Source organism: Apodemus sylvaticus, chromosome 15 (genome assembly GCF_947179515.1).
Source record: "Apodemus sylvaticus chromosome 15, mApoSyl1.1, whole genome shotgun sequence".
Classification (NCBI taxonomy): domain Eukaryota; kingdom Metazoa; phylum Chordata; class Mammalia; order Rodentia; family Muridae; genus Apodemus; species Apodemus sylvaticus.
The window spans coordinates 67,265,619-67,409,797 of record NC_067486.1 but is presented as its reverse complement, the minus strand read 5'-3'; the positions used below and the strand labels follow the sequence as shown (position 1 = coordinate 67,409,797).

The window sequence follows — 144,179 nt, the reverse complement described above, 5'->3', positions numbered from 1 at the left end:
TACCCCACCTCCCCACAGCTATGAGGCTGTCTCTCACCTTCCCCCAGCTATGAGTTTGTCTGTCACCTCCCCCCAGCTATGAGTCTGTCTGTCACCTCCCCACAGCTGTGAGCCTGCTCCCCACCTTCCCACAGCTGTGAGCCTGCTCCCCACCTCCCCACAGCTGTGAGCCTGTCTCTCACCTCCTCACAGCTGTGAGCCTGTCTGTCACCTCCCCACAGCTGTGAGCCTGTCTCTCACCTCCTCACAGTGTGAGCCTGTCTCTCACCTCCCCACAGCTGTGAGCCTGTCTCTTACCTCCCCACAGTTGTGAGCCTGTCTCTTACCTCCCCACAGCTGTGAGCCTGTCTGTCACCTCCTCACAGCTGTGAGCCTGTCTGTCACCTCTCCACAGCTGTGAGCCTGTCTGTCACCTTCCCATACCTGTGAGCCTGCTACCTCCCAACAGTTGTGAGCCATGCGGTCCCGCTGCCCCCGCTCTCAGAGCCCACCACTCTCAGAGCCACAGCAAGCCTGCACTCCTTTCCCGTTGCTGCACCCCACCCCCCACCACCATAAGGTCTATCTCCGCTGGCTACATTGCAGATTTCTTAGGCCATTGCCTGCCACAGCCTGGCCGCAGCCCACGCCCATGCCCCGCTCCACACTGGCTGCTAAGATGCTCCACCAATTCTAGTACTCGATTCTCTCACAGCTCTACCGCTTCTCCCTGCTACCCTGTCTTCCCTCTTCTTCACTGTGCGGTCTCCCTCCCACTGCTCTCAATGTCCTCTACTGTTAATACAGCAGGCCATGACTGGTCTTGCAGCCATGCACAGGCAGGAGAAGCAAGGTTGGGGGGCCAAGCGGTCCAAAATGTTCAACATGACAGCCAATTACACTGGCTTCCACAAGTATGTGTGCTACCTGTCAGGTTCTTCCCTCTACCAGATTAGAAATTTAAATAAACATTAACCATAATAGTAAATAACCCTTAGCTTTCAAATGAAGTCTGGCCAACCTCTTTTGGAATGCAGAGTTTCCTCTCATGCCTAGCCCACATTCCTGCTTAGGACATCTAGGCTCACCCTCGGGTGTACCCTAATCCGGAAGTGACCCTGAATCTCCCGTTGGCTTTTACAGTCATACACAAAATCCTGGTCCAGGCGGGACGCTTCCTCTGACTTTTAAAGCCCCAGCTCCTACAGGCCCTCACGACGGCCTGGGCTCTTTGGCTTAGCTGCATTTTCATTGTTACTACTCTTTCAGGACGCTGGATTTGTATCAACAACACTCCCTCCCCTACCCAGTGGGCGCTACTTGTCTTCGACTGTATATTTTTAAAATTAACAGTCTGGTAAATGATAAAGAATCTGAACCTCACCTATTCCTTATTCCCACACCCTTAACTCATTTGCTCCTATAGCCTGCGTGCTCAAGTTGATGTTAACAAGCCTAAATCTGTCTAGACAAACTCATTTTCTGCCACCACAACTTAATCCATTGCTGCCAGCTTTCTTACTCTGATCCTAGCTTCTTTACTAACCAAGGCAATATACTTTCCTCTACCTATGCAACCTGTCAAAGCTACTTAAGATTACCATTCCTATTCTCTCTTTAACTATTGCTCTCCTATCTTGCGCTCAATCTTGTCAGAAGTTTGTTATTAGATTTAAGACAGACAGAATTCCCAAAGGCCTGACAGCTTCTCCCAGGAGGTCTCAGAAGAAAGATGGACACCACCACAGGATGCTGCCTGAAAGAGTGCAGTGGACAAAACCAGATACCTTGAGTCAAATGATTTAGCTAAACAAAGGTAAGCCATTTCTCATGTCATGGGTATCCATTCCACAGAGAAAAAGCCGTGCATCTTCTGTGCTTGAAAGCCAGACTGACAGCCAAAGCCGCCATGGAGACCAGAGACCACAAAGAACTGCTGGCTACTGGAATCTGTCATTCTTTAATAATATAACTGCTAAGTTATTGTTTATTCCTCAGACTTCTGACTACATTGACAGCTAGACAGTTATCTCCTTACCTAAACTCTGTTTCCATTAAATGCTTCATATTTCCTCTCCTTGTTCTGTCACTGTCCCAACCTTCAATCCTATTCCTTCTGATCCACAAAGGCTCATCTTAAAGACTGTTCATGTGGTTAACTCATGCTGTTATCTCTTTAATAAACTTGTTAGCTACAAGAAACCTACCCAAATCTACTGCTCATGGACCAAGTAGGCTCCATCCAGATAAGTACATCTGCCCAAGTTCCCACTTTACTACCTTTCCAAAGGGTGGGATTCCTCTGGGTTTCAATTGTACATCTTAAGAAAAATTTCCTTTCTCCCAAATGTACTTAGTCTTATTCCCTACCTATACTAATGTGTTCCAACATCTTGTTAAGTCCAGGCCCTTGCCATATCCAGGACAGCTCCAGAGAAGCAACCTTCAGATGCTCCAATCTCCTCTCAGCTTCTCCAGACGCAGACAGCTTCTACTGGACCTGTTCTCCTGACCTATCCTCAAATGGCTCTACAAATTCTGGACAGCAAGGAAGCAGCCAGCCCTCCTGAGACTGGACAATCACCCCCCATACCCCTTTCTCTAGGTTCCCCAGAGACACGCCTCCCCAATGTCAGCATGAAGCAACCAGATCTCAACAACGACCCTATTCCTGCTTCACTGTATTCGCCGTCACTTCTTTCCTTTTATTAATTAATCAAATATTGGAGCATGTTGATGTTCTGTCTAAGCTCCACCCCACACCTACCTGGCAATTGCCAGGTATGCCCCGCTCCATGGATCTGGCCCAATAAGAGGGGCTACTTGCCCCTCCTCTCTCTCTTTGCTCTCCGCTCTCCCACATTCTCTCACCTCTCTGCCCCTTGGACTCTTCCCCCTCCACGTGGTCATGGCTGGCCTCCACTCCACTCACTCTATTCTCTCTCTCTCTCTCTCTCTCTCTCTCTCTCTCTCTCTCTCTCTCTCCTTCCCTCTCTCTCTGCCTCTCTCTACCACTAACTCCCACCCCTTACTCTGAATAAACTCTATTCTATACTATGCCTGTGTGTGTGTGTGTGTGTGTGTGTGTGTGTGGTCCCTCAGGGGCACAGGTGCCTAGGCAAGTGCCCGCCTGGACACCTTCCCCCACACTGCTGAGCCACTCCCCTAACCCCCTATACTCTCCCCTTTTAAGCCCCTTCACCGAGGCAAGCAGATCTCTGAGTTCAAAGTCAGCCTGGGACCAAGCAAGTTTTAGGTCCAGGTGTGGTGGTACGCACCTTTAATCTAAGTCATACCTTCTGCTGGAGATCTACATAAGGACATTGGAAGAAGGAAGATTCATTCTTCTTCAATTGCTTGTACCTACGTGCTGGCACATCTGTTGGAACCTACTTCTACAGAAGACCAGCCTAAACTAGCGTCGTGGGACTGAACAACTACTAGATTCTTGGACTTCCCATTCACAGCTGACCATTGGGTTAGTTGGACTACAGAGTGTAAGTCATTCCAATAAATTCCCTCAATATATAGAGACATCCCATATGTTCTGTGACTCTAGAGAACACAGGATTATTTCTTAAGTACACAGTGGGGTTCTTTCAAATAGTTGTTACCCAGGTTTATCTTGCCCAACTGGCAAGAGGTAAACTTTCCCTGTGACTAGACAAAGAGTTAATAGCAGGCCAGGCCTTGCAGATGGTTGTGGCCCTGCATTGCCTCTGTGTTGTCTTAGGAATGCTCTTTGTTGGGCATAATGCCCAGTTGTAAGTCAAGGTTGTCTCCTTTGGTTATGGGAGTGGGGCCTAACCGGAGGTCAAGCTCGGGGGAATAAACAATAAAAGAAACTTCTTCAGAGACCCTAAACTTCCATTATGGTAAAAGTTTTCTTTCTTACAGTTTGTAGCAAGCCTGGCAATAAACTATTTTTCTTCTAGTCCTATTGGAAGAATTTGTCTTCTTTTAGCTAAATTCTACTTTATGCAACTTAATATTTCCTAAGTAAGTTTATTAGTAAATCCTTTATATATATCAATCTACTTTACGTTTCTCCTGCATCACCAAGAGCTCTAATTTCCAAGACAATTTCAAGACTGGTTTACCTTAGTCCAATATCATGTTGGCTTTTTTGTTGTTTCAAAATGACTTACCGGGTGTTTTTTCCCCCTGCTTTGTTCTGTAAATTCTTATTTTAGGTTCCCTTAAAAGGTAAGTAATAGGGCTCTACAAGAGAGTATAGGATCTGTTTAGCAAGGTCATTCCATTCCCTTTGTTTCCCCCTCCTTTCTCGTGTCTCTTCTACTCTCCCTCAAGGCTCACGCCACCGCCTCCTTTCGGGCTGGACTGCCCCAATCAAAGATGGCGCCGGCGCTTCAGTTCTAGCGGAAATGAGCTCACACGACACCGGAAAGGAAGGCGGGGGAGAGCTAGCAGGCGGGTGGGTGACCGGCTGTGGGTGGGGCGGCGGCCGGGGCCCTGGCTTTTACGTTTAGGGCTGAGGAAGCTCTAGGGAGCAGTGGGCTCCGGTGAACTCCGTCGGTTCCCAGGGCTAGGACTCTCGGAGGAGGCCACGGTGAACCTCTCGCCTCCGACCCAAGCTAAGCGGCCTCGGAGCCCGCGTCCCGCCCGGCGGCGTCTGCCCGACCCTCCGCGGGCTGCGCGCGACCGCTCCGGCTCAGTTCGGGGCTGCGGCGGGAACCGCCGAGCTGGCTGGACGGGCCCTTTCTCCCGAGGACCCGGCTGAGGAGAAGAGGCAGCGCGGCTGGCCCGACCCCGCGTCCTGAGGTCAGGCCGTGGGCTCCGGGGCTCCCGGGCCGTAGTCCCCCGTCCTTGCCCCGCGTTCCCTGGCAGAGGATCCGCGACCTCGCCCGCGCCGCCCGGCTGCTCCTCGGAGTGTGTGGCACCGAGCCCTCTGGCGGGGTGATTTGTCCTCCTTGTTCTTGCTCGGGAGAGGCATCTGTCTGAAGGGTACCCGTGCTCTTTAAAACTTTTAACCAAAGTGGAAATGCGTGTGCTCTTTTTCTGGACCACTGTCGGGTTCCACTCTAGCCGGGGTCTGAGATCCCATTGAGAGTAAAAAAACGAGAGAGAGAGGAAGGGGGAAAAGTACCTACAAAATAGTTCTGCACTTGGTCTCTCAGATGAACTTTGGAGTTAAGATGCAGGGAGGCGAGCCGGCACCAGTGATGAAAGTCTCAGAGAGTGAAGGGAAGCTGGAGGGCTTGGCCGCAGCAGTGACCCCGAACAAGAACAGCGGCAACAGCAGCTGCGGGGGCGCCCTCAGCAGTAGCAGCAGCAACAGCAGCCGCGGTGGCAGTACGAAAGGCTGGCAGTACAGGTATGACCCTCCAAAGTGATGTTCTGGGGTGGCTTGAGGGTGTTGGGGTTCTGGGGTATCCCAGTTGGAAGGCGACGTCCGAAGCGGCTGATAATGTGACTTGCTTTCCTGAACAGGATTGACTTTCTTCAGAAATTTATTCAACAGGTATTTGTTGAGGCCCTTTGAGGAATTCAGAAATGTACCCCAGAGTTTTTCTTTATTGCCCAAGGGTTTATTCTTCCTCTGATTTATTTCTGCACTCACTTCTGGTTTTTTGTCTCTGTTGTAATCTTGTTTACAAGCAAGACTGAATGGCTGTTAGAGCAGAAACTGTGGCGCTCAGCGCTTTTAGAGGCAAATGCTCGTCTCAAAACTTGTGGAATGATTGGAGTTTACAAGAATCAGAGAAGACCTCACTTACCCTTTGGGTGCTTGTGACTTAGCGAAGGGGAGGGGCTTAAATACTTATGGTACAGAGGCAGACAAGCAGTAGAGTCTGATCAGGCTACTTGAAAACTCTTGAAATTCTACATTTGTAAGTTTTTATTAATATAAATGAAAAACTTGCAGAAATATCAGAAACTTCATTTTGGTGCATTTTTGTTATATATATGTGAAGTATAGGGAGAGATTACGACCCATAATTCTAAGAATGAATGGAATTAGGGCATCCTATGATGTTGGATCTACACTAAAATTTTGGGTAACTGCCTGTGTGTTTAATTCTAGTTGTTTTTTGTTTGTTTGGTTTGGGTTTTGATTGTTTTAAGCTCTTTGACTGCATTTGTAAAACTTGGAAGGGGTAAGAACCAAGATTTTTGTGAAAGATACATATTTATCATGAGTACTATTCACATATATGAAGTATGCAAGTATTACAATATGCAGATATTGTCTGGGTGTGGTGGCATTCTCATTTAATCCTGGCAGAGGAGGAGACAGGCAGGAGAATCTGTGGGTTTGAGGCCAGCCTCATATCTGCATAGTGAGTTCCAGCACAGCCCCCACCACAAACCCTAATATGCAAATATATGTGTATGTGAAATATGCAAGCATGAACCTACAGATATGAGAAGAGTAGGTAACTTTGTAATTGACAAGTGGGGATTGAAGTAATGTCAGTGTAATCTCTCCACCCTTTGTGATTTATTTTATTTTATTTTTTATGTGTATGAATGTTTGCCTGCATGTATGTATGTATATTTGCACATGTGTGCATTGGCTGTTGAAGCTAGAAGGTATCAGATCCTCTGGACCTGGAATCATGGACAGTTGTGAGTTGCCACATGGGCTCTGGGAACCAAACCCAGGTCCCCTGGATGAGCAGCTAGTGTTCTTAACCACTGAGCCATCTCTCCAGCACCTCTCCCTTTATGTGGTAAGATGAACCATAAGAAAATGCTTTCTGTCGGGATATTTTGATATCATTCAAGGAAGTAAGGAAAAGTTCAAGCTAGTTAGAGGTCAGTCTTCTTATAGTAGCAATTCTGAAAACCACTCTGAATTAAAGTGAAAAATTAAATAGAATTAGAGCAAATACTAGGTGCTCAAAACTTGTGGTCCCCTTTTCTTGGCTTCTCGCCTGGGTTTAGAGTCTAAAGATGGTTAAAACAAAACAATAACAACTGCAAAAGGTGACCTAATCCTTTACTCTGGAAAACAATTTACACTTACTGCTTCTCAGTCGGCTCATGCCATTTGCTCTGTCCCTACCAAGGAACAATGAGTTCCTTCCACCTGAGTTCCCTGTGAGTACACATGATTTTAGAATTCTTTTGAGTTCTTTGAGAAAGCCAGCCCTGAGCCACAGCTGCACTGTCACCCCACTTTCGACTTCCTGCTAGAACTTTCTTTTTGTTTCCCCTCAGTGCCCTGTTCCTGCCTCAATTGGTGGTTGGCTTGGCTTTTCTCCTTTAGCTGCTTTGGTTGGCTTTTCCCCTTCTCAAGGCTGGTCTTACTTGTGTTGTGGACTCTATCTCTTTATCCTTTCAGACCTCAGCTAATAGAGTCCGAGTCAGGAAATCTTCAGGAACTCTGACTATCTGAACATTACAAATCTGGCCAGTAGCTTTAATCTCTACTATAATTTGAATCGGTCTGTTTTGAAAATGTACATTGTTGGATACGTGTGTGTGTGTGTGTGTGTGTGTGTGTGTGTGTGTGTGTGAGAGAGAGAGAGAGAGAGAGAGAGAGAGAGAGAGACAGAGAGACAGAGAGACAGAGAGAGACAGAGATAGAGGAACAGAGACATAGAGAGACAGAGAGAGGGAGAGAGGGAGAGAGGAGAGAGATTATGGCTTTCAAGCAGCTTGGCATGCCCTGCATTTGCTGTGTATCTGAGGATGACATTGAACTCCTGATCATTCTGATCCTAATATTAATGTCATATTTAAAACATTTTGTTAATTTCTTTTTTAAAAAATATAGGTAGAAGGATTACATATGTGATATATTTGCCTTAAATGCTTGTCCCAACTACCTAGTTTCCCTCCCTGGAGAAAGTACTTTTACTGATTGCTTTGTAAGTACTTTGAAAGTACTTTTATCTTTTTGCTTTGTTTTCTTTGAGACAGAGTTTCTTTGTGTAGCCCTGAAACTCACTCTTTAGACCAGGCTGGTCTCAAACCCCCAGCAATCTACCTGCCTCGTCTCCCCAAGTTTTGTTTTTTTGTTTGTTTTTCTTTTTTTTTTTAAATTGTGTGTGTGCATGTTTTTGTAAGCATGTTCTCATGTGTGCAGCATGCATATCTGTGAACACATGGGACCCAGAGGGGGCATGGGTTCCTCAGAGCGGAAGGTTCAGATATTTGTGGAATTGACTTGTTAAATGGATGCAGGGATTTGAACAACAGTCCTCATGGTTATGCAACAAGCAGTTTTAACCACCTTCCCATCTCCAGCCCCTGCCCCTTGCCCCCTACCTCCTTTATTTTAGACAGGATCTTACTATGTAACCCTGCATGGCCTGAATTCGTTAAGTAGAGCAAGCTCGCCTCAAACTCACAGAGATCTGCCTGCTTCTTCTGCCTCTCCAGTGCTGGGATTAAAAGAATGCAGGACCTGGCTAGTTCCTGGCCACATGGTACTTTCTTCAAAATGTACTGTAACTGGCAGCTCATTTCATCAGAGGCAAGAATTGAGAGCCAGAGCTCTAGCCAGGCTTATGCTCTCAGTAAGTCACAGTCTTTCTAACCTAAGCATGGAAGTGGCGTCACAGACGCTGTCCTACACAGGGCATGCCCACCAGCTGTCTGGATCATTGGGTACATCTGAGTACATGCCAGAGACTGTCCACCATAGTTAGTAATTGATGGAAATGGGATGATCACTTAATAGCGAATCATTGTTTGGCATGATCAAACAAATTTGATTTGATTGTTAGTAACTTAGAGGCAGTTAGGTACTAGGAAATGAGCCACAGGGACCAGGACACCAAACAGTAAGAGTAAAAAGAGGGGTGGGTGAGGGGTGGTTGTGAGGGAAGGAAGGACAGTTGACCCCAGTAGTCACCCACATTAAAAATTCTGAAAATGTAGAGGATAAATGAATCTAGGGCAGCCAGATTATGCACTGGGCTTTAGGTGTGCCCAACTCACTGTGCCCGAGTATTTTCAGGCCAGAATGAAGAGACATGGGCATATTTAATCCCACAGTTCTCAGAGGAAGGTAGTGGGCACTGTCTCTGTAGACAGTGGAAAAAAATGGAAGTTGAAATGAGTTGGCTAAGATCCCATAGCTAGTAATTGGAAAAATTTTTATGATTAGTTAGTTACTTGCATAGAGGTATTAAAAGAAAATAGGCTGTAAATAAATGGATACTTAGTGATAGTAATAACTAGTTTAATACATGGTTTGTCTCATGTTTTGCTACGATTCTAACTCATAACAATTATTTTTGAGCCCGTTCAGTATGTGAGCCTCTCTGTTACTTGATTCCTAATTATGTGCACACCCAGCAAAGTGGAAATCGCAAGTTCCTGGCCTTCATTTTCAGTGTCATTGGACAAAATCTGGGAAGGAAAGAACCTCTTCTTTGTTTTCAGACTGTCTCTTGACGACCCTAAGAAAAAGTTGGTTGAATTTTTTCCATTAGCCGTAAGTTATCTTTTCTTTAGAGTCATTTATATTCAATTCACATATGGATTTTCTTACCATTTCTAGAGGATAGATTACTCAATTCAGGGCCTCTCCTTTTTCATTGTGAATACTGACAGTCCATAGATGAATTTTCCTCTTTATTTTTCTATTCTCTGTGTCAGCTTTTATGTTGTTGTTCTGTTGTTGTTGGAATGTTTTTGTTTTTTGAGATAGGATTTCTCAGTGTAGCCTTGGCTGTTCTGGAACTCCCTCTGTAGACCAGACTGGCCTCTGTAGACACAGAATCTGCCTGCCTCTGCCTCCCAGGTGCTAGGATTAAAGATGTATATAAAGGGAGTTTTGCAAATCTGCGACTGCACTGTTTATTGAAATGGATGGAAAGGAACAAACCAAAGGAAGTGCTAAGAGACAGGCTGGGCTGTGTGGTAGGACTGCTTTTCCAAACTTTAAACACTTCAAACCTTTTGTTTTTGGCTCTCCACGAGCTAACCACAACTAACTAAAAGGCAGGTCTCTTTTCTGCATTAGCACAAAATTGTGCTTTTCAGAGGAAGGACTGGTAGAAGCTTTGGAATGTGCCTCTGTCTTCTAGGCTGCTGTTACACAACTGTGGACCAAAGGGCAGTCGGTACCTCTGCTCATCAAACATGCCTCGGAAGACAGATCGTGTGCCATTGCTTATATATTTTTTTTTACTGTGATGAAATTAAGTCTCATGTGATGAAACAAAGTCTTACTGGCAGAGTCAGTAGTGCAGCTTGCTGCTTTTGATAAGACATGTGTTCTAGCCAGGCCTTGAAGTTCTGCCCTTTAACACACTCTGTCCTGTGTGTAGGTGTCGCTTGCCCTATTTGTGGCCCAGTGGGATTGGGTTGAAAATCTGTGTACTGCTATTGCTCAGACAACTGAAGTCAGTCTGTCCATTTCCCACACAGGAGTCATGTGCCACTCCCTATGAAATTGTAGCCTGCTAATTTGCTAGCTTGTGAATAGGGTAATCCTCAGGCCCTCTATAGTTCTAGCAGAATATCTATTGGAGAATACTGCAATAATGAAAATGATTAGTTTTAGTGCTAGAATAAACCAATGACTTTGAGCTTGCTAGGTAAGTTCTTTATCACTGAGATATATCTCCAGCCCAATCAATAGTTAAGCGCATGTAACTATGCATACTATAATATTTATTTCAAGTATCTGATTATTATTCATGATAGATACATCTTTCACAGAGTTTTGCCTTTAACTCCTAAGTTACACACACATTCTACCATAACAAACAGCTCCTGAACACAAAAGGACTAGAGTTAAACACACAAGCCATTAACCAAAACTCGAAGAATTCATCCCTGTGATTCAAAAGCATGCATGGCATACCCTGATTTCATTCATTCTTAAAATTATGGATTGCAAATTTCTCCTATGCTTTATCAAAAACCAAAATAAGCCTATTGCTCCTTTATGTTTCTTCATTCATAAAGATTTCTTCATTAAAACAGCATTTAAGGGGGCTGGAGAGTGGTTCAGTGGTTAAGGGCACTGGCTGTTCTTCCAGAGGATGGACAGCCGTCTGTAACTTCAGAATCCAGCACCCTCACACACATGCACATGCAGTCAAAATAATATATGCACATAAAATAAAATTTTTAGAAAGTATTTTTAATAATAGCCTGATCAACTCAAACTGAAATGTCCCTTGACTGAAATGTTGGCCCTGTACTCTCTACTGCGGCTGCCTGGCTCTGCCCATCAGTCCACTCAGCCACGCCCTTAGTTATCAGTCTCCGGTGGCACTGAGTACCACTGGCTTCACAGTCACCTCAAAATCTGTGTACACCCTGTCTTCTGTACTCTTCTGCTCGTTTCTCTGTCCCCAAGCCTCATTCCGCTTGTCCTGTCCTTGAACTTTCCTTAGCGTTCTCTTTCACCAGCGTCTGTCTCTTGTCATTTTGTCTTGTCATCAACCAAGCCTTCAAATGTGCTGTATGCATCTAGGCCATGTATGTACTGCTGAGTCTCTCTGTGTCTCAGTCATGCTACCTTACCAGACACCTCCCCTGTGCATCTTGCAGGTCCTTACAGCCACTGAGTGAAGTGTGAGTTCCTCTGTGACCCTATTTGGGTGTGGCATCTGTTTTTGCCTAGTTACTGCAGTTAGAATCTAGCTATTGCCTTTGCTTTGCTCTCTCTCTCCGTTCCTTTCTCATTTCACGTCTACTCAGTCAGCAGCTCCTGTCACCCCAGCCCTGTTACCATAGCGTCCTGTACTCTGTTTACCATAGAGTCCTATACTCTGTTTACTGAGATACCTTTTAGACAGATGCCATCTGTATTCTCTGGTTTGTGGCTCCTAGTTCGTGTATAGATACATAAAATAGGTGACTATGACTGTGATGTGAAAGTAGACACAACACTGCCCAGTGAGACAAAGGGGACTGACAGGAGGGAGGGGCATGGAAAGGGGACTGACAGGAGGGAGGGGCATGGTGTTCATATACACTGGACACTTGAAGGAAAACTTGAAAAGGGAAAGAAGGAAGGCCTTTTTAAAATGTGGGTGGTGGGCTGGAGAGATGGCTTGGTGGGTAAGAGCACTGACTGCTCTTCTGAAGGTCCTGAGTTCAAATCCCAGCAACCACATGGTGGCTCACAACCATCTGTAATGAAATCTGATGCCCTTTTCTGGGCTGCTGAAGACAGCTACAGTGTACTTACATATAATAAATAAATAAATCTTTAAAAAAAAAATGTGGGTGGCAGCTAAAACACACTCCTGTTGTTACTGTATTCCAGTGCCAGAGACTGTTGCTGCTGTGTTTTCTCTGTGTGACCTGTTTCTCCTGGGGAATTTCTCTTACTTTTCAGTGGATTTTCAGAGTGCTTTGTAACAATCCCTTTCCCTCCCTCCCTCCTTCCTCCCTCCGTCCCTCCCTCCTCCTCTCCCTCCCTCCCTTCCTTCCTTTCTTGTTTCTTTTGCGGTTTTTTGTTTGTTTGAAACAGGTTTACTCTGTGTAGCCCTGGTTGTCATAGAATTTGCTGTGTACATCAGGCTGGCCTCAAACCCAGAGATCTGTCTATCTCTGCCTTGCAAATGCTGACACTAAAGAGGCAATCCATGACTACCTGGGAATCATTTGTTCTTAACTGAAACAATCTGAAAGTGTTTAGAAGCAAGCTTGATTTTAAACATTTTATGTTACTTAAGTCTGATAAAAGGTTAGCGGTTGGAGCCTAACACCTGTCATACCACCCTTTATGGAGTTGAAATAGGGGGCTAGGCTTGAGACGTTCAGGGCTAGCCTAGGAGGTAGGTAGGTGTGTGTGTGTGTGTGTGTGTGTGTGTGTCTGTGTCTGTGTATATAGCAAGACTGTCTTAAACAAACAAAAAGAAGTGTGTAGTAATAACGGAGATTGGGAATTGAAACAATTGTTCTCTAGGAGGAGTATCAGACTAAACGTATTAATACCACTGGGCAGATACAGCCAATTGTCAACCACCCAACTTGGGTGCTAGGAAGAGAACTCAGGGGCTCTGGAAGAGCAGTGTGTGTTCTCAACCACCAAGCCATCTCTCCAGCCCCCTCACCAGCTATTTTCCTAGACGGCTTGCAGGACTAATTCCAAGAAGATGATACTTTGAAAAATCGGAAATACATCCAATTTGTGAGCAGTGGTGTTACTGAAGATAATTTCTTCATATCTTAGTTTTCAGTGTCTTGTTTTTAATCACCTGATTCCTAGAACATGAAATAGCATGATAAAATGAGGTATATAATGTTTCCTCAATAGCAACCAGATTGTCTTAATATTAAAAGGCTCATTAAGGTCTGCAAAAATATCTACACTTCTAAGGAGTGGAGCGTAAGTGCTAGAGGGTCACACACAGTCACAGGCTTCTGTCAGAAACTTGGTCAGCAATGTTTCAGGCAGAGCTTTCCGATTTTGATGTCTGTATGGGCGAATTAGGACTTGGGATATGTGGATTAGGGGATGCTAGCTTTTGTAAGGAGATAGGAATGAACAGAGGTGTGCTGCATGCCTTTCACCCCACACTGGCAGAGGCAGGCCAGTAGGAGTCTAAGGTCATCCTTGGCTGCATAGTGACTTGAAACCAGTCTGGGCTACAGCATAGCCACAGCTCCCAAAGCAGAACATTGAGTCTCGCAGCATCTTTTCATGGCCAGCAGGTGGCACAGTCTTCCCACATAAGCCAGCTGTGCTAACTAGTTTTGAGGGACAGAAAGTGGCTCCCCAAAAAGACAGAAGGTGAAAGAGCCTGCGATTGTCCATGCCAAAGAATAGCCATGCTCAAGTTGTTTCTGTATAGTCTGGGGCTGGCATCTCATATAAACAAACAAGCAGCAGGCTACACTTATTTGAGTCTTGTTCTTCTGTTGCTGTTCTGACACGGGGTCTCTTTTTATGTAGCCCAGGTTGGCCTTAAACTCATTCATGTTCCTGCCTTAACCTCCCAAAGGTTGGGATTTCTGGCAGGTTGCCACCATGCCCAGCTTGAATCTGCTTCTTATGAGACTGGATTTATGCTGTAATTAAGTCAATCACCATCAACATCTTTCTTGTAATTATTTTTTTGTTGTTGTTGTTTTTTGGATTTGGTTTTTTCGAGACAGGGTTTCTCTGTGTAGCCCTGGCTGTCCTGGAACTCACTCAGTAGACCAGGCTGGCCTCGAACTCAGAAATCCGCCTGCCTCTGCCTCCCAGAGTGCTGGGATTACAGGCGTGCGCCACCACCACCCGGCTTCTTTCTTGTAATTTTTATGAGAAAGTTAAACCTTTTAATTTGAGACTGTCATTTTATTTATCTCTGGCCTGGTACCTGACCATGGCTTTGAACTCCTGATTCTTTTGCCTCTTGACTACTTTCCACAGATGTGTGCTAGTAAGCCTTATTTGAAAGTTAACTCTTAGCCGGACTTCGGTGGTTCACGCCTGTAATCCCAGCACTCTGGGAGGCAGAGGCAGGCGGATTTCTGAGATCGAGGCCAGCCTGGTCTCCAGAGTGATCTTCAGGACAGCCAGGGCTACAGAGAAACCCTGTCTTGGGGGGGGGGGGGGGACCCAAATCCAGAAAACAAAACAAAAAAAAGTTAACTCTTTTTATATGTATTCACCAATAAAGTATTGATAACATTAGAACACAAATCACTGTATTGTGACTTGTGAGGAACCACTTTGGATTATTTTTGTAGATAATACTAATGAAATTATATATTTAAAATTTTACTGTTAGCTATTAAATGACTGGTATAGTAACTTGCAAATGAGGAATACCATTAATAAAAAAGAAAAGTGGTTACTGCGTAGAGGTAATGATGAGGATGATGCAGGGTTTTGTTTGTTTGTTTTTGGGGGTTGTTGTTTTTATTTGTTTGTTTTAGAGACAGGGTTAGGAAGTCTACCTGCCTCTGCCTCCAGAGTGCTAGGATTAAAGGTGTGCACCACCACTGCCTGGTGATGAAGTTTGTAATTGCTTGCTTTAATTGATTTTTGGTGTGGGTGTGAGTGTGATAGGGTGGGTATGCTTGTGCTCCCATGTGGGTATGCAAAGGTCGTGGTCAGCTGACTTCCTCTATCACTCTCTTTTCTTTTAAATAGATATGTATGTATATATGTGTACACACACACACACACATTTACATTTATTTAGTATATCTGTGTATACATGACAAGTATGCGTTCAGGGAACGCGCACTGTATGCCAGGCACCCAAAGCAGAGAAAGACTCGTTAGGAAATCATTTAGGGGAGTTGTTTTAAATAGAACATTCACAGTGTATTTGTGTTTATATTTATGTAATTTTATATTCACATGACTATATTTCAAATAGTAAGTGGAATATTGTACTTGTTTTGAAAAAAATTAGTAAACTTGACTCTTTTTTTTCCTTTTCTTTCTTTTTTCTTTTTTCTTTTTTTTTTTTGACTTTTGACTTTTGACACAGGACAGTTTCTCTGTATCCCTGGCTGCCTTCAATCTGACACAGATTCTTCTTGCCTGTGCTCCCTTAGGGCAGAGACTAAAGGCAGTCATAATCATGCCTGGGGAATTTAATGAGTTAGTGTCTCTGCAGCTGTTTTCAAAACTGTACAGTTGTCTGGGTTTGTTTCTGTTTGCTTTTGTTTTCCTCGTATTTCCACTAACTTCAGCTCTGTTCTTTTTCAAACAGTGATCACATGGAAAGTGTTAATGGCTATTTAATGAAGTACACCAACCTTGTCACCGGGTGGCAGTACAGGTAAGCTGACTGTCCTACAATGTCAGTCTCCTAAGCAGTTGGGAATTAATTTTGTTATATGCTCCTGTCAGTACAAATAGCTGGGAAACTTTTAGAGGAAGATTTATCACATCTCTCCTACACATTGGAAGGCTTTCTCCTTAGAGATGGAAGAGTTGGCATATGTCCCAGTGACAGCCTCTAAACCTCAGCACTGTCATTAGGACTGGAGAGGTGGGTTCACCCGACACGTGCTGTCACTGTGTGCAGAGGTGAGGCTCTCAGTGGGGAGAATGGGCATTTCTGCTTGGTTCTCAAGCTGTGGCCTTGGAGGGTTGAACAAGCAGCCCACAGCAACGTAGGCAGTTGGTGAGTAGGGAAGCCAGGTGTGTTAAGTACATTGTAGACTTAATAGTTGCAGAGCAAGGGTATTAAAGTTTTACTTTTTAAATTAACATTAAATAATAAGATTTAAATCATCTAACTCAGTGTAATTAAATATATTCACCATTTTGTACAACTGTCCGAACTGCTCATCTCTAGAACCTTCCTCATCTTCTTGAAACTGTGCCTTTCATATACTAGCCTGCTTCTGCTTCAGTCTCTTGTTTTATCCCTCCTTCTGCCTCGTGCCCAGGCAGCGTACAATATGTGACCTTTTATGACTTTATTTCACTCTGCATAGTGTTCAGATTCATGTGTTCTAGATTTGTATCACAACTTTGGTGCAGGGGTGGGGGTGTTTGTTTTTTTGTTTTTGTTTTTGTTTTTGTTTTTTTGTGGTTTTTGGATTTGGTTTTTTCGAGACAGGGTTTCTCTGTATAACCCTGGCTGTCCTGGAACTCACTCTGTAGACCAAGCTGGCCTCAAACTCAGAAATCCGCCTGCCTCTGCCTCCCAGAGTGCTGGGATTACAGGCATGCGCCAACTCTGCCCAGCTGTTTTGTTTTTAAGACAGGGTTTCTCTGTGTAGCCTTGGTTGTCCTAGAACTCAGAGATCTGCCTATCTTTGTCTCTTGTGTGCTGGGATTAAAGTAATGTGAGACACCACCTAGCTCTTTGGGGTTTTTCCCTTACTTTGTTTTTATATTTATATATATACACGGATGTGTACACTTTGTGCGCCTGAGTGTCACAGACATTGGGGAGATCAGAGTCAGTTCTGTATCAATCATGTGGTTCCTAGGGATTGAACTGTCTTCAGGCCTGGCAAGATTCCTTCATCCACTGAGCCATTAATGATTGGTGTGTGTGTGTGTGTGTGTGTGTGTGTGTGTGTGTGGTGTGTGTGTGTGTGTGTGTGTGTGTGTGTGTGTGTGTGTGTGTCTGTCTGTCTGTCTGTCTGTCTTGAAGTCAGAGGAAATCTTACAGGAATCAGTTTTCATGCAGGTCCTAGGATTTAACTCAGGTCATCAGGCTGGCAGAAGTGCCTTCACCCAATAAACCATTTCCTTGGTCCACATCATTATTTAAAGGCTAATAATCTTCCAATGTATGTATATAAAACCTTATTTATCATCCCTATATTGATGGACACTTGGGTTGTTTCTTCCCTTGGCAATTGTAAATAAGGCTTTGCTGTGAATGTTGTGCCAATATCTGTTCAAGTCTCTACATTTTTGTGTCTATGTCAAGAAGTAGAACTAATGGACAATACAGTGGTTCTTCTCTCTCTTTCTCTCTCTCTCTCTCTCTCTCTCTCTCTCTCTCTCTCTTTCTCTTTCTCTCTCTCTCTCTTTAAAAATGAACTGCTGCTTGGCATGGTGGCAGTCAACTTTAATCCCAACACTTGGGAGGGAGAGGCAGGCAAATCTCTGAGGTTGAGGCTAACCTGGTCTACGTAGTGAGTTCCAGGACAGCCTGGCCACATAAAGAGACCCTGTCTCCAAAAAAAAAAAAAAAAATTTAAAAAAATCTATAAATAAATGAGCTCTTTCTATGTGGCTCAGGGTGAGCCCAAGCTCCTGAGCCCCACCCAGCCATTCTTCTGGAGTAGCTAGGACTATAGGCATGTGCCCTTGTGCCATTTCTACCCTTTTATTCTGACCAGCAAAGGTTTGTGTATAAGGGTTCTTATTTCTCTCCACCTCGCTTACCTCTTGGGGTCCTCATTCTTCTACCTCTCAGTGCTGGGGATACAGGCATACACAGCCATGCCGGACACTTTCTGTGGGTGACAGTGACTTGGACTCAGTCCTCATGGTTGTAAGTACATGCTCTTACTCACTGAACAGCTCCCCAGCCCTTAATTATCCTTTAAAGTAATAAAACTAAAAGTCATAAGCACCTAATTTTGAGTCTAAAGTCTATTTTTAGAGACATTATTTTCACAAAACCATGTACTATGCTGTTGATAATTTGCATGCGTTTGGAGATTCTGCTTCTGACCCTGATGGGGGGTAACCCAAGTTGTGTTTTTCTTCCTACATCAAAACCACACAACCAGAAATGATACATGAAGAATTTCTTTCTTTTTGAAAGAATGTTTTTCATACACTGTAAAGAATAGCAGAAATGCCCATGGAAAATAGGATTTTTTAAAAAAGAAGCCATAGCACATACATTGCCCCCCCCACCCCCCCCAACATAAACACAAATCATACAAATAAGGACAAAAACATTTGTTAAAAAGAACAAACCCGCCTTCACATTCCATTTCTGACCGCTGTGCTGGAGGTGGCGAAGCACGTCAGCTCTTGACTGTGGGTGGGAGTGGAGGGGTGCCATGGCATGGAGGATTACTGCACACCATGGAGAAACCAGAGAATGTGGGAGCGCTGCGGCTGGCCAAGTTACCTCCTCTGTGCATTGCAAAAAGAAGCTTAAGGGACAAAAAAAGCATTGGACCTTTGCCATCTATTTAAGGCAGTGTCCTTCCCTCCAAATCATTACTATTTTACTAAAAGCAGCGGCTTTGAGCAGGCTGGAAATACCTAGCATGAGTGTGCTCTAGAAAGAATTGCCTGATGACTGGTAAGATAGCTCAGGTGACAGGCCAGCAGGACGGCTCAGGGGCTGAGGCGCTCTATCTCCAGCACCCACATGGCAGAAGGAAAAGACTTCTGCAAACTGTCTTCTGACTGCCACAAATGCATCATGGCACACTCATGCACACACTAAATACACAAGTGTGTGTAATACAGAAAAAGATGACTCAGGTGGTAAATCACTTGCCACATGGGCTTGAGGACCCAAGTTTGGTCCCCAAAGCCTATGTTAAAAAACCAGGCATGGTGGCTTATGCTTGTAATATCATCACTGGGCATACTGTCCAGCCATCCAAAATGGAGAGTGCCAGGCCATTTTGAGATCCTGTCTCAAAAATAAGGTAGATAGTATTCCTGAGAAACGATACCCAAGGCTGTCTCTAGCCTGTAAACAGTTACACATACAGTTAATTTCTTAAGATGGGCATGGTGCTCTATGTCTGTAATTGCAGCCCTCAGGCCAGAGGTGGAGGATCAGGTGCTCAGAACTGTCCACAGCTTCGCAGGGAGCCTGAGGCCAGAGAGAAGTCTGTGCTCTTTCGCCTCCATCCCACCCCCAAAGAATGGCTGGCTCTGGAATAGAATTTTCTCACTCCACTTCCTTTCAGTGTTGACTCTAGTCCTCGAAGGTGTCTGAGGAGTCTGTGATGTAGACTCTGGAAGCCTCCGGAAGGTCAGAGCAGAGCATGCAGCTGTCTTCCTGCTCAGGACCGTCACTAGTGTTGGCTGCTGTACCTGAGGACAGTTGTATGTGTTGATGGTTAAGTGGACATCCCTGAAGCCTGGGGTTAGTCACTCCTTCAGATTGGCAGTCTGTCTTTCACTCCTGCAGTTGCAAAGGCCAACAAATAAAAACCACAACACCTTGCAGGATTTTCCTTTAACGAAAAAGGTGAATTTTCTGCTGTGGAGGTTTGTGCTGAATGTTAAATTTCCCAGTGTACTCAACACTGACCCATATCATTCTAGTTTACCCTTTAGGCCAACTTGCTAGGACACACCTAGATGAAGAGTCTGGTCCCTTTGAAGAAGATGGCTTCCCCTCCCTCACCATGTGGGCCGTCTTTCTAGTCTGTACACTTCTTCCTCGCTTCTGGGGCCTTGAACCGAGCATGGGCCTTGCGTGTGCTAAGGAAGCTGTACACTAAGCTGCCTTTCTAACCTTGGTCTAGTTTAGTTTTGAAGGTTTATCTCAGTAAGTTGCCTAGACAGGCCTTACCCTCAGAATCCTGCCTTGGCCTTCTAACTGCTGCGATTATAGCCAAGAACCACCACTCTTGGCTTGAATGATTTTTTTTTCAATATAATATTTCTATTGATTCTTTGAGAATTTCACATCATATGCCCAATTACACTTTCTTCCTGGTCCTTCCATGGCGGTCTCCCCACTTCTCTCATTGCACCACTAACAAAACAACAGAGCAAACCCAAAACAAACAAACCCAAGTCCAATTTGTGTTACCTCACTGTCTCGTGGTCAAACTTTCAGTGGCCTGCCTCTCAAATAGAACTGAGGCCTTTGCTTCCAGAACCTCCACCTGAGCCTTGATCCTTTCTCACCTGTGCGTCTGCAGTTATCAGTGTCACTGCCGAGGTAGCTTCCTCGATCTTTACAGTTGGTGGGAGCACATCTTGGGCTTCCACAGTTTCTGGTGACAGCTGTGACCATCAACATAGCCCTTGCCTGTAGTAGACCACGGACCCAGACATCAAACATGGTCTCCAGTGGCAGTGCAGGCCATTCATACCAACATGGCCCCCGGTGGCAGCGCAGCCCGTAGACATCAACTTGGACAGATCCTGGCTGCCTCAGGACTGCTGACCCACGCATGGGCCTCAGTGACACCATGAACCACACTGGTCCTGTGAGGAGGTCCAGGCCATGAAGTGAACCATTCCTCATTCTGGGCCTACATTATTGCTACCAATCCCAAGACCAGACACCGTGTTCAGGACCTGAGATAATATGCAAGCTCCAGGCTACTTCTGCACACCATCCTGTGACCTCACTGGGCAATGACACGCTCCACTGTTGACGTCCGCCCTCACACCTATCACTACCCTGATAACTCCAGCTCCACCTCTCTCCACAGCTTCTTGGTCACATTGTTTCTTCCTAGTGTTGCTAGTTAGCCTGGGCAGAATGAGCATGGGCAGGGGTGGGCTTCTGGTTGGCCAAGGAGGCCCCCCTCTTTTTTTTTTTTTTTGAATGGAAGATTCATATAGACATTTTATAAAGACAGGATTAGAAACTTAAGATAATATCAATGGCTGCTTGTGGGACAGTGAATCTTGCCAGGAAACTTGGTAAGGTAGAGCAGGTCTGAGTCCCCGGAAACTCGGGTACACACCTGAGACTCCCTGCTCCCTGCCAGATTCCTGGCCTGGAAAATGTGCCACACTTCCCACATAAGGAAATGGTGACTTGTAGTCATGTAGGTCCAGAACAAAGTTCTCCATGGTAACAAGGCACCTAGAGGCCCTGAGGGTTTAGCTCTGGTCCACCCTGAGGAGTTGGTATATATCCATTTTCTACGATGAAAAGCCAGTAAACGTATGGATAACATGGATTGTCTCTTTCTGCTGTGGGGGTGCATGGAGAAGGCCTTCACCTGCGGAGCTTCAACCTAAGCTTCCCATAGATGGCCTCCCTGTGCTTCCAGACAACCTCCAGACAACTTCTGCCAGGCTAAGGACACTCTACACCAGGTTCCTTTATGAACTTGGCTCTTCTGTAGAATGCCAAAAAAACTTCCAGAAACCCTAGCATAAGTTTTGAGAAATTCAAACTTTTTTGTAACTTTTAAAGAAAAGATCTATTACGCTACTTAAATTGGGATCTGAATTGGTGTCTCCTAAACTAGTCTATAATTGAATCAGAACATCAAATTCTTTTCCAAAGTCCACTGGTGTTCCATCAAATTCTTTGCCAAGGTATATCAGTATTTCATCATTTAATCTCAAGTTCCCTGAGTTTCTGTGTCTCTAGTTGCAGTCTTTTCATTTTTAAACAGGGCAAGTCACTTGTGACCTATCTAAAGGTACAGTCACAACATCCTTCTGCTGTGACATTATTCCCAGTGTATATTTCACTGGTTACATCTGAGATCATATCCATCTCTTTGATTACTAAGGTTTATCTTTTTTTAAGATTTATTATTCCTTCGTGTGTGTGTGTGTGTGTGTGTGTGTGTGTGTGTGTGTGTTTAAGGAAAGGAGGAACCTGTACAAACTACAAAGGTGTTGGATCCCCCTGGAGTTAGGGTGTTAGAAACCAAACTCATGTCATCTGCAAGAGCAGTATGTGTTCTTAATCACAGGGATATTTCTGCAACTCCCATATTCATTTCTTACCTGGAGTAAGAAATTATGCCAGCCTGGAGTTCCTATTTTGTCATAGCAGTTCTTTCCGCCCTTGTCTGCAGTTTATCAGGGAGAGATGTTCGTCTAAAGGAGGGCTATGCCTTGTTTCTTTCCATACAATATTCTAACCTGAGAAGCACTAATGGGGCTAGAGATGGGGCTTCCGTGGAGTGTCTGCCCAGTGTCTGTGAGGTCCTAGGTTTGGCTTCCAGGAGCATAAAAATTATTTTAAAATAAATGCTTCGCTCTTAGCTCTGCAGCTTGTGCCTTGTATTAAATGTGTTCGGTTTTACATTAATTGTTGTTCTAGGAAATTTGGTGTAGTGTTTCTGGGTACTTGCTGCCATGCTTTAGTTTCAGAGCTTTTGTTTGTTTGTTTTGTTTTGAGTTTTCAATAAAAACCATTGTAGTTTTTAAATGTTTGAAGTTTGCGTGCTTTAGTTTAGCTAGGGCAAATGTTTAAAAATCACAACTTTTTTTAACATTATTGCAGGTTTTTTGTTTTAAACAATGAAGCTGGACTATTGGAGTACTTTGTGAATGAACAGTCTAGAAATCAGAAACCCAGAGGGACTTTACAGCTTGCAGGGGCTGTGATCTCACCCAGCGATGAGGACTCCCACACCTTCACAGTGAATGCTGCCAGCGGGGAACAGTATAAACTCCGAGGTAGGCCGAGACCTTGCACTGGGGCCCCTCAGCAGAAGCTGCTCAGGAACCACTGTCACCGATGACACACCACGGGATAGTCTGAGAACTGCTCTGACAGTTATGAAATCTACTTTTATAATGGTTTTTAAGTTGGCCAGTGAATGAGTCTGTTTAGTGATTTGTTTTATAAATGAAACCCTAATTAGTGATAACTGTAAGACATAGACATTAAAATATTGTTTTATGTCTGCCACAGGCAATTTTTCTTCTTTGCCCATTGTCCTTTTGACATCTTTTAGTGACTAATAACTACAATTGGGTGTGTTAAAATGTCCATATTCATTAAGATAAATTATAATTTACCATGTTCGGTTTCAGGTTGATTTTGATTTTGATATTGGTTTTTGATAAAATCAGGCATGTTTAGGGTGATATGACTCTAGACTTGCTTGAGCTTTTTAAGACAGTCTTGCTCTGTAGCCCAGGCTGGCTTCAAACGCTTGCCCTCTACCTCTGAGAGCTATAATTACAGGCTTGTGCTGCCATGCCTGGCTTATGACCTCTGTCTAGATTAATTTGTGAAGAAATATGTGGGGTTTTTACTGAATAAATATACATATAGTGGCTATCCTACTTGACTATTCTGCTAAGGTCTGAAAGGACTGCTGATATTTCAGATTCTTTTTTTTCCTCCCCCTTCCCTCTCCCTCTTGCTTCAGCCCCACTCGCTCCAGCCCATAGGTTTTTTATTTCTTTCTCATTACGGATGGATGGATGGGAGCCACCATGTGGTTGCTGGGATTTGAACTCATGATCTCCAGAAGAGCAGTTGGTTCTCTTAACCACTGAGCCATCTCTCCAGCCCGATATTTCAGATTCTTTTTTTTTTTTTTTTTTTTTTTTTTTGGTTTTTTGGAGACGGGGTTTCTCTGTATAGCCCTGGCTGTCCTGGAACTCACTCTGTAGACCAGGCTGGCCTCGAACTCAGAAATCCACCTACCTCTGCCTCCCAGAGTGCTGGGATTACAGGCGTGCGCCACTACCGCCTAGCTGATATTTCAGATTCTTAATCAAGGTAGTTTATTTAAATAAGGACATATCAGCTAGCAGTGGTGTCACACCACCAACTTCAATCTCAGCACTTGGGAGACAGAGGCAGGTAAATCTTAGCATTTGAGACCAGCTTGGTCTACAGACTGAGTTGTAGGACAGCCAGGGCTACACAGAGAAACCCTGTCTTGAAAAACAAAAAGACGTAAATAAACAGAAACAAATATGGACATACCACCAGTAGGAACTTAAGATCTATTACCTCATGTCCTCACCTGGTTACAGGGGATTTGTGCACTCCTAGCAAGGGTGACCCTTTAGTCTTCCTGGTCAGTGACATGTTCTGTAAGGAATGCAGCTCTAGCTTTTGCCTTTTACTCATCTATCCCCTGTGCTGTGGACAATTGTGTTCCCCAAATAAATATAAAAGTATGTGATGTCTGTATTCTTCTCATCAGCCACAGATGCTAAAGAACGGCAGCATTGGGTGAGCAGACTTCAGATATGTACACAGCACCACACAGAAGCTATTGGAAAGGTACGTGGGTTTGTACACTATACACAGAACAGGAAATATGGGCTTTATGCATCTAACTGTAGATAATAGAGCCAGTGAGGTAGAGTGTTGCCACCAAGCTTGACAACCTCAGTTTGATCCCTCTGACTCACGGGGTGAAAGAGAACCATCCTTGTCTTCCCATGTGTGCCGGTGATAGTCATACATGCATATACATACAAAATACATGATTGTTTAAAAATACATGGAGACACCATTCACATAAAATTGATACACTATAAAGTATAATCCTGTGGTGTTAGTGTAGTTATAAGATTATGCAACCTTGGGCTGGAGAGATGGCTCAGCAGTTAAGAGCACTGACCACTCTTCCAGAGGTCCTGAGTTCAAATCTCAGCAAACACATGGTGACTCACAACCATCTGTAATGGGGTCTGATGCCCTCTTGTGGTGTGTCTGAAGACAGCAACAGTGTACTCATATACATTAAAAAAAATGACTAAATCTCTTTTTTTGAAGATTTATTTATTTATTTTATGTATATGAGTATGCTGTAGCTGTACTGATGGTTGTGAGCCATCATGTGGTTGCTGGGAATTTTAATTCAGGACCTCTGAATTAAAGGCAGGAGGAGCCTGCTTGCTCCTGCCCAAAGATTTATTTATTATTATATCTAAGTACACTGTAGCTGTCTTCAGACACCCCAGAAGCGGGCATCAGATCTTTTTTATGGATGGTTGTGAGCCACCATGTGGTTGCTGGGATTTGAACTCAGGACCTTTGGAAGGGCAGTCAGTGCTCTTAACCACTCTCTTAAGCCATCTCTCCAGCCCAAATAAATAAATCTTAAAAAAAAAAAAAAAGATTGTGGGGCAGTGGTGGCGCACGCCTTTAATCCCAGCACTTGGGAGGCAGAGGCAGGCGGATTTCTGAGTTAGAGACCAGCCTGGTCTACAGAGTGAGTTCCAGGACAGCCAGGGCTATACAGAGAAACCCTGTCTCGGTGGGGGGCGGGGGTGGGGGGTGGGGAAGAAACCCAAAAAACAAAAACAAAAAAAAGATTGTGTGGCTGTGGCAGCCATGTAACTACAGAATATTTCTATCAGCCCATAGAGAACCCCACGTAATTAACAGCCACATCTGTTCTCTCCTTTGTAAACCCCGGGGGCGAGCAGTTAATCTATGCTCTTGCTTGTGAGGACTTATGAAAGTGACTTATTGCGTTGGCTTTTTCCCTTCGGGGTTCATGTACACTTACCCGTAACGAACAGTTCTCCCCCAGCCCCCTCTTCTTACACTGCTGGTAGCTGGCCTTGAAAACTACCCCATCTCTCCAAGTGTTGAGGTCATAGATACAAGCTACCACGCCAGCCTTGCTGTTCTCTCTCTTCTTTCAATTTGTTTTTTGAGACAGGGTCTCACTCTAATTTAGACTGACCTAGAACTTGCTGGATAGCCCAAGATGGCTTGAAACCTTAAACTCTTGGCAATTCTCCTCTTGGCAATCTTCCTGCCTCAACCTTGTTTTTCTTTTTTCCTTTTCTTTCCTTTCCTTTCCTTTCCTTTCCTTTCCTTTCCTTTCCTTTCCTTTCCTTTCCTTTCCACTCCCCTCCCACTCCCACTCCCACTCCACTCCATTCCATTTCATTTTTTTTGAGATAGGGTCTTATGTATGTCATGTTGACCTGAACATGTGCTTTTCCTGCTTCTCTTCCAAGTACTAGGATTATAAGCATGTTCTACCACATTGGGTTTATATGATACCCATGTCATGTATGAAGTCAAATCCAGGACTTTTTCATACATGTTAGACAAACATTCTGCCACATCCCCTGCATACTTCCTGTCTCCACCTTGTGTGTGTGTGTGTGTGTGTACATGAGTACACACGCACACGTGTTTATGTGGTGTCTCTACATGTTTATCCTCCTGAGTCTCTTCTTACTTTGTCTTACTCTGTGGTTAGAGTAGCTGAGCTAGCCGTAAGCTCCAGGGATCCGCCTGTCTTCTTTCCCAACATTAAGGTTGCAGAGAGTTCCACCAAGCCTAGCTGTTTTACGTAGGTGCAGGGAATCTGAATTCCAGTCCTCACGCTCAGGCAGTAAATGCTTAACTGACAATCACTTTCCTACCCTTCTTGCCTCTGCCTACTAAGCCATAGGATTACAGGTGGGGGCCCCCATATTTGGCTTAGTGTTTTCATTTGATAGATGCTGAGTGAGGTGAACTATAAATATATGGGTTTACATTTCTGGGTGAACATACTACTTTAGAGTTGTGTGTATGTGCCTGTATGCATACAGGTGGAGGCCAGAGTTCAAAGCCAGGGGTCCTCTTCAATCCACCTTTTCTTTTTTGAAACAGGTCTCTCAGTGAACCTGGAGCTCACTGCTTTGATTAAACTAACTGACCAGTGAGCCACAGGGATCCAGCCGCACCCACCTCCCCAGCTCTGGGTTAAAGACTCACACCCCTGCCTGCCTATTTAACACGGGTGCTGGGCATCAGACTCAGGTCCTCCTGGTTTTGTGGCAAGCACTTTACCAGCTGAGCCATCTTGCCAGCCCCTCCTTTCATTTCTTTGAAGAATGTATGTATGTTTGTAGGAGTAGAATTTCTGGGACGTATGACAGGTCGTATTTATGTGTCTGTATATTGGTGTGTATGCATGTGGAGGCCATAGGTTAACACTGAGTGTCTTCCTCAGTCACTCCCTACCTTATTTTTTGAGACAGGTTCTTGAATTGAGCCTGAAGCTCACTAATTTGGCTTATGTGGTAGGCCACTGAGTTCTTGGGATCCACCCGTCTGTGTCTCCCAGTGCTGGGGTTAGTCACTCCCCATCACGCCCAGCTTCTTCTGTGGGCACTGGCGGTCTGAACTCAGGTTTATCATCCTAAAGCTCTAATTACTTAATGGGCTGAGCCATTTCCCTGGCTCCTAGTTTTTCTGTATTCTCCAGTGGTCTCATGATTTTCATCTTATTTCTCAAATGATTGATCATGTTGAATACCTTTTCATGTGCTTGTTGGTTATTAATTTAAGTATTTTTAAAAAAGATTCTTGATTATTCTTCTGTGTGTGCACCTGTGAGTGCATGTGCATCCCTCCCACACTGTGCATGGAGCCGGAGATCTTCAGGGACAGGCAGGCAGGCGCTCTGCTTCAGCACGGGCTCAGGGATCGGAGTCAGGCTTCGGGCTTTGCAGCCGGTGCTTCTGTCCACCTGGCCATCTCACCAGCCCAATAATTTATGTCTTTCTTATGGAAGTGTTTGTTTGTTTGTTTGTTTACCAGGTGTGGCTCTTTAGAGTGTTTTTTGTTTTGTTTAAGATGAGAAGGAGGCACTAAATTGTTGAAATTTGGACATGTCTAAAGAGTAGTACATGAGTAGCTCATTTAAAGGATTTCATATCTGAGGATAACAATATTTTCACCATATTTTGTCTTCAATTTTTTTTCCTTCCTAGCATTTCCCCTACTGATTTTTTTTTTAATTATGATTATGTCTGGGAATGGTGGACCTATAATAATAGCATTTTGGAGGATTTGTGAGTTTGATGCTAGCTTGGGCTAGACCCTTTCTCAAAATACTGCAAACAAAACATTGTGTTTAGGTCTGAGGCCTAGTCTGCAAGTAATATTCTACTCACGGTGCAAACTGCTAGTCAGTGACAGTGATCAGAAAGTACTAGATTATTCCAAGGATACCTGAAGTTTTCTTTAGGTGATGTACTATATTGTTGCATACATAACATGTATATTCCTTATTGTGTTGTCTTTGTGTTTTAGTATTAACATAAAAAATCAGAAAAATGCTATTCCAACAGACTTTCAAAAATATATAAAAAAAATTCTTTCTGAATGATAAACTGCAAATTCAACTTTCTAATTTTTCAGTAGCATAAAATTCATCTTCAGAAATTTGCCTAAGTCAAATCTGATGTTATATAGTCTCAAGATTGTACCTGTATAAAGGCTGAAGTATATGGTAATATGATGGCAAGAGAGCCAACATTGTAAAAAGCACAAGAGAAATTGTTTTCTTTTTCTGACAGAATAATCCTCCCTTGAAGTCCCGGAGCTTCTCGCTTGCATCTAGTGGTAATTCTCCCATATCCCAGAGGAGACCAAGTCAGAATGCCATTTCTTTTTTTAATGTTGGACATTCCAAACTGCAATCAGTCAACAAAAGAGCTCACTTGCATCCAGACCATCTGGTGGAGGTCAGAGAAGTAAGTATGACAGGAGGCCAGGTACTCAGAGCAGCGGTGTGCCTGGTACTCACAGCCTTCTTTGTAAGTTCTGTTTGTGTCTTGAGGGCCTTCAGGGCTTCTCATCCATTCTACTAGGATAAGTGATAAAGACAGTAAGATTTATAGATCCTCTACATTCTTCCTGTCTTACATCTATTTGTGGGGATACTGTGATTTTTTCCAGAATCTATATATTCCTTACTTTTCTTTTCAAAAATCCATTCTTTTTCATTCTCAAATAAAACTAAGGGTTCCTTCATTGTAAAATTTATGGTCAGAGTCATTAGTCTGGGCATGGTAGGCCTTGCCTGTAATCTCATAGCACTTGGAATGCTAAGGAAGGAGACTCACCAGTGTGAGCTACTGCTGTAGTTGGTCTTAATGTGCTGTGTATTCAGTTGCTAAATTCTGTGCCCCGAATTCAGGTTACAGTCTGGACATGGGCGTTGTATAGACCAATATGCTCTAAAGAATGCTCCCCAATAATCTCTGATTGGTCACCCAAAGGCTGGAGCCTATGCCTGGGCAGAGAGGATAGGAAAGAGGGACTAGTGATCAAGTGAGGGGACTCAGAGAGACCGTGAGTGGAGAGAAGGAGAAGAAAGGAGCGGAAAAAAGAGGAGGTCACCATTGGGCAGGATGGACCATGAGCACGTGGCCAAGAGAAGTTCACCCTGAAGATGGAGAGCAGCAAGAGAATCAGCCTAGGTGGTACAAATTGGCAAGTAACAGGGCACTTTTTTTTTTTTTTTGGTATTAACAGCCTAGTGAGACTAGAATAGATCAGAATCTGCCCAGCATAGTGCTACCAGCTTGTTAATAAAATCTCGTGTGTCTGTGTCATTTACTCAGGAACTAAACAAGTTACAGTGGTGCAGAACCCCCTGAAGATATTGAGGAACAAAAGGGAGTGTAACAACGCCCAAAATAATTCTACAGTAGGCTACCGCATAATATCCTGTCTCAAAATGCAGTCAGAGGAGCCATACAGCCTAACTAGAGACTCTCCTTTAAAACCACGAAATGCTCTATATAGGCAGAGGGTGTGAGCTCAGCGCTAGAGAACATGGCCAGGCTAGTGTACACTAGTCCCTGGGCCCAAGCCGCAGAGACCAGATAGGCTGACTGACACATAGCCATTTATTACGTGTAAAGGTAGAGTTAATTCTGATGCTGCCTTATCTCATGATTTTTCTCTTTTTAATTCTACTTAATAAAGGGAGCAGTTAGTTGCGCTGTGACTACTTCAAGTATTGCTTGCTCAGCTATATTTGGTAGAGCTAGGTCACTAAGAAGCAGGTTGTAGAACTAGTCCGTAAATGCCTCAAGTGTTTCAAAACTGAAGGCTGGGGGGAGTGTGCCGTCTGTCAAGATGTGTTGTACTGTGGACTGTAGATGAAGAACTTGACGTTTAGAGAGATGAAGTGATATGCTTTGAGACACACACGACAACTGCTTTGGATTCTACTCCAGTTACATAAACAAGTTATAAAGCATCCTTTTCATTAAAAGCAGTATGTAAATTCTTTTCTTTTTTTAAAACCATTTTTCCTGATATTTTGTGTCGCTAAGTCTTTAAAATTAAAATTTAGGCCAGGTGTGGTGGTCTTTAGTTGGAACATTGAGAGACAGAGTCAGGCAGATTTCTGTGAGTTTAAGTCAGCCTGGTCTACAGAGTGAGTCCCAGGTGAGCCAGAGCTATATAGTAAGACTTTACCTCCCCAAATAAATATATAACCCCCAAGTTTATTTGAAAGTCTGAGAGATGGCTCAGAATATAGAGGTGCTTGACCACCAAGCCTAATGACCAGCACTTGACCCCCAGAGCGTATGTGGTGGGAGAAGAGACTGACTCCTACCACGTAACGACCCACATGTACCATGCATATCATTGTCACACACTTTTGATTACATATATGCTCACACACAGAGAAATAGTGTTAAAAGTATTTTTTAAACCCCTTGTTAAAGGCATCAGCTTATACAAATAACCAAAATTCACACACATATAATCCAAAAATTTAACTTTTAGTTCTTGGATATTAAAATTTATATGACAAAAGTTGTAAAAATCTTAAAGCTAAGACAGCTGCTAACTGTTGTGATGCTCATTACCTTAATCATAAACTAACAGTGTATGAACCTGCAAGTCAGACCCTCTCAAGCCAGCTACCGAGAGCTGCATGTGGTGGCACATACATGTAATCCCAGCACCCAAGAGGCAAAGGCAGGCCCTGCTACATAGACCTATTGTAAAAACAACAACAACAACAAAAAAACACTTTTCATTGTTAGCATTTAAGTTTCTCAAGCGCCTGATTTCAGTCTTACAATAGCCAATACCAAGGTGTGTTTTGAGAAGCATGCTGCACGCAGTAGACATTAACAGATTGTGATGTAACAGATTATGACATGGCCTCTCAGAATGACTCACTGTCCTAGCCATACTTGGGGAGCTCTGTGTTTGTGGTAAAGGAAACCTCAGATGCGGTGTTGCTGGCAGGACAGCCACCCCACACTGACAGGCCCAGCAGCCCACTCCTGGCACTGAGCAAGCATCACTACCTTTTGTACCTCAATGAAAAATGACAATTCGATTTTTTTCCCCCACGAAATGGGAGATCTGAGGCCATTGTCTTGCATTGGCGGTTCAACCACCCGGTTTAACCCTGTCCCTGTCATTGGTATTATGAACATGATTGTTTTTGTAATTTGTTAGTGAGCTTATGATTTGTATATAAAACTACTGAATTTTATGCTCATTTTATATTCTAGTTTTTGTGATGTTTGACAGGGCAGGAGGGTGACAGATTAAAAGAATTGGTCTCAGAATACCCCAAGATAAAGTTCTTTGCACTAAGGAGATTTGTCCCAGAGGATGGGAATAAGGGACAAAGACGGTGGAGGGAGGGAGGGGAAGAGGACGAAGGAGAGTGGGTGGGGATGCTTGTTCTAGAATGGGACCAAGGGCTGCCCCTGGATAAAGAGGAGACAGACGTGGCCCTTAGGAAAATGGCATTTTTTTTTTTTTATCACAGTTATCTAATACAGAAACTCTGTGTTAAAATGATGTGTTCAGTTTTATTTTATTTTATTTTTGGTTTTTCGAGACAGGGTTTCTCTGTGTAGCCCTGGCTGTCCTGGAACTCACTCTATAGACCAAGCTGGCCTTGAACTCAGAAATCCACCTGCCTCTGCCTCTCAAGTGCTGGGATTAAAGGCGTGTACCACCACTGCATGGCTAAAGGTGTTCAGTTTTAATTGGTTAATTAGGTACTCCAAAGGGGATATTTGATTGTTGGGCTTCAGTACTTTGATAACTGGACCTTGGGAGTCAGCCTCAGCAGGAGGAAGCCAAATAAAGAAACAGACCTTGGTAGCCAGCTTTAGGAATGTAATCTAATGGTTTTTAGCAAGCCAGAGGGAATGGGGGAGAAGGAAAAGGCCTGCTAGAGCCACATGGTCAAGTGAGCTAGTGTCTGTCATAGGTGACAGTTCTTTGGTACAGGCCTAGGTTGGCCTTAAGTCAGTCATTCAGTAGCCTTGTTGACCTTGAATTTGAGGCAATCCTCCTGCCCAAACGTCCCAAGTGCTGTGATCATAGGCATGTGCTGCCAGACCTACCTACTCTGGTTAATCCATCAGTTCCCCTTTCTTTCTTTTTAAGTTTGTGAGTGTATGCATCTGTAGAAATGTGTGTCACATATTTGTGGGTACCTTTGGAGGCCAGAGCTATCAGAGTCCCTGGAACTGGACCTAGAGGTGACTGTGAGCCACTTGACTTGATGCTGGGTATTGAACTCATATCCTCTAGAAAACTAGTGTGTGATCGTAACTGCTAATCCATCTCCATGTTTTTATAAGATTGTTTTTTTAATGTATGTGTATAAATGGTTTGCCTGCATGTATGTAAGTATACCACATGCATGCCTGGTGCTACAGAGGGCAGAAGAGGGGATTGAATCTTCTGGAACTGGAGTTGTGTATGTTCTGAGCCACCACGAGAATGCTGGGAACCAAATGCATGTCCTCTGCCAGGGCAAAAAGTGCCCTTAACTGCCAAGCCATCAAGCCATTGCTCTAGCCCCCTTTTTAATTTTTAAGGTTTATTCTCTTTCACCTGTAGGTAGTTAGGAGTTTCCTGTTATGGGTTCTGGGAACCAAACTTGGGAACTTTGGAAGATTAGCAAGTGCTCTTAACCATTGAGCCATCTCTCCACCCGCCTTTGTCCTCGCCGTCCTCGCCATTACTATTACTATCATCATTATCGTCATCATCAGCGTTACTTTGAGATAGAGTCTTGCAGTATCTACCAGGCTGGTTTCTAAACTTCAGTCTTCTTGCCCTGTCCTCCCAAGTGCTGATGTTGTACCATACCTGCACTTTTGTCTTGTTTTGCGCTGCTAGAGAATGAACCTAGAATCCCTTGTGTGGCTGACAAGCACCCTACCATTGAGCTACATCTCCAGCCCTTTTCTAGTTCTAAAAATCTTTTGGTAGGATTGTTAGGACTTTCTAAGTATAGAATCATATCATGAGCAAAAGGAACAATTTGATTTTCTGTGCCTTATTGTTTTGGCCCTAATTTCAACAATTACATTAAATAAGAGTAGCAGTGAGAGTGGACACTTACCTTGTTTCAGATGTCAGCAGAAATACTTCACATTTTTCCTCTTTTATAGGAATGGCTTTGTTGTATGTAGTCTTTATCATGTTGAGATCTGATCCTAACTTAGCAGGGTACTTTATCATAAAGGATTGAATTTTTTAGGTTTTCTTTTTGCATCTGTGTTGCTCAGAGCCTATAGTCACCATCCCCCATCCCCCAGTCCTTAGGTGATCACAGGACTTACGCTAAACCAGAGCTCTACCCCGGAGCTCCTGTGTCCCGGCTCTGTCTTCTCCTTTTGTGGTATGGTCTCACCACATGGGGTAACAGGCTTCCCAGGGTGGGGATGTCCCTGCCCTATCTTTTTGATGGAACCCTTTTAGGACCATTGCTCTTAATTCTTTCTTAAACATCTGGCTAAGCACTGGGCATGGAAGTGCATACCTTTAATCCCAGCACTTGGGAGGCAGAGGCAGGTATCTCTGTGAGTTCAAGGCCAGCCTGGTCTACATAGTGTGTTCCAGGACAGTCTGAGTTACAGAGAGAGACCTGGGGTGGTAGATAAGGCTCCTAATCAAAGAAGATCTTAGTTCAAATATTTTTTTTCTGAAAAGTTTTTATTGTAGTGCTTGCTCTAAAACCAGCCTAACAATAACCAGAACAAGAAGTCTCCTGTCTAGGAAGTTAGGTGAGGGGTGAGGCAGGGGCTACAGTGCTTTCAGCAAGCTCACAGCAAGCTAAGTGTCAGAGGAAGGTGATGTAGGGAGGCCCAGACTGTGGAACTAAAGCCTCAGCACTGCTGTTGACTGTTCTGAATAGTCTTTCTGTGACTTGGATAAAGCAATACTGTTAGAAAGTGGCAAGTATTGTAAGCTTTATTGCTTCCAGAGAAAAAGTACAGCTGTCAAAGGTCATGATCCTCAGTTGATAAGCACCATTAATACCCTTTAATTGAAAAAAGCCTAATCAGGGCTGGAGTGGTTATGACCACTGGCTGATCTTACAGAGGACCTGGATTCAATCTCCAGCTCCCATGTGGTCCCACACTACTGTTTGTAGCTCCAGTCCAAAGGATTTGATGCACTCTCTGGCCTGTGGGGGCACTATATGCATGTGGTACGCTTATTGTAAGACTCAAGGAGTCTCAACTTACCACAGAGACCCCTGAGTGGACCACTCGGAGACAGGAATCAATGCAAAAAGCAAGAGGATTTTTATTATTATCCAGCATGCTGGGGTCACCCTGCACATGGAGACAGAATGACATGCACTCCAGGCTGGGCGGGCCTTTTATACAGTTCTTGGGCAGCCGCCATTAGGCACAATGTGATTGGCAGAACAGTGTTACCTTTAAACTAATTGCTTGATAGGGGATGAGGTAGGTGGCCAATGGACTCTGGGCCTTTCCTTGCTGCAGGGACTGACCACCCTGTGGTCTGAGGAGTGTAGTTTAGCCTCTCCCTTCTGGGAGGGGCCAGTGTTCTATGACCTTTTCAAAGTTTCTGAGTTAACCCTTTCAGTATATATGCAGAGAAAAAGACCCAAACATATAAAATAATAAAATAATTTTTTAAAGCAAGAAAATAGCCTGGCAAACTTGAGATAAATTTCCAAGCCCAATAGACCCTGAAAGTGCTTCAGAGAATGCATACTATTATTTAAATGGCCTGCAAGCATTAAATAGGTCATGCTGTGAGTGAGACCCACAGGACTGCTCTTTTCCTCAGATGATGTCTCATGCGGAAGGACAACAACGAGACTTAATGAGACGGATTGAATGCCTTCCTGCTTCTGGCCTTCTCAGTTCCTTGGACCAGGACCTCTTGATGCTCAAAGCTACTTCCATGGCAACAATGAACTGCTTAAACGACTGCTTCCACATTTTGCAGCTGCAGCATGCCTCACACCAGAAGGGTGCCCTTCCGCCAGGTGAGTCAGAGGTCAGGGAGGGTTTAACACTGACCTGGAAGGGGCTGTACTTGGGTCGCTCTAATGGGGAGGGGGGGTTGAAAAGAAGGGAGGGAAGAAAAAAAATCAATTGAGTCTCTTGGTTTTTAGTTGGCACACTAGTGTGATTCACACTTCCTGATTGTGTCCTTTTCTGGAATTCAGAATAATTTTAGTTCTAATATTTAATATTATACCTTTAGAGACCTCAAATTCATCATGTCAGAAGATAAATGAGTGGCATCCCTCTCCATTCTCATTTTCTGGTGCTGAGGGCAGAGTCATTGCAAGCGTGTCCTGGCCTTCAGCTCTGTCCACTGCTCATATACTCCCTAGTACTACTACATTGTATTATATCCTATTATGTGTTTTTACTAAATATCAGGAATATTTTTCAGGGTACATTCTTATGCTAAGTAGCATTTTACTGCTTATATACATCCTTAAGTGAGTACTTTAGTTTACTCTCCTAATTTGAACATAAGATGAGTTACCCTGATATAAGAAATGTGGGCTAATTTTAGTTAATGAGCTTGTTAGGAAAATGAAACAGCTTCTGTCTGGTCTATACCATTTAATCTTTAAAAGTCTATCAGGCAGCACTGGTACTGGGCACTAGATTAAATGGTATTTATAATGTAAAACATTGTGAAACTTTAGTGAGGCTTAAACTAATACAGTCTTATTTTTTGATGGTTCTTCATGACTAAGAAAAGATGTATGAGTAAATTAAATTCTTCCATGACATGAAAAATGAAATCTCTCTTCGGAAGAATGTCAACTCCATGAAGTCATATTTTCACCTCATTAGTTCATATATAAGGTGTCACTAATTAGCTAGGGCTGATTGTACTCACTGTGTATCCTGGCTAGCCTCAGCTACTCCTGCCCCAGTTTCCTGAGTTCTAGGATGACAAGTGTGTATTACTGTGCCTGGACCATAGGGTCTGAATATATGTTATCTAAGGACTCGGTTGTATGTGTGTGTGTTGATTTGGAGGGGCTTGATGTCAGATCGTTGGTTTGATAAAGTCTTATTTTAGTTTCTAGTTAGCTCAGTAGCCTCCTAAAATCGGTCTTTTAATTAATGGTCATGTATATTTTATTTTTAGAAAAACTCTGGATAGTGATAGCAAAAATAGTTATTTAGAGGGAGAAGGTTTTCATTTCTGTACAACTTTATAATAGGCCCCATGACCTTAACCAGGACATTCCTTCAGTCTTAATGTCCCCTTAATGCCAACTTCCATTGAAGAAGGCAAGACATACTAGTCTGGTGGGTAACTTGGTGTTTATTTCTCTTCTGAAATCTGACTTTTGACTTAGTGAATGTCTTCCTGTTCTCTTTCTGTTAGTAGTCTGAGTATTCCTTATTCTTGCACTCCAGAACCTAGCTTCTGTGAAACCCAGATCAGCCCCTGAAATCAAATGGAACATTTCCATTATTGATTAGGCATAGAATCTACTTTGTTAGACTAGTTGAGGGTAACAAGAGACCATTGACTCATTAACTGAGAAGATGACAGGTCTCTAAATGTGACTACCGACTTTCGGTAGGTCAGCTCTATTTATTCAGTAGAAAAGAATTTCAGTTTAAAAGTTATGTTAGGCTGTTTATGATTTAAATAAAGGATATATATTGCGGTATTTAAATTAGAGCTAGTGAGTTATTTTGATTGGTTAGGAAAATTATAATTCCTAATTTAAACAAATTATGCTGTTTTACCATCTCAGGTGCCTGGAGTGGCTCCCCACTGAAGTCTAATTATATACATTTTGATTATTAGAAGGACATAATTAATACCAATGGATAATTGATTGTTTGGGAGCTCCCTTCATGATTCAGACTTGTCTAAGAAGCAAGATCAGCCCTATTCAGGGTTGATTTCTTTTCGTAGTGTCTCATTTCAAGTTGCAAGTTGCCTGTTGTGAAATACCCAATCCTGGTGCACATGCTAATGAGGTTGAGCAGCTGTCTCCTTTCAGTGCAGCTTGAACTGTCTTAGTCTTGTAGAGTCAAAGAAAATTGTTTAATAAAATCCAGATCTGCTCACCTACCCAGATTATGAGCAAGCCTTCGCAAAATATTTCTCTTACTTCATCAGGGGCGACAATTGAGTGGTTGGAACCAAAGATACCTTTATCAAACCACTATAGAAATGGAGCTGAGCAGTTTGCAGCGGAGCAGAGCAAGCCCATGGCAGCCCCGGAAGCGCAGTGTGCTGCAGAATCTGGAGTATTAGCAAGGGTAAGGTAATATGAAAACTTGATTTTGATGGGAGAAATGAGGACTCCTTAGAAAGGGAACAGTGTTGTTTTTGTTGTTAAGGCAGTTGTATCAACAGAGGTGTTTAGTTCTCACTCTTGTGAGAGTAATTAACAGGCTTGTGGCTTCTAAATGTTGTCCTGCTTAGGTGAACTTGAACATAGATTTTCTAGGAAGAGTAACATCCCCCTTTTACTTTGGGTTTACTTTTGCCTGATACAGATATTTGGTTTGTTTTATGATTTGTTTGTTTTGTGTCCCCCGGCTAGCCTAGAACTTAATGTGTGCTAGCCTACTTGTCCTTGAGCTATCTATAATCCTCACTGCCACCACACCCAGCTGCCCACTCCTCTGGAGTTTGTTGTTGTTTGGTTTTTCCAAGACAGGGTTTCTCTGTGTAGCCCTGGCTGTCCCAGAATAGATCAGACTGGTCTCTAACTCGGAGAATTGCCTACCTCTGCCTTTTAATTGCTTCTGGAATTAAAATAGTGTGTCACCACCACCCAGTGTTAAATTAATTTTGTTTATTAGTCATTACTATTACATTTATAAGCTTAAGGTTGTATGGAGACCGTAAGCTTTGCTCACTAAAGTACGGGTTACAGATGTTACTCAGTAGCACTGTGTGACCTCAGCTTCAATAGTCATAGAAAGTAGTGCTCATTCTGTTTCTAGGAACTACAGTGTTGTATTCTGCTGTAGATGTACTATTGTTACAAATTGCATTATTTTTCATTTTGTTTTGCCTTTTGTGTTCATGTCTGCTATTTTTATGGCTACCATAGTTACATAGGTAGTTAAGCTATTTTCTCTCTCGTGTTTTGGACTATATAATTAATATTTGAAGGTCAAAAGAAGATACTGAGTTAATGTCTCTATTGTTAAATATCTTGTTTATCTTATTATTATAAAAATACTATTGTTAACTATTATTTCCCTCCTGTGATTTTTTAAAATTATTTTTTACATTATATCCCCAATATAATTACTTAGTCAGGAATAATGAAGGCTTTATAGTTATTTATATACTAGTAAGTTCTTTCTTTAAAGATAAGACACTAGGACTTCCAAACCTGGCAAAATCTTTGAATTTATGAAAGAGCCCTGGAGCCAGGAACATGAAAAGTTCAGGGAAGCAGGCTAAATAAGAAAATAACACACATTGATACATGCACATGTGTGTCCTTCACACACACACACACACACACACACACACACACACACACACACACACACACGTAGTTACCAGGCTGTCTGGAATTAGAGGAGAGGCATGAATGAGAAGTTAGTGCTTTCACTGAAGAGCGTGGACTCTGCTTGTAGCCACAGCTTCTGTACACTAGTGCAGCAGGTAGTGGTGTGAACCATCTTTCCTTAATCGATAGGACTTACACTCCTGTGACCTGGCCCTTCAGAGACAGACAAGGAATATGGAGTGATATCGAAGAGGAATGCTTTGGAGACAAGCTTTTCAGTGGCTCTGAACAGAGGCAGGGTTTGAGATGTAAATGGTGTAAGTGGATTCAAAATGACAAAGTAACCTAGGTGGGTCTATATAGTAAGTAGTGTGTGATTACTGCCTGATGATTTTGAACTCAGAAGTTTAATAATGTTTGGCATCATTATGCCAAAGGTTGGCATAGTGATGTGTACCTTTGACCCCAGCACTTGGTAGGTAGAGGCATGTGGGTCTCTGTGAGTTCAAGGCCAGCCTGGTTTACAAACTGAGGTCTGGGTTAGCCATGGCTATATTATGAGACCCTGTCTCAAAAAAACAAAACAAAACAAAACCTAATAATGATAATAATGATGCAACCCAGTTAGCCACTTTGAGCTTCAGCCTTCTCACTGGTAAAGTAGCGGCGCTGATGCCTGTGAACCCGTGAAGGATAAAGCTCACTTAGCAGAGTGTCTAGCTTAAGGAACCAATCACAGGATTGTTAGGTGCTACAGTCATGTCCTCAGGATGCCGTGGTACTTTCTGAAACATTGCTTCATAGCATATAGTGTGATCCATGCTCCCAAAGAACTCAGGCAGTCCATAGTCTTCATATGGGAGATAGTAGGGCTGTGTGCCTTGGGCAAGGGATGTATGGAAAATTGGTACATGTTAGGGCTTGGAATTAAAATGTTGTAGGAGATGGTGGAAGTAGAAATATAGGCAAATGAATCAGCAGTGTGCATTTCAAATGACAAAGTCAGTCAGACTATCACAGATTGGAAGCTTTTGAGCCAAAATAACAAAATTGTGTTGCTAGTCACAAAGCAAGGAAAATCAGAAAGTGCCTTCTGAGACGGTTTAGGTGGTTCTGAGCACATTGAACCTTAAAGGAAAGGGATATGTAATAATGCTTCTGAAGAGACGTCGGATGACAAATGCTTCTGAATGACGGAAGCAGAGCTCTGGAGAGAGGGCCAGACTAGAGATGAGATTCACTAGTGAAAGACCATAAACTGTGGGTGACATAGTCCAGCATGCTATTCCAGATGAGAAAGCAGAGCATGTTGGAAGTAAAATAAGATTTTTGTAAGGGATGCTGGTGAGATGGCTCAACAGTTAAGAGCACTGACTGCTCTTCTGAAGGTCCTGAGTTCAAATCCCAGCAATCACACAGTGGCTCACAACCATCCATAATGAGATCTCATGCCTTCTTCTTGTGTGTCTGAAGACAGCTACAGTGTACTTACATGTAATAAATAAATATATCTTTTAAATCTTTGGGATGGAGCAAGCAGGGCCAGAGAGAGAAGAAAAAGTGTTTGAAGACAGCTACAGTGTACTTAGATATAATAAATAAGTAAATCTTTTTTTTTTAAAAAAAAAAAGACTTTTGTAAGGGATGGGACACAGGATCTGGGAGGAGGAGCCTGCTGTATTTCCAAATCCTTCTAATGTGATCTAGAGCAGACAGAAAATATGCAGAGACAGTTGTTGCTATAAAGGCTGTTAGACTCTGCTCAAGCATCCCAGAATAGACCTTTATGCATTCTGTTCACTGTAGTATAGTAGTAAATAGTTTGCTGACAACTAAGGGAGAAAGTGCACTTCCATCAGACTAGAGTAAAGAAAGCCATAGATCCTGGGTTGGCAGGATGGCTTAGTGGTTATGGGCTGCAGAGTCTCCTGGCCCAAATCCTTCCCACAGAATGTTAAAAGTAGAGAGCCAGCTGTCCTCTTACCTCCACATCGGCCATGCACAAGCACATACATTTACACACACACACACACACACTGATAGAATGGTGATTTTTTTCCTGTGCCATCTTCACATGGCACGTGCTCCTAGGCACTCACTCTTGGCCGTCGTCACTGTTAGCCATCTGTGTTTGTAGGGATTTCACATATTTGAACATGGGTTTTGAAATTTGGTAGTGCATTTTTAGTTTAAGCTTTTAAAAAATCGTAATGATTAGTATTTGTTTAAAAAATAAGAAGGGCATCCAGCTAGGTGTGGCAGCACACACTGTTAGTCTCAGCACACAAACCTCGGGGCTGTCCTGTGCTACCTCTGACAGGCCAGAGAAAAGGGGAACTTTCTGAATTCTTTTCTTTACCCCGAGGTTTAGAGTTAGCTTTTAGCTGTTAAAATTTCTCTTCCCAGGTGTGGTGGTGCATGCCTTTGGTCCCAGCACTTGGGAGGCAGAGGCAGAGACAGAGGCAGAGGCAGAGGCAGAGACAGAGGCAGAGGCAGAGACAGAGGCAGGCAGATCTCTGAGTTCCATGCCAGCCTGGTCTACATTACAAGTTCCTATCTCAAAAAAAAAAAAAAATTAAATAAATTTTTTTCATTTCCTATTCCAATAAATTATTTGATTTTGTTTGTTTGTTTGTTTGTTTGTTGTTTTAAAGCAGTGAAAACTGGGCCAGCAAGATAGCTCAGTGGTTAAGGCACTTGCCACCAAGCTTGACAACTTGAGTTCAGTCCAGGAGACACACAGAGGGAGAGAACTGATACCCTAATGTTGTCTTCCCACTTCCATATGTATATATACCATGTGCCCACACACATACACATGTGCACATGTACAACCTATACATACATACAAAGTAAGTAAATGGGAAATAATCTTTTCATACTGAACTGTTATTCTAGAGTTGTTCTTCATGGTGTTTTTCTTTAATATGACCTCCAATAGAGGAAATTTAAGTCAGGAGTAACTAGGTTTTGTTGGTATCATCACTGCTTGATGTTTGGTGCTGAGATTGAGGTACCAAGGTCTCAGATAGCTGAGCGTGTGCCCCCTCTAGGACTACCCCAGCTAAAGCTGTGTTTGCATTGTTAATCTGTAGTCTGTAAGTTCCAACCCCAGATGTCACGGTACCTTTCACAGTGCTGGAGGATATTATTTAATCCTTCATTATCTAACCCTGAAGGACTTTCTCTGGGGTTTCATGTGATTAATCATCTCATACAATGGTTTTATTTGGTGTTTGTGTGCAGAGAAGGCTATCTCTACCCCCTTGCTTTAAGAGGGAATGTTCAAGCAGACTTATTTTTTTTCAAAGATGTATTTGTTTATATGTAAGTACACTGTAGCTGTCTTCAGACACTTTTTTTTCTCTGTCCGGCCCTGCTTGCTCCAGCCCAAATTTATTTATTTATTATATCTAAGTACACTGTAGCTGTCTTCAGACACCCCAGAAGGGGACATCAGATCTCACTATGGATGGTTGTAAGCCACCATGTGGTTGCTGGGATTTGAACTCTAGACCTTCTGAAGAACAGTCAGTGCTCTTAACCGCTGAGCCATCTCTCCAGCCCCCTCAAGCAGACTTTTATAAGCAGCTGTTCTAGGCTCCAGAGCAGGAGCAGCTTCCTGACAGGTAGATTCTTCACTGAAAGAGAGACAGAAAGAGATTTTGACATCTCTCTTCAAGGTCATAAAAACAAAGTCTCTCTGGTGTACACATACAAAATGTGTCAGTGCAGTCCTAATGTAGGAAGTAAACTAGACCATAAATGATTTGTCATAATGAGTTTACAGAATTCCTTAAAAGAAGAAAATAGGGACTGGAGAGATGGCTCAATTGGTTAAGAGCACGGGCTGCTCTTCCAGAGGTCCTGAGTTCAATTCCCAGCAACCACATGGTGGTTTACAACCATCTGTAATGGGATCAGATGCCCTCTCCTGGGGTATCTGAAGACAACAGTGTATTCATATACATAAAATAAACTCATAAAATCTTTTTTTAAAAAATCCTCATAGCTATTCAAACACGATGGCTTACATCTATATCCCCATCTCCATGGGGTTGAGATAGAGGAAGTATTGCTCTGGGTTTGAGACTAGCCTGGGCTATAGTGAGACATTCACACCACCACTGTCCAGCTAAAAGATCTGTTCTATGAGAGGCCAGGCACCACTGCTTCTTAAACATGCTGACTGCTGATGAAGCTCTATTGAACCTTGGAATATTTGTTGTTCAATGCAAGCTAGGCAGGTGTGGTAGCCAGCCTTTAAACACTGTAGTTATTTAAAGTAAACCTTTATACTCTTGTGGAACTTTGTACCACAAGTTCAAAGTTAGCCTGGACAACAAAGTCCAGGCCATCCTAGGTATGTACAAAATAAGACCCTGACAAAAAAAATAAATAAATAAGAGCAGAAGCCAGGAACATTAAGGACATGGCTCCTTCAGCAGTTTCTGTTGTGCAAGTATGAGAGTCTGAGTTTGGATTTCCCAGCAGCCATGTAAGACCCAGGGGCAGTGGCATGCATCTTTAACCGCAGTGCTGGGAGACAGAGGTAGGCAGATACCTGGAGTGCTCTGACAGGCTAGCCTGGGTGAATCAGTGGGCTCCTGCACATTGAGAGATCCTGTCTACAAAAACAAATGAAAAGCAATACAGGAAGATCCCTGACATCACCTGTGGCCTTCACATGTGTACACGCGGTCAGAACCAGAACCTGCCTGTAATTTGGTTATGTGGGAAGCAGATGCAAGAGAATCAGGAGTTCAAAGACAGTAAGTTCAAGACCAGCCTGGGCCATTTCAGAACACATCCAAACAAACAAACGTTACCAAGTATCAATAGGCACATAGCCTGGGCTATAGAGTGGAGCTCTCCCCCATTCCTGCCTTCATCTCAGAAATGGACCCCTAGTAATAAATACACAGCTGTGCGAGCAGTCATTAGAGCTGGTGATATGGAAGTTTACATTTTCGGTTTCCAGGTGTTAGTGATTAAAATACAGAATGCTTTTGGTGGCACTGTGACTGCCTGAGAGGCTATAGTTTTATTTGTATCTATTCAATCACAGATCTTCTCAGACATGACTGAATAGCAAACTACAGTTCACAATGGTTAGACTTGATATGGTGTGCATTCCCCTTTAAATTTACTTATAGCTTTAGCTTAAGCAAGCACAAGTATTTCATCTTAGATCCCTTGAGTTTAGGGCTGGAGAGGTGGCATGGCGGTAAAGAGGGCACACTGCTCTTAAAGAGGACCACAGTGTGGTTCTCGTGTTGGGTGGCTCACAGCCCCAGATTCAGGCAGTCGATGGCCTCGGGCCTTTCCTGGTACCCGCACACTCACAGACATGTCGGCACACACACTCCCTTCCCCCCCCACACACACACAATTTTTTTCAATTAATAAAAAATAAAGCCAGGCGGTGGTGGCGCACGCCTTTAATCCCAGCACTTGGGAGGCAGAAGCAGGCAGATTTCTGAGTTCAAGGCCAGGCTTGTCTACAGAGTGAGTTCCAGGACAGCCAGGGCTACACAGAGAGACCCTGTCTCAAAATAAAATAAAGTAAAATAAAATAAAGCCTGAATTTATCAAGCCTTGGTGGCTTATGCCTGTAATTCCAAGACTTGGGAGGCTGAGTTCAACACCAGCTTGCCTTATATGGCGAGATACTTTGTCTCAAAACAAACAAAAAGCACTTAATATTGTAGATGTGGTGATTCCCAGGTCTGTGTCAAAGATGAATTTATTCAGGAAACATTCTTGGTTCTTTTTGAAAAATATTGTTCCTGCAAAATAAGTATTTTTAGCTGGGCATGTCAACATACTCCTCTGTCTCAGTACCTAGGAAGCTAGACAGGAGACTTGGCACAAGTTTGAGGCCTTGGTTACATGGTGAATGCAGGGCTAACCAGGGTAACACAGATGATGTCTCAAACCAAACAATAAATGAAAACATGTTACACATGTCTCAGGACCACCATCTGCTCAATACCAGAATTAGGGTCTCCCCAGAGGGAATTTATTTCTTGGCTTAATAATGGGATTTGTATTTTCAGAAGGGGTTTGGCCATCCTCTCTGATTGTTTAGACTTAGTATAAATGTCTCCAAGGCAACTTGTTTTTCTCAGTGGGTATTAATAATTACCTGTAATAGTGGACTCTGCTCTCTTCCACATCAAGGAACCTGAAGACATCGATGCAGATGATGAGGTAGAGGACACCTGTGACAACAAGGAGGATGACCTGGGAGCCGTGGAGGAGCAGCGAAGTGTTATCCTGCACCTCCTGTCACAGCTCAAACTGGGCATGGACTTAACCAGAGTAAGTAACAGGGCAGCCCCTGGGAGGCCGGGCTCTGTGTTCATGCCTCAGACTGATAAGAGATAGCACTGTGTGGAGCTTCGTGCCCCCATCCTGTACAGGGGAGACCAAGGCAGGAGGATGGGAAGCACAAAGTCAGCCTGAGCTACTTAGGAGATATCTGTCATAATAAACTAAGATTTGGGTTCCATGGAAAGCTGTAAATGTAGAGGTGAAAGATTGTTTTCCATACATACCTGTTAGGGCACTTTAAACAGGAAGCCTTTACCTTTAGAATTGATTGTGCATCACTGAAATGCCTAAACTGCTGTTTGTTAGTTCGTTAGTTCGTTTGTTTGTCTGGGGGGTGTTTTTGCTTGGTTGGTTTTAGTTTTTTAACTTAGACTCACATGCTTGACAGGAGCCTTTTGGAACTGTGTGTGTCTATATGATGTGTGTCAAGAGTCAGTTCTTTCCTTCCAGCATACTTTCCAGGGATCAAGCTCAGGTGGTCAGGTTTGCAATGCAGCACCCAGGACATGCTGTCACGGAAGACAGCTGCTTACTAAAGCCTTCATGACCAGGGAAAAGATCCTCACAGCTTTTTGTGTTTGATTAAGACAGTGTCTGTTTGTGTAGTCCCGTGTCTCAGTTTGCTCCTCTGTTGCTGTGATAAAATAATGACCAAAACCAACTTGGAGAAGAAAGTTTATTCCTGATTACAACTCCTAGTCCATCATGAAGAAAAGTCAAGACAGAAACCTGCAGATGGGAACTGGACCCGAAGCCATGGAGGAGTGCTGTTCACTGACTTACGCCTTGTGGCTAGCTTAGCCTGCTTCCTAGACCATCCAGGACCACCTGCCCAGGGGTGGCGACACCACAGTGGTCTAGACTCGCCTATATTAGTCACTAATCAAGAAAATCTTAACGGGGGCTGGAGAGATGACTCAGCGGGTAAGAGCACTGACTGCTCTTCCAGAGGTCCTGAGTTTAAATCCCGGAACCACATGGTGGCTCACAACCATCCATAATGAGATCTGATGCCCTCTTCTGCTGTGTCTGAAGACAGCTACAGTGTACTTAGATATAATAATAAATAAATCTAATTCTTTAAAAAAAGAAAAAGAAAAAAAGAAAAGCCCTACAGACTTGCCTAGCCTATAGGCCAGTCCAGTAGAGGCATTTTCTCCGTTGAGCTTCTTTCTTCCCAAATGATCCTGGTTTGTGTCCAGTTTATGAACACTAACTCGCACATACTGGCCTCACATTTGAAGGAATACTGCCTCATGCTCCCAAGTGCCTTGATAGGCATGTGCTGCCATGTTCAGCTTCCCACAATTTATTTTTAAAGAAAAATGGGGTGTCGGCTGGAGAGAATGCCCCAGCAGTAAAGAGCAGGTACTGCTCTTACACAGGACTTCAGTTTGGTTCCCAGCACCCTTGTTGGGCAACTTATAATCATCTATAATTCAGGGAACTTGCAACCCTCCTCTGGCTTCCACTGGACTTACACTCACCAGTCCATACCCTATACAAATACAGACATACACTGATAGTTAAAAATAATAAAATTAAATCTTTAAATAGAAAAGAAAGGAGAAAAGAGCATGTTTTATCTAATAGCTTGTATTGTACATGTGTTGCTATGTTCCTGTAGCCTGGAATCCTGAGAACCTTGGGAAGTGGGTTAGACACAACCCTGGAGTCCATGCTGCTCTGGGATTCACATCAGTCCTTCTGCCTGTCTTTTCGTCTTGAATTTGTATTTAACCTTAACTGTTCAGGCAGAGTCTCACCTTTTAAATATTCTTGGGCTACTTTCTGTCTGCTTTTGTTCTCTTTTTAATAAGACCAGGTCCTTTGGTTTGCATTTCTGTTCCCAGTACCTGTCTAGTCTGTGGTGCTCTTGGATGATAGAGATCATTATTTTGCAAATATGTATGTGGATTAATTCCACTTCTTAATTGACTTGTGTTGATGTTTTAGGTGGTGCTTCCTACATTTATCCTGGAGAAGCGTTCCTTGTTGGAGATGTATGCAGATTTCATGTCGCATCCAGACCTGTTCTTAGGCATCACCAATGGAGCCACGCCAGAGGACCGGATGATTCGATTCGTTGAGTACTACCTTACCTCATTTCATGAAGGCAGAAAGGGAGCCATTGCTAAGAAGCCGTACAACCCTATCATTGGAGAAACTTTCCACTGCTCCTGGAGGATGCCAAAGAACCAAGTGGCATCCGGTGTGAGTGGCAGCTCTTCTACCCCAGCCGTCGGGAATCATGCTCCTCTGACAGAGGAGGCTCCGAGCCAGGCGGTCTCAGACTGTTACACTGTCAGATTTGTTGCTGAGCAGGTTTCCCATCATCCTCCAGTCTCAGGATTCTATGCAGAATGTGCAGAAAGGAAGATGTGTGTAAATGCACATGTGTGGACTAAAAGCAAGTTCTTAGGCATGTCCATAGGCGTGACAATGGTCGGAGAAGGTGAGTAGAAAGTGCTCTCCAGTGTTTATACTAGACTTGCTAAGTTTGGTAAGACTCTGTAGGTATTACCTATAGGGTTTTTCTGATTTGTTTGTATGTATGATACAAGATAGCCAGGATAGCAGCCAGAGCTACACAGAGAAACAACAGAAAACAAAAAACAAACAAAATAATAAATAATAATAGTGATAATAATAGTAAAGGGGGAAGCTGGGTATGGTGGATAGTTTCTAACCCCAACCCTTAGAGGCAGAGGCAAGCAGATCTCTATGATTGCAAGGTCAGCCGTGTTACAGGAAGATGCTACATGTTGACCTCAGGCCTCCTGATACACACAACCACACATACATACATGCATGCCCCCTCCCACCCCACACACAATCAAAGTGGGATTTATGATCATTCAGTCTGCTTTTGTTATGTTCTCCAATGTTAGAGAGAAATTAGTTTAATTGCTAACTGATAGGAGGTGGTAGCACATACCTTTAATCCCAGTACTTGGGAGGCAGAGGCAGCCAGGTTCTGAGTTCAAGGCCAGCCTGGTCTACAGAGCAGTTTCTAGAACCATGGGGGCTACACAGAGAAACCTTGTCTTGGGAAAACAAACCAAAACAATTAACCAGGATTTTAGGATTCTGAGTGGTTGTAACCCTGTCTGGCCTGCCACTCACTATGTAGAGGAGGTTGTCCTCAAACTCACAAAGATCAATCTACCTCTGCCTCCTGTGTTCCAGGATTAAAAGTGTGCACCACCACACCCAGTTCTATTTGTCTTTGGTTATTCTAACATTTAAAATATCCTAACTCATAAGAATAAGGTGTAAATAAGTTTTGTAATCCCGTTGCTGGAGAGATTAGGATAAGTGGATCCATAGGGTTGATTGCCAGCCACTCACTTTCATGAGTTCTAGGCTAGTAGAAATAAAGGGTGAATGACACCTGAGGAACAGCACCCACAGTTATCTTCTGGCCTTCATGTTTATACAGACTCGTTCATACAGATAAATGGAATATAATAAGTAAAACTTTAAGACAGTAATGTAGCTTGGGTATGCTTAGTGTGTCTTAGTTATCTTGTACAGACCAGCTGTTCACTAATATAAATCCCCTTTTTTGCTCTCTTTAATGTAACATCAGTTAATATAGAAACCCCAAATAGAATGATATTTGCTTGAAAATCATCACCTAGCTCTTTTACACCTCTTGTTGCTTCAGAATTTGGAAGACAAAACTTAGGATGATCAGAATTGTTGATTAAAAAGATTACATTTTGTTTTTCTTTGAAATATGTAGACTAGAATGAAGAGCACTTACTTTCTCATCGTCCTACCTGAGGGAAGGCCACAACGAAAGTAGCTCTGATTCAGTGTTATCAGGAAATGCTCGTAATGAAGTCACACTATCAAAAGATTAATGAGCCAGGTGGTGGTGGTGCACGCCTGTAATCCCAGCACTCTGGGAGGCAGAGGCAGGCAGATTTCAGAGTTCGAGGCCAGCCTGGTCTACAGAGTGAGTTCCAGGACAGCCAGGGCTATACAGAGAAACCCTGTCTCAAAAAGACCAAATCCAAAAAACAAAACAAAACAAAAAAGATTAATGAATATAAAGTAATAATGCTTAGTACTAGAGAGGAAAAGGAGATTTTTAAATTGTGTCTTTGAAGAGCTGTAACCACCCTTCTGCCTTCACACTCAGGTGTCCTTTGTCTATTGGAGCACGGAGAAGAGTATACGTTTTCCCTGCCCTGTGCATATGCGCGCTCCATTCTCACTGTTCCGTGGGTAGAACTAGGGGGTAAAGTCAGCGTCAACTGTGCAAAGACCGGTTACTCAGCCAGCATCACCTTTCATACTAAGCCGTTTTATGGTGGCAAACTACACCGGTAAGAACGCTTTAATGATGTCTGCCTCTTGTTCTGCTCTTTGATCTTGTAGTATAACTCTTGACTCTTTTTCTGTTTTGTCTTATGTGGATGAGACGGTGGGAGAGGCATGTGTGTGGTGTGCACTCGAGCAGAGCATGTGCATGCACACACACACACACACACACACACACACACACGTGTTCATGCCTAGGGATGTGTACGTAAGCCATGTGCATGTAAATGCCCACACAAGCCAGAAGAGGGTGTCAGATCCCCTGGAACTGGAATAATAGGCAATTGCCGCCCAGTGTGCTTGCTGGGCACCAAAATGGGTCTACAACAGCAGCAAGTATTCTTAACCTCTAAATCATCTCTGTAGCCTTTAGTACTCCTTTTCATTTTGACAGATATTTATGTACTGTCTAGCTTTTGACTATCGCAAATAGTTCTTCTCCATAGGCTTGGGGATGTAGCTCAGAAGTAAGGCACTTTTTGAGCATACACAAGGCCTGTGTTTAGTCCCCAACAACAACAACAACACACACACACACACACACACACAGGGCTACTAACAGTCACTGACGAATGTCTATGTTGTTGATGTCTTATAGGAGTGAAATTTCTGGCTCATGAACCACATTGAATATATTCCCTTTTCTCATGTATGAGACTTACAGTTGCACATAGCAATATTACCTCTTCATTAGAAGACAAGTCCCCTTAATATTTTGGGAGAGTATTTTTCGTTTATTTGTAAGACAAAGTCTCATTCAAGGCCCATGCTGGCCTTGAATTTGTTCTGTAGCTGATGGTCTTTTTGCTTTAATCTCCCAAGGGCTGGGATTACAGACATGTGCTTCCACAATCAATTTCATTCAGTGTTGGGGATAAGACCAGGATTTTGCTTTTCTTGGCAAGCATCTGCCAACTGATCTATATCCCCAGCCCAATTATCTTTATAGAAATGTAAAGAAGACTTATTCAGTTTTGAAGCACTTAACAAGTCTTTAACTTGCTATGCATAAAGCCCTAAGTTTGATCTCCAACACAATATAATCTTGTCATAGTAGCACATTTTTTAATCCAAGAGGTAGATAGAGGCAGGACGCTCAGAAATTCTACCCTTGGCTACACACTGAGTGGGAGGCTAGCCTGAGCTACAAGAGACCCTATCTCAAACACAAAACTAATAGCCACAAAATAGACTTCAGAGACTGAGTTTTGGTCTGTGGTGAGTGCTAGTGCTCACCTAGAATATTTGAGATCCTGGGTTCAGTCTCTAGACCCATAAGCAAGCATTCAGTCAATTACGCATTATAGCTCTGTGCTCTAGAGAAAGAACTACCATCTGTACCACTGAGAACAGAATCAGCCTGCCATTAGAAGCTAGCTGTGGTGGTACAGATCTCTAATTTCAGCACTTGGGAGACTGTACTAGGAGGATCATGGGTTCTAGGCCCATCTGGAAACCAGAATACTTTGGGGAATTCTTTTAGGGGGGAAAAAGCATACATAAAGCAAGTTAAACTAATAAAGGAGAAAAATACCATAATTTTCAGAACTAATTAGGTTAGTGGTATAACTGAAAATGAAATTCAGTTCTGATTGGCTTATCAAATTGAAAAAAAATGTAATACTTAATATTCTTCGTATTTTCTGATAAAGAAATTGTGTCCCAGCTTTGCGCAGTGGCAGTATTGTGGCCAATAAGGTTTATCCAAGGCACAATTATTGCTAATTGAAAGAAATCATGTCCCTTTTTCCAGAAGAAGAGAAACAAACTGCTGGGGTTTAGTACTGAATTCTAGAAGCATTTGCATAGCCTTTCCTTCCTAGCCTGTGTTCCTGAGGAAAACTATGGAGAGACAGTGTCTTCTTTAGCAGCATACTGATATATTTCTTAACACACCATGAATACAACCCAAAGGCAAAGCTTTAACTTTCAGATCCACAGACTTGTTGGTATCCCAAAGCGCGAGACCAATTTTAGATTATCTCAAAGTGTCCTTTCTTTTTTTTTTTACAACTAGACACTTCTCGTGTCAAGTTTGTGTAAGTGAGAGCAGCTCCCTTATCAGTTATCAGTTATTCAATGTAATATTTTTCTTTGAATGTCTTGAGTTCAGCATATTCTATATTTTGTGTCATTAATTTATTTTTGAGACAGGGTCTGGTATAGCCCAGGGTGGCCTACAATTCTGTGTGGCTAGGGATGACCCTGAATCGCTAATCCTCTACGTGGTACAGTCCTGAGGATCAGACCCAATGCTTTCTACATGCAGGGCAGACTGAGGTACACTCCTCAGCCCTAGAGTATCATCTAGTGATCCTGTGAATTAGGCCAAGAAATATTTTGTTTTTCCTTCAAAACAAATAGTATTTTATTTTGAAGCCACTGTGTTGTGAAAGCCTGCCTGAACTGTGGAGAGGTAGGCTGCTGTTATTTTTACTGTTTGAGTCAGGGTCTCTGGAGCCCAGGCCAGGCCCATCCTGAGTTCAGGGTCCTAACTGAAATGCCTAGGTTGCAAGGGCACCGCCATGTCTGTCAAATGTTGATCTGCTTCAGTATCTGCATGATACTGTTCAGTTTTTAAAATTATTGATATTTTATGTGCATTGGTGTTCTGCCTGCATGTATGTCTGTGTGAAGGTGTCAGATATAGATGGTTGTGAGCATCCATGTTGGTGCTAGGAATGGAGTCCAGTTGCTTTGGAAGAGCAGCCAGTGTGCTTTACAGTTAAACCAGTGCTCCAGCTCCGAGGCAGATACTTTTGAGTTTTTATAGATGTATTCGTTTTAAGTTGGGATAACTGTTTTATGTAGGATAATTAATTATTTGGGGTGTTTTTATATCTAGGTTTATTTTATGAGTATAAGTGGTTTACCCCCATGTATGAATATGCACCGCATGAGTGCCTGGGCCCCAAGAAGAATACATCAAGTTCTCTGGATTACAGTTGGTTGTGAGTCATCATGTGTGTGCTGAACTCAAGTCCCCTGGAAAAACTGCAAGTTCTCCCAACCACTGAACCATCTCTTTATCCCCAGCTGTTTCTTAGGATCATTCTTGCTTCTTAAGGATATGCATCAGAAGAGCGGTTAATTTTGGGGGGGTCTCTGTAACCTTCACAGACATGCAGAGAGATGATCCGAGGGAGGGAAGAACACAGCATAGCACAGCTTAGGAGCCAGCATTGGGTCAAACTTCTGGAGTCTGGCCCAGTCGTTTATTTCAAGCTTATATAATAAAGCACTATTTGGTAAAAAACGATCCTGGTGATAATTGACTCAGTCCTATATGAACAACAAAGCACACGGAAATCCTGAGGATCAGAGGAAGCTAAATACAGAGCAGAGGTGACTACAGTACATTCTTTGTAAAGTCTATAAATATAGGTTCTATAGGTTGACGGAAATAAAACAAATTACGACAAGGGTCTGGGGAAGGGTCTAGTGTCAGAAAATTCTCTAGTCACAAAGATAGAGTGAGGTTCACCAGACTAGTAAATACACTCATCCCCAGCCTTCTGTAGGAACAACAGATACAGGGTCCTTCTCTTGAAGGAACAGCTCTGTGTGCTTAATATTTCAGGGTTTCTTAGTGCTTATCTGTGAGCACAGGACCTCTGTGTCTTGTTCAGTCTAGGAAGAGTAACATATTTGGAATAGTTAATCTAATTCAGTGACAGTCAGTCAGTGAAGTTTTCTAAACAACAGAGATGTTCACTCTGAGAGTCAGAACCCAACAGGGAAGAAGCCACATCAGTTGACAGATTCCAGTGAAGCCAGAGCCTTTAATATAGGTGTTTGGGGGTTTTGGTGGAGTTTGTGTGTTTGTTGCTCTTGTCTGCTATGGATGGACACAAAGAACTTTACTTAAAACAAGTAGGTATATGTCAAATGAGGCTGGAGATGGCTCAGAAGTTAAGAGCATTTACTGCTCGTGTAGAGGATATGGTGACTCACGACCCATGTGTAACTTCAGTTCCCAGAATCCAGTACCCTCTTCTAACCTCTGCAGACAGCAGGCATGTACATGACACTTACATATACACTCGGGCATGCACACGCGCACACACACAAGTACTTTTTAAATAAAATCTGTCAGGAATACTTCAGAGAGAAAGGCCCTCAGAAGGGCCTAAGACTAATAATTTTAGCTTTCTCCCAAGATTAGCAGTTACTATATCCCAATTTATTTAACCTCATATCTACCATTGATAAACCTTTCTTACTTTTCTTTTTCTTTTAAGATGTATTTATTTTATGTATGTGAGTACATTGTTGCTCTCTTCAGACACACCAGAAGAGGGCATCAGATCTCATTATAGATGGTTGTGAGCCACCATGTAGTTCCTGGGATTTGAACTCAGGACCTCTGGAAGAGCAGTCATTGCTCTTAACCGCTGAGCCATCTCTCTAGTACGACTTTCTTACTTTTCATATGGTGGCTTTTAAAACTTGGTATTAAGTTTTACTACCAAATCACTCACCTCTACCTTTGCCAGGGAAGAATTTCCGGCATTTATCGAAAGAATGTCAGAGCTTAAGCCAGGAGGTGGTGGCGCAACCTTTAATCCCAGCACTTGGGAGGCAGAGGCAGGAGGGTTTCTGAGTTTAAGGCCAGCCTGGTGTACAGAGTGAGTTCCAGGACAGCCAGGGCTATACAGAGAAACCCTGACTCGAAAAACCTATAAATAAATAAATAAATAAATAAATAAATAAATAAATAAATAAATAAATAAATAAATAAAAAAGAGTTTCATTTATAAATAAATAAATAGAAAGAGTTTCATTTACTTCATGTAGGTAGTGACCTGAGGAGGTTATTTGATTGTAGAAAGGCCTCTGGAAGTAGCTATAACATCAGAGATTGTGTATGGCTGTAAAGGTCTCATGAGCCTATACCTTTGAGATCAGCATTAGTGAATAACTAGACTAATGGAAGAGAAATCAACTAGAGGACTAATCAGTCCTCAGTCCTCAGAGTGTAGTCCTGCTCATGTGTGCCCAGAGGATGGGAAAGCAGGGAAGTGGTCAGCAGCGTCTCTTCATATCCTAAGTGACTACAGCTGAACCTTCAAGGAATAATGGGAAGGTATTGCTAGTGGGATCAGGGAGGAAATAGGAAGCTACAAAGCCAGCTCTGTGCTTAAGAGTACTTACTGCTCTTGATGGCTCAGACTCAGTTCCCAGCATCCCACATGGTTGTAATTTTAGTTCCAGCGTTTCTTCAGACTTCTGCTGGTACCATGTATGCACATGGTAATTATCCATGTATGCACACAAAATATCCATACACATAAAGTAAAATAATAAATCTAAAATAAATTTTGTAATGATCAGGTAACCTCTTAAGAAATGTTCTGTCTGACTTTTAAGAAGTCTTGCATAATACAATTCTATTTGCTCATATGGTTTGAAATATAGCCTAGAGTTCCTGCTCCTATAACCAAGTGGACTTTGTGTCCAGTGAACCACAGTTAGCAGTTACTTCTAACTTGCCATTTTGAATTTTTGATATATATATATATATTTTTTTGTTTGTTTGTTTGTTTTTTGGATTTTTTTTTTTTTTCCGAGACAGGGTTTCTTTGTTTAGCCCTGGCTGTCCTGGAACTCACTCTGTAGACCAGGCTGGCCTTGAACTCAGAAATCCGCCTGCTCTGAGCTCGAGTTCACACTTCACTTTCTTCTTTCTGGTTTCTTGCCTTGTACACACATGACACATGTACTGAATTCCTTGTGCTGCCTTGGGTCCTCCAGGGTCTCTTTTGAACCCAAATAAGTCAAAGTCTCAGATTAAAGGCCTTAACCTGTCTCATCTGTGTCCTACAGGAAACAAACTTCATTAAAACTGGTTGAGCCATTCCTCTTTGTGCTTTGCACCTGAGCTGAATCAGCACCATGTATGCTGGCAGTCAGGTGACTGTTCTTAAGATTTTAATTGTGTCTCATATTTTTCTAACTCTTGTTGTGTTCAATGACTTGTACAGGTTTTGTATTAGATTATATATTTTGGGTCAGGCATAGTTTAAAGGTTTTTTCGCATGCCTTTAATGACAGGAACTCTTCTGTGAGTTTGAGGCTAGCTTGGTCTGTCCATAGTTCCAGGACAGCCAAATCTATAGTGAGACCCTGTCTAGGGGAGGGAAAAAAACATAAATAAATATTGGGTGCTTGATTTCTATTACTGCAGATGTTTTGATAGAGAGGACTAGTATCAGCTAGATTGTAATGCTGTAACAGTTTTAGATTGTAATAAATATGAAGTCCCTTCTGATGCTTGATGTTCTCTCTGAAGAATAAAACTGATGCATCTGAGCAGTTATCTAGGACTCATCCCACAGATGCTGACAAGTTGAAACCTGCTCTATACAGTGGGTGTTCCAGATGTGTCCTTGGGCTTCCGCATTCTAAGGAAGAAACCTTTGCCTCCCGCCTGCTTTAGAGTCACAGCTGAAGTGAAGTACAACATTACCAACACTGTGGTGTGCAGAGTCCAGGGGGAATGGAACAGCGTTCTGGAGTTCACCTACAGCAACGGAGAGACCAAATATGTGGACCTGGCTAAACTGGCTGTGACAAAGAAAAGAGTGAGGCCTCTGGAGAAGCAGGATCCCTTCGAATCCAGGTGGGTTGCCTCACAGGCAGGATGGCTGGGAGCTCTGGAGTCTAGTTAAGCCATGTCACTAAGTCACTTTACAGTTTATATCAGCTTTGCCATCTGTAGACTTGGTCTGATTTCCTCCACTCTAAAACCCTTTGCCAATACAGCATCTTATGGTGTATAATTTTAATATGAAAAATTAATTGAAAAGTTTTTGCTTACTGTATTAAATAAAACTAACTTTGAAAAGTACCAGATGCCTGGTTAGGAGCTGGCTCTGTGGGAAAGGCACTTGCCGTGCATGGCTAACAGCATGATCCTCTGAACCCATGAGAAAAGTAGAAAGCGCCACCGTGCAGGCCCTCCTCCCAACAATAAATTCAAAATTCAAAAAGCAAATTATCACCGACTTAGCTTCCCATAATACCAAATATCTGAACTATTTGAAAACTTATCTCTTTTACAACTGTATCTGTCTAAAGTCAGCTTTTCCCACTAGATTGTCTGCTTGCACTAAGTAACATATCAGAGTAGACTGAGTCTAGAAATAGATGGATGGCCCTGCTATTAAGCCAGACATTGGAGAGACACTGCTGGATTGTATTTCCTAAAATTTCCATTGTACGTGTCTTTGAGGCTATTTATCAGTAGTGTTCTTTGGAGGAAAGCGTAATTGCATCTTCAGTGTACAGGCCTTTTATAGTTCCTACCCCTTTTTGGGTCAGCATTTCACTGCAGTATAACCTTGGATGACCTGGGACTCTCAGAGATCCACTTGCCTTTGTCTCCCAAGTGCTGGGATTAAGGGTGTGAACCACCATTTAGGTTAGCTCTGCTAGTTTGTATCTTTAAGAAATTTATCAGTAGTTTATTAATTGCCTTACCTCCTGTGGATCTATGTAGGATATTTAGTGACTCCCCATACTCATTCTTTATATTGAGTCCCCCTAGCCACCCACCCTGCCCTATCAGTGCGATTGAAGACTTAATTGTACTCAACCATCTTTTGGTGTCGTTAATTTTTTCCTTCGGTCTATTTTTTTATTTTCTAATTATATATTTATGTTTCTGTTTTGTTCATCATTGTTTACTCTCTTTGCCTCATAATGTTAAAGCTGACACTTACGTGAGCTTTACGTGAGAGACCCTTTAACACTGGGTGTGGGTTCTCGTTCCCCTTACACTGGGTTCTGAGGATCACTCAGGTCACCTGACAGGACTTTTCTATACCTGGACAGAGACTCAGGATTCAGGCTTAGTGGGCCAGATGTGTCTATCACAGCTGCTTGATTCTGCCATTGTAACATGAAAGCCACGAACAAGTTGTAGGTAAATACCTGGACGTTGTTCTAAGATTTTTCTGCACACAAAAGGCAGTGGCAGAGTGTGTGTGACTCCTGCTTTAGATCATCATGGGGTTTTGTTTGTTTCCCTAAATGTTTAATATAATATGTCTTACTTTAAAGACTGTTTTATTAGTTTCCATTACATCGTGGTTTTGATACAGTCTGTCTGTAGTCCAAGCAGAGACAGCTGTCCCATTTACCATTGCTAGCCTAAAGATCTGTCATCTCTGTTCTGTCTATAAGTGTGTCTTTTCTGAGTATTTTCTATATGTGGAGTCACATAACATGTGATCCTTGTCACCAGCTCCAGGTCCATCTACCACCTAGCTTGTATCAGTAGTCAGTTCCTGCATTTTAATTGCTGAATAGTATTCCATTATGTGGGTATGTCAAATCCATTCTACAACTGATACACATTACTAGATTGGGACTATGATGAATCATAAAATTGAATATTTTACCATTAACTTTTGTTTAGACATGTTTTTCATTTTTCCTGGGTAAATATCCAGGAGTGGGATTGCTGGGTTGTAGATTGTATTTTGTATTTTCCAAAATCAGTATAACATTTAACATTCCCATTGGCTTTGAATTACAGTTCCAGTCCCTCCACATCCCCCATCATCTGTCTCCTATACTTATTCTAGGTAGGAAACACTAGTTTTAATTTATAGTTCCCAGTGATCATACTTCATGTCAATCTGAAACTAATGAGGCATTAGCCATTTCTCTCTTTTACAAGCGTGGTTTTATATTTTATCTTTTTATTGCATTATTTGTCTTCTCTTTGTGTTGTAGAGGGTCTTTGTACCTTAGGCTTAGGCTGACCATGAACTCTTTGTATAGCCTTGGCCTTCTCATCCTCAGGCTCCTTTCCATATCCTGCTCTATGTGGAGCTAGGGACTGACGGCACCACCACACTCTATTAGGCAGGCACCCCCCAGCTGAGCCACATCCTCAGCCTTCTATGTTTCAACCTTTTAAAATATCTCATGTTATTTGTTAATTCTGAAAGTTTCCTAAAAACAAAATAGTTGTTTTTGTAACTTGAGGGAAATGCTTCTTGAACTTAATTGAACTTTTCAATTTAAAAACCATCAACAGTTGAAACAATCTGTGTGTCCCCTGCAGGGGCCCAGTGTCTATGCTCTCAGAACTCAGGAGTGGATGGTAAATCTGATTTAGAAAATGTAAATGTTGGAAATTACTGTGATTTCTAAATTATCTCTTTTGAAGAGGATGTTTTTAAAACAGGCCATTTTCCATTTTAGACGATTGTGGAAAAATGTAACAGATTCTCTGAGGGACTCTGAAATTGACAAGGCCACAGAGCACAAACGTTCCCTGGAAGAACGCCAGAGAACAGAAGAAAGGCTGCGGACTGAAACAGGCACACCCTGGAAAACCAAATATTTTATTAAAGAGGTATGTCCTGTGTGCGCAGTGAGGCCCTGTCTCACCTGATGTGTTGCTGGCTCTTGTACATCTTTGTTTTTAGAAGTAGTACAGCTAGGGTAGGGAGCTGGCCAGCAGGACAGCACGTCTGAATACGCACGAGGCCCCATTCAGATCTCCAGAGCCCTAGGAAAGCATTCCAGGGACTCAAAGCTCCATGTTCAATGAGAGCCCGTACCCCAAAAGATAAGGGAGAAGGCCACCAAGGTGGTTGAGCACGTAAGGCACTTGCCACCAAGCCTGATGAGATCTGAGTTTGATCCCCAGAATCTACATGGTGGAAGAAAGTAACTGACTTCCCCAGGTTTACCTCCACCCCCATGCACGCAAAATTATTTAATTGATTGATTAAATGTAATTTTTAAAATCATCCAAACTTTATATCTGGTTTCTACCCTCATGTACATCTCTCTCTCTCTCTCTCACACACACACACACACACACACACACACAGAGTCTAGCTTATGTGGGAGCTTTCTCATGAGCTTTCCACAACTTGTTCAAGTAATATAGCTTTTCCACAGATCAGATAAAATATATTTGGAGATTGAAGTAGTCCACAAATTAAAGTGCTAGCCTTATGTTCAGTAGCAGGAAGTGCAGGATGAAGTTGACAGTTTTTGCTTCACATTTTTTAAACTGTTCACTTCCAGGCATCACATTTTAAGGAAGACTAAAGTTTCATTGAGCATACAGAGGTAGTGAAGTGAGTAGATATAGGGATGTTCAGAAAGAAAACCAGGGATACTTTGTGATACCTTTCTTCAAAGTATATGGGCTTACTGCATAGAGACTTTCATCAGCGACTAGAAGCACAGCTCGGTGATGCACAATTTGCTTGGCATTTGAAAGCTCTGGATTGATCATCAGAACCAAAAAGTTCAAGTACTGGACTAGAGTCCAAATTACCAACAAGCAAGTCTTGGAAATAATAGAGTAAGAACATAAAATAATGTATCTTTGGTACCTGGGCACGGTGGCACATGCCTTTAATCCCAGCACTCTGGAGCCAGGCAGGTGGATCTCAGAGTTCTAGGATACCCAAGGCTGCACAGAGAAACTGTCTAAAAAAACCTAAAATAATACATAATGTATTCCTGGCCACTAGAACATACCACTGCTTTCATAGATTTGGAGACAGTAGTTTGCAGTTGAACTAAATGATGGAAAAAAGAAAAAACAAAAGCAAAATGCCCATAATTTGGGGTTGGAGTGGTAACTCAGTTTTTAAGAGCATTTGCTACCTTTGCAGATGACTGGGATTAGTTCTCAGCATCCTTAAGTCAAGTAGCTCACAGCTGCCTCTTCCAGAGAGCCAATGCCCTTTGACCTCCTTGGACACCTGAACATACAGTGTACATAAATTCATATGAGCACAGACATATACACATAAGTAAAAAATACTTTTTAAAAAATCCATAATTCAGGCTGGAGAGATGACTCCGCAGTTAAAAGCACTGACTGCTCTTACAAAGATCCTGAGTTCAATTCCCAGTAACCACATAGTGGCTCACAACCATCTGTAATGGAATTTGATGCTCTCTTCTGGTGTGTCTAAAAACAGTGTCAGTGTACTCACATAATAAATAAATAAATGAATGAATGAATGAATGAGTGAATAAATAAATGAATAAATAAATAAATAAATCCTTTTAAAAAAACTATAAATCTCAGGTTGTGGGCTGCATATTTAATAGGCTGCAGAGATGGCTCAGCGGTTAAGAGCATTGATGACTCTTCCAGAGGTCCCAGCAACCACATGGTGGCTCACAGCCATCCATGTATAATGGGATCCAATGCCCTCTTCTCGTGTGTCTGAAGACAGCTATAGTATACTCATGTAAATAAATAAAATAATTTTTTAAAAAAAATCTGTAATTCATGCTGGTGACATGGCTCAGCAAGGAAAGGTTCATGCCTCGTGATGTTGATAATCTAAGTTTGCTCCTGGGACAACTCCCTCAGGCCTCTGGCCTCCATGTGTACATTGTCCCCCACACATGGCTGGACGTCACATATACCCATAAAATAATAATGCAAATTTAAAGTTTTTTAAAAATCCAGATTCACTTTAATAGTTTCTGTGCTTTTATTGTTTCAATCTTTTGTATACAAACTTTTTTTGTACAAATAACAAATAGAACATGTTTGTTTTTTTTTAAAGATTTATTTATTATATGTAAGTACACTGTAGCTGTCTTCAGACACACCAGAAGAGGGCATCAGATCTCTTTAAGGATGGTTGTGAGCCACCGTGTGGGTGCTGGGATTTGAACTCATAACCTTTGGAAGAGCAGTCGGTGCTCTTACCCACTGAGCCATCTCTCCAGCCCCAGAACGTGTTTTTAATGCCTTCTTTTGTGTGTGTGTGTGTGTGTGTGTGTGTGTGTGTGTGTGTGTGTGTGTGTGTATACAGAGGGACTCACATGACCAATGTGGAGGAGAAGGACAACTTTGTGAAGTTGACTCTTTCCCTTTACCCTGTGGGTTGCAGGAAGGTTACTGGGTCTTGTGATTTCACATGCTAAGCCATCCTCAGCTCTATCCTTGTATGTTTATATGAACAAATAGACATTTGTAACTGGATTCACAAGTGTGCCCAGCTTAGGCTGGGCTAAAGATATAGGTGTAGCAGAAACAGATCTATCTGTTTAAAAGCAGCTCCTGGCTGAACAGAGAGCTAGCTCTGTTTTTATAAAAAAAAAAATGCCATTGACAGAATTGTTTCATGCATTCATTCATTCATTTTTGCTTTTCTTTTTTTAAAAGGTTTGTTTGTTTGTTTAATATATATGGGTCTTTTGTATGCATGTACATTTGCACACCAGAAGGTAGCATCAGACAGTTGTGAGCTACCATATGGGTGCTGGGAATTGAACTCGAGACCTTCAGAAGCGTAAGCAGCAAGTTCTCTCTCTCTCCCCTCCCCCCAGATAGGATTTTTCTGTGTAGTCCTGGCTGTAGACCAGGCTGACCTCGAACTCAGAGGCTGCCTGCCTCTGCCTCCCAAGTGCTGGGATTAAAGGCGTGTGCCACCACTGCCCAGCAGCAGCAAGTTCTCTTAACCATTGAGCCTTTTCTTTTCTTTTTTGAGACAGGGTTTCTCTTTATATACCTAGCTAGAACTCTTTATATCAACCAGACTAGCCTAGAACTCAGAGAGATCTTCCTGCATCTGTATCTGCCTCTGTCTCCCAAGTGTTTGGCTTAAAGCTTGTACCACCATGCCTAATAGCACCCTGGCATTGCTGATATGATATGTGTCTCAGAGTTTTATTGCTCCATAGCAACTCTTAGTTAGTTAGTTAGTTAGTTAGTTAGTTAGTTTTTTGTTTTTTGGATTTGTTTTTTTCGAGACAGGGTTTCTCTGTGTAACCCTGGCTGTCCTAGAACTCACTCTGTAGACCAGACTGGTCTCGAACTCAGAAATCCGCCTGCCTCTGTCTCCCAGAGTGCTGGGATTACAGGTGTGCGCCACCATGGCCTGGCATAGCAACTCTTATAACGTAAAACATTGAATTGGGGCTGACTTACAGGTCCCGAGGTTTAGTCCATTATCATCATGTCAGGAAGCATGATGGTTTGCAGGCAGTCATGGTGCTGGTGAGTTCTGCATCCTAAACTGAAGGCAGCAGGAAGAGGGAGAGGGTGGCAGAGAACCTGGCTTGAGGCTCTGAAACCTCAAACCCACCCCCAGTGACAGACTTCCTCCACATCTACTCCAGCAAGGCCACACCTCCCTATAGTGCCATCGCCTGTATAGAGCCTACAGGGAACGTGTTCACTCAAACCACCTCAACATGTCAACATCTCATTTATATGAGATAGTGAGAGCCTATTCATATCAGTGTTTATCTGAATGTATATGTGCACCAATGTGCCTGGTGCCTGAAGAACCAGAAGAGGGTGTCAGATCTCCTTGAAGTGGAGTTATAGTTGTGAAACTAAACCTGGGTCTCTGCAAGAGCAGCAGGTGCTCTCAACTGTCAAACCTCCTGCCAGCAGCCCCTGGTTGACATAAGAGTTCCAGCTAGGGATACAAAATGAGACCCTGTCTCAGAAAAGGAAAGGGAAAAAAAAGAAAAGGCTAGGCTAGAGAGATGGCTCAGTGGGGCACTTTTTATCTTTTAAATTCCCATGTTCTGTGATGGTAGACAGGTGGAAAAAATCAAAGTGTAGTGAAATAATGGATTGTTTTGGTAGAACCTAGAGGTCCTTTGATCTCTGCCTCTGGGTCATAGTTGAGAATGCAGGTTCAATGTGGGTCCATTTGAGATACTATTATGCAAGGCCATCAGACAGGAGAGACGTCTGTGTGACTTCATGATGCATGTGCTGCACATGCGAGAGCACTGCAGGGTACCAGGCTACCAGTATGGCTGAGTGGGCACCACAGTCATAAATGTGAGCCCCTGCCTCACGCATGGCTCTGCTGCTGAGGTTTGTAGGTTATGGAGAAGTTGCTGTCTCCTGTGTGATCCTCCACAGGGTTCAGCATATCACAGATGCTTCGTAAGCATCATTAGAGCTTTTACTTCTCCCAGCCTCTGTTTCCTTTCTGCTAGACTCAAACTGAGTCCTCCTGCCTTAGCTTACAAGTGCTGAGGTGTGTGTGCGCTACCCACTGAGCTCAAATCTCTGTTTTTGTCTATAAAGTAAGATAATTGAGTGGCACATCATTTTTACATGATTGTATAATGTGGTTAGTCGACATCTTTCACAAAGAGCAGTGTAATGTCTATGTCTATAGGCCAGGTGATTTCATGTAATGGACAGCCCAGTGGTTGGCTGTTGTTAACGACATGAAGGGAAGGCAGGAGAGATGGCTCAGCAGTTAAGAGCACCAACTGCTCTTCCAGAGGCCCTGAGTTCAATTCCAAGCAACCACATGGTGGTTCACAACCATCTGTAATGGATCTGACGCCCTCTTCTGGTGTGTCTGAAGACAGCTACAGTGTACTCACATACATAAAAATCTGTTTAAACCAGTTGCAGCTGAGGGCAGAGAGTAACTTGGGTCTGAATTTGAGGCTAACAAGTGGGGATTTCTAGGTACAAGGCAAACTAAAAGAATGGGTGAGAATGCTGGGGGTTGGTTAGTGTGGGGTGAAGGAAAAGGAGTTGGATTTTAGGCTTGGTAGACTCACATAACTAGTCCTTAGGTTTCATTGTTAAAACAAGGTCAAGTGAACACAAAGCTTACTCAAGACAGCCTGAAGGAGCCTGACTGGTTTAGTTAAATTATGACTAAATTAAAGAGACTCGTGGGAAGTCCTCACCGTCCTGACCTTGACCACCAGATTCCTGCGTGTCTGCAGCATCCTGCGTGTCTGCAGCTCTTTCCTCCTCTGCTTTGGTCTTGACTTCATGAACACTTCCTTGTCCTCTGCCTGCTGCCCATCATGCTGTGAGGTGCAGGCCGCAGCACCTTGGCAATGGCTTAATTGCTACAAGTGGCCTCTACAAAATTACATCTCCAAGAGTCACACACTAAGTGTTTCCACATACCACAGTCACTGTCCTTACCTCTGGGACAGAATACCTGACAAGCCTCTGAGGGGTTCGGGCGAGAATTCTAGCTTACGCTTCAGGGGCTGTAGTTTGTTTTGGTGGGGGGTGGCATGCTGGAAGCCTGAGGAAGCTGGTTATCACCTTGGCAATCAGGTGCATAAGAGCAGAGCTGAGCAAATCCTCCCAGGACCCAGCAACCCCGCCCCCACCACACCCACAATGGGGGACAGTTCACATGCAAACCATAGCTGACATCCACCTTAGCTGCAGGCAGGATCTGAGGTCTCGAGCACTAGAGAACTCCATGTGGCTGTTGGTCCTGGTTGGGTTCTGAATGGGAGATGCTGGCAGGATGGTGCTCTGACTCCCTTTCCACTTGTTTCAGGGAGATGGCTGGGTGTATCACAAACCCCTGTGGAAAGGAATTCCATCACAGCCAGCGGAGTGACACACGCGCTCTAAGACTGGACCAAATGAGGGTCTCCTCTGTGTACCCTAAGCCCTCGCAGGTAGAGTTGTTGCACTGAGTGGCCTGTTTCCTAACTGTACAGCCTGAACACGAATGTACCTCCTGAGCCCGTCACCCTGCAGCAAGACCAAAGTGTTACTGACGTCCGATGGGCCTCCTGCCTGCCCCGGCATGAGCAGTACCACCTCACAGCCCTCCACCTACCAGTTCGTCACCGTCTGAGCTGAGTTGAAAGCTGTTCCAGCCTCAGGTTGTTCAGGGCCACAGATAACAGCAGAGAAAACTCATGACTTTGGTTCCTTTGTAGTAAGAAGTAAAGTCTATTGCAGCGTCTGTTTTGCTTTCTGTCCATAGCTGAAGTAGTCACTGCTCTTGGAAGCCAGCCAAGAGGGAGAGGAACGTGACCTTCAAGTGGATTCAGCCGCTGTGCCTGAAGTCAGTGTTCACACCTCACTGGGCTGTAGTACCAAGGCCTCTTTCCTCCAGAGGCCATGCCTGTGTCTGAGGAAGCCCATCACCCGCTCTGGTGGAACTCTTTGAAAAGTGTATTTATAATTAGAATTGTAACCATGGAGGAATTTTTTTCTTCTGAGCATTTTAATATACTTGAAAACAACATTGACTTGAAAAATTTCAGAACATTTTTCAATACCTAGTTTTATTAAATATTATACTTAAGAGACACTTTTTTAAAATGTGTTCATGTCACTATGAGATTTTGGCCTTTCTCAAGAACTAAGGCATTAAAAAATAGAAAACATTAAGAAACAAAACTGTTACTTTTCCTTACCTATTTTCCTTTGTAGGTTCATATTCAGTATTATGAGCTCTCCTGAGCAAGTTGGCTTTATCTGACCTCTGTTCATTCAAAAGTTAAAACTTAAACCTGTTCACGTCTGACAGTAATTCAATTATGTCTGTGGCTGAGTACACGAAAAATATGGCTTTTTTATTTTTCAAGGAAATGTAAACACTGAAGAAAGGCTATGAACTAAAAAGCAGGAATCTGCATTCAGGTAACAATTGGTTTTTTATAGGTATTTTATTGGGGTTGAAGAATTGCTGGCAATGAACAGAATCGTGCTAATTATGGTTTTCATTTATTCAAGTATTTGCTGAGCACCCAGTCGTGGTGCTGACTCTTGCTACTGCGAGCTACCTTACTGTCCAGAGTGGTGCCTTACCCTGCTCCTGCCCACGTGGTCTTCCAGTCAGTGTGCGAACACACCTGTCGCTCGCTCGTAGGCCGTGCCAGGCTGCGTCTGTGCTCTGAGAAACCGTACTCTTAGTAGGGTTCATAGGATGAAAACAGCGACAATGATTTTTCAGCAAATTGTAAATTAAAATTGGTCTGTGTACAGCCATTTTAATGATTCCGTTTTCATTTTTGCTGTGAAGTGCACTGAAAAAAATCTCAAAATGAGCTATAGTTCATGTGTTGGGAAAATTGAAAAACAATAAAAATTGAGACCAGCGGTGTGGCATCTCTTTTCTACATGGAGGAAGAGTTTGTGACACATACCTCAACCCCAAAACTTCTCCAGTGGATAGCACTTGCAAGTGAAAAGTTAGTTCTCTCCTAGGGAGTTGCACAGGGGAAACACACACTTGTGAGCCTGAATAGCCAACAGGACAGACTCAGTGGTATCTTCAGGTTTGTATTTTACGGGATTCCTGAACAAACGTGTGTCTCAGTGTTTTTTTCCTTTGCTTTTTCGTTGTTCTTATAAAGGACAACATGTAATTGGTGCCAGCTTTCAGTGTCAGAGCCTTAGTGCTTGGTCACCACGGCGGGAAGCATGGTGGCATGCGGGTAGACATGGTGCTCCAGGAGCCAAGAGTTCTGCATCTTAATCTGCAGGCAGCAGGAAAAGGGCCACAGTGGGCTGGCTTAAGCTTCTGAGACCTCAAAGCCTGCTCCTAGTGACCACGCCCTCCAACAAGGCCACACCTCCTGATAACGCCACCCTATGAGCTTGTGGGGGCCATCTCTTAAACACCACACTTACTGGGTTGGATTTTATTATTATTCCTTAATGAGACACAGAGAACTTACATATCCAGATGAGAGGAAGTAGTGAGAACCAGGAGGAGTAGGGGGAAATGAAACCGTTCTATATTGAGAAAAACTACTTTCAAAGAAAAGGAAGTTGTATTAAAAATGCACATAACTACTCAGTTCGAAAAGAAAGTTTATATTTGGTAGTTGAGAGGGTTGGTTTTCTTCATAACCTGGTAGCATAGTATGTGCTGAAATCCTGAGGCTGGGGTATGAATTTGAGGCAAGACTGAGGTACAAGGTAAAACCCTGACTCTAAACAGGAAAAAACAAAACCCTTACCCCTTGAGAATCCCCAGCTTACTAAGTAAATTTAGGTTCACACGTGTTTGTTGTTACTTGTTTTTGTTGGCTTTTCGTGAGCCAAGTTCTCAGTATATAGCCTTGCTGGCCTGGAACTCCGTACACTAGGCTAGCTTTAAACTCACATCCACCTACCTCTGCCTCTCCAGTTAAAGGCATGTGCCACCATGGCTAGATTTAATGACGTTTTTATGTTCTTTTCTTTTTTAATTCTTTATGAGTTTCTCATCATGAACCCCGGTCCCACTAATCACCCTTTGCCCTCACATCTGCCGCTCACTCTTGCAACCACCCTGTCAACATAAACCACACCAGTAGTAACAGAACAAAGTATAGAAAGCATTTCACTGTGGAGGCCGCAGTGTGTCACTGCGTGTCCCACAGTGTGTTCCCCCTACTGCACATCTTCACTTGCAAATGTTCATGACAATGAGTCATTGGTCTGGTTCAAGATCTCTGGCTTGGGTGACACCATCAATATTATTCAGGACTCCCTCCTGTGATGCTGCTGTTGCCCTGTGTTGTGGAGTTCCTGCAGCTTTGGAACAGCAGGATACAGATGTTGGGGTGGGCCAACTCAGAGCCCCGGTCAATGTGCCAGCTCTCATCTGCACCACCAGAGGGAGCTCTCCAGCGCTGCTTCAGGTAGGCCATCCAGTACCGCCATCTGCAGGAGGCAGAGTCTGCCCCTCGGGCTCCAATGCCCTCGGAGCCTGTTCACCCGCACCTCCAGAACCAACTCCACTCTGCTGCCCAGTCAAGGTGTGTCTTTGCCATCGAGCCAGCTCCACTGTGTTGAGAGCAAGGCCTGCTGTCCTGAGAGGAGTGCTGCAGCCAGTGAGGGACAGGTCACCCATTCTCATGACCCCAGGGTCAGCTCTCCCAACTACCTCAGGTGAGAAAATAGTGTATCTCCTCCCAGGCCACCTCAAGACAGAGGAGTGGCAGGGCCGTCCGTCCCTCCATCATGCCCACAGGGACAGCTCACTCGTTCACCCCTCCACCCGCCCATCGTCAGGGCCAGCTCTCCTGTGTTGGTCAGACATGATGTAGGGCTCACTTTCCCAAGTGCTGCAGCCTGTGAGGGGCAGGGCTACCTCTCCTACTGTCATGACCCTGAGACCAGCTTTCCTGACCACCATAGGTGTTGAGGAGCGAGGCAGAGAAGCCATTACCCCTGAGCCAACACTCAACAGCAGATGAGTTTCAGGGGCCAGTTCTCCCATGGTCTCACCCTTGGGGCTGGTTCACCTAGCCTCTACCACCAGGGGAGGTGCAGGGCACACTCTTGAGTGCCGCAGCTGGTGAAAAATGGGGCCAGCTCTCCAGAGTGCTGCACTGTCCCAGGATATCCTATCAGGAACATCTCCATGTTGTGTAGTGGTAATATGAGCCTTGGACATTGGCAGCAATCCCTGCCACTAGGTAGACACAGACATGGCCCTCAGTAGCATCTGGGGCTGGGATGGAACCATGGCCCCAGGTGGTGGGGCTGGCCATGCATGGCAGGCTTGAGCCTTCAGTCCCATCTTCTCTTCTTGACATCTGACCACCACATACTCGCACAGTGCAGTAGCTCCCGCTGCAGGCTGGTTGCTCTGCTGGCCAGTCCCTGGGTGATATCGTACATCTGGGTTGCGTACTATGACAGCAAGCAGTGGCTGGCCTGGGGGATTAGGGAGCAGGTCTGTTGGTGGCATGAGAGTCCACATGTCTTGGTCTTCCTGCTCCTGTACTGCACTGCCTAGATTGGGTTGGATTGGGTTTTTGAGCCTTAGGCATAAGGCAACTGTGGCCACCAAGCCAGGCATGAAGCTAGGACAGCCACCTGCTCTGCTCCTGACTGACATAAGAACACCACCAACAACAGGGTGTCTCTTTGTCCACTGCTGGGGAGATTTAATGAGTTTTATTTTTATTTTTATTTATGTTTTTGAAGCTTTGTGTGCACATTGTGGAGGCCAGAAGAGGGTGTTAGATCCCTAGAACCAGAGTTACAGTGTTAGTTGTAAGCCTCGTGACTTTAGTCCCATGGAAGAGCAGGAAGTGCTCTTAACCTCTGAGCTAGCTCGCCAGCACCAACATTTAATGAGTTTTTAAGGGTCACTATTTTAACGATTAATAAACAGAAGCAAGTATACTACAGCATCCAGTCTAATAAACCTCCTTTAGATGTATGAGACACATTTTCATTTACTAGTTCTGTTCCTTTAAAGAACCCTAACTAGCATGCTCACTAAATAAAATAAAAAGGCAATTAACTAGGGTGTGTCCACATGCCTTCAATCCCAGGACTGAAGCTGAAGCAGGGGCATCTCAAATTTGAGGCAGTCTGGACTTATAACCTGACAATCTCCATTTTCTCTCTGGGACCTACTATGCGGTGGAAGAGAGAAGTGACACCTGTAAGCTGTGCTCTGACCTCTGCACAAAGTCAAGAAGCTGGCAGCCTCGTGCTAGAGGGACCAGTGGTGCAGCCCCAGCGATCCCCCGTGAAGGTCTAGGCATTCCTGGAGGGTTGCTAGTGCAAATCCACGTTGGAGGTTCAGTGGAGCCTTGGGCCTTGACAGCAACCAAGCTGCACCAGTTGAAGATGAATGAGGTTGGTGACAGAGTCACTGTTGTATTGTTGTGGGGGACACCACGACCTAGGCAGCTATTATGAAAGAAAACATTTAGTTGGGAGCTTGCTTACAGCTTCAGAGGTTTAGTCCATTATCATGGTGGGGAACACCAGAGAGCAAGCAGGCACTGGAGCAGTAGCTAAGAGCTACATCCTGATCCATAGAGAGACAAAGACAGACAGACCAGGCCTGACAGGAGCTCTTAAAACCTCAGCTCACCCCCAGTGACACACTTCCTCCAACAAGGCCATGTCTCCTAATCCTTTTAAATAGTGCCAGTCAAAATATTAGCTGTGGAGGCCATTCTTATTCAAACCACCACAGTTGGCATGTGTGCAAATGAACATCTGTTTACTGCCTTTTCTTCTGCCCAGGAATCTTACTGGATGGTGCTGGCCACATGAGAATAGGTCTCCCCTCACTTCACTGACCTACATACCAGACATCTCTGGAAATACTCTCACAAATCTAGACATCAGTCCAGCAAATCATTTACAGGCAGAATCCCAGAAATTTAACCTGCACTGCTTCCCCCAAGGTGGGGGCTAAGGAGGAAAATCCCAATTGAATGAAAGGGAAGATAGTTTTAATTTCCCAGAATGGAATGGTATAAATTTAATTTCAAATTCCATAGATAACACCTAGACAGGCTTACTCCATGACAGGCTTCAAAATGGCAGTCCAGGCTGAGCATGGTGGCACACGTCTTTAATCCCAGCACGTGGGAGGCAGAGGTAAGCGGATTTCTGAGTTCGAGGCCAGCCTGGTCTACAGAGTGAGCTCCAGGACAGCCAGGGCTACACAGAGAGACCCTGTCTCGAGAAACAAAAAAGAAAAAGAAAGAAAGAGAGAAGGAAGGAAGGAAGGAAGGGAGGGAGGGAGGGAGGAAGGGAGGAAGGGAGGAAGAGAGGCAGTCTAGGAGACTAGGCCTAAGAACTGAGCAAGTCCAGGCAAGCTCAGGAAACTCAGTTACTAGAGAAAACCCAGGCTTCAGGAAGCTAGTCAGAAACTGTCCTGCTATCAGAAGCTGACCAGCCACCTGGCCTTAAGCAAAGGCAATGGGTCAGCAACCGTTTCCAGGTCCTAAGCCCTGACAATGGAATGTCCCTAGAGATGGAGCCAGGTAAAGGTCACCTGCTCCAAATCCCCTAATATGCCTTAAATCAGACCCGAGAGCTCACTTGGTTGTCTCTCTCGGTCTTGGTAACTGGAGACCCCAGCATGCTGAACTTCTGCAGAATAAAACACTCTTTGCATTTATATACTTGTTGTAAGAGTCCAGGGTATCAATCTTTGGCCAATCAGGGACTCTTACATTGTCCTTACAACCCTACAGATTAAGGGGAAAATAAAAGCCAAAACCAAAGTCTGTCACTGGAGAAGTAACTGAGAGCTACAGCCTGATCTGATATCAAATCCTGGTCCTAGGATGCTTTTTCAGAAACTGACAAACTTGCTCTTACATTTATGTTTAAGTATAAAGATCTAGAACAGCCAGACAACGCTGAAGAAGGACAGAGTTGGAAGTCTCACTACCTGACTGCCTGAGACGTATGACAAAGGACCGGGCAGCCTTTGTAATAGAGACCCTAACACATCAGAGCCGGCTACTTGGTAGTCTTTTGAGGTTCGTGAATGCTTCCTGACATACCACCACTATGCTTCCTGTCGTGATAATGTGTCCTATGGACCTCTGGGACTGTAAGCAAGCCCTGATTAAATGCTGCCTTCTAAGAGTTGACATGGTCATGGTGTCTCTTCACAATAATAGAATACTGACCAAGACAACACTGATACGTACATATATACATACACACATACATACATACAGTCATACATACATACACACATACATACATAAGTAAATCTTTTAAAAAATACAATTTTAATTTTTTTATCTTTTACTGATATCTTATAGCCTATTAAACACTTCATGCAGATTTTCTGTAGATCCCAATTTAGTACATAGATGACAGAGTAGTTTTACTCTCCTTAGTCAATCTTTTGTTTGTTTGTGTTTTGTTTGTTTTTAGAGATAGGATTTGTCTGTGTAACGAATCCCGGGCTGTCCTGGAACTTGCTCTGTGGACCAGACTGGGCTCACACTCATAGAGTGTGATCTGTCTGCCTTTGCCTCCTGAGGGTTGGGATTACAAGTGTGTGCAACCCCTGCTACCTGGCTGTTGAGAGATTGGTGGTGGTGGTGGTGGTGGTGGTGTGTGTGTGTATCAGACACAGAGATAGGATCTCAGGTGCCCATGTTGGCCCTGAACGTCCTGATTCCTTCTATCTCCCAAGTGCTGGGATTACTGGCATCTGCCACGCCTCATGCCTAGCTTTCCCAGACCTCCCATTAGCCTAGTGCTCCTCCCTCTTGACTGGTCTCCCGCACGGCTTCTCGTGACTTCCATTCATCTTGATGGTGATAATATCTGTGAATCCCACTCCAAAGGCCAAGCATGCAAGTAGAATGTTACAGATCCCTGCCTGGAACTCCCATCTGGGACTGAGGACAAGCTTCTGGCTATAAAGTCTGGACCATAGAGATTTTTTAGCTTTCTAAACCTTTATTTAAATCATTGGCAAAAGTAGCTATAATTTTCATGAGAGTTAGAAATGTAAATGTGGGCCGGGTGGTGGTGGTGCACACCTGTAATCCCAGCACTCTGGGAGGCAGAGGCAGGCAGATTTCTGAGTTCGAGGCCAACCTGGTCTACAGAGTAAGTTCCAGGACAGCCAGGGCTACACAGAGAAACCCTGTCTCGAAAAAACCAAAACAAAAAAAACAAAAAAAACAAAAAAAACAAAAAAAAAAGAAAGAAAGAAAGAAAGAAAGAAAGAAAGAAAAGAAAAGAAAAGAAAAAAGAAAAAAAAGAAAAAAGAAAAAGAAAGAAAGAAAGAAATGTAAATAGAAATGTAAATGTGTCTGTTTAGCTAGTGTGCCATATTTATTCTGGCTAGATCCCCTCCCTCTGAACTTGTGAAAGAGTTAATTCAGGAACTTTAAAAAGGCTGAGTTACATTCCTCAGACCACAAAGGGGAGGGGGAGACCAACCTACGGGTGGGGACACATTCCAGAAGGACTGTTGCCCACCTACCTCATCACCTAACAGCCAATTAGGTTAAATGAAACACTGTTCTGCCAATCATATTGTGCTTAATGGGGTATAAAGGTCCTCGAAGCCCTAGGGTCGGGTCGTTCTCTCTGTGTGTGTGCAGGACGGCCCCAGCATGCTGGGTTTAATAAAAATTTCTCTTGTGTTTTGCATCGAGTGGTCCACTCAGGGGGTCCAGTAAGTTAAGACTGGTCGAGTCTTACACTTTGTGTTTAAATGGCTTCCTTTGAACTACAAAGCCCCAATAACCAGACTGAAAAGCTATTGGCTGGCTATCGTGCTGTATTTCTAAGACCAAATAATTTTGTTTCTGGAAAAATCATATAGTAATTGACTCAAAGGTTAGAAGGTGAGAGACTACAGATTAGAAACCAAAGGATGACTTGCTCCTGATTGTATCCTATACATCTGACCTCTGTCCCAAATTTAATCTTTCTGAAAGCTTAATTACAATTTAAAAGAGAAGGGAATTGACGTTACACGGCCGAGCCAAGCACGAGGTGCACATATGTAGTGGCAGCACTTGTGAGGTGGAGGCAGGAAGGTCAGAAAGGAGTTCGAGGTCATTCTCTGCTACATGGTTCTCTCTGTCCCAAGATGCAAACCAACCAACCAACCACCAAGAAGACCAAGTGAGAGAGACACAGAGAGTCAGACACAGCTTTCCTTCCTCATGACCTCCATATCCACTTCTAAAAATACCCACCACTAGGTGACTTTCCTCATTTGAGAAAAAGTATTTGAAGGATTTTTCTTTTTTTCAATCCTGGGAATGGAGCCCAGGCCCCTGCACATTCAAGGCAAGTTCTCTACCATAGAACGCTAACAGCCCAGGGGAAACTGAGCCCTGGAGCTGTAGCATAGTGTTAGATCACTTGCCACAAATGTCTATAGTCCCTGGGTTCAACCCTCAGCACTGTACAAAGAAAGAACAAGAAAAGCTGTCCAGCAGTACTTGAATTCATTTTCTCCTGGAAAAGATCCTCAGCACAGAAGCTGCAGAAGTCAAAAAGGCCTTGTGCACACAGATGTTGGGAACTGGTTCTAATGCTTTGTCTTAATTCGGCTCCCAAAAGTCGTGTTCCCAGACTCTGAGTGTCCCTGCCCCCAGCTGGCTTTGATTGATAATTAAAAATTGCCATACAGCCATTGGCTGGGCAGGGCAACAAAGGCAGGACTTTCAGATTGCAAGGGACCAAGAAAGAGAAGGGAGAGAGGAGAGAATCGCCCTGACTAGGAGGCAGTGGGATTAGATTCAAGAGCTACTGGAGAGAAATTGTCCAGCAATGCAGGTAAAGCAGCCCTACAGGAGGGAGCTGCCCAGAAGGTAACAGGGCAGCAAAGATAAGATATAGGCTTAGAAGGTAGTAAGCCAGGGAAGGGAGCACTGGAGAGGTCAGGAAAGTTAAACACATGGCTTACCTCTTCAATGGAACAAGGTAAGAGGAATGCCAGGAATGAATGTAGTTTATAACCTGGTGATCCTTTGCTACCTGTTAATCCAGGCCCTAACCTGTAACATCCAGAATTTGTTACTCTGGACTTTTTTATTATTACTTTTATTTGAGACAGGGTTTCTCTGTTAGGTCTAGCTTTTCTGAAACTCACTCTGTATTACCAGACTGGCCTTGAACTCACAGTGATCTGGCTGCCTCTACCTCCTGAGTGCTGAGATTAAAGGCTTGTACCACCCTACCAAGCTGTACTAGACCCTTCCTTTTTAAAACCTTGAGCAATAATACTCATCCTTGTGAGAGATGTTGTCTTAGTTAGGGTTTTATTGCTGTGAAGAAACACTATGACCAAGACAACTCTTAGAAAGAACAACATTTAACTGGGGATGGCTTACAGTCTCAAATGTTCAGTCCATTATCATTATAGCAGGAAGTTCCTAGGCAGACATAGTGCTGGAGAAGGAGATGAGAGATCTACATCTTGATCCAAAGGTAGGCAAAGGGAGACTCTTTTCCACAGGCAGCCAGGAGGAGGGTCCCTTCCACACTGAGCGGGGCACACTTCCTCTAACAAGGCCACACCTCTTCCAACAATGCCATAGCTCCTAATAGTGTTACTTCTGTGGGCATATTCAAACCACCACAGAAGTCATTTGTACTTCACCACAGCCCAAGTGTCGTCTATGTTATCTTAGGATCAGGCAAGTCCCGACACAGGCAATTGTTTACCTCAGTCAATCTCCCCAGATCCCAAATCTTGGACACTATCTCTGAGTCAACTGTACCCATCCTTGTGAAGGAAGCCAGATGTACTTTTGTAAACAGGTCTTAAAGTTTTGTGTACTTGGATGAGTTCATTGTTATCAGTAAACTTCTTTCCAAAATTATGCTGCTCTTAAATATAGCTAAAGTAAAATGATCTGTTAGAGTCCAAAAATCCCAAACAACCCAAACAGTCACCAAAATCCAGCAAAGCAAAATCTTTATTTGAATTAGGCTGCAAAAACTGACCAGTTGGGGACAACAGCACAAACTCAGGAGCTGACTGCAACTTCAAATGTTCATCTTAGTAAGTACTTAAGCAGATGGAAAAAGCTTCCTGTACTGTCAGGGCTGTGCTCTGTTTATTGTACTGATCCATAAGGTCACAGGCCAAACTCAGGAGCTGAACTGCAACCTCATCCCAGAATGTTACAGGCATTTTTTAAAAAAGATTTATTTATTTTATATATGTGAGTACACAGTTGCTATCAATAGACACTCCAGAAGAGGACATCAGATCTCCATATAGATGGTTGTGAGCCATCATGTGGTTGCTGGGAATTTAGCTCAGGACCTCTGGAAGAGCAGTCAGTGCTTTTAACCACTGAGCCATCTCTCCAGCCCCATGTTACACACTTTTAAAGCCTGAAATCCACACATATATGTGCCAAGTTAGTCACATTTTCCATCAATCAGAATCATTTGTTCTTTCCTGGTTAGAAACAATTATGTTTTGAAGAACAAAAGAAGAATAAGGAGGAAGTTGGCTAGCCATCTAGAAAGAGACCTAGAGCCTGGGAACTTGAACTTAATTTCACCTTATGATCAAAATGGAGTCTGAAAAGAGAAGGGTGATTGAAACTAGAGTCTTGAACATGCTCAGTGTCCACATGGTCTTGTGGATGCTAGGCAGGCACTCTACCAATTGCTACCGGAGTCATATTGGGCTGATGAGATGGTTCAGAGGTTAAGAACACTGACTGCTCTTCCCAAAGTCCTGAGTTCAAATCCCAGCAACCACATGGTGGCTCACAACTATCTGTAAGGAGATCTGACGTCTTCTTCTGGTGTGTCTGAAGACAACTACAGTGTACTTACATGTAATAAATAAGTAAACACTTAAAAAAAGTTTATGTCGCAGAACAAAATAAAGTCCTAAGTCAAGATACTGAAAATATTTTGGTGGGAACATCAGGGAGACAACACAAGAGAATTTCTATTAGTTTCAAATGCTGCATAACCGGCCCTGATATTTTTTCATACCAATCCTAAAGGTGTATATACAAAGGGGAAGCCAATGAATCTGCTCCGTTTTAGTTTCCATTTATTATTATTATTATTATTATTATTATTATTACATTTAATTATTTATTTAGTGACAGGGTCACTTAATGTAGCCCAGGCTGTCCTGGAACTCACTATGTAGCTAGCCTCTACTCAGAGATCCTCTTGCCTCTGCCTCCCAAGTGCTGGAAATTAAAAGCATGCACTGCCACCACCACCTGGCTCAGGCTAGCTTTTATTTTTAAACAAAACAAAATAGTAGACAGTAGCATGGTCTCCGGCAGGCCGTACAAAGCCAGGTGTCACTTCCTTGTTCTCACCCACTGGTCAGCTCGCAACCAACAGCCTCCTGGCTTTAGGATCTAGTTTTCTGGGATCTCAGAAACTGGGAAAAGATCACAAGATAACGAGAACAAATCTATCCTTGTGTAATTAATAAAATAGTCTTCTAATTTAAAAATATGTTTTCTAGGGGTTTGCCTGGTATAACTAATCCCTGGCGAACAATAAAATATATAAATAGTCTAGTCTCTGTGAGGAAGGAACAGGGAAAGGATGAGAGGGGTCCCTGACTTAAAGAAGTCCCAAATCTAGTTGGGGGAAGCTGGATTTAAAACAAATTATTGTAAAACAACAAGAGAAAGTGCTTTGAGCATGAATGGGACTTTGCCACCAACCCAGGAAGAAAACTCCAGGAGGAAGAGATTGTGTTTTCTTTCTTTTTTTTCAGAATATGAAAATTTATTACTGTGTTTCCACTGTCAAATTTTATGATCTTGGTCCTTCCTTCTTGCCTTTGTATAGAGCCAAAAGAGACACATTGGCTACTTTAACCACCTTAAAGTCGACTCAGGAATATCCAAATCCAGCAACTAGAGCATCATCGTTTTCCTTGATGAAGTTCAAGCAGCCATCTTTGGGCACAAATGCTGTGATCTTCTTGCTGCTAATGAGCTGCACCCTGACGCACTTCCTGATGGCAGAATTTGGCTGTTTGGCCTCAACCCCTACTTCTTCCAACACAATTCCCTTTGCATGAGAGGCACCTCCTGACGGATTGGTCTTCAGGCTGTGCCCGAGTGGGCTTTCTTGAACTGCTTATCATGCCACTTCTGGTACTGTCGGTGACTGTGGGCTTCCGGACAGTACGGAGACCATGACACTTGCCCATCTTGCCAGTGCCACGGGCAGAGAGAAAGAGAGAAACTATGTTTCACAACTTGGAAAAGGCTGTTGGGGAGAAACATCAGTTTTGGTCCGAGACCAGATTTTATACAAAACTCCAAAGGTGCCATATTTAGGCTACGGTCAGTGAGCACTATTCCTCAGGTCACCCCAGGGAATCTTGCCAAGGGATAGGTTCAGGAAATGACAAGAGACTTTATCGAGTCGCCAATGCTTTAGCGTCTAAAGTTTAAACACTTAACGAGGGGGCTCTCCAGCCTGCTTCAGCCAGTCTTTACTGCTCTCAAATCCTCAAGTGTTGTTATCTTTTGCTGAGTGTGTTACTCAACTCTCTAAAAGTTAATAATTGATGCTGCTCTGGTCTTTGCGTGGGAAAACAGAATTGTGAATGCAAGGTAAGGGCGATGGTCAAAAGACAACCCTCCGTTTCTTTTCTTTTTCTTTTTTTTTTTTAAACATTTATTTATTTATTATATGTGAGTACACTGTAGCTGTCTTCAGACACTCCAGAGGAGGGAGTCAGATTTCATTATGGATGTCCGTGAGCCACCATGTGAATGCTGGGATTTGAACTTAGGACCTCCGGAAGAGCAGTCAGTGTTCTTAACCGCTCGGATCCGGAATCTGAGCGGCTTCTGCACTTATTTTTTGAGTTCACTTGACCTTCGTTTCTTTATGTCTTCACCGGCTCTCCCAGATGTCCAGTTTTGTAGCTGACCCTCAGTCTCAGGTCTTGGTTGGCGGTCCAGCCTTCTGCGGTCTCTGCTGCCTCCGAGGAGTTTCTGAGAGCAGGGGCGGGACTACCGAGAGCGCGGGGCGGGGCGCCGGGGGTGGGGGTGGGTGGGGGCAAGGCGCGGCGCAGGCGCACTGGGCTCGCGGTGCCAAACTACAGCTATGGAGCAGGCACCTCCGGACCCCGAGAAGCTGTTACAGCCTGCACCTCTGGAGCCGCTGGGCGGCCCTGGCGCTGTGCTGGGAGCCGCGGTCGGTGAGGAGACCGAGGACACCCGGGAAGACGGCTCAGGGGTCGACACGGTGAGGAGAGGGAAGGCGGAGGCTTCGGGCCTGAGGCCGGGCCTAGCGGGCCGAGCCGGGCTGCCCTGGCCAGGTCTGGTGGGTGCGGTCCCCGAGGCCGGAGGATGACCCGAAGCTGAGTGGAAATGGACACACAGGCGCGACGTACCGGAGGGCGCCGTGGGCGCGGTCACGCGCGTCCCTGGTGGCGTGGCCCGCGGTGTCAGTGGGCGCGTCTCCCCCGGGGTCTGGCCTTGAAGAGGCTCGCTGCAGTTTCCGGCGGGCGGAGGGGGTCGCTGGGAGGCGGCTACACCCAGGGTGAGAGGCGAGTGTGCCCAGTAAAGGGGGCTGGCTGGGCCTACTGCCCTGTCGGGAAATGGACTTCAGCGTCACATTAAAGAGAAGGGACAGAGGCAGAAACATTTGTTGAACTCTCCACTTGGCTATAATGATGTTATTTGGGATAAGTGCTATGTATTCCCCTAGATTCGGATCGGTCTCCTGCAATCCCTGCCCCTCGGTGATAACCCGTGTTTTTCACCATTTGAGTTAAGGTGGGGAGTGTAGCATCCATCCAAAGGGTCTTCACAGATTTGTAGATTCTGACGAACAAGCCTTTAGGAAGCTCATTAGCGCCCTGTATTAGAACTCTGTGCCCAGACCCTCGACCCTCCATCGCTCAGACCCTATCCAGCCATTTTGCTGCTGCTGCTGTTCCCGTTGCTTCCTCTCCCCCTTCACCCCCAATAGGTATTCATGCTAAGGTAACCCGTACATTTTTATGATTGATGCATCTCTAGAGAGGACTAAGTCTCCAGAGAGCTAACCAGGAACTTCTCAGCAGTTGGAGGTTTTGACTTCTTAAACCATTTATGTGTATTTATAAGTTGAAAACTTTAACTTTTAAGAACAGTTTTAAGTTCACTGTAAAATTGAAAGGGAAACAGAAAAATTTTCCCATATATTCTATTCTCATATTCAGACTTGTGCCTTATCAAAGTTTCTTACCAGACTGGTTTATGTTATACTCGATGAGCCCAGATTGGCATCCAGAGTCCATAGTTCACATACTGTTGTATGAACTCTTTAAGTGTCCTAAAAATCCTGTGCTTTGCCTGTTCTTCCCAGCCCCTCTCCTATTGTTCTTACCTTTTTTCTTTTCATCATTTCTATTGTTTTTCCCTTTCAGGAATGTCATATAGTTGTAATCATATAGTATGTAACCCTCCCCACCAGCCCTAGACATTGTCTAGAAATGTAGCCATTGCTGGCCTGAAATGCAGAGATCTGGCCTCCTTGATATTGGAGGCATGAGCCACCATGCCTGGCTAATACATAGTTTTGACATTGGTTTCTTTTTTATGTTGTATGTATCTGAGTATGGGTGTGACTTTCTGGAGCTATAGTTACTGGAACTGCCTGACGTGGGTAGTGAAAACTGAGCTTGAGTCTCTTACAAGTACAGAAGAGGGTATTGAATCCTCTGGAAGTGGGCGGTACGCATGATTGTGAGCCACTGGGTGGATGCTGTGAACAGAATCTGGGTCTTCTGCAAGGCCACATAATGTGTTGTTTTGTTTTGTTTGTTTTTTGTTTTGTGTGTGTCGGGGGATGAGGGGGTCAAGACATGTTTACTCTGTGCAGCCCTGGGCTGTCTTGGAACTCAAGGCCTCAAACACAGAGATCCTCCTGCCTCTGCCTCCTGAATGCTGAAATTAAAGGTGTGTGCTACCACCACCTGGCCACAGAATGTTCTTAGTCACTGAGCTGTCTGTCCAGCCCAGATTTAGACTATTCTTCTGTATGTTTTTGTTTTGACAAGATTTCATGTGGAACTCCTGATCTTGGATTACAGGCAAGAACCACCATTTTGTGTGGTATTTTTGCTCTGTTTAGATAGGGTCTCACTTTTACTTGGGTTAGCCTGGAAGTTATTTTGAAGTTTCACAAGTGAAATATTTTCTGTATGTCTTCTTTTTTTCTTTTTTTTTTTAATTTCCTTTTTTTTTTAATTTTTTTCTATATTCTTTGTTTACATTCCAAATGCTTTCCCCTTTCCCGATATGTCTTCTTTCTTTTGGGATTTATCTCAAAAGTGTTTTAGCTCATTGATTTTTATGGCTTTATAGTTTGGACTTTTCTGTGGTTAAATATATACTTCCTCTTACATATCTCTTATTTCAAAATGTCTAAGGTTCTAGTCTAAATTTAGCAGTGGGATCTCAGGATTATAGGGTAGTAGTATGAGCTGTAGCAGTCAGTGCTAGGTTGTTTCCACAGTGGTTATTCAGTATACACTCCCATCAGTAGTGCCAGATGTGTCCATGAATACTGAATATTGTCAGGGTTTAAAATGTTTTCCAGACTTGTGGCTGTGACCCCACCCCCACCCCTACTTTAGTTCTTGGATGGAAGGTAGAGCATCACTCATGCGGGCAAACGCTTCCTGAAGAACTGCACACAACCCTTGTGTCGGCTCATGGCATCAGAAGGACTTTGATTTTGATCATGATGATAACATTTTATTATTTTGTGAACATACATGTTTTATTAATATGAACTGACAGTATAGAATCTAAACTTCTTTATTATTTTGTGTGTATATGTTCATGCATGAACATGCACATTTGTTTGCATGTACATGTCCATCTTTTGTTTTTCCTTCCATGATTCTCCAGTCCTTTGCCATTGTCTGATTAGAAATCTTATCTCATTTCCTTTTGTATTCTTACCATGTGCAGAAGAGCACATTAATCTAAACAAAACAAAACTGTAGTCAATTTTATGTAAAATGATTTAGAGGCTGGGAGCATGGTGACACATCATTAATCTCAGCCCATTGAGAGGCAGAGACAGGTGGATCTCTGAGTTTGAGGTCAGCCTGGTTCCAGGACAGCTAGAGCTACATATAGAGACACTATCTTGTAAAACAAAAACAAAAACAAAACCCAAAACCATTATTTTAAGAAAGGGAAGTAACAAACCCAATCTCTAAGAAAAATAGTAAATAGTCTGAAGGGAAGGAAAACTAGCAGAAAGGAAGGGGAGCCGGACAGACTGGTGATAAGAGCACTCCCTTTCCAGGTTGAAAGCTTTCAGGGAGCTAAGAGACTGGTGCAGGGGTTATGTTCACTGAGCATCACTGGAGAGGAACTCATAAGTGGTGGTTTAAGGGGACTGCGGCCCGCCCTAGGCTTGGCAGTGCTCAGCTGGCCCTTAGATATCCTAATGCATAATTTGCACCTTCCCTCCCTGATGAGCAGCAGGTCTAAGTGGATCTGCAGGGGAGGAGGATGTAAAAAGGAAGAAACATTTTATAGGTACATTCTATAGCTTGGACTTTGAATGCCTCCCAGAGGTTCCTGGTTAGAAGTTTGTTCTGAGCCTGTGGCACTGTTTGGAGGTAGAACCTGAGAGAGGTGTGTAGATGAAGGAAGGTAAGTCATCGCGGCTGCAGCTGAGCCTTGAAGGCAGCACTGGCAGCTGTCTTAGCTATTTTTCTATTGCAATGAAGGGTTTACTGTGACTTGTGGGTCTAGACAATTAAGTCTGTTATGGCAGGGAAGACATGGCATGGTGGCGGAAGCAGGAGGCTAGCTAGTCAAACCTTCATACCCAGGAGGGATGCAGAGAGAAAACAGGAGGCAGGATAAGGCTGTAAACACTTCCAGAGCCCACCCAAGTGAGGCATTTCCTCCAAAAGGCTCTACCTCCTAAGTGTTCCACAACCTCCCCAGACAGGCCATTCAAGCACCACAAGACCACGCTGCCTTTCTCTCCCACTCTTACTACACATGATATGAGCGCACTCACTCCCCAACCAATATCTACCATTTAGCTACTGGCACAAAGCAAGAGCCAGCTCAGTAGTCTGAAACCCCCAAAGCTGTGAGCCAAAATAAACTTTTTCTTTTAGGTTGACTCCCCTGCCCAGATATTTAGTTTTAGTAACAGAATGCTGACTAACATTGATTAAGCTGCATGCTTTTTAAAATCATACTTTACAGGAGCTGGAGATGTAGTTTGATTGATAAAGTACTTGCCTAGCATGCATGAAGCCCTAAGTTTGTTCTCTAGCATCCTATGAACTACTCATGCTGGTACATGCATGCATTCAAGGAGGGAAATGTATTATAATTCAGGCTGTGGAGAATGGAAAAGCAGAAGTTCAGATCATTCTTGGCTCTGTGGTAAATTTGAAACCATCCTAGAGTGCTTAAGACTGTCTCTAAGGAAATAAGTAGAATATAAGAAATAATTATTGTGTGTATACACATGTGTGATTCTGCATATGAATACAAGTGCTGTATATGGTATATGCATGGCTGTGGATGCCAGAGGTCAACTGTGAGTGACAGTCCACCTTGTGGTTTTTTGTTTGTTTGTTTGTTTTTTGGTTTTTTTGAGACAGGGTTTCTCTGTGTAGACCTGGCTGTCCTGGAACTCACTCTGTAGACCAGGCTGGCCTCCAACTCAGAAATCCGCCTGCCTCTGCCTCTCAAGTGCTGGGATTAAAGGCGTGCGCCACCACTACCTGGCTCCATCTTGTGTTTTGTTGTTTTGTTTTGAGACTGGGTTTGACTGTCCTGGAACTCACACAGAGATCTACCTGCCTCCGCCTCCCAAATTCTGGGCCTAAAATCTGGGCCATGGCCAGCTACCACCTAGTTTTTTGAGACATGATTTATCACTAGACGGGAACTTAGCAAGTAGGCTAGGCTGACTTGTCAGCAAGCCCTGGGATGTTTGTATGCCTCTTCTCTCCAGCACTAGGAATATAGGCATAGGCCCCTGCATCCAGCAGTGTGTGCTTGTTTCTGGGAATTGGAACCAGGACCATTATACATTCTAGATAAGTGTTGTGCTACTAAACTCCATTCTAGCCCTTTCAACACTTGTATCTGGTTGAGCTTGGTGGTGTATGTCTCTAAGTGCAGTACCTAAGAGGCAGAGGCAGAGTCAGGCAGATCTCTGTAGGTTTGAGGTCAGTCTAGTCTACATAGCAATTTGTAGGCTGACAGACCTATATAGTAAGACCCTGACTCAAAATAAAAACAAAGGAACAAAAACTAGTATCAAGGAGGGAAATGTATTATAATTCTTTTTAAACAATTTTAAAGACAAGGGTTCATATAACCCAGGCTTACCTCAAAACCCTGTCACCAAAGGTGACATTGAATTCCTGATCCTCCTGCCTCTACCACCCAAGTGCTGGGATCACAGTTGTGTGCCATCCAACCCAGTTTATAACCTCCTTATTCCTTAGTTGTTGGCTGCTTGTGTCTTTCCCAAATTCATAGATTGGAGCCTGGTTCTCAGGGTGGTGGTGTTTTAGAGTAGGGCCTTTGAGGAGTGACTAGATCAAGCTAGAAGTCCTCAGGAGCAGGATTTACAGTAGTGATGCCTTCACAGAAGAGATCCTAGTGATACTTTTCTATTTTCCTGTTTCGGTGGACTTTTAAGGTAGGAAAGATTTGTCTTAGCTCCATTGTACAGGGTTCAGCCCATGGTTGCTCGACTCTGTGTGCAGCACAGAACAGGAGGGCAGCAGGAACTTGTGGGGGCTGCTTTTCACAGGTTGACAGACAGGAAGCATAAGGTAGGAGTTCTAGTACTCAGATGGCTTTTAGAGACACCTTTCCTTCTGCTATGTGATAAAGAACTCAGTGAAATAGGGCTGTCCATGAACGAGGTAGCAAGGTCTCACCAAATACCGAGTCTCCCAGCACCTTGATCCTTTGTATCCCGGAATCTCAGACTAAGCAAGAAACCTACATTGTTTGTGTGCCTTCCATCCTCTGACAGCTTGTAGTAACAAATTGATCTAAGCCAGTTAACTATAGCTTCCACTATTCATTATACCCAAACATACCATCTTTTTTTCTTTCTTTTTTTTTTTTTTTTTGATTTGGTTTTTTCGAGACAGGATTTCTCTGTCTAGTCCTGGCTGTCCTGGAACTTACTCTGTAGACCAGGCTGGCCTCGAACTCAGAAATCTGCCTGCCTCTGCCTCCCAGAGTGCTAGGATTACAGGCGTACGCCACCACCGCCTGGCTCATACCATCTTTTAAAATGCCCAGAACCACTGCAGTGGCTTGGGTAAGAACTTCAAAAGCCCAGTTGTTGCAGGCTTGGTCTAAGGTGCTATTGGACTGTTGTGGAGATTTCAGTTAGAGGTTGGAAGTAGTGTGTGTGAGAGCCCTTGAGATAATTATGGGACCTTAAGGAGAGGTCTCTCGGTTTCTTTCTCTTCCTAGCCCTGAGGTAAATGGTGGTATTGGATTACAGCTTCCCCTCTACAGTGGACTGTTTTGCTTTGAGACTAAAGCCAGTGCCGTCAATTTTGATGAACTAGAACTTCCAAAATCAATCTTTCTGTAAGTTGATTCTCTTAGGGGTTTGCTAACTCTAGTGCAAAGGTTAATTAATACAATCATTTCTGATCAGTGAAGTTGTAGCCCCAAGGAACCCTCTTTAGTCACAAAGGTATCTCTCCTAGAAAGGAGACTATAAGGATACATTCTGATTAATAAAAGCCCAATGATTAGCTTTGGGATGGGTTTTTTCCATACTTTCAAATGCTTGTGCGGTAAGCATGCATTGGTTTTACTCAGAAAAGCCTAGACCCACAAGTATCAGGTAGTAAGTAGTGGTGAGCTCTTGCTAAATGCTGGGCAACACAGTTCTGTGAATGTGTTTGTTTTTGAGATCATACAGTGTAGTCCAGGCTAGCCTTGAACTTCATTGTTCGCCTACCACAGTCTCTTGTCATTATAACCTTGAACCATCATGCTTAGTCCATAATTCTTTATTTTTAAACAGCACAGAAAAAAACATCTCAACAATACATTTTACCTTTGTGCAAACATAGTCAACAATACATTTTGTATATATTCACATGTGTATGTGTACATACATAGCTACTATATACAATACATGGTATGTGTGTGCATGGAACTGGGACATTGACCTCAGCTGACAGTACTCAAATATCAGGTAACCATCACTTGTCTTGAGAAAGGCAAAAACTTGCTGCAAAATTGGAGCGGATCGTGGTTACACAACACCTTTAATTCCAGCACTGGGAGACAGAGGCAGGCATATCTCTGTTCTGAGTTCATGGCCAATCTGGTTTACATAGTTCTACGACAGACAGGGCTATAGAGAGAGATCTTGTTTCAAAACAAACCATACAAGAGCAACAACAAAAGTTGCTGGAAAGCTGGGGTGTATATGCCTCATTCTGTGTTCCTGATCCTATAATCCATGGTCCGGTTCTTTGAAGTCAGGAAGCCACAGGGAAGGCTGGTGCACTGGTTAGATTTTGTCAACCTGATAAACTAGAATCCCTTCAGAAGAGGGATTCTTAGTTGAAGAATTGCCTCAGTTATATTGGCCTGGGGGCATGTAGTGAGGTATTTTCTGGATTGCTAACTGACAGAAGGGCCTAGCCCAAGCTTGGTTGTGCTACCCTTGGACAGGTGCCTGTGGGTTGTATAAAAAGGCAAGCTGAGAAAGCCAGAGAGAGGAAGCCAGGAAGCAGTATTCTTCCATGGCCTCTTCTTCAGTTCCTGCCCTGACTCCCTCAGTAATGGACTGTGATGTGGATCTGTAATCCTAGTCCCAGCATCCCTGTGGTGAGATGGGACATGGAGGAGAATCTGCCAGAAACTCACATTGTCTGCAGCTCAGGGGCGGAAATAAGAGAGCCCCTGCCTCGAAAATGCTGTGAAGGAGAGAACTGACTCTTGAAAAGGTGTCTTCTATTTTGATAGCACACTTGGTTCATTCTTGCTGTGCTTCTGTCACTGCCACTGTCTCTCTCAAACATGCATAGCACATTAATAAAAGAAAAATTTGAAAGCAATGCCCTCTCAATATTTTTTCATAAAAAAATAATAATGAGGGGTGCTAAAGAATGGCACAGTGTTGTTAAGAGCAGTTACTGCCTGCGCAGTGGACCTAGGGGACCTATTATAAGTAGGTCTTTGTTGTCAGGATATCAGCAGCCCAATCCAGAACATCAAACATGAATCAGTAGTGGCAGTCCAGTCTAATTGGCAGACACCAAGCACGAATCAGTAGCAGTGTCTCCATCCAGAGGAAACATCAAGGCTCCACTGAATCCACACTGAAGCATCTGAAGCATCAAGAAGCAGCCTTCTGGAACATCAGTTCTGGCAAGTTAATCTTTGTAACATCATGACAAGTGAAGATCAGCGAGTTGGTGCAAAGAAAACCAGTTCAAGAACCTCTTGAACACTCAAGAACACTCTGCCTGTGGGTTATGCTTATATTTTATGCTTATATTTTCTAAACATCTCTTGTCCTCTCAGGTGTCTGCTTCAGCAAACACCCTCTCTCCTGTGTCTGCTTTAACTAAACATCATATGGAACAACTGAATCCCTAAAGAAAGCAGAAATTTCCACTTCGCACACACATAAATAAATATTTTAAGAATCATAATAGGAATAATTAGAATAATGTAACAGGGTTATAGAGATGGCTCAGTGGTCCTGGATGTCCCAGAACTCACTCTGTAGACCAGGCTGTCCCCAAACTCAGAGATCTACCTGCCTCTGCCCTGATTCTGGGATTAAAGGCATGTGCCACCTTGCCTGGCGGTCACTGTGATTTTTTGTCGTTGCTGTTGTTGTTTTTTGTTTCTTGTTTTTTTGAGACAGTGTTTCTCTGTGTATCCCTGGCTGTCCTGGAACTCACTCTGTAGACCAGGCTGGCCTCAAACTCAGAAATCCACCTGCCTCTGCCTCCCAGAGTGCTGGGATTACAGGCGTGCGCCACCACTGCCCGGCTCTGTGATACTTTTATGAAAGTGCTTTTTAAGGATGTGTGTGTGTGTGTGTGTATGTGTATGATGTATGTGTGTGTGAAGGTAAACACATATGAATGCAGGTGTCCGAGAGTACAGAAGAGGGTATCAAATCCAAGGAACTGGAGTTACAGGTAGTTGTGAGCTGCCTGGTACATAATGTGGGTTTGGGGAATGGAACTCAGGTCCTCTGGAAGAGCAGCAAGTGTCCTTAACTGCTGAGTCATCTCTTTAGCCTGACCTTAATAATTTCTTTTAAAGATTTATTTATTTTATTTATATGAGTACACTGAAGCTATCCTCAGACACACCAGAAGAGGGCATTACAGTTGGTTGAGAGCCACCATGTGGATACTGGGATTTGAACTCAGGACCTCTGGAAGAACAGTCACTGCTCTTAACCACTGAGCCATCTCTCCAGCTCCTGACTTTAATAATTTGTAATAATCTTACCATAAATACTTCCCCAAACAGCAGACTTTGCAACATCCTGCATGTAGAAATAAACATTTGCCTGGATAGTTGTTAAGTTGTGCTTAGTAATTTGTTAGTGCCGCTCCCTATAGGCCAAACATTCAAACTGGGAGCTGGGAGGTTCATACCTATTCAAACCACCACACCTTAGTTCCCTAAATGATCTCAAGATCATTGTAAAGTAGTTTCAGAATTAGTTTGTGTGAGTTGCTCTAACAAAATTCTAGCTTTGGTTGCTTCTAACCTATAGAAATGTGTTATTCATGGTCTTGGAGTCTGGGAAGGCCAATGTCAAAGCAGTGGCAGTTTGAGCTTTGGGTGGAGGTCTACTTGTGGGCTCATTGTAGGCTGCCTTTCTGAGGTTCTCACATGAATGGTCCTCCCATGGTGGGAAGCAGAAAGGAACTTTCTGGGGTCTTTTTTATAAAGAGTATGAACCTACTTACTACTAGCAAGGCTCTGCACCCATCTGATTCTTCTCAAAAACCTCACTTTGCTCTTTTTTTTTTTTTTTAAATTAATTTCGGCCAGGCAGTGGTAGTACATTCCTTTAATCCCAGCACTCAGGAGACAGAGGCAGGTGGATCTCTGAGTTCAAGTCCAACCTGGTCTACAGAGCAAGTTCCAGGACAGTCGGAGCTACACAGAGAAAACCCAGTCTTGAAAACAAAAAAAAATCAATAAAGAAAATTTTAGGGGTTGTAGAGTTAACTCCAAGTTCAGGAGCACTTAGTACTCTCGTAGAGGACCTGGGTTCAATTCCCAATACCTACATAGTCACTCATTAACTCCAGTACCAAGGCATTGAATGCTCTCATCTGACCTCCTCAGACCCCAGGCATGTGTGTGGCTCCATACATGTATGTGGCAGTTTGAGTAGGCTCGGCTCCTTAGACTCGTGTGTTTGAATGGTTGGCCCATGGAGAGTAGTATCACTAGGAGGTGTGGCCTCGTTGGAGAAAGTTTGTCGTTGTGGGAGTGGACTTTGAGATCATACATGCTCAGGCTGCTTCTAGTGTGACATACAGTCTCCCTCTGCGTTCCTGCTCCCTTCAGACCAAGGTGTAGAACTCTCAGCTCTTTCTCCAGCACTGATAGTGTGGTGCTTCCCACATGATAAGAATGGACCTATGAAACTGCCCCAATTAATGTTGTTCTTTGTAAGAGTTGCCTTGGACATGATGTCTCTTTACCTTCATAAAACCCAAATTAAGACAGTACATAAAGGCAAAATGCTCATAAAATAATCTAAAATTGTTTAAAGTATTTATTTCATTTATGTTTCTTTGTGAGTTGTGCCATGTGTATGTCTGCGTGTGGAGGCCAGAAGAGCTGCCCTGGACCTGGCGCTGTGGTAGTTATAAACACACTCAGTGTAGGTGTCAGGAACCAGTCTCTGCGGTAGTTATAAACACACTCAATATAGGTGTCAGGAATCAGTCTCTGCGGTAGTTATAAACGCACTCAATATAGGTGTCAGGAACCAGTCTCTAGTCAAGGAGAGTGAGCGTTCCTAATCGGTGACCATCTCACACTGGGGGTTAGGATTGTGAGCTGGGGGAGTACATTGATGATAATGAGGAAATTGAGGCAGAGAAGTCAAATCACTGCTCAGAGTCACTCTGGAAATTCCTGAGAGTTTTCTGGGAAGTTGGTTCTTACCTGAGAGAAAGGTCATCGAAAGCTCTCTTACAGACTTAGACTTATCTTTCCCTGGTATCAGTTGTCTGTTGGGCCTGAGGATATGTGCTATTGTCTAATTTCTTTGCCTTATTCTTGTTTTCATCCATTCTTACCATTTTATGCCTTGTATAATTAATGTTTTGTTTTTTTAATTTCTCTTGTTTACTCTAATGTGTTAGTTTTCAGTTGCTGTGACAAAGCACCATGGCTGAGGCAACTTATAAAGGACAGTGTTTAATTTGGGGCTCACAGTTTTAAAGGGTTCAAGTTCATGGCCATCATGGCAGGGAGCATGGTAGCAGTCAGGCGTGGAACTGGCGCCGTAGCTGAGAGTTTCCATCTTGACCCACATCACATGCAACAGCAGTGAGAGACACTGGGAATGTCATCAGCTTTTGAATCCTCCAAGTCAGCCCTCAACCCCCTTCTCCAACCAAGCCACATCTAGTGAATCTTCCCAAATAGTTCCACCAACCAGGGACAGCATATATGAGCCAGTGGGGTCCATTCTCACCCAAATCACCAAACACAGGAAGTTTGAAGTATTTGTGTTCCTTAACTGACCTTATTTTTAATTTTATTCTGTCATATTTAATGCTTTGTAACTTAGGTTTTTGTTTTTGTTTTTGGATTTGGGTTTTTTGAGACAGGGTTTCTCTGTGTAGTCCTGGCTGTCCTGGAACTCACTCTGTAGACCAGGCTGGCCTCGAACTCAGAAATCCGCCTGCCTCTGCCTCCCAGAGTGCTGGGATTACAGGCTTACGCCACCACTGCCCAGCATAACTTAGGTTTTTGCTTAAGGTTTTGTCCATAACCGACTGAAATGAAAAATATCATTAGTATTATCCTCTGCAATGACTTGGAGGCTGTGTATTTTTTTACTTTCTTGAAACATAACTGAAACAAAATTTGTTATGTATGACCCTTTAAAATTGTGTTGAGGGCTGGAAAAATGGCTCAGCAGTTAAGAGCACTGACTGCTCTTCCAAAGGTCCTGAGTTCAATTCCCAGCAACCACATGGTGGCTCACAACCATCTGTAATGAGATCAGATGCCCTCTTCTGGTGTGTCCGAAGACAACTACAGTGTGCTCATATAAATTTAAATAAATAATTCTTTAAAGAAATTGTTTTGTGGCTTATGCCTATAGTTCAAGGCCAGCCTGGGCCTCTTCATGAGCTTAGAACAAAGTGAGACTTTGTCTCAGAAAACTTTTTGCATTTTGAAACCTTGAATCTATAATTTGTACTTGTATCATTGCGACCAAATACCTGACAGAAACAGCTTGAAGATTGGTCATGGCTCCCTGGTGTACCTGACTGCTTGGCTCCGTTCTGCCTGGGGCAGAATGTCATAGAGGCTAGAGCCTGTGAAGGAGGCTGTCCACCTCATAAGGCAGGGAGGAGCCAGAGGAGCCACTCCAAAGACACTGCCCCAGTGACCTAATTCCTCCATACAGACAGTTCCTCCTAAGGTTTTAACAGATTCCCAGAGTTATTCCACCACAGGGGACCAAGTAGTCAATACAGCGGGGTTGGGGGCGGGGAGAACACAACACATTGTCTATTCAAACCATACTGTAGGCAGACGTGAAGAGCTTTTCCTAGAAGCGATGTGAGATCAGTTTGCCCACATTCTTTTGCTTCATCTCTTGCCCAAGAGTGTTTCAGGACAAGCAAGGACAATTTCCTATGTAGCCACAGTACCACCAGCAAAGTCAGGGGAGTGACACTGCTAAATGTGCGCTGTCCTTGTCAGCAGTGTGCCAGGGGCGTCAGGAGAGGTACAGCTCTTCAGAACAGAGGTACAGTGCAGCTCTGCTTATCCAGTTAGTGTTCCCTCTGCCTCTTCTAGTCTGAAAAGAATCACATGGTTTTTCCTTTACCGTCTTAAACTTTGTAAATGGTAGAGAATGTTTGTAGAATTTCCCTCAGTGTGTGTCTGTCTCCTCTGTATGATTAAATTGATGATTGGACGTGCTTTAGAAAAATGGCTAGGTGCTCTCCATGTTCATGTTCAGCTGCATGCATTTCTTTTTAACTTTGCATATGACCAGAGAGAGAGAGAGAGAGAGAGAGAGAGAGAGAGAGAGAGAGAGAGAGAGAGAGCTCATGCGAGCACATGTGAGCACTGACATAGCCAAGCTTGCCTCACACTGTTGGTTCTTCTCAGCCTCCCTAGCTGGGATTACAGGTGCCCCCCCCCCCCCCAGTTCTTTGCCCAAGTGCCCATATACTCATTTTACCCTTCCCTGTGTGTCCTTTTATGGAGATATATATCTTGTTCCTTATTTAACTCTGTGTAATTTACTTGGCAGTATAATAGCTTCATGGAACCTTTTTCCTTTTAAAAATCATTTGGGACTATAACTTGTATGTAAGTGAGATGGCTTAGCTGGTAAAGGTGCTTGCTGCTATGTCTGATGGCCTGAGTTTGATCCTGGGAACAGGACCGAAAGAATTGATTCTTGCAAGTTGCCCTTTGACACATGCACTGTGGCATGTGCACGTATACACACACCTTCACACACAAATGTTTTTAAATATTAGGCATAATTTGTATGCTGAAAAATCCATCCATTGTAAATGTACAACTTGTTAAGTTTCAAACTCAGGACAAGTGGCTGGGGTGTGTATTTAAGTTGTCACACACACACCTGCTTCCAGGTTCTCCCAGCAGCCCTCAGCCCCCACCTGTTGCAGGGAATAGCTGGAACACCCCACTTCCTACCTGAACTCTGCTCTTTTGAAAATAATCTTTCATTACTTTTTGAGAGAGAGTCTCACTGTATTATCTCTGGATGGTCTGACACTTGATGTGTGATCAGGCTAGACATCCCCCTGCCTCTGCCTTCTGATGCTGAGATTAAAAGTGTGCACCAGCACTGCCCAGTGGCCTTATCATTCTTGAACTTAGTGCTTTTTGAAGATTTCATGTTTATTCTAACTGGATAGTATCACAGACTAAAATCACGATGAACGCATTATCTTTTGGGCTGAGAAGGTGATTTGCTTTATCAGTGTGTGCTTTTCACTGGAGCAGATGGTGGTGAATCAGAAAGTCTGGCTGTAGGCCAGCATGCTCTCTGGGTGTCCCAGCCAGTGTGGCTCTCAGCGTCCTCGTGTTTACTGGCTTGGCTTAGGGAGTTTCTTGAGCTTTCTTTGGCTGAAGGACTTCTTTCTGGCTTTTATTTTCTCTTGTATATGTAAATATACATCACTTTCTGCATTTTTCCTGGGCATGCTTCATCATTGATTTCATTTTTAGTACGGTCATGCATAACTTTAATTTTCTCTGCAAAAGTAACTCTTGCTTTTACTGTAGCATTTTGTGTGTGTTCATGTGTATACTTCTGTAGGAGCCAGATTTCGATATTGGGTATCTTCCTGAATCATTTTCTACCTTCTTTTTTGGGGGGTAGGCAATGTCTCTACTGACCTGGAGCTAGCAGATTGAATTAGGCTGACTAGCTAGCAAACCACAGACATCCTCCTGCCTCTTCCTCCCCAGTGCTAGAATTAAAATAGTGCAGCATTTTGCTTGACTTTCCTTGTGAGTACTGGGGATCCAGACCTAGGTTCTTATGCTTCAATAGCGAGCACTTTACTGAGTCATCACCACAACCTGCGTAGCTTTTCCCTCTATAATATTTCTTTTGATTATTGGAACTTCATGTCATGAATACCGAGCACACTCACTTCTGAGTCCTCCCAGGTTTGCCCCCAATCTTATGAAGAAAACAGAAAGAAGAAAAAAAGTCCAATCTGTGTTGCCTTTTTACTTGCTCACTGGAGTGTTGACATGGGTTTGTCTACTTTATTGTACTCTTATCTCTACTACCCTTCCTGCCCATATTCCACCTTGACCCCTTCTAACACCCCAACACTAGGTAGGTGAGAAAGGTGAGAAGGAAAAGGGGGGCATAGACTTCTATAAGATACTTCCTGCTGATTAGGATTGTTGGGTTCCTTGGGGCAAGCCCAGTCTTTGTTGTCAGAATAACCATCAGTCCAGCAAATCAGCAATAGCAAATACAACAGCAGGAGGAACCAGCAATAGGTGTGTGCATGTAGGGGGTAAGGGGACAGCAAGGGGAGCAAAAGCTGCCACAGGCCCTCTCAGGGTTCTCAAATTTGTACCCTCTGCAGAATCATCAGAATTAAACTATCTGCAGCTGGCAAAAATCACAACAATCATAAATAATGGTTGTGGACTGTCATTGTAATTTCCAACCCAAATAAGCCCATATAAAAAACACACAGTCCAGTTAGTATAATGATAAGCTTTATGTCTAGATTGGGCAGATCTAACACTATACTAATTTATTCCCCAGCTATAAGACCCTCTGCTATTTGTGGTTTCTCCTGACCACGTGGTTCTGCTCCATCATGGCTTCCTCCTCCTCTCCCTCCTCCTCTCCCTCCTCCTCTTCTTTCATCTCTTCTCCAATCTCATTCTCCTCTCTCTGCCTGCCCTCCTCTCAAAGACATCCTGTCCCACCTATCCCTTCCACTGCCCAGTCACAGGCTCTAGCCTTTATTGACCAGTTAAAATGAGGAGAGGGTTCACATGATCACCTGAGTATGTGATCAACTGCTCATGGGACAGCCCTCTTAAGGAAGAAAAAACATCAGAATACAAACAGTATCAGGACAACCCACAACAGTGGGCAAACTGAGGCAGCCACATACCCTACACCTGGGATTAAAACAAAAACATATTCATTTAACATTGGGTTTCTGAAGAAACCAAAACTCTCACTATCCTGGGGCATGGTCATACTCCCCATGGCCAGACCCTTAAAGAAAATTTCCCACCCACCAGAAGCCATTAACCTGTGTAGCTTTTTAAAAATCTGAGGGCAGGAGAGATGGCTCAGTGGTTAAGAATACTCTTGCAGAGGACCTGGGTTGGGCTTTCAGCACCAACACTGGGTGGCTTACCACAGTGCGTAACTCCAGTTACAGGGTTTCTGATGCCTTCTTCTGGCACCTGCAGGCATCAGGCCTAAACATGGTATACATAATGTAGTCATTCACATACATGTAAAATAAAAATAAATCTTTAAAAACATCTTGTACTGTACCAGTATTACTGCTGTTCTCTTTCCCTCACTGCCCCTAATGATTATCTGAGCAGGCTTTAAAATTCAAACCCACCCTACATTTTGAGCAAAGGAGAAAAAGCGTAAAGCACAGCAGTTTCACCTAATTCTACTTTCCCTGCCTTGTTCACATACACACACACACACACACACACACACACACACAAGCCTGTCAACCAACACTTATTTTGTTTTTGTTTTTTTTTATATTGACTTAACAGTTCTTCTAGTAGAAATAAAAGAAACTGCTCTTTTGTTTTCAGATCTCTTTTTATGTATTAATTTTAAGTTTAACAAATGCAAAAAATAATGAGTTTCATTATGGCATTTTTTGTGTGTATATCTTTTTATTATTTTTTCCTGACATACGCTCCCTGCTTCCTCAAAGGAGTCTGTTTTTTTGTTTTTTTTGTTTTTTTTTTTTTAATAGTAGGTTGTGCACACATGTGTATGGACTCTGATATGGAAGTATAAGCAAAGTACACCTTTTCCCTTTTTTTTTTTTTTAAAGATTTATTTATTATATGTAAGTACACTGTAGCTGTCCTCAGACACACCAGAAGAGGGCATCAGATCTCTTTAAGGATGGTTGTGAGCCACCATGTGGGTGCTGGGATTTGAACTCATAACCTTCGGAAGAACAGTCGGTGCTCTTACCCACTGAGCCATCTCTCCAGCCCCACCTTTTCCCTTTTAACATGTGTGTTTGTCAAGTTTTTCACTGCAGCAATAGTGACCTAACTAAGATAGGATGAAACCTAAGGCTTTGTGCTTGCTAAACAAGGCCTCCACCATGAGCTAAATCTTGAACCTCTGCAAATACTGTGGAGACAGAATCTGTGCATGTATTGTGTTGATGGGCTAGTAGATATTTGGTACTTGATAAACTATTAGATAGTCTTCCCAGAATCCTCAGTTTATAATATAACCTAAAGATTTTTGTTTTTACAATGATGAGACTTAAACTCAGAGCCTTAAACATGGTAAGCAGGAATCTATGCTTAGCTGCTCCCTATCCAAAGACTTTTTCTTTTGTTTTTTTCTTTCTTTTTTCTTTTTTTTTGGGGGGGGGGTTGGATTTGGTTTTTTTCGAGACAGGGTTTCTCTGTATAGCCCTGGCTGTCTTGGAGCTCACTTGGTAGACTGGGCTGGCCTCGAACTCAGAAATCCACCTGCCTCTGCCTTCTGAGTGCTAGGATTACAGGCGTGCGCCACCACCATCCAGCCCGAAGACTTTTTCTTATATGTTCCTGTATAGACCTGTATAGATTTATTCTTGGTTACTTACACATTAAATGTATGATACCTATTAAAATACTTCTCAAGAAGCTGATATTCTGCAGTTGTGTTGATAAAGAGATGTTGCCACTTGTTTTTGTCATTTAGTAAGCCATAACATCTCAAATAATGTATCTTGTGTGTGGAGGTTAGAGGATAACCTTGGTCGCATAGTTCTCCGTTGCATGGGCCAGGCTAGGAAGGAACAGTGGAGTTACAGATAGAAGCTGCCTCATCCAGCTCTTACATGGGACCTGGGATCCAACCTCAGGTCCTCATGCTTGCATGGCGCCAGCCCAGCCCGCAAACCATCTTGAAATATTTGGTGATAAGTTATTCTCCAACGGTGAAATAGCCAATTCAGGCCAAATTAAAGTATGTAAAGGCAGGTTTATTGGGAATCCACTCTTGGGGTAGGTACACTGGACCCAGGGAACGAGGGTAGGGATGTTGTTGTAGGCAGGGAGCCATGAGTGGTAGGGGAAAGATAAAAAGCATGACCACACAGGGAGAGAGGAGAGACCAAAATGTCTAGATTAGAAAGGGAAGAGCTTCCGGGGAAAGGGAAGTCCACCCCCTGGGCTGGGAAGTTCACTGGAGAGAGCCGAATATGCCAGCAGTGCCTCGTAACAGATGGGGACTGAGGGATGCAGGGGTGACCTGGAGGTCAGGTCTGCTTTGCTATGTAAAGTCTGTGCCTCGGCTGTTTGCCCAGGTCTCAATACCAACATTTACCAGTACTGGGTATTATTAGTGTGGCTATGGGTTTTCCAATACCATATTCACTATCTTATATTAATTGTACAGAATAATGGGGTTTCTTTATACTGTCATTACATCACATTCACCTCCTCTTACCTCATCTATCAGTACAATCTTTTTTTTAAAATATTTTTATTTTCTATATTCTTTTTTTTTTAAATATTTGTTTTATGTAAGTATACTGTAGCTGTCTTCAGACACACAGAAGAGGGCGTCAGATCTCATTACAGATGGTTGTGAGCCACCATGTGGTTGCTGGGATTTGAACTCAGGACCTTTGGAATAGCAGTCAGTGCTCTTAACTGCTGAGCCATCTCTCCAGCCCTATTTTCTATATTCTTTGTTTACATTCCAAATGATTTCCCCTTTCCCAGATCCCCCCTCCCCATATGTCCCGTAAACCTTCTTCTCTCCACCCATTCTCCAATCACCTCTCTCCTTTTTCTCTGTCCTGATACTCCCCTCCAACGCTAGATCAATCCTTTCCAGGATCAGGACCCTTTCCATACTTCTTCATGGGAGTCATTTGTTATGCTATTTGTGCCTTGGGTATTCAGAGCTTCTGGGCTAATTAATATCCACTTATCAGAGATTGCATTCCATGTGTATTCTTTTGTGATTGGGTTACCTCACTTAGGATGATATTTTTCAGATCAAACCATTTGCCTAGAAATTTTGTGAATTCATTGTTTCTAATTGCTGAGTAGTATTCCATTGTGTAAATATACCACATTTTCTGTATCCATTCCTCCTTTGAGGGACATCTGGGTTCTTTCCAGCTTCTGGCTATTATAAATAAGGCTGCTATGAACATAATGGAGCATGTGTCTTTATTGTATGCTGGCTATCAGTACAATCTTAAAGGGCTTTTGTTGTTCCATTTTTTTTTTTTTTTTGTCCAGATGACGGGAAATAATTTTTGGTTGAAGAAAATAGAAATCAGTGTTTCAGAAGCAGAGAAGAGAACTGGAAGAAACGCCGTGAACATGCAGGAGACGTACACTGCCTACCTCGTCGAGACGCGGTGGGTGGCAAGGGTGGCTTTGATTTAGAGGAGTGGTTTCTTAACAGTTCAGTAGAGTGAGGTTGAATAACTGTAATTTCCTTCAGAGGTTGGGGTGTGCGTTCTTGTGGTAGGACGTTGTTTCAAGAGAAAAGTATGGAAATTTGTCTTTTATAACATGTGGGACTGCTTCAATGTCTTGGGAGCGGTATGCCGTTATTAAAGTCTTCTAATTTGGAAGATAAGCCCAATGATAACATTTGCTCGTAAGTTGAGATAAGATTAACTATTTCATGTTAAAGTTGGAAATTTAAAATTGTGTTTTATATTTCTTATTGTGTTGTCTTTTTGGTAATGCGTAATTAATAGGCTTAGTGATAAGCATAATATATTTGTTTATTTATTGGGTTTTTTGAGGCAGGGTCTCTATGTAACCCTGACTGTCTTGAAACTTGCTGTATACCAGCCTGGCCTAGAACTCACAGAGATCCACCTCCTATATCTGCATCTGTGCCATCATGCCCAGCTATCTGTCTGTCTGTCTGTCTATCTATCTATCTATCTATATTTAACTACTTACACACACACACACATTTACTACTTACACATAGGCTATTGGTGCACACTTGTAATACTAGCACTAAGAGCAAGAGGACTAGGAATTTAAGGCTATCCTTGGCACTATATTTGTATCTATATCTATATATTAAAACCCCGTCTCAAAACAGTAATAGTGACAACAAGCAGTAATCGCTAAGACAATAGTGTAGGGCCTAGATAGACGGGTTAATGGTAAGAGCAGATACTGCTCTCGCAGAAGACCTAGAGTTCACTTATCAGCACCTGCACCAGGCACCTCACAATAACTGTAACTCCAGCTCTCAGGAATCTAATCCCTTGGCCTCTGGGGACACCTGCACTCACCAGACATAGACACACAAAGACACATATAATTAATAAAATAAGTCTTCTGAAAAGAGACATTGGTAGCTGAGCTAGGTGGCTCATGCCGTTAATCCCAGCACTCTGGAGAGTGGCAGAGGCAAGTGGATCTTTGTGAGTTTGAGGCTAGCCTAGTCTACACAGTGAGTTCCAGGACATCCAGGTCTACACAGTAGTGTAAATCTAGTTACTCAGGAGGCTAAGGCAGGAAAATTAATATCTTTTCTTTCTCTCACTAACCTAAAGCCCTGTTTACTACCGGCCCCCATAGAAGGATCACTGAAATTTAGGAGTTTGAGGCAGCTAGGCCAGCATGGTAGAACCCATCTAAAAACCAACACAGTAAACTAACATGAACAGCTACTGTGCTGAGCCTGACATAATTAGAAACACTTTCCAGATGACTGTTCCTAGACTGATTTTGCTTCTCTGTCACTTTGTCCTAATGGTCAAATGTACACTGTGGTTGTATGTGCATTTCTTAGAGGGCAAATAAGTTACTGTCAAGTGAATAGTTGGGAAAAAAGGAGGTCTTGATAGTGCTTCAAATGGTGGCACACTCTTTTTATCTTTGCACTTGGGCTGAGGCAGGTGGCTCTCTTGAGTTCCAGGCCAGCCAGAACTACATAGTGAGACCCCACCTTAAACAACAAGCAAAATCCTGCATTCTTGAGGGTAGCAGAAATCTGTACTGCCTTTACATAACCTTTACCCTCATTTCCTGCCCACTGTACTTTAGACTTTTATGTAGATAAAACACGAGGTGCCTGCCGGCTCTTTAAAAGGAAAACAGATACAAGTGTGAGTTCCTTGTCCTTTTAGAGCAGACTAGGCTTGCTCCTGTGACTGTCTCCTGGTACTCAGAGCCCTCGGATTCATTCGTCCTGAACTGAGGGTTTGTGGTACCTTAGTGTTCGTCATGAAATCGGTCCCTCCTTGTGGTAGTAGTAATGTTACAAATGTCTTTTATGCAATAAATGTTGTGAAATATTATGTTTTTGGCTTTTAGAGTGTCTCTCACCCAGCTCTTTCTCAAGAGTCCAGGTAGGTCTTCTCTACCAGGAGGAAAGCCAGAGCGAGAGCTTTGGACTTGATGGATCCAGCAGCTGCATCCTCGCCTCCCTGTTTCCCTGGGTTGTAAGGACTAAGCAAGAACACAGGAAAAGTTCTTCATCGATCGTGTGGCTGATTTTGAAGGAAATGGTGTTATGTGTTCTGTTTTCTAAGTAATAGAAATGCCGTTTGTTCCTTTTCAGGTCAGTTGAACATGCCGATGGTCAGAGCGTCCTCACAGACTCGCTGTGGAGGCGGTACAGTGAGTTCGAGCTGTTGAGAAACTACCTTTTAGTGTACTACCCACATGTTGTGGTACCACCACTCCCAGAAAAGCGGGTAAGACATAGACAGCAGGAGGAGCCGAGGAGTCTGCAGGGAGCCATTCATTGATTTTCCTTCTTTTTTGTTTTTGGCTTTTCAATACAGGGTTTGTTTGTGTACCCCAAGCTGTCCTGGAACTCTCTGTGTAAACAAGGCTGGCCTCAAATTCAGGAATTCACCTGCCTCTGCCTCCCATACGTATTTCTCCTCTATGTATACAGTTGGCTCAGTCTGTATAATGTTATTTGTATGCATGTGATTTCAAGGCTGGCCATTTGGTACTGGATAGCCAATTGAGCTCTTCCATGGGAAAGACTCTTTCTCCCATTTTTAGCATTTATTAGTTGCCCACAGTTTTTGTCTAGGGTTGAGGCCCTATACGGCTTCTCTCTTCCATGCTAGTCTGTGTCCGTGTTGTCCTTGTGCGGGTCTTGTTTAGGCAGTTAGGTTCATAGCTATAGCTTCCCTCACTCTGGGGAGATGCAGTCTCCCAGCAGACTTCCATCTCTGGCTCAGATGTTCCCTAGCTTTAGGCACCATAGGCTCACTCATTCTCTTTGTTTTGATTACTTGTTATTTTCTTTAATGGTCTCCTGTTGTAAAGAGAAGTTTCTTTTATGAGAATGTACAGACTAGTTTTATATCAACTTGACAATCTGAGAGAAGGGAACCTCAGTTAAGAAAAATGCTTCCATAAGCAAGCCTGTGGGACATTTTCTTAATTGTGACTGATGTGGGATTGAGAGGGGAGGACTCAGTCCACTGCGGGTGGGACTATCCTGGGCTGATGGTCCTGGCAGTGCCCTCCTTGGCCTCTGCATAGGTTCCTGTCCTGTTTGAGTTCCTGTTCTGACTGCCTTTGATGATACTTCCAGTGATGTGCAAATATAAGCCAAATAAACCCTTTCCTCCCAAGTTGCTTTGGATATGGTGTTTCATCATGGCAGTGATAATCCTGGCTAAGGCAGAGGATAACAGCTACGAGTCCCTGTGGCTAAGCCTGCTCCTAATGGTTGCTTTGTTTACCTAGGCAGAGTTCGTGTGGCATAAACTCTCTGCTGACAACATGGATCCAGACTTTGTGGAGAGACGACGGATAGGCTTAGAAAACTTCCTCTTGAGGGTTGCTTCACATCCTGTCCTTTGTAGAGACAAAATCTTCTATTTGTTTTTAACCCAGGTATATTTTCTTATAATTAGTCTTTTAGAAATAATCATTAGAGTTAGGCTTTTAAAAAATTATAAAATGCCAATCCTCGAGGTTCATTTGAATCAGCTTTTGATAGGCAGTTTATTGTGTTTGGTTTAGTTTGAAATTTGAGTTATTGGATTATGTCGTTAAGTATGATTTTCTTTTAATTTATGTATTATTAGTGTGCATGTGTTCTCTTGGGTGTGATATGGGGAAGTGCACAACTGTCATGGCACACATGTGGAGTGAGGTCAGAGGACAGTTTTGTAGAGTCGGCCTCCTCTTTAACCTTTACATGGGTTCTGGGATTGAAATTTAGGTTGCCGTTCTTACATGGCAAATGCTTTACCTAGATACTGAGCCATATCACCAGCTCCATAACTGGAGTTAGGTACGCTAACCCACAGTGTGGGCACTGGAAACTGAGCCTGGATCTTCTGCTGAAAAGAGAATGTGCTCCTAACCACTGAGCCATCTCTCCAGCCCCATCATAGCTGAATTTTTATACTTAAGGATGCTAAGACTTTATGTTTGTTACAGTTACCTAAATGGAAACTTAAAATTAATCTTTAGTGTTAGGAGGTCAGGTGTCTAAAATCTCAGATATGTGTTTTTTCAAATGTTTAGAGTGTATGTTAGTTTTGAAGTAAAGGGATGTTTTAACCTCTCCTATATCACCTGAATTAAGAATAGAATGATAGATGCTTGGTTTCTGTAATGTGGAATGTTAACGTATTGCTTGTTTGGTTCTGCAGTAATGGTCTCTAAAACTGACTTTGATTTTTAGGAAGGTAACTGGAAGGAGACTGTGAATGAGACTGGATTTCAGCTGAAGGTAAGATACTCATATGGGCTGACTCTCCATGTCCCTTTACAGGTCCCACATGGCCCTGTGCACTTACTGGAGATGACAAGGAAAGGATGGGAATCTGCTTTGCATCTAATACCATTGGCAGGGGTTCAAAGACACACCCAGGTCACTTTTGATTTGTGTAGTTTTAGTGCTGTTTGGGCTGCAATAGGCAGTTTCTTAATTCTGCCAGAAGACACTTTAAATCAGTAATTTAAATAAAGTCTCTAGATTTTCAAGTATACTACAGTATACTAGTATGTCTACATTTTCATTTCCTTAAATTCTGTCTGACCACTTCACTTGTTCCCTGACTCCCACATTTGCTTACCTGTGAGTCAAAATTCTTAGGAAACCCATGCTTGGCTTTTCCAACATTGATGAGCTAAAGGGTGAGACCTTTGTCGTGCTTCTGGAGCATGAGACGTGGTACCCAGTGGGAAGTGAAGTAGGAGTCTTCACCATTGTGAAATGGTCTCTGTTAGTGATGCAGGCTCACAGTCATTAGCAGTGGGGCTTGGACATGAGGTCATTGCCTGAAGCTGGAGAAGCTCAGAGGTGAAGCAGTGGTACACTCCAGGCCTTCCCGAGGGACATTAGCACACTTACCACAGACTTAAAGGGAGTTCTCTGGGGTTAATCATGGGAGTGGGATGGACAAACATAACACTCATTTTTAAAATATAGAATATTTCTAAATTGAACATTTGAATTATTATCAAGTACTAAATGTTTCAAATGTAAAACATTTTAGTGGTATCATTCAGTCTTAGGGTTAGAAGTATTTTGTATTTCACATTTTGTATTAAGGAATTCTCAACTGGCAAAGTCTGAAGACAATGTAAAGTCCCAATCATTTCAGATAAGAGATGCTTGACCTGTATTTAATATAAGATCATAAGTGATAGCCAGGCGTACTGGTACACATCTTTGATCCCAGTGTGGGAAACCAGAGGCAGGAGGGGTTTGAGGCCAGCCTGGTCTTCATAATGAATTCCAAGGCAGCCAGATAATGAGACATTGTTTTGAAAAAAATAATAAAAAGGGATGTCCAGATAAGAAAAACAAGTTCAGGTTAGGCTTGGGGGATACCTCAAAATCCCTTTGGAGGTGGAGGTTGGAGGATAAGAAGTTAAAGGTTATCCTGAGCTATGTAGTTTGAAGATCGCCTTGGCTACTTGAAATTCAGCCTCAAAAACCAAACCAAACAAACAAACAAAAAAAACCAAATTATTCCTGGAGCTTCGTATGTTGGCATATGTGCATTTGAAATTCAGCACAAAGTGAACAGAAAATGTAATCAAGTGCCTGGTTCTGTCATGAGCTGACTCTTACTAGCTGAGTATGTTAATGGCAGATACCAACTTCTTGATTGTTAATTCAGCACTTGGTGGTGCTTAGAGGAACTATTGTGTTTTTAGTTTAGGGATGGATTGGATATAATTTGAAACTTTTAAAAAGGCTCATATTTGGAAGAGTTTTCTAAGAAATATTGTAAGATATATTACAAGTGAATAAGTGAAACACAAGACTGACTAAAAATCAAGTAATTTAGGTGAGTTTTTTTATATATCATATGATATTTAGTTACTGATGTAGCCAGTAGTCACTTATCTATCAGTCCTTGTACTCACGTTTTGTTTCAAGTTTGGTGAGTTGAGAAAGCACCTGATTTTTCTGTTATTGCAGAATGTGCTGTTTACATAGGCCTTTAAATTGTTTGGTCATATGGCTTTTAAAGTGTTTATGTAATGTTTTGTTTTTGTGGTTGAAAATTTGATTCTTAGCCAGGCAGTGGTGGCACATGCCTTTAGTCCCCGCACTTGGGAGCCAGAGGCAGGTGGATTTCTGAGTTCTAGGCCAGCCTGGTCTACACAGTGAGTTCCAGAACAGCCAGGACTACACAGAGAACCCCTGTCTGGAAAAACAAAAACAAAACAAAAAACTAGAGTCTTTTGTAAAATATTTGAAAGGTAATACTTAATATAATACATTGAATTAATAATTCAAAAAGCCACATGTTGAAAGAAGTAGGAGATATTTCAGAACCTCATGTATTTTGCTTTAATTCTTGTTTCATTATGGATACTTCTTGCTTCAAGTCTTCCATGAAGGAAAAGGGATCTTTTTGGACAGCCTCACAACATAAATATGCACATGCATTCCTATATAACACTGTGTACATATGTAGATAAGTGTATATATATAAGGTCACATATAATTAATATGAAGGTCATATATAAGCTATGATTAGACAACATTGCATTCTGCAGTGTTCAAATGGACATAATATGGCTCACTACTATTAGATTCAGTGTTCCCCTCAAGCCCCACTTCATGTTTTGAGTCTTCTCGTAAAACTCATAGTAGGTAATTCAGTGGAAGCAGAGCAAAGAGCTCATAACTAGTTCAGTGCAGACATTGTTACGTTGTTATGAGAATACTCACTGTTGGGTTTGCCTGTCTTAGTTAGGGTTTTACTGCTGTGAGCAGACACCATGACCAAGGCAACATTTAACTGCGACTGGCTTACATGTTCAGAGGTTCAGTCCATCATCATCAAGGTGGGAGCAGGGCAACATCCTGCAGGCAGGTGCAGACAGAGCTGAGAGTCTACATCTTCATCTGAGGCTGATAGTGGAAGACTGCCTTCAGGCAGCCCACCCCCACAGTAACATACCTACTTCAACAAGGCCACACCTCCAAATAGTGCCACTCCCTGGGCCAAGCATGCCCAAACTATCATGGTGCCCCAGTCTTTATAGAGGCTGACTGAGGAGTCTGGAACCCTCCCTCTTCCTTGGAGAATCAGGCAAGGTGTGGCCTCTGCTAGTGTCTGAGACTCTACATTCTGGGTGCCTGCAGAATGGGAGTACCCACTCCTCTAAGTGCTGTGTGGGCCATGGGACTGATGTTCCTAAGGAGCATGTAGTGTGATAAATGATGGTAAGTTATTTAAATAAAAATAATTAGAATAATGATAAGTAGCATGAAAGAAAATGACTATGATCATTGTTAATGAGACAGCAGGGTTCATTTTTCTAGAATTACTTTGAGTGACTAGTAACATAAAACACATTTCTTTCTCAAAAAGGAAAGTATCTGAGGCAAAGGTTAGCAAGCATGCCTGGGAACAGAAGCAGGTGCCTAGAGTTACGTGTTGTGCTGTGGAAGGCGCGTGAATTATACTCACAGAACAGAAGACAGTCATACCGTAGTGCTTTTTGTAAAATGTTGGTGGGCACAGCAGGTGGACAGGTTACAAAAAAACCAGGAAAATGGTGCTAGGCTTCAGATGCCTTTTTGATGACATTCTTAGTCTTTGGGTTGGTAGAGGCTAGTGGTCTGTTAAGAATATATCCCAGCTGGTTGGTGGTTGTTGTACACCTTTAATCCCACCACTTGGGAAGCAGAGGCAGGCATTTGTCTGTGAGTTTGAGGCCAGCCTGGAATACAGAGTGAGTTCCAGGACAGCCAGAGAAAACCTTGTTTCAAGAAAAAAAAAAAAGGAAAAATTGTAGGATCAAAGCTAAGGTTTGAATGAAGCTGGACATGGTGGTGCATACCTTTAATCCTAGCACTCAATAGGCAGAGGCAGGCAGGTCTTTGAGTTCGAGGACATCCTGGGCTATACAGAGAAACCCTGCCTCAAAATAAAAAACAAATGTGAGATTTGGGATCACTAGAGACATGGCTCCGTGCTTAAGAGCACTGTCAGAAGACCCAAGTTCCAGTGTCAGTACCCAAGTGGTAGCTCACAAACCTCTTTCTGTAACCAGTCCCAGGAGATCCAGTGCCTTCCTCTGGCCTCCACAAACACCAGTCATGTACATGGTACACAGATATGCTAAACATACATGTAGGCAAGACACCCGCACACATGAATAAATAAGCTTATTTATTATTTTAAGGTAAGACTGGGGGGGTGTTAAAGAAATAGCTTAGCAATTAAGAGCACTTTTGCTCCTTCTGCAGAGGACCTGCGTTCTTTTCTTGGATCCCATGTGGTTGCTCAAAAACCATCTCCAACTCCATTTCCAGACTTCTTTTGGCCTCTGGGCACCAGGCACACATGTGGTACATAGGCATACACATGGGCAAAGCACTCATACACATAAAAATAAAAGAAATAAATCCTTGCTCGTTTTCAGTATTCACAGCCGGGCAGATTCTTGGGCTCTGGTGTTGCAGCAGCAGAGTCTGCAGGAGCATATTTATCACATTGCTTCTGTTCTCTTAGGGAATGGGATGGGGGTCCTAGTGGCTTTGGTTTGCTCTGTTTTATTAATTGAGAGCATTTGTAATTGTGGGTTGGAAATTAGAATAATGTAAAGTCTTCATGAGCGTAGAAATTTTTTTAAAAAACCAAACTACATTTTGAAATTGATTTATAATTGAACTACTTTTTTCCAATTAGCTCTGTCTGTGCCTTAGGCAAAAAACAAGTTAGTTTTCTTTTCTTTTCTCTTTTCTTTTCTTTTCTTTTCTTTTCTTTTCTTTTCTTTTCTTTTCTTTTCTTTTCTTTTCTTTTCTTTTCTTCCTTCCTTCCTTCCTTCCTTCCTTCCTTCCTTCCTTCCTTCCTTCCTTCCTTCCTTCCTTCCGTTTTAGGAGACAGGGCTTCACTATGTAGAGCTGTTCTGGAACTCACTATCTAGACAAGGCTGGCTTCAAACAAACAGGGGTCTGCCTGCCTCTGCCTTTCAAGTGCTAGGACTAAAGACATGTGCACCATATATGGCTCAGGTTTTTGTAAAAATTTAGTATTTAAATATGTTAAGTACATCTCATGAAGTGAAATCCTTACTTTGTATTTATCTCTCTGTCTCTTCTTAGAGAACAGTTATCTAGAAATAAATTAAGAAGATATGCTGTCCCGTAGGCCAGGCACGTCTCCTCACACCTGCAGTCCTAGTGCTAGGGAGCTAGAGCTAGCTAGAGGGTCAGAGTGTCAGCTGGGCTACAGGATGCCTGTCTCAAAAGCCAAAACAAAACAAAAAGATGAGCTAGCCATATAGCAATGTGATGCCGTCTAGCTTGCTTTATTTAGCAAAGCATTACTTTATTACACGTATTTCCAATTTTTTCTGAGACATTGATTATGATAAGAAAAATGAAGGCCTGTTGGTTTGGAGTCCACCTGAAGACTACGTGCTCAGTACACAGGATCTTCATGAGGCAGTAGTGTCACAGATGACCTAGGCAGATAGATCATTGCCTTTCTTGCAAGGTTTTAGAGAAAAGTAAGACTTGTCCTGTGACTCACCATATGCAGAGTAGTGGCATTACTGGTCCATTGATGTTTGCAGGTGTACTTTGGAATCACTAGAGCCTTCATTCATAGAAGAATATTCATTCTAATTTATAAACATGCGTGTGTAGTCTTCTCAAAAAGAATTACTAAGCTATTCTTCAATATGTTTAATGTGCTTCAACAAGTGACATAAAAAAGGTATTTGAGCACTTTAATTTTGAAGGAAAAGTAAAAATGTTTGAATTTTATACCCTGAAATATAATTGTATTAAGTCAACAAATTATTTTTTCCAGGCAGACTCCAGGTTAAAAGCGCTTAATGCAACATTCAGAGTGAAAAACCCAGACAAGTAAGGCTTTGCTTTAATAACATTTGCAATGTTGTTTTGAATGGTGCCTATCAATCTGTTTAATTTTTCATTTCTGAATGTATGCACTTAATTTGCTAAATATAATTCACATTTAGTGAAACCTTTTTAAAGTCTAAAACTGATTTTGAAATTTTGTAATTTGGGTATAAGATTGTGTCTGAAGTTTTAGAAAATAAGACTATTGCTTTTTCTTCTAGAAAGATTCATTAAGTGCTAAAGATATCAGAAAAATGAGAGAAGTAATTTCCTATAATTTTTCTTGTGTGACTGCTTATCAGATGTGCAGAGTTTAAGAAAATTATGTTATTACCTATATAAGAACAATCTAGTTTGCATGCCAAAAAAAACCCTGAGGATAAATCCAGAAGTGTAAGGGCCCAAGGTGCTGTGTTACAGAAGACCTTGACTTGATGACCATCAGTCCAGCTCTTGAGAGCACTGCGGCCCTAGATGCTGGGCCTTAGCAGATGTGACCCTCGGGACAAGACAGATCCTAGAGATTCAGAGTTTGCTCACTCTCTGTCACTACATGCTCCTTTGTAGGAAGCATGCTTTTATAGAGCTGACTAGATTTCTCTAGTGAGTCCTTCAGCACTAATTTCTCTGTAGGCTAAATTCTTATCAAATGAAGCCTAAGTTTGCATATTTTGATAAGTGTCTTGTCTGATTATAACTTACAAACTGACATTATTAATAATAATGCCCCTGTTGCCTCTTTTTGCTAGGCAGACCCTCTGCCACCAAGTTAAATCTGTTGTTCTTCTTGATTTTTAACATAAATTTTGAATATAAAATGTAAATGAATATTCTAAGGTCTTGGAAATTACGAATTGGTAATGATAATCATGGAACTTTTGTTTCTGTTTTTTCTTTATTATTTTTAATTATGTGTATGTGTGTGAGAGCTGGGATCAGCAAGCATATTTATCTCCGTTTTGATGTTTTGATGTAGGATCTCATGGGGCCCAGACTCGTGGCTCTCTTGTTTGTGCCCTCTGGGTGCTGGGATTGTTAGTGTGCACCACTACACCTCACGTGTTCTGTTGTTGTTGTTTATTGCCTTCTTTTCTAGAGAACATTTAAGTTTACAGCAACACTGAGCATTAGGTGTAGACACCTCTGTCCCTGCTTCCTCCTAGCCTCTCACCCTCCCTCTCACACAGGGCACGTCCCAGACAGAGCTTGCTGCTGATCTGAGGCTCATTGTGGTAGCACTTGCCATGTGTGTGGTTTGGGATGCGTGTGTGTCCTGTTGTAGGGCCATGCAGAACAGATGTAACTGATGTCCTAAAATCCTCTCCCCTCCAGCTCGAGGGATTTTTTAGTTTTACTATTACCATAGTTTATCCTCTTCAATGCCGACATATCAAATAAAAGGTAACCTTTCAAATTGGCCCCTTTCATTCAGTTTCCATTGACGTTTTTATAAACGTTATAATGGCATGCATGTTTAATAATAGGTGTTTTCTAGGTTAGAACTAAAATTATAAGTTACTGCAAAAGAAACAAGCTAGGTTTGTGACATTGGTGGATATATATTCATTAGAGGATCTATTATTTTTATTGATCCTTTTGTTTTTTGTTTTTTGTTTTTTGTTTTTTGGATTTTTGGATTTGGTTTTTTCGAGACAGGGTTTCTCTGTATAGCCCTAGCTATCCTGAAACTCACTCTGTACACCAGGCTGGCCTCAAACTCAGATATCCGCCTGCCTCTGCCTCCCAAGTGCTGGGATTACAGGCATGCGCCACCACTGCCTGGCCTTATTGCTTCTTTAATATTAATGTTTTGTTAACTAGCTCTCTTAATCAAATGTTTATCAGTGTAATGAATTCAATTTGTCAGTTGAAGTTCTTTTTTTTTTTTTTTTTTGGCTCTACAAGGTTATTTTAATTATTGGGTTTTATTTATTCATATTGTTTGTGATTTTTGGTTTTTTCGAGACAGGGTTTCTCTGTGTAACCCTGGCTGTCCTGGAACTCACTCTGTAGACCAGGCTGGCCTTGAACTCAGAAATCCGCCTGCCTCTGCCTCCCAGAGTGCTGGGATTACAGGTGTGCGCCACCAACGCCCGGCCTAGGTTTTTAGAATTTTAAATGGGATATCACCAGTAATATTAGCAGAGTACAAAATAAAATCAGTGTGTAGTCATAAATATGGACTTTCTATAAAGCACCAGCTTCCCAATAATGATTTGGAGACTTTTTATTAATTATGAATGCTTGGCCTTATCTTTTCCCAACCAGCTTCTATAATCTACCTATCCCATTTATTCTGATCTAAGTTCCACCCCAGGGCTCTTTAGTTACCTCTTCTTCCTCAGCGTCTGGCAGGCAAATCTGCCTCAGTTTCCTTCCCCGAGCTCCTAACTCTCCCCTGGAATCCCGCCCTTCTTCCCTTCCCCTATCCTGCTATAGGCCGTTCAGCTCTATATTTAAACCAATCAGATGACAGAGAGGAGTGTTTACCAAACAGACAGGTGGTGCTCAGCCGCCCAGCCTGTACACAAACTCTGCCAGCACAGAAGCCAGCATTTGAATAATACGAGACAGTCTTTACACAGTGCGCAAAAGCTTCGCCCTAACATGTAGTTGCAAAGAAATTTATTTGTTTTAAATTCTATTTTTTTTTTTTTTTGAGACAGGGTTTTTCTGTATAGCCCTGGCTGTCCTGGAACTCACTTTGTAGACCAGGCTGGCCTCGAACTCAGAAATCTGCCTGCCTCTGCCTCCCAAAGTGCTGGGATTACAGGCATGCGCCACCACCGCCCGACTTTTAATTTAAATTCTATTTTAACAGAATATTAATATGTAAAATCTCTGTATTAAGTCTGCTTGGCTCAACAGATTAGTAATAATTTAAAATTATCACACCATTACTAAAATATTATATATCATGAGAAGATTTTACTCTGTTTTCCTAAATTCCAGGAAACCAGAATAATTGTTTCAGAGAGATGACCAAAATGCTGCTTCTAGTATTTGCTTCACAGAAGCTTATTTTGTCCCAGACTTAACTGTTGAAGGCAGTGAGAAGGGAGACCTGGCGGTATCATCTACTTTACATGACTTTAGGGATCAGTAAATGCCTTTACCTTGCACTGCGAGTGTGAATGCAGCTGAGGTTCATTGTGGCCTCTGTGGCCTCTTTGCGTTGTGTTACAAAAAACTAAGTCCATTAAGACAGAATTGAGAAGACAGACCAGCTGGATTATGTAAGACACGTGTTTATTTTAAATCTACGAGTTTGTTTTTGTATAAATAAACAGTTCTAATCTTGTGTCCATCATAACCTTACCAAGAAGTTTAATTTACTGTGGCTTTAGTTGCTAGTTTTTCTTGCCTGAAAAAAAGCAAACATTGGCTTCAATTAAATCATATATAAAAATCATAACTTTGCTTTTAAAGGAGAACGCCATGGTAAATATTAATTATGATTTGCTTAGGTCCTTTGAGTTTCCATATGATCTACTTCAGTCTCTTTCTCGTGCTGAGATTGTAGCAAGAAGTAGAGATAGAAGATAGTGTAGAGTTGGAGTTGCCTTTCAGAGGCTCAGGTCTTAGCAGTGCAGTTCAGTGGGTGAAAATGCTTGCCATGTAAGCCTGATAACTTTCTTTGATCCCTAGAACCCATATTAAAAAGCCACATGTGATGGTAAACATCTGGTGGGATGGGAGGTGGAGTCAGGAGAATCTCCCAGAAGTCCACAGGCCAGCTCTCGGTGGAAGCAAAGAACTGACTTCTGACGTTATACTTTGCCCTCCACATGTATTCCAGGGTATGCCACTCACATCCACCCTCACACACAGAAATCATAAATAGAAAAAGTAAAATTCAAAACAAAGCAGAGGCTCAGAGCATTAAGAATCCCTAAGGCAGGGCTGGAGAGGTGGCTCAGCGGGTAAGAGCACCTACTGCTCTTCCAAAGGTCCTGAGTTCAAATCCCAGCAACCACATGGTGGCTCACAACCATCCGTAATGAGATCTGACACCCTCTTCTGATGTATCTGAGGACAGCTACAGTGTACTTACAAATAATAAATAAATCAATCTTAAAAAAAAAAAAAAAGAATCCCTAAGGCAGAGTACAGAACCTGAAGAGGAAGGCGGCAGCTGACTAACATTTCTGCTCTCTTATACTAAGGCAGACTCACAATACACTGAGCTCCTTTTTGAGGGGGTTCTTTTCTTAAATGATGGTTGATTGTACCAACTATAAAGGTGCAATTTGGAGAGACAGCTCAGTGTTGAAATATACTTGTTATTATAGCAGAGATCTTGAGTTCAATACCCAAGCACCCACATGGTAGCTTGCAACTATCTGTAACTCCAGTTCCAAGGGACTCTCATACCCTCATCTGATCTCTGTAAACACCAACCACACACATGGTACACACACATACATGGAGGGAAAATACATACATAAAATGTATGATTTTTTTTTTAGGTAGGGCAGGGTCTTATTATGTATATGGTTCAGAACTTACTATATAGACCAGGCTGTCCTTGAATCTATCTGCTCTCTGCCTACTGAGTGCTGGAATTAAAGGTGTGCCCTACTATGCCTGATTTTTAAAAGAAAGGAAGGGAAAGGAAAGGGAGGAAGAGAAGTTTCAAGAAGAAAGTATAAGGAGCTGGAGAGATGGCTCAGTGGTTAAGAGCTGCTCTTCCAGATGTTCTGAGTTCAATTCTCAGCAACCACATGGTGGCTCACAACCATCTGTAATGGGGTCTGGTGCCCTCTTCTGGTGTGTCTAAAGAGAGCAACGGTGGTGTACTTATGTATAAAATAAATAAAGAAATCTTTAAAAAAAAAAACAGAAAGTGTAAGAGAATTTGTATGATTTAACACTTTCAGCATGCTAAGACAGTGAAGACTAAAACCATAAGAAAATAGAGAGCAATATAAAGTAGACAAATAGCCAACTCAAACTATGTTTGTGCCTTTGAGCTTCCATATTGAAGATAAATATTCAGAAAAAGCCTTTAGGGAGGTCATTTTCAAGAGGAGTTTTAAATAATAGGTGAGATGTGCTTGGGGCACCTGTCCATCAGGTTGAGAGGGTGCAGTGACTACAGGCTGGAGAATGTAGGAATGGGGAAGAAACAGGGCAGCACGGCTGTAATGGCTGAGGCAGTGTTTAGAGAGAAATAGAAGATAAACAGGGTTGAACTGGTGTAGGTAACCCCAGCTCACAGGCTCCATTGGGATCTGTGTTTACATTAGCTATTCTTGCCTTTGATTCAGGGATTGGACAAGGTTGGTGTGAGTGCCAGTGGACCTTTGTCTGGCTCCTCACACTCTTCTCCCTGAGAGACCCCAGGAGTGGCTTTGGCTTGGGTTTTAGTGTTGTTGTTTTTTTCTTTCTTTTTTTGGTTTTTTTTTTTTTTTTTTTTTTTGGATTTTGTTTTTTTTGAGACAGGGTTTCTCTGTATAGCCCTGGTTGAACTGGAACTCACTCTGTAGACCAGGCTGGCCTCGAACTCAGAAATCCTCCTGCCTCTGCCTCCCAGAGAGCTGGGATTACAGGCGTGCACCACCACCGCCCAACTAGTGTTGTTGTTTTAAAGACAGGACCTTAGTCTGTAGTCTACACTGGCCTCAGATTCACAGTGAACCATTTGTCTTAGTTTCCCAAGAACTGAGTAAGCTATCATGTTGAGAGCGTGTGTGTATGTGTGTGTGTGTGTGTGTGTGTGTGTGTGTGTCTGTGCGCGTGCGCGCCGCGCATATGGTGTACATGAATCCATGCAGATTCCAGAAGAGGACATTAGTCTTACTCTATTGATTTTTCACCTTATTTTCCTGAGACAGTGTCTCTCCCTGAACCTAAAGCTCACCGTCTGGGTAGCCTAGCTGGCCAATGAGTTCCCAGGATCAACCATCTCCATCCTACAATTGCTAGTGCTACAGACATGAAGGCCATGTCTGACCTTTATGTGGGTGCTGGGGATTTGAACTCAAGTTCTTGCTTTCCTGGAAAGTTCCCTACCTACTACTAAATCATCTCCCCAGCCCCTCTCAGTAGGGCTTTTTACTTTGTTTTGTTTTGTTTGTTTGTTTGGTTTTGTTTTGTTTTGTTTTTTTTTTTTTTTTGGGGGGGGGGGGGGACAGGGTTTCTCTGTGTAGCCCTGACTGTCCTGGAACTTACTCTGTAGACCAGGCTGGCCTCGAACTCAGAAATCCGCCTGCCTCTGCCTCCCAAGTACTGGGATTAAAGGCATGCACCACCCCCCCACCCCCCACCCCCCACCCCCCGGCTAGTAGGGTTTTTTAAAACAGACATTTCAGAAATTATTAGATATGAGTAAAGAAAGGGGGTACTACAGGAGAAACTTTAAGGGAGACTAGAGAGTATAGTGGATTAACTGTGGTAAGAAGTTGGAAAGTATCATGAGGCATAAAATCTAGAGAATAGGATGGAAACCAAATCTAAAGACGTATAGATTTGAGAAAGCTTTAAATTGACTGGCAGAAGTAAAATTGAGGTTTTCCCACATGCTGACATCTGTTACCTGTGTGGAGGGTGACTTCAGAATCTTGGTGTCAGGCTAGAAAGATGGTTTAGTAGGTTAGAACCCTTGATGATGTTCCAGAGCGACACAGCTTTGATCCACATAATGGCTTACAGCAACTCGTAGCTCCCTCCAGGGGACCCAGTGTCGTCTTCTCACCTCCATGAGCTCCAAGTGTGTGAGTGGTGAACACCAAAACTCACAGAATAAAACAGACAAGTCTGTTTTAAACAGGCGTGGGGTCTTCGTGGATAATTGGAAACAAAGCTTACTGAGAACCATTAGGAATATAAGAACATTAGAGACTGCTATTTAGGTTGCAGTATATATTTTTCAGCACCATAAGCTTTTTCCTGTTTTGTTTCGTTTAGTTTTTAGAATAATTTTCCATACCCACAGATTTTATTTCTACCTCAGTCCCTTTTTCCATCTTTTCTTGGCTTTCAGTTTGTATATGTATTTTATGCTGTTTTATTTTAGAATATTTTTCTATTTATATTAGTTTGTAATGTTCAGGGACAGGATGTGATTAGATAGAACAAGTTTGATTATTCTTAGGAATTGCCATTTTGTGTAGAAACGGTGACTGCTTGTTTTCCTAAGCGAGGTTTTGTTTCCTGTTCCAGGAGGTTTACTGAACTGAGGCACTACAGCGATGAGCTGCAGTCCGTCATCTCTCATCTCCTTCGAGTCAGAGCTGTAAGTGGTCCGGAGCTCTGTGACACGCCAAGGACGGTGCTTGTCACTGAGCCGACGTGCTTTTAAGTGCTGGTGTATTTGTGATGGAGTACTGATTTTACATCAAATCTGTGTGTTCATATCACAAACTGCCTTTTAAGAGAAGTGAGCTGCCATTTCTGTTAGAAACAGTTCGAAGAGTTTGAACCCCTTTCTTTCTTCCTGGTGTGTCCTGGTATAGCTAGCATCTTATCAAAAGGCTTGTCATTTCAGAGTTCAGTGTAAATAATGAAGATGTTTATATTAGACTTAGAATAATTCCTCGGCCTTTGAGGGTTTTTTTTTTTTTTTTTCAAGCTCTGTGGGATAATTTGTGGCTGTTAGGACATCTTGTATCCTTTAAGACAGGGCCTTGCTGTGCAGCCCAGACTTGGGCTTAACTATCCTTCTGCCTTACGTCCCCAGTGCATACTCCACAGAATGAATTCACTAAACAAACTTACTTCATGCACTAGTCCACCGTGACAAAAGGGATAAGGAGCAACCATTGTGCTTGGACATGTCGTTGTAACGCATGTGGGGAAAAATATTCTTCAATAAATAGAGTGCCTGGAAACTTGTCATCTGATCTTTCCAGAGGAAACCTTAGAACCTGAGACAGGTCACCAGGTGTAGGGTCATATCATATGTTAGCTGAAATCCTCCTGAGATAGAATATATTGAATAAAAGAGCCCATCAACATGACAGATCACATCATGGTGTGAGCATGTGAGTGTTAGAGATCCCGGGAAGCCAGGGCTGGGAAGGGCCCCGCCTTGCTCAGTTTTTTAACAGTCCTTTCTCAACGGGCATTTGCTGGAGTCCCATGATAATTAAATAGAGTTACTGTCCCTAGTGATCTAAAGACTTCTTACTAGGCCTCACACACTTTACTGAAAACCAGAATTCCAACACACAAAGCCATAATAGCAACTGTCAAACCACAATAGAGTCCTTAAGTATACTGTAAAATGCTAAGTAAAGAAAGTCACCCTGAAACCCAAAAACAAAATAAAACAACAACAACAACAAAAAAAAAAACCCAAAAAAAAACAAAAAAGAAGCCGGGTGGTGGTGGCACATGCCTGTAATCCCAGCACTTGGGAGGCACAGGCAGGCGATTTCTGAGTTCAAGGCCAGCCTGGTCTACAGAGTGAGTTCCAGGACAGCCAGGGCTATACAGAGAGAAACCCTGTCTCGAAAAAAACCAAATCCAAAAAAACCAAAAAAAAAAAAAAATTAAAAAAAAAAAAAAAGAAAGTCGCCCTGGAGTGTGTGGCTCTCCCTGTTATCTCACTACTTGGAAGCAAGAACTGAATATTAGAAAGGATTTTGAGTTGATGAGCTGAAATTTCTAGATATTTCATTACCTTGAAATTCTACACATGAGTATGAGTTATGGTGAAGTTCTGACTTTAACAGTGGAACCATGTGATATCTTCTGATTAACTTGGATTTTGAAACCGTGTTCTGGAATTAGGAGAAAGGGCGTGAGACATGGAGAGCAGTAGCAGGACAACAAGACACCGGGATGGAAGGGTAAAGGCCCGCACGAACGTAGGCTTGAAAACCACACAGCCCCTGGGACCTGCCTTTTCCTAATGCTGGAGTCAACTGTAGACGTGGCTCAGATCAGTGAACCTCTTTGGCAAACCTCTGTCTTCAAAACTATTTATATTATACTTCATAACAGTAGCAAAACAGTTTCAAAGTAGCAGCAGAAATAATTTTATGGTTGGGGTCACCACAACATGGGGAACTGTATTAAAGGGTCATAGCGTCAGGAAGAGTGAGAACCTCTGGCTTAGAAGTTGTTTAAGACAGGTGGTGGGGGTGCACGCCTTTAATTTCAGTGCTCTTGGAAGCAAAGGCAAATGGATGTCTATGAGTTTGAGGCTAGCCTGGTCTACAGAGCGAGTTCCAAGATAGTCGGAGTACACAGAGAAACCCTGTCTTGGGAAAGAAAAAAAAGAAGAAAGAAAGACACAAATGAAAGGAAAAATAGAAGTATTATCTTTTCTGTTGAGGAAAGTTCTTTTAAAACTGCTGGGTATGAGTTAAACACTTAAGTCAAAACAGAACTACTTGGCAAAGCAGGTGGCTTTAGAGCCAGGAAGGTTGAGTTTGAAACTGTTCTTGGCCTTTCATACCAGACAGATACTGAAACCTCTCAGAACTTGTTTTCTAAAAGGAAACTGGAACTTGCCCATCACATTGTGGGCGCTAATGCTTTTTACCTGGATGAGTGCCTTGTAGTGATGAGAGTCCATTTTTATCTTGTGAGCTAACACAAAGGAATTAAAACGTTCTCTTGACCATTATTTGTGCACTGTGATGCTAGAACGTGTTAGGATAGCCTCACTTCATGACCCTGTTATACAGTATGAAACATAATGAAGTTAATAAACTCTAGTACCTCCCAGTAGGCAAATACAGGGATCCAGAATGAGACTATAAGTCTGCCTCAGGAGCCTGTGCTCTTAGCCACCTACAGATAGATTTGGACAAAAGATAGGAAGGAAACTGACACTTGCTGAGTCACCCTGGTTGACACATCAGCTGATGGAGTCATGTCCTTTTCTCCTAAAGACACAATGTAAAGATTTGGAGTACTCTGATGTAGTCTCACAGCTCTACATAGTAACTGCACTCCTGGGGCTGGAGAGATGGCTCGGGTCCAGAGCACTTGTTACTCTTGTGGGAGACCCAGTAGGTTACCACCACCTGAACAATGGCTCATAACCACGTGTAACTCTGCTTCCAGCGGATCTAGTGCCCTCTTCATTACCGTGCAGTGTATACATGTGCTACACAGATATGTGTAGGCAAAACACATACATATAAATACATCTTTTAAGGAAACAACTAAACTCCTACTTGTTTAATTGCATATTTCTGTTTCCTATTACACTCTCTTGCTTCTTTTCCAGACAGAATCACATTATAATATAACCTTGCTAATATTCTTAAAACACAAGTTTTTACTTTGCTGGCATTTTAAAGATGCAAATTATAATAAGTAATTATAATATGTAATAAGTATTTTATAGTTGTTCACAAAAACGGCAATGTCTGGTGTTTGCAGCTTAATCAGGGAGAATGACAGGAGAGAATCTTACACAGTTCCTTTGGAAACAACCTGTATCAGGAGGGTTTTTTTGTTTGTTTGTTTGTTTTTTTTTTTTTTTTTTTTTGAGTCAGGGTTTCGCTGTGGAGACAAAGCTGGCCTCGGACTCACTCTGTAGACTAGGCTGTCTCTGAACTCACAGAGATGGACTTGCCTCGGCTCCTCTAATGCTGGAATTAGAGGTGTGTGCCACCAAGCCCAGCTAGGAATTTTAAATCTCAGAATCTTTGAAATGCTCTAGGAGACTTAGAGGAGAAAAAGCTGTGTGTTTTCATCATCTAATCGCATGTCACATTTTCTTTTTCCATTGTCTCCTCTTCTCCTTCAGAAAGGTTATCTGTATTTTAGCTCTAGCTACAAAAACTTAGGACTCTGATTTAATACAGCTGACTGATGTGGTACTAAAGCTAGTGTTAACACACTGGGCACACTCCTGTTTCTCTTGCTCTCAGAACTGTAGAAGTAATTAACAGCTGATAAAAAGAACTGGGAACACCAAGTAACTACACAGGTATATGCTCATTCTGCGCTGAGTTTGATGGGGTTTAGAGAGTGTTTTCTTGGTTTATTGTTCTAAGCATGATTTTTTTCATCTCTTACAAATGTATATGAATTTTTAAAAAGTAATCTATATATGATTTCAACCTAATACCAATTTCTGTTAAATATTTCAGAGAGTAGCAGATCGACTCTATGGTGTATATAAAGTACATGGGAATTATGGGAGAGTTTTTAGGTAAGTATCATATGAATATAAATATTAAGCTCCAATTATTAAGCTTAATTATTAAGCTCCAATACTGTTTTTGGCTTAAAAACAGTATTTTAAAGCTTTTATAATGTATGAGTCGGCAGAATATCTATCTAGTTGTGTGTGTGTGCTCAGATGTGAGTATGTGCACGTGTATGTAGAAGCCAGAGGCTCACTTGGGAGTCTTTTCATTACTCTCTGCCTTGTCACTGAGCGAGCTTTTGAGTCTAGACTCACTGGTGTGGACTAGTCTAGCTAGCTAAGCGCTAGGATCACAGACAGGCAATCATATCAGCTGACTGCCTGCTATCCACACTCTGATCCCTAGACTCCTGATGCTTTGAGAACCCTGTAGCTTCGGCTGGCCTAGAACTCCTTATATGTAGCCCAAGCTTATCTCAGACTTAAAACAATCCACCTATCTCTGCCCCTCAAATGTTGAGATTTACAGCCATGTTTTATCATGCCTGGCAGAACAGTATTCAGTGATGTCCCGAAGCAACAGCTTTCACTTTTCAAATAAATACTTTTATCTTAAAGGCATCTGTAAACAAAAAAGTGGGGAGGAAAATCTATATACTGGTGAGATTCCTGACTGCAGGGCACAAGGCCTTTTACTTTTTCTGTTGATTGCCTGGGGAAAATCACTGGAAACTGCTCTCTAATATAATTGGATACTTTCTTTTATTCTTATTATTTTATAATATATGAAGACTTTGGCAAGAGGAGTGTAAAGGCTCAGTGGTAGAACAGTTGTCTAGATGTGAGGCCCTGGGTTCAGTCCTCAGTACCAAACTGGTGTGTGTGTGTGTGTGTGTGTGTGTGTGTGTGTGAGAGAGAGAGAGAGAGAGAAAGAGAGAGAGGGAGAGAGGGAGAGACTTTCCTATTTGGTTGCTTAAATCATCTCTAATACATTTATTTATTTGTTTGTTTATCTATTTTTATTTGTTTGGTTTTTTGAGATAGGATTTCTCTGTGTAGCCCTGGCTGTCCCAGAACTCACTCTGTAGACCAGGCTGGCCTCAAACTCAGAAATCCTCCTGCCTCTGCCTCCCAAGTACTGAGATTAAAGGTGTGTGCTACCACTGCCCGGCTCTAATACTTTTTAATTTATTTTATATTAGGGGTGTTTTGCCTGTGTGTATGTATGTGTATTACCTGTGTGCCTCGTGCCTATGGAGACCAGAAGTTCCTCTGGAACTGGAGTTTGTGGGTTGGCCTCTGAGTGCTGGGGCTCAACCCCTAGGTCATTAGAGACATCAATCTCACTGTGTAGCCCTGCCTGGTCTGGAACTTACTATGTAGACCAAGACTAGCCTAGAACTTACAGAGATCTTCTTGCCTCTGCCTCCCAGGTGCTGGGATTAAAGATGTGCACCACCACCTGGCTGTTGTTGTTTTGAAGTCTCATGTAGCCTAGGCTGGCCTTAAATTTTTCATGTAGTCAAAGATGACCTTGAGCTTCCGAGCTTTCTGCTGCCTTTCAAATGCTGGGATTGCAGGATGTGCTACCACATTTAGTCAGATGGTCCTAAGATTGGGGTTTGGAGCAAGAGAAGTTAGGTATTTCACCAGCTAAGCTATATCCCTAGCTTTGTGCATTGGTGTTCTACTTTAATTATTACATTTGAAGGGAAAACCAGTGGACTTGAATCACAGACAATAAATCTAAGTATGAGTCCTAGCTAGAAAAGGATCTTGCAAACCGTTCCATTGAATAATATCCCATTGAGCTAGCTCATGGTATTTTTGTTCTTTCTTTCTTCTAGTGAATGGAGCGCCATTGAGAAGAAATGGGCGATGGACTGCAGAGTGCTGGGCATCACATGGACGTGTGAGTACCAGGGCGAGCAGCTGGGCCTGCGTGGGGCGAGCGAGTGAGCTTGCCCTTTGATCTTTCTGAAGGTTTACTGGAACTTACAGAAACATCGTGCATATATAGATAGAACTTGTTCTTCTCAGGAATGCAAGATTAGTTAATACATGTATCCCAAAACTGGCCTAATTCATGTAGTGACAGAAGAAAGAAAATCTGTAGGTGGATTTCAGTGTCTACAGAGATGTTATTTGACATACTTTAACACTGTCAATAATAAATATTTTCTTTTCTTTTTGAAGATTTATTTATTTATTAATGTATATGAGTCCACTGTAGCTATCTTCAGACACACCAGAAGATGGCATCAGATCTAAATACTAGATGGTTGCTGGAATTGAACTCAGGACCTCTGGAAGAGCAATCAGTGCTCTTAACCACTGAGTCATCTCTCCAGTCCAGTAATAAATATTTTGAGATGGTTCTTCACCTCCCAGCCTCTGCGGCCCGTGTCACATAGTAGGGCCGGCACTGCCAGCCAGCGCTGGGAAGACTGGCCCTGAGTCCCTCCTGACTCAGAGAACTTGGGCTCCCTGGCAGGATAACCTGGAAAGCTGAAAGTTGCTGACGGGAGAACCCGCCAGGGTCCCTAACCCCAAGATGTCAGAACTGTAGCTGACACCGTGGGGGTGAGTGGGGTGATCCAGGGTGAAGGACTGATGCCCGGAGCCTGCGAGGCCCAGCTCAGGGCAGGTGCTTTGGAGAGCTCTGCTGATGGGCTTCCTGGAGGCGTCAGAGTGCATTCTGGGTGGGGAAGCTGCGTCATAAATAGTAGGGTTTGCTGTTGTTTAAGAGCGACATTTCTCATCCAGAATGTAAAAGAATATTATAGTCTGAAACTGGCATTTCAGACTAATGCTCTGAGGTCAAGGACATGGCAAGATGGCGTGAGATCCTGTTTTAAAAACAGACAAAAACTAATCTAAACTCCCTGAGGTTGAAATAGCACAAAACCAGTTTTGACAAATAATCTAGCTTGAAGATTAATTGTGAGCTATATTATAGCCATAAAGAGATCCCATACTTTATATTAAAAGTAATTCCATTTAGATTACTTTATAAGTTATAGAAAAACTAAATTGTTGCTTTTAGGAGAGTTGCTTTTAGGAGAATATTAAAGAAAGTGTACAAAGGAAAGAGATTTGGGGGTTTTTGTTTGTTTTTAGGTAGTCTCCACACAGTCCTGGCTACTGCCTCCCTCTGCCTCCTGAGTGCTGAGATTAAAGGCATGCATCACCATGCCCAGAGAGGAAAAAGAACTCTTAATGTAAAATTCATAGAAGTTAATGCTGTATATGGCACCTTTTCTGTTGGGGAAACTGACAAAGTTCTGGAGAAGTTGTACAATACACATGTACCTAACTCCACTGACGCGCACGCACTCATGCACTGTTCCAGGGCCTTAGGGACAGCACAGTCGGTAGGGTCAGGGTTCAGTACCCAGCGCCATGCTGACCCACTGATCATCCAGGCACTGGGAAGGCAGAGGCAGGAGAACCAGAAGGTCCCTCACTGCACAGGGAGTCTGAGGACACTTAAATGAGACCTCAATTTTTTTTTTCTTTGAATGTAAGTTTATAAGGCATATGTGGAAGTTTTATCTAAACAAAAAAAAATTAAATTAAAAAAGAAAAGACAACATTAAGGCCAGTGAGGGGGTTCAGTAGGTAAAGGTCCTCGCTTCTAAGTTTTATGACTGGAGTTTGGTCCTCAGGTTCCACGTGAAAGGAAAGGACCAATGTCTCAAAGTTGTTCTCTGACTTCTACTGTGAACTACATATACACACACACACACACACACACACACACACACCCTCTCTTACCAATAAAATATAATTACTATATTTAAATAAGTCTTTTAAAGCAATAAGAAAAAGAAAAGGTAGCCGGGCAGTGGTGGCGCACATCTTTAATCCCAGCACTTGGGAGGCAGATGTTGGGGTTCTGTCTAAGCTCCACCCCACACCTACCTGGCAATAACCAGGTATGCCCCGCCCCAGAGATCTGGCCCACTATAAGGGGGGCTACTTGCCCCTCCTCTCTCTCTTTGCTCTCCGCTCTCCCACATATTCTCACCTCTCTGCCCCTTGGGCTCTCCTCCCCCTCCACATGGTCATGGCCGACCTTCTCTTCTCTTCTCTTCTCTTTCTCTCTTTCTCTCTTTCTCTCTTTCTCTCTTTCTCTCTTTCTCTCTTTCTCTCTCTTCTCTCTTTCTCTCTTTCTCTCTTTCTCTCTTTCTCTCTTTCTCTCTTTCTCTCTTTCTCTCTTTCTCTCTTTCTCTCTTCTCTCTCTCTCTCTCTCTCTCTCTCTCTCTCTCTCTCTCTCTTTCTCTCTTTCTCTCTTTCTCTCTCTCTCTCTCTCTCTCTCTCTCTCTCTCTCTCTCTCTCTCTCTCTCTCTCTCTCTCTCTCTCTCTCCCCCTAACTCCCATCCCCTACTCTGAATAAACTCTATTCTATACCATGCCTGTGTGTGTATGGTCCCTCAGGGAGAAGAGGTGCCTGGACAGGGGCCTGCCTGGCACCCGCTTTCCCACGCCACTGTGCCACACTCCCTTAACCCCCTATCCTCTCCTTTTTAAGCCCCTTCAGCAGAGGCAGGCGGATTTCTGAGTTCAAGGCCAGCCTAGTCTACAGAGTGAGTTCCAGGACAGCCAGGGCTACACAGAGAAACCCTGTCTCAAAAGAAAAAAAAAAAGAAAGAAAGAAAAGAGAAAGAAAAAGAAAAAGTATTAAATGCTCTCATCATGAATAAGATGAGTATGTGAGGTAATGGGTGTATTAATTAGCTTGACTCAGTCCTGCCACAGTGAACCTATACAAAACCCTTACTTTTACACTGTAACTCAGTCAGTGCACCATAAGCTACTCAGAGGGAGGAAAATATTTTCTTTAAATATTAGTTTTTCTTATGCCATATTCAAATTAACTAGCTCTTTAAAAATATTTTAAAAAATTATTCATCTTTTGTGTGTGTCCTTGTGTGTGTGATGACATGCATGTTCATGTGCCCACAGAGACCAGGAGAGAGTGGGGATCCCCTAGAGATGGAGTTATTGGTGCTTGTAAGCTGCCACTTTTTAGAACATTAATACACCTCCACACAGAGTATTTATGCCTTGTTTCTTATACAGGTATGCATCTTCTATTGATGACATTTTGGAAGACGAAGAGCACTATGCAGACCAGCTGAAGGAGTATCTGTTTTATGCAGAAGCACTTCGGTGGGTATCTAATGGCAGGCCTGCACGTGTAGACAGGAATTGCTTTTTAAATGATTTCCCTGTGTCACAGCCTGTAGTGAGGTCCCAAGGGAGCCACACTTTGGCTAATTTGTGCATACTTTTTTTCTTTCTCCCTTTCAACCCCCAAGCACTAGGAAGGCAAGAAGAAAAGGATAGACGGGAGGGGGAAACACTGCCATTAGACAACTTCCTGGGGCAGGTTTGATCTTCGCCATCAGGGTATCTAATTTCTTGTTTCCTTTTCACACACAACTACTAAACAAACCCTGACCAGCAAACAGCCAACAACCCCTTATGCCTCTTGGGGCCCTAGCATTTATCTGCCCTCTGAAAAGCCCCAGAAATCTAAGCATCACACAATCACAGAACCTACCTGCCACTGCCAGAATCACGCTCCTGCCAGAGCACAAGGTAGTCCCAGTCAGCTGCTGTGGACAGTCTGAAGTAGCCCCAAAGCCCACACTGGAGTTAAAACAAGAACAAGACATTCTACCCATAAAGCATCTTCTTCAGAAGATCTTCCTGTTGGGTGCTTCTGGCCAGTTTCTTTCTGCTTTTTCCAGTTTGAAAATTGGGTCCAAGCTGGGCGTGGTGGCGCACACCTGTAATCCCAGCACTTGGGAGGGGTTTCTGAGTTTGAGGCCAGCCTGGTCTACAGAGTGAGTTCCAGGACAGCCAGGACTCCACAGAGAAACCCTGTCTCAGAAAAAAAAGAAAAAAAGAAAAAGAAAATTGGGCCCAAAATACAAGCAGAATGTAGAGCCCTACAGAGACAAACCTAGTTCTCTGCTAGATAGACTTACTGGATATGCAAAAGTTAGTGTGTTCGCTCCTCTCTCCTCCGTGTCTTAAGTTACTTTTCTGTTGCTCTGAAGAGACACTATGATGAGGCAGCTTACAAAAGAAACCATTTAATTGGGGGCTTGCTTTCAGTTTTTAAAGCTCGTCCATGATCATCATAGTGGGAGCCTGGCGGCAGATGGGCAGGTGGGGGGGGGGGTAGAGAAATAGCACTAACTGGAGTGGCGTGGGCTTGTGACACCTCAGAGCACACCCCTGGTGACACACCTCCTAAATCTTCCCAGGCAGTTTCGCCACTTAGTCAATTGTCCGTGTGGACACACAGGGACCATTCTCATTCAGACTACCATTCTCTCTTCCTCTCTTGGTTTTGTTGTTGTTTTGTTTTGTTGTTTTTCCAAGAAGGGGTTTCTCTGTGTAGCTCTGACTGTCCTAGAATTCACTATGCCGACCAGTTTGGTCTTGAACTCAAGAGAAATATGCCTGCCTCTGCCTCCCACATGCTGGGATTAAAGGCATGCTTCACCATTTCTCAGCTTGATTTTTTTTTTCTCAATTCAAGTTAAAAAAGTCATTTTTCTGAAAGGCTTAGCTTTTGACTAGCTTTTTGTCACATTGAAAAGCCATATAAAAATTCTGTTGGAGGCTGGGCATGGTGTGCACCCCTCCAGTCACAAAAGGTGGAAGGTAGAGAGGCACATGGGTCTCTGTGAGGTCACGGCCAGCCTGGTCTATGGAGTGAGTTCCAGGCTGGCCATGAGTGCATAGCAATAAGACCCCGTTCTCAAATGGGGGGCGGGGGGGGGGGAGAATTCTGTTGAGAGATGGAGAGTTGATTTAGTGATTACGTTTATTCTGCTCTTCTGAGGACCAAGTTCAGTTCTCAGTACAGTTACTACCTGTAACTCCACTACCAGGAAATCCAGGACCGCTGGTCTCTGCAGACACCTGCACTTACAACTCACATGAACATACTAGGACATATGCCTGCGCACGTGCACACACACACACACACACAATTTTAAAAACATATTTGAAATAACATTTTTATTGGGGATACAGAAGAGCTGTATTTTTGAAGTTGTCAGCATGAGAACACTAGCAGGCAGTTAGCTTTTTTCCTACCTGCCTTACATAGAAACAAGTTCACCAAGATAGGTTGTTGTGTTTCTTTAGTGGTTATTTATTTATTATGTAAGTACACTGTAGTTGTCTTCAGACACCCTAGAAGAGGGCATTAGATCTCATTACTGGTGGTCGTGAGCCACCATGTGGTTGCTGGAATTTGAACTCAGGACCTTCGGAAGAGCAGTCAGTGCTCTTTAACCACTGAGCCATCTCTCCAGGCCCAAAATAGGTTTTCAAGTTATGAAGCCATAGAAAGTTGCTGAATACAGTGAAATTCTGAGTAGTTCCTACAAATCACTAAAATGATTACTGTGTGTTGACATGAAAAGATGTCCACAGTTCATGGCTCAGTGTGAAGTATCAACACAGTGGAGGTGTGGGTGCGTGTCATAAATGCCTAGCTGAGTTCTCGAAGGTTAGACTGATTTCAGTGTGTGGATTATGTATGCACAGAAGGGTTATGGGGAGTTATTTTGTGCACTTCTGTATTAGAATTATTTTTATAATAAGCATAGGTCATTATTATGATGATCTAAGACTGAGATATTTCTAGAATGGAAAAGAAGACAACTCTGAGATCTTGCCCTTTTAAAGAATACTCACTTGCCACATGAGACCCCCGAGTGAGCTCTTGAGCTGGGCAGAGTGGGAACTATACATGAGAAGGAGGTGGAGGAAATAGCAGGAGGGTTTGACCACACTCAGAGACTGTTTCAGAAAAAAGATTGTTGCGTACTAAACAATTAGTAGTACATTTATTAAAATAATTATGTAAGCCATCCTTTGTTTATAGATAGGTAAAGTTTTTATGCTTAGGTACTGCTAGATTTAATTTTCAGGATTGGGCTGCTAGATTTTAAACTTAAAAGTTATACTCAGAAAAGCTCTGGAACATTATGACTGTGTCTCCCTGCACCCCTGAAAACATTTCTGATACGTTACGGAAGCCAAAACTTCTTAATGGCTGTCCTTGCGCCCCAGGGCTGTGTGCAGGAAGCATGAGCTCATGCAGTATGACCTGGAGACGGCTGCTCAAGACCTGGCTTCCAAAAAACAGCAGTGCGAGGAGCTGGCCACTGGGGTGAGTGCTCTTCAGGCCTCTGGTGCTGGAGGGGGTGGGGTAGGGATGCAGTTGTGATGTGCGAGATACCTGTGCCTTAGGAGGGTCTTGATACCGGTTGCCTTTTTTTTTCCTGGAAAGTTTAAAATTACAGAATCACTTTATAGAGTACAGTGTCTTGACTTCCCTTACCTTTTAAAAAAAGCCTTATTACAAGTGTGTGTGCATGTGTTCGTGTGCATGTGTCTGTGTGTACGTGTGCCACACCTGCAGAAGCCAGGAAAGGGCATTGGACACCTTAGAACTGGAGTTTCAGGCAGTTGTCAGCCAGTGTTCTCCTGGAGTGATTGCTGGGAACCAAACCTGAGTCTTTTGAAAGAACAACAGATGTTCTTAACCACTGAGCCATCTCTCCTGCCCCGTTTAGGTGCTTTCTTGATGTAAAAAGGTAACAGCCATCAAAAATGTGCAAGGTGTTTTATGGGGATTTTAGTTCGGGGGCTGGGGCACTTGCTGCTCTTGTAGAGAGAGGTACCAGATTTGATTTCAAGCACTTAAGTCAGGAAACTCACAATCACATTGACCTCCAGCTTCAGGGGACATCTGATCCCATGATCCCATCTTCTGGCTTCTGTGGGAGCCATGCACTTATACATTTTAAAAATTAAAATGTTTTTAAAACTCAGTTTACCTTGGAAAATTTTACCCAATCAGAATCAGTACATCTCTGCTAAGAAGGGAATGTATTATATACTCTTTAGTGCCTAATGGTGTGGTATGTCCTTGTGAAGAAAACTGTGCATCTTAAATAAACCTCTCTGTGCAGTCCAGCCAGCTGGCTAGAATACACTGACTGATGTGCTGTAAGAAGGAGCTAGAAACAGGGCAGCAGCAAGGGCACACAGCCTCTCCGTCACTCAGCTCACAGACAGGTGCTCAGTCTAAACGCACTTGTCGGGAAGCCAGCACAGGAGGCAGAGGCAGGCAGTCTACATGTAGAGTCGGAAGCTTCTGGTCTACATAGTGAGCCCCTGTCTCCGAAAGGCAGTTCTATAATGACTGTTTTCAAGTATAGTCAGGTATAATTACATTGTTTGTGACCGATCTCAGAACATTTGCATATTTTGAAATTAAACTGTTCCTATTGAAAGCTCCAGTCTTCTCCAGTCCTAGAAACCACAGTCCACTTTCTGCCTCTGACTGACCGACTCCTTGATATCCCACTTCAGTAGAGTCAGACAGTGCTTGTCTCTGGCTGTCCTGTCAGGATGCCCTTCGAGTCGTCTGGCTTGTGGACCATGCTGGAATTCTTTCCCTCTGGCTGAGTAATGTCCCGCTGTGGGTACCAGACCTCATGTGTTCATCTGTTTCTGTTTCCTTTCAGACTGTGCGAACATTCTCATTGAAGGGAATGACTACCAAACTCTTTGGTCAAGAAACTCCAGAGCAAAGAGAAGCCAGGATAAAGGTGCTAGAGGAGCAGATAAATGAAGGGGAACAGCAGCTGAAGTCTAAAAATCTGGAAGGCAGGTAAAATGCTGTGATGCTTAACAACGTTAGCCGTGATGGACTAGGTATTCTGCAGTGACAGCCCTGCTTTGTGCCGTCCCTGGATGCTGACTGTGCTGACGGCAAAGCTAGAGTCTAGACACAGTTGTGGTATGCGGGGTGTGGGAGTGTCAGGACTGTATTTCATTGTTCTTAGACTTTTTGATTGTGTTCTTTACGCATTCTATGTGCCTGATCGTCTGCAGAGCACAGCATCAGTGCCACCTCACAGGGGAATCCTACTCTCCCAGACTATCACGGCATGGAACTTGTTCTGTAGTGTGCCTGTTGGTACTGAGTGGTGGCTGGTCAGTGACTGTCACTGGGTTCATGGGACCTTCAGTGTGAGTAACTGTGAGAGGTGTATCCCCTTTAAACCTTGCATAAAGGCTTGGAATATTGTTTTCATAAATATTTCTGGAAATTCAGATCTCAGAGATCTGCTTTCATCATTTGGCTCCCTTTCTTTCTCTTTTTTTCTAAATGAGAAGTAGATTAACACAGAAATCCACTGTTTCAGCTGGGTATCGCAGTGCGAACCTTTTATTCCTCAGGAGGCAGCAGGCAGGCAGAGCTCCGAGTCTAAGGCCAGCCTGCTTTACAAAGTGTGTTCCAAGACTGCCAGGGCAGAGATACCCTGTCTTGAAAAAAAGATTTTTTAAAAGTGGATTAATTTTTGGAACTGTGTACTCTTAAAAAAGTCTAAGTCAGTTTTTATTACTGTAATAAAAGGTGCCTATAGGGATTGTTACTCAGACATTCATTTGGTTAGGGTTGGGGGCTCAGTCACTGTGTTACCTAAACCTGTGTGAACTCCCAGGGTCCAAGTCCCCTTCCACTTGAGCCTCCCTAGTAGCTGGGCCACAGGAGCCTGCCACGGAGCCCTGCAATCAGAGTTTAAGGCCCAGAGTGCTATTTACGACTTCCTTTCAGTTTACATGTGTTAGTGATTTGCCTCATGTATGTATGGGCACAATGAACATGCTTAGTGCCAGTGAAGGCCAGAAGAGGTGTCAGGTCCAGTCGTGAGCTGTCATGTGTGTGCTGGAACTGAACCCCAGTCTTCTGTGAAGAGGGTGTCAGGTCCAGTCGTGAGCTGTCATGTGTGTGCTGGAACTGAACCCCAGTCTTCTGTGAAGAGGGTGTCAGGTCCAGTCGTGAGCTGTCATGTGAGTGCTGGAACTGAACCCGTCTTCTGTTGGAAGGTGGAGCTGTTGCGGCAGAAAGTATTAGTGTACATAGAAACATTAAACATAATATGGGAGAGTGTCTGGACACACCTGTTTTCCTCTAACATACATTTAGGAAAAGGAAAAGCACCTGTCTTATACAAGCAATAGCTTTTTCTCCTACATAATTTTAAGAAACTATGGCACAACTTATCCTGAGGAGATGAACAGATGTCTGCTTACTCCTGTTAGGGCACAGATGACACACCACAGAGACAGTACCTTAGCTTGGTGAGCCAGTGAGTTCATTGGGGTTTAACAAGACACAGCCCTGGAGCCCTGCCCTGCTTGCAGGTGGCTCCACAGAAGTGAAGCTTTGCCCAGTTCGTTCACTGCTTTTGTGACCTTGAAAGGGGCCTTGTAGGTCTTACAGCTTCCTGAATCCACATCCTTACACATGGCCTTAGCTTCCTTCTCCCCTGTATTAGAGAAGTATTAGGATATTTCAGTTTGGAGAAAATGACTATACAAACAGGTTGATTGGGCATGTAATGTATAGTCTTTATATGAGAATAAGCATGACTATGGATTTTTATTTCAGAGAATTCGTGAAAAATGCATGGGCTGATATCGAACGCTTCAAAGAACAAAAGAACCGGGACCTAAAGGAAGCCCTCATCAGCTATGCTGTCATGCAGATCAGCATGTGCAAAAAGGTACGCAGCCCTGTGAGCATGCAGCTTCCTTCAGGGAGGCATCCGAGGGAAGTAGCTTAGTTAGTGGAGGGCTACCTGAAGCAGGAGCTAGAGACAGGAGAGTTGGAAATGTAAGATCTTTCTCAGCCTAAAGCACATGAGAACCTCGCTCAGAAAATAAAGTGCCAGTGTGGTGGTTTCGTGGGCCTGGTGCTGTTATCAGATCTGACCCACAGAATCCTCTCCAGTTCTTGCAGGTTGTCCTCTGACCTCCACATGACCCCCACACACTGTGGCATATGTTTGCCACAGAGAGATAAAAAGTAAGAAGGAAAGGGCTTATGCACTATGCAAGTTCTCTTACTAACTTTTCCTAATTTCACAGTCTGATTTTGTAAGAACGAACTAACCCAAATGTTGGTTACTGTGTCTCCAAGGTTGTACCTGTTTATGGTTGTGTGTGAAAGTCACTACATCACTACATAACTTTGTTTACATACACACTGTTCTTGAGCACCATTCCCCCTTAGTGTCAGATGCTGTAACAGAAAATAGAAGCATTATGGGGGCTGTGGTTATGGCTTGGCAATACAGTAAGTTTTACAGAGACTACAGCCCTGCTCTGGAGTGACAGATGCCCCTGGAAGCTGGAGGAAACCTTCTGCAGCAGCATTGGGAACATGATAGCAAGCACTCCTTCACTTCTGGAATCTCGTCCTAGATCTGCTGGGGCAGCCAGAGCCTGTGGCCCGCGCACTTGTGTGTGTGTGTGTGTGTGTGTGTGTGTGTGTGTGTGTACATGCATGCACGCATATGTGCTTTGTGGCACCAAGGGTTCATCTGTGCACCTTGTGTTCCCCCCATTACAGAAACTTGTTTCCAGTGTCTGAACATCGCTGTCTAGCATATACAGTAATTTAGCTTGCATTAGCTCAGGAGAATGTAGTAACTAAGGCAGTCTGTATGTCTGGTGTTCTTATCACAAACCACACAGATAATTCTTATGCATATTCTAGAATAACTACTGCAAGAGCTTAATAGGAATGTCTATTCCTTTTATTTCCTAAGAATGATGCCATAGAATCCCAACATTTTTTGTGTATGTTCTTAAGTACAATAGATTGTTATATTTGAAATTTGACAGTTTTTTTTTTTATTTATTTAGATCCATTTACATGTATCTTTTTCCCCCAGGGTCATGCCTACGCTGAACAGGAGTTCAAAGTCAAGCCATGTAGCTCAAGCTAACTGTTTTGAACTCACTCTATAGCCTAGGCTTGACATGAATTCACTATGTATCCCAGGCTAGCCTGAAACTATGCAGTACAGGGTCACCTCAAACTCTCACTTCTGCCTCCACTTCCCAGGCGGTAGCACAGCTGGTAAAGATTAGTGCTAGTTTACCTTGGGTAAATGAGTATCTATATTCTACATATCTAGTTACATAAAATATCATTGTTAATGAACTATAACTCGAGCTTTTAATTAGATATAATTAGATGGCTGAATTGCAGCAGTAATGAAACAAAACAAAAGCTGACAAATCATAGAGCATTTTAACGTTGGCTGCAGACACTCCCCTAGCACATAAGGAGGGAGCCCTGTAACCAGTCCTCAGCACCACATACCATGGAACATGCTGATGGCCCCTTATAGTCCCAGACTGAGGAGGTAGGTCTGAGACAGGAGGATCAGAAGTTCCCACTTACTGAGTTTAAGAGTAGCCCGCGCCTGTCTCCAAAACAACACAAAAGTAAATAGTACTTCTCAGTGTTTTGATTAACCTTTATATAATGAGTTATCATCTAATTTATCAAGTAGGCTAAAGCTTTTGGGTTTTTTTCTTTTTTCTTTCCTTAAAGTAGGCTTAAGCTTACTTGTAATAGTGTATTTGTGTGTGTGTGTTGCATGGGGGTTTGTGCACATGGGTGCCTCCAACAGCTGAGGTCATGATTGTGAGCAGCCTGATGGGGTGCTAGGAACCAGACTCAGGTCCTCTGCAGGAGCACACCTTAACCACCAAGCTGTCTCTCCAGCCTGGGCTGACGATTAAAAAAGGAATTGGCCAGGCATGGTGCTATATACCTTTTAATTCTGGCACTTTGGGGGCAGAGGCAGGCAGGTCTCTGTGAGTTTGAGGCTGTCTATATGGTGAGTTCCTGGCCATCCAGGGCTACATAATATGACCCTATCCCAAAACAAACAAGTTAAAAATTGATTTTTCATGTGCCTTACAGATTTTAAGTATTATAAAAATATCACAGATATAATGAAAATTTCAGTGACTCAGAACATACTAAGTAAAAAGCCCTCCAACCACCAACTACCAAGATGCCTTTTAAAAATACCCCTGTTCCACTCTAATGTGCATCCTTTGGGGTATTGTGATCTCTATAGTCACTAGAAAATACACACATTTCTCCTTCCCTCGGAGACTTCTGGATTATGTGTGCTTGCTGAGATCTATCATGGTTTTCTTTTTTTAAAATCCCTTATTTACACACTGGGAGTGGGGCACCTCACTTCATTTCTTCTCTCAGGATAGGGCCTCATAGTGTTGGCCCAGGTAGAACCTTCCTGTCTTTCATCATCTGCAACTAGGGATAATCTGACTTCTTTGGTCCCATTTGTGTCCCTCTCATTTCTCTCAAGATCCAGTATGAGAGTAGACACTGCAGACGTCTGATGTTAAAGGGCTGTGTGCAGATGCCCAGGCGCTGTGGTAGTGGCTGTGGGTCTGTTGTGTAGAATCACATTACAAAGTGTCTTTTGTTCTCAGGGAATTCAGGTTTGGACCAATGCTAAGGAATGCTTCAGCAAGATGTAATCCTGTGAAGTGACTTTCTCTTCAATCAAAGCGCCCCAAAACGAAGCACAAGTAAAAGAAATTCAGTTGCTCCCTAATACATAAAAGCATACAGTAAATGGAACAAATCCGCTGTCCTTAAGCATAGTTGTGTTCATATAGCACAAAATGATACCTTTTAATGAAGAATAAATGTTATAATTTGAAGTTTTGGGGACTGGTGCTGTTTCCACAGAAGTTAATTTAATAAGATACACCAACAGATGGTTAGTCGGGCTTCTGAACTAGGGCCTGCCCATCAGGATGTGAGTTAACTTCCATGTGCTCCTCTCCATGCCGACTGTGTAGACCTCTTCATGGGGGAGTTCTTCCCAAGACCAGATCCTTGTATTTACTTTGTAGGACCCACTTCTGCTGTAGGGTTGTTTTATCTTGCCTTAGAGTTGAGCTGTTGGTTTAACAAAGCTCAGCAGAAACTTGTTGTGAAGTCTAAGGTTTTCCTTCCTGTTCCGTCTGCAACACTAGAAAATGCCTTCAGTTTGTGTTTCACCAAAATTTTGATACTGGTCAGAAATTTTATACTGCCAACAATGAAGTCTCAGCTTCTTGGATTTGCAGTGGAATAAATACATTATTATGATCTAGAAATTGCTGTATAGAAAGTTTTAATTGAACATTATTATTCTCAAATACTTGTTAATTTCAGCAGCAAGCCTCAGTTTCTTCTGCTTGGCTCTGCGCACATGGCATTTCAGGCTACGAGATGTAGCATTTCCATGTGTAAGACACTCGTAGTGAACACGTGGGCTGGTACCTTCACCATCAGTGTGCTTTTCTATTGCCTGGCTATGATTTTTGTAAAGATAAATTGTGTTGTTGTGTTGTAATGTGCATTTTATGGTACATGTTCAGAAGCCAAGCACTAGCTTGCAGAATCCTAACCGTGCACTCATTATTTCTAATGTTTTAAAACTATACTCAGTATGTTTGACATTTGACTTTTTTACATGTTCAAAATGTTGCTGGGTTTTTGTGCTGTTTGCCAAACTTATATAATAAAGGAAGTGTCGTGTTTATTTCCAGAAGGTTTGTATTATTTTAAGACGATCCATATATGTAAATATCTGATTTTCTGTGAGAAAATAGTGCATGCCATATTATATTTTAAAGTGACCTAATGTTTGTGTTTTGAGAAATAATTAGGAAAGATTGAATTTTTTTTTACTCTGGTTTTGCTCTGGTTTGGTTCTTTTTGAAAGAGGGTTTCATGTAGCCCAGGCCAATTCTGGAGCTGGTTTTATAGACAAGGCTAGACACAAAAACCTATCTCTGCCTCAGAAGAGCACCTATCTCTGTCACCCAAGTTGGTGCTGTGATTAAAGGCATGAGCCACCACGCTTGGCTTTGCTCAGATGACATTGGTAGAAGCAAAACTTGCCAGTGTGGATACACATTTTCTTCTGTGTGCGCCAACCTCTGTTGATTAACAAAACACCCTTCTATGTGGTGGTTAAAATCACAGCCGAAGGCTTGGGTTGTAGCTCCTAGAGTGCACTCCTCCACATGTGCAGTCTATGTTCAGTTCAGAGTGCTCGTCCACACGTGTAATCTCAGCACTCAGGTGGGAGAGGCAGGGAACACAAGTTTGAGGCCGGCCTAGACTACATAGTTCCAGGCCAGCATGAGCTAGCTACCAAGTGAAGCCTTCCCCCTACCCACAAAAAAGCCTCTTTTGTAAAATGACTTTTACTAGAATGTGACAGGGTTTTTTGGGGTGGGTGATGGTGTTTGTTTTGTTTGTTTAGATTTATGGTATGTGTTTTGAAAGATGAAATTAAAGCCAGGTGTGGTGGTGCATGTGCCTGTAGTCACGGCTACACAAGGCTGAAACAGCAGGGCCCTCAGCCCACAGATGAGCTCCCCGCCGTCTCCATTGGTAGAATGCTCGCCTAGCTGGAGAGAAAACTTGGCCTTGATTCCTCGAACCGAGAACTCAGGCTCAGGAGGCAGAGGCTGGAGGATCAGAAGCCCAGCTGGCTCGTGGGTCACTTAGAGAGTTAGAGGACAGACTGGACTGCATGGGACACCCTGCCTCAGGGAAAGGAAGAAAGAACCATTGTTTCAGTGCTGCCGATTGCTGAGTAAATACTCGAAAGCATGGAGAACAGGGTCTCCAAAGGTGGGCACGCCTGTGTGCACAGCAGTGGCACTCACAGTGCCTAGAACATGGAAGCGGCTGGGGGGTTGCTTTTGGTTTGGTTTGGTTTGGTTTTGGTGTTTATTTTATTTTATTTTTTGAGACTGGGTTTCTCTGTGTTTTCTGTTCTTGAACTCAGACCCACTTGCCTCTGCAGTGCTGGAATGCAGGGATCAAAGGTGTGCACCACCGCCACCTGGCATAAATATTGATTGATAAACAAATAGGTTTTAAAAAGTTAAGTAAGCAGGGCAGTGGTGGTGCACACCTGTAATCCCAGCACTTTGGGAGGCAGAGGCAGGTGGATTTCCTAGTTCGAGGCCAACCTGGTTTACAGAGTGAGTTCCAGGACAGCCAGGGCTATATAGAGAAACCCTGTCTCTAAAAAACCGAATCCGATAGATAGATAGATAGATAGATAGATAGATAGATAGATAGATAGATAAAAACCAAATAAAAAGTAAGCCGGGCAGTGGTGGCACATGCCTTTAATCCCAGCCCTTGGGAGGCAGAGGCAGGTGGATTTCTGAGTTCTAGGCCAGCATGACCTACAGAGTGAGTTCCAGGACAGCCAGGGCTACACAGAGAAACCCTGTCTGGAAAAATAGATAGATAGGTAGGTAGGTAGGTAGGTAGATAGATAGGTAGGTAGGTAGATAGATAGATAGATAGATAGATAGATAGATAGATAAAATTAAGTATCATTTTTTTGATATATTGACTGGAGTATCTTTCAACACGTAAAAGGAAAGAAATCTTAACACATGCTGTGATGTGGACTAACCTTTAATGCATTACACAGTATTGACTAAGCCACACATAGACAAATGCTGTGGTCACAGCTATGTGGCACTGAGGTCCCAACCATTGGGACAGGGATTAGAAGGGTGGTTGCCAGGACTGGAGGTAGAATTTTGGATTAATAAAGTGAAAAGAACTAAGTAATCATTGCCATCATTTTGTATGGCATTATGAATGTAATTAATACCACTAAACTACACTTAATAAATTGATTTATTAAAAAACAAAACAGTGGGCGTGTATACAGCTCAGAGCCGTTGGAGGGCCTAGGTTACTAAAGCTGATAAGTGCATGGTTTTAGCACAACAAAGCATTTTATCTCTGTTTCTTACCATTGCACATCCAAAGAACAGTGAAGGGCTAAGATGGGAAGAGTTCAGTATATAAAAAATGTCCTGTATGTGTTAAAATAGCTGCAGGGAATCCGTGTAGGCCAATATATACGTCTCTATACTGTGGTGGTAAAGTGTTTTCTTTATTGTAATTTGTTTTGTTCTATTTCATCTATCAGTTATAGAGGTGTGTCTTAGGGTTTCTATTCCTGCACAAACATGACCAAGAAGCAAGTTGAGGAGGAAAGGGTTTATTCAACTTACATTTCTACATTGCTCTTCATCACCAAAGGAAGTCAGGACTGGAACTCAAGCAGGTCAGGAAGCAGGAGCTGATGCAGAGGCCATGGAGGGATGTTACTTACTGGCTTGCTTCCCCTGGCTTGCTCAGCCTGCTCTCTTATAGAACCTAAGACTACCAGCCTAGGAACCCTCCCCCCTTGATCACTAATTGAGAAAATGCCTTACAGCTGGATCTCATGGAGGCATTTCCTCAAGGGAGGGTCCTTTCTCTGCGATAACTCCAGCCTGTGTCAAGTTGACACACAAAACCGGCCAGTACAAGGCATCAAGATCTCCCACATCAACAGACATGGTACACTCCTGTCGTGTTCGGGCCTTTGATTCAAATCTACAGAGCCCTGAAAACGAAGCAGTTCTTTCAGAGACGGGATTCCAGGATCTTGTTTTAAAGACTAAGGCCAGGTATGACGGCTCACACCTCTAATCTCAGCACTGGGGAAGTGGGGAGGGGGAGGGGGTGGGATAATCCAAAGTCAAGGCCAATCTGATCACTGGAATCTGAATTCCTGACCAGCATAGACAACATGGTTAGACCCCATCCCTGCCCCACCCCCAGAATCAAACAAAAAGCCTTAAGTAGTTTAGAGAGAAATGACTCGTAGCCAGTTAGCCTGTGTGGCTTTCCCACAGCCTGTGGCTGCCACTTTCTTGCCTCTCCAGTTGCCTGGGAGGATGCACTGGGAGTTACTGGGAGACCGGTGACTACTGGGAGACAGACAGGTGACCAGGAGCAGCCTGAGGTGAACGCGCTGCTTCAGTTACCCAGGCAGTTACAGTTGCAGATTCCTCTCCAGTTCCTTCCTAAGCGTGAGCTGGTATATGATACCCTGGTATGTGAGCAGGAAGCCGGTGACCTCTCACCGGGTGGCTTTAGAGCAGTTCTGCGTGAGCTAAGATCACAGAGTAGGCCAGGCTGGCTCCAAACAGCAGGCTTCCTAGTATTCCCCTTCAGGAGCTGGAGGGACCTCAGGAAGCTCCCGTAGCTGCCTGACACTGGAGCCCTCCCTGAGCAGCTCCTTTACGTGCCCAGCTCATGTTCAGTTTGCGATGTACACCAGCCCAGGGGTAACTGAAGCCCCCTGTCCTCTGGTAGAGGTGGAAACTGAAGCTCTTGCAGCACCTGGGTATCCGTGACGGCGATGGGGACACTGTCTGAGAGAAAGCTGGCTAAGGAAGCAGAGGGCACCCCTGGGGGGCAGGGTGCAGACTTCAGAGCCTGATTCATGTGACCATTAACCGTATCCTAGATAGAAAGGATAAAGGCATAGGTGTAATCCCAGCACTCAGGAGACAGAGACAGGAGGATTGTGATTTTGAAGTCCGCCAGTCTTCACAGCAAGTAACAGGCCAGCTGGGGCCACTTAAACAAAACCTGGGTCAGAAAAGCAAAACAGTTCTGGAGACTGTGAAGCCTAAGATGTAGAGGCTGCATCTGCCGTCTTGATGAGTCAGGCCATGGTAGAAGACAGACTACAGCGGAGGAGGGGATCGGAAGTGGAGGGGATTTATGTTATGTAGAGTATGATTTCACCCTGGGCTGTATGCAGCCCTGTCTCAAAAACTGATGGATGGATGGGTCGGTGGACAGCATAAGAGACTGAATAACTAAAAGCCTTTTCATAATCAACATTGACCAATTCATGGTCCAACCACTTGTTTTGTTATTTTGAAATAGGGTCTTTCAAGCTCAGAGCTCCACCCGCCTCTGTCTCCTGAGTGCTGAGATTGAAGGTGCACACCACCACACCTGGCCCAACCACCTTTAACACTGTTGCATTAGGTTAACATCCTAACACACACACTTAACACCATTGCATTGGGGTTAACATCCTAGCACACACACTTGACACCATTGTATTGGGTTAACATCCTAGCACACACACTTGACACCATTGCATTGGGTTAACATCCTAGCACACACACTTGACACCATTGCATTGGGTTAACATCCTAGCACACACACTTGACACCATTGCATTGGGTTAACATCCTAGCACACACACTTGACACCATTGCATTGGGTTAACATCCTAGCACACACACTTAACACCATTGCATTGGGGTTAACATCCTAGCACACACACTTGACACCTTTGCTTTGGGGTTAACATCCTAGCACACACACTTGACACTGTTGCATTGGGTTAACATCCTAGCACACACACTTGACACCATTGCATTGGGTTAACATCCTAGCACACACACTTGACACCATTGCATTGGGTTAACATCCTAGCACACACACTTGACACCGTTGCATTGGGGTTAACATCCTAGCACACACGCTTGGGGCACCCCAGCTTCAACTTCTCATTGCCTCGGGCTTTGGAAAGGCTGCTTCCACGGCCTGATAGGACCTTGCTTTGGTCCCCTCCTGTGCCTGGACATAGGGTCTCCCCCATAACCTCTGGGAGAGCTTCCCTGCGTTTCTGTTCAGAGGCATCATCGCCTAAAACCACTGAAGTTCCCCAGGGGAGGATGCAGCATGAATTCCTGAATGGCTGCCTTGCAAAGGGGTTCAGTGGATAAAATGCCCGCTATGTGTTACAGCTAGCTTCAGGGATCAGGGATCGGTGCACCCTGTGGGCCATTATGGAAGTTTCTGAACTGGAGTTTTAAAGTTTCTTCCTTAGTGTAATACGTTTTGTTCTACCTCATCTATCAAGTATTGTATAGATGTGTCAGGATCTCCCACATCACCAGATGTGGTACACATCTGGCATATTAGTAGTTAAGGAGCTGGAATAGAAGGGTCAGCAATTTGAGTCCAGCCTGGGCTACAGTGGGATTCAGTCTCAACAAATAACGGTCCTCTCCTACAACAATACCCGGCTGCCCAATTTCTCCTCATTTTCTTTTCTACATTTTAACCTACCTTATAGGTACATGGCCTTTACTTTCCGTCGCTGTGATTAAAAACACTGGCCAAAAGTACCTCGGGGACAATAGGTTTATTTGGCTTACAGTTCCATCAAGGGAACTCAAGGTAGGAACTGAAGAGGAGGCCAGGGAGGAACACTGGCTTTCTTGCAGGAGCTCTTCAGCTGAAGTTTCTCATACAGCCCAGGCTGCCTACCCAGAGAAGGCGCCGCTCACAGTGGGCTGGGCCTTCCTGCATCAATCAGCAATCAAGAAAATGGCTACCAAGACGCGAGTCTGATGGAGGCAGTTCTTGAACAGGTGTATCCTCCTCCCAGGTGTGTCCACTTGGCAACCGTAGCCGTCCGTGCTCCCTCAGGGCTGGGATGGTGAGTCCACATGGATGCACGATGCACGGTGAGTACACACGGCCATGCCCAGCTTTTTACATGGACTCTTTGGATCAGACTCTGGCCCGTGTGTCTGTGTGGCAGGTGTGTTAGGGACAGCTACCTCTGCACCACTTATTTTTGTCAGCATCTCGTGTAGCCCAGGCTAGCCTCCAGACTCCAAATCCTCCCATCTCAGTCGTCAAGTTTACAAGCATTACAGATGTGTGCCACCATGCTCAATTCATTTATAGATTTATAAAATTGGAATTTTTGCTCATCTTCTGCTGAGTTGTTTGTTCTTAAAATCTTCCAGCGTTTTTTGTCTTGGTGCTCCCTGCACCATCCAGGCAGCCCTCTCCCAGTACTTGTTCCAGTGGCTTTTCTCTGTATTTGTTAAATATCACCTGCTAGATCTGCTCCGCCCTTCCCCCCCCCCCCCCCCCCGATCCTGTCTGTCTCGCCTCTGGTCCACAGTGCCTGACTAGCATAGACTTATGCTGTCCGTAACATCATCACTGGAGTCAGTGACAGAAACTATGAGACCGGGAAGCTATTCAAAACAGCCAGAAGGGGCTGGAGAGATGGCTCAGCAGTAAAGAGCACTGGCTGCTCTTCCAGAGGACATGAGTTCAATTCTCAGCACTCAGGTGGCAGCAACAACTGTCTGTGACTCCAGTTCCAGAGGATCTGACACCCTCATACTGACACACGTGCACATAAATGCACATAAAATAAATAAATAAATAAATAAATAGACAAAGATTAGATCAAGATCTCCACCAAGACATTGAATAATTATGGGGTGCTAGGCATTTGATGGTCATTGGTTTATTTGATTGTAACAACCTCCCTCCCCCATATAGGGAACTTTCTATTTTAGTATATGGAAATTAGAATTCAGAGCACAAATCTGTCAGGCTGGCTACCTTATAGGCAGTGCCTGGACTCTGGCCCAGGCAAGGACTCTGGTGGCTTTCCCAGATGGCCAGCCCTGCACTCTAGGAATATGCCACTAGGTGGCAGTAGAGCTAACGGCCCCTGCAGAAACTTCTGGTTGAAACTGCCTTTTGTTTGTTTTATAAAAGTAGCACAGTCTTTAATTGATGGGACTAAAACTAGATTATTCAACAAAATAAACATTAACCAAGCAGATACAGTCCTTTGGGTAAAAGGGTAATAAAGTAAACAGACCTTTAAACTTGGACCTTTTTACCTGCATTTCAGCAATGTAATTACTCAGAGGAGACTGTCTTCTGGGGACTCCCCAGGCTCGGATGATGCCAGGATTGTGATACCTCTGTGATATGCACTGGCTCAGCCCCAGTGATGCTGGCTGTGAGGTCACCCTCCCTAGGACAATGTATCAAAAGCTGGACCCAGGGTATAGCCGGTGGGGACCACAGTGGGCAGTGAAGCCTTTTGAGGGAGAGTCGATGTGTTTGCCTGCCTTCTAAGGAGGGCTTCCAGGCTCGGGAGAGACCCCACTCAGCAGCTCCCAGCCACCTGTTTTTTGTGACGAAGGATATATGGAGAATTTTGGTTTCTTTAAAAAACCCAGTTATGCTGTGTGGATGTTTTTGTTTTAATCTCGGGTGTGGGATATAGGTTGCTTTAGTTTGTCCACAGCTGCTAACTGATTGTCTCATGCTCTAGGAGAGGTGTGATCTTTGCCAGCTAAAAAATAGTTTACGCTTGGAATTCTGGCGATTCTCGAGAGGTATGAATGCGAAAGCCCTGAGCAGGCTTGTGGCGGCGGCTGCTGGTTCCTCCTGTTGCCCTGCTGCATTTGCTATTGCTGGATTGCCGATTGCTGGATTGCTGGATTGCTGGATTGCTGGTTGGAGATACCCTGAAGATAGAGATTGGACTTGCCAAGGAACCCAATGCATCTAATGATCAGGAAGTAGTCTAAGGAGGTCTATAGTCCCTTTCCCTTCAAACCTTCTTTCTCTCCTACCTAGTGTTGGGGGTGGGAGGACAGAGGCATTAAGGTGGAATATCAGAAGTATGGTACGTGTAAGATCCCAATAACATAACAACAAAAATATCCAAAACACAAAAGAAAAACAAGGACATGCCATCTTTCTGATCTAAGAGTATGAAAAACTCTCATTTCTTCATTCTCCCAGGTGGAGTTTTTTGTTTTGTTTTGTTTTTGTTTTGTTTTGTTTTTGTTTTGTTTTGTGTTTGTTTTTTGCTTTTCAAGACAGGGTTTCTCTGTGTAGCCCTGGCTGTCCTGGAACTCACTCTGTAGACAAGGCTGTCCTTGAACTCAGAAATCTGCCTGCCTCTGCCTCCCCAAGTGCTGGGATTAAAGGCGTGCGCCACCACTGCCCAGCCTGTTTCTCTTTTTGAAATACAGTTTTGGAAAAGATCCAGCATGGAGGCATACAGGCATTGGGCTGGGATTTGTGGCTCCGTGGTAGAGCACCTGCCTAGCATATTTAACATGTGAAATATTGGATGTCACACATGTGTACACAATACATGAGTGACTTAAACGGTTATTTTTCACCTGACTCTGCTGACCGAGCGGTTGGCACAGAGCCAGACCACACCCACTCATGCCTTGAGGACAAGGGTACTTGGGACACAGACATCTCTCTCCACACGGTCAGCCTAAGACCAGCCTGGCCCTACACTCAGCGTTTTAGGGACAGAGATCTTCGAATTCACAGCACGGGTTGATTGGTCACTGGCAGGTACTGGCCACACTGTGCTTGTCCACTCCACAGCCAGAGGAGAACCTTCCAGGCCCCGGGCATCAATCACTGTGAACTGGAGGCTGCTCCTCCCCACAGCTGCAGCACAAGTAAAATCCGGCCTAGTGGTCCCCAGAGTCCCCGTCGCTTGGCTGGGATCGCTTGGCTGGGATCGGCTCTCCCCTGAGCCTGGCCATCCCTGCCATCTTGACCTCCAAGTTCAGAACCTGACAGTCTGGGCATGGTGGCCCATGCCTGTGATACCAGCCCTTGGGAAGCTGAAGAAGAGAGTCATGTGACTTTGAGGCCATCCTGAACTACAGAGTACCAGGCTAACCCAGGCAACAGCATCCCAAGAACCATGCATTTTCTGTGTTCCCTGCAGGGCCTCTCATGTCCCCAGGAGTTGTGAGAAAGCTCGAGGCCAGAGAGACAAGGTGACTTGGCCATGTTTACACACAGCTCTTCCTCATATGATAACCGGCCCCAGTTAGAATGAGAGGAAGGGTTGGGGAAGGGCAGGTCAGTGAGGTCTGGAACTGGGCTGGGGCTGGGGCTGGTGGTGAAGCTTAGAGGAGAGAGGAGCAGAGGCTCATGGGAGACTGCGTTTCCATTTTTGATGGGCATGTCCCTCCTGAGCCGGGCAATTAGAGACTCAATGAATCAGAAACATTGCCTTTTTGAGGATTCAAGGGAAATACCCGATCCTGGCTGTTTAGAAACTCAAACCCAAAACTAGGAGGCTGGGGGCTGTGGAGTCTATTGACCTGCATCGTGAGTTGACATTAATTTGTAGATTTCCCCATGTGGGGCCCTAACTAGGCATAAAATGAAATTAACTAATTAGTACAAATGTCTGCATGTGCTCACAGAACAATTACATGAGGAGGGAGTGGGAGAGGGAAGAAGGGCTGACTGAGTTCTCTCCCAGTCATTGCTGAGCTAGAAAAAGAAGAAGAAACTTGCCTCCAAACTGCGCAGGGCCATCCTGGAACCCTGTGCCTGTGCTGGGGTCACAGCACGGGTCACAGCACAGCTCCCGCTCATCCCGACCTTGGTAAGACTTGATGCCCACCTGCTACAAACCCCTAGGCCCATCCCAACCCTGGAGCAGCTTACAACATCTGGCTTCAAGGTGGTGGGTACAGGTGAGCCCTGGGGGCCTGACATCAGGGTGGAGTGTCTCAAAATCACTGGCAGGTGAGGGCCACCATCTGGAGGCCCTTCGTGATGGGCCAGCGGAGAGGCTAGAGAGGGAGCTGTGTTTGAGGGGTGAGCTCCTCCTTCCACTTTGATATGTTTTGATCTTTTAAAAAGAATTTATCTAACTGGGCAGGGTAGCTCTTGCCTTTAATTGCTGCACTTGGGAGGCAGAGGCAAGCGGATCTCGGTGAGTTCAAGGATAGCCTGGTCTACCAAGACAATTCAGGGTCAGCCTGTGCTGCCTAGTGAGACCATATCTCAAAAGAATATTTATCATTATCATCATTCACATACAGCACAGCATGCATTCAAAGATCAAAGGAACGCTGAGTCAGTTTTCTTCTTCCGCCATGTGGATCCCAAGACAAGGATCCAACTTAAGTTGGTAAGCTTGGTGGCAAATGTCTTTATTCTCTGAGCCATCTTGCCAACCTATACTTCGGTTTTAAGTACCCCCCCCCAAAAGTACCCCCCCCCCATGTGTCAAAGACTTGGTTGAACCTTTAAGAGGTGGCACA

At 43.3% G+C, this 144,179-nt stretch overlaps 2 protein-coding genes and 2 pseudogenes across 6 annotated transcripts; 3 read left to right on the top strand and 1 right to left on the bottom strand.

Annotated features, from left to right (window-relative positions):
- The first annotated feature begins 4,417 nt into the window (after positions 1-4,417).
- Osbpl11 (oxysterol binding protein like 11) lies at positions 4,418-65,992 on the top strand. Of its 5 annotated transcripts, XR_007973484.1 has the most exons (15): positions 4,418-5,314; positions 15,579-15,647; positions 22,470-22,645; positions 24,136-24,215; positions 28,253-28,429; positions 34,788-34,989; positions 37,113-37,255; positions 44,653-44,793; positions 46,762-47,260; positions 48,956-49,142; positions 55,577-55,759; positions 58,354-58,507; positions 64,434-64,557; positions 65,479-65,533; positions 65,627-65,992. XR_007973484.1 is itself a non-coding variant. In XM_052158230.1 (14 exons), exons 2-14 carry the CDS (start codon positions 5,118-5,120, stop codon positions 64,494-64,496), a joined length of 2,271 nt encoding a protein of 756 aa, XP_052014190.1. In that variant the 5' UTR covers positions 4,681-4,761; the 3' UTR covers positions 64,497-65,992. The 5 variants fall into 5 exon arrangements, 2 of the variants coding, with proteins under 2 accessions (XP_052014191.1, XP_052014190.1); XR_007973483.1 differs by having other exon boundaries at positions 65,479-65,992; XR_007973482.1 differs by having other exon boundaries at positions 64,434-65,533.
- LOC127666432 (uncharacterized) lies at positions 50,802-50,925 on the top strand (annotated as a pseudogene).
- A 10,896-nt stretch (positions 65,993-76,888) lies between the features above and the next one.
- Positions 76,889-77,291, bottom strand: LOC127666185 (40S ribosomal protein S23-like; annotated as a pseudogene).
- An 869-nt stretch (positions 77,292-78,160) lies between these two features.
- Positions 78,161-133,957, top strand: Snx4 (sorting nexin 4). The gene is given in 15 exon segments (XM_052158531.1): positions 78,161-78,340; positions 97,354-97,475; positions 99,653-99,788; positions 100,804-100,953; positions 101,753-101,800; positions 107,361-107,416; positions 114,578-114,650; positions 118,471-118,532; positions 120,317-120,333; positions 120,336-120,381; positions 123,555-123,644; positions 126,576-126,675; positions 128,039-128,184; positions 129,973-130,087; positions 132,846-133,957. Coding segments are annotated over 15 exon segments (1,350 nt in total). The 5' UTR covers positions 78,161-78,199; the 3' UTR covers positions 132,894-133,957.
- The last annotated feature ends 10,222 nt before the right edge of the window (positions 133,958-144,179 follow it).

Excerpts from the sequence above, each read along its gene's own strand:
- Osbpl11 (XM_052158230.1), top strand. The coding sequence starts at position 5,118 with ATGAACTTTGGAGTTAAGATGCAGGGAGGCGAGCCGGCACCAGTGATG. Across the intron at positions 34,990-37,112 it reads GAAGGGTGCCCTTCCGCCAG|GGGCGACAATTGAGTGGTTG; the intron begins GTGAGTCAGAGG and ends TTACTTCATCAG. Across the intron at positions 47,261-48,955 it reads CGTGACAATGGTCGGAGAAG|GTGTCCTTTGTCTATTGGAG; the intron begins GTGAGTAGAAAG and ends CTTCACACTCAG.